Source organism: Tinamus guttatus, unplaced genomic scaffold (assembly GCF_059628265.1).
Source record: "Tinamus guttatus ecotype Peru unplaced genomic scaffold, ASM5962826v1 Tinamus_guttatus_pri_ptg000915l, whole genome shotgun sequence".
NCBI lineage: Eukaryota > Metazoa > Chordata > Aves > Tinamiformes > Tinamidae > Tinamus > Tinamus guttatus.
Window position 1 is genome coordinate 1 of NW_028289449.1, and position 117,795 is coordinate 117,795.

Here is a 117,795-nt window from a genome sequence, read left to right on the forward strand (position 1 = left end):
GGTCCAGGGGAGAGATCCGGGCTAGGGGGAGAGCCGATTGGCCAGCCGGCCGGAGCGGCGCCACGTGATTGGCAGGCGAGGCGAAGGAGGCGGGGCCGCGCGAGGTGAGGGTTGTGTGAGGTGAGGGAATCTCGCGGGGTCTCGGCGGCGCCGGGCGCGGAGGCGCGCGGTGATTGGGCGGCGCGGGCCGGGGGGGCGGGACGCGGGCAGGGAGCCCGTGCGGCGGGCGAGCCCTATGGGCCGGCGGCGCGGGGTGCCGCGCGCTGATTGGGCGGGGGCGGCTCTCGCGGAGCCTGGCGGGCCGGGCGCCATTGGCTGCGGGCGGGCGTCGGGCGCGCGCCCCGCATGGGGGCGGGGGGGCGGGCGGGGGGAGGGCAGGCCGGGTGCGCGTGCCCGCTGAGCGCTCCGCGCCGGGGCTCCGCGGCGAGGTGAGTGCGGCGGCGGCGGCCGGGGCGGGGGCGCGGGCGGCCGAGGCGGCGGCGCGGCGCGGGGCGGGGCCGCGCGGCGGGGCCCGGAGAGCCCCCGGCCCCACGCGCGCGCTCCCGGGCGCGAGACCCCCTCCCCCCGCGGCCCCGCCCTCCGCCCGCGGGGGGGCCGCGCGCGCCCCCGCCGCCCCGGCCGCCGCCGCCGCCCCCCGCGCGCGCCCCCGTCACCCGTTTGTCACTTTCCCCGCTCCTGCCCCCGCGCTGCCCGGGGTGGGGGGCGGTTATTGATCCCCCCGGCCTTCCGTCGCCGCGCTGCCCGCGTGCCCCGCGCCCCCTCACGCGCCCGGCGCCTCTGTGTGTGTTTCAGGCCTTCCAGGAAAAGTTGGGAGCCCGGCGCGCGGCGCCGCCGCAGGAGCAGGTGCAGGCGGCGCGGAGCTATGTAGAGGCGCCCGCGCTCGCCGGGCCCGCTCAGGAGACCAGGCTGAGGATGTGGGAATGGAAGGGCTAGAGCGGCCCGGCCTCGCAGGGTTCCCCAGGGCGGCCACTCCGAGCCCTCCTTCCCCGGGGAAGGGGGAGTGATCCCTCCTTTCCCGCTCCCCATCCCAAAAGAGCGTGGAGCGACGAGACGCGGCCCAGTTGCCCGAGGATGGATTTCCAGTAGCCGACCGCAGCCGGACTCCTGGGGGAAGGGGGTTTTACGCACGCTGCCTCGCACGCGCACCGAGAGGTTCTCCACATTTTTTGGCTTCATGAGGAGATAAGGCCAGGCGAGCTCAATGATTTTAAAAGTGGGCCGTGTATGATGAAACCCAACTTCCTCTAAAGTGTAGCAAATTCCATTTTTTTATGGCCAAATGACAGCTTGACCCAGTTGTTATCCGGTCAAAGGGCATTTTTTTGAATGTCTCTTTGTGGCACAACAGCCAACGCAAAAATGATGGCGGCTTACAATGGCGGTACGTCTGCAGCAGCAGCGGGTCACCACCACCACCATCACCACCACCTTCCTCACCTCCCTCCTCCTCACCTCCATCACCACCACCACCCCCAGCACCACCTGCACCCCGGCTCGGCGGCCGCCGTGCACCCCGTGCAGCAGCACGCCTCCTCGGCCGCCGCGGCCGCCGCCGCCGCCGCTGCCGCCGCCGCCATGCTCAACCCCGGGCAGCAGCAGCCCTATTTCCCGTCGCCGGCACCGGGCCAGGCCCCTGGACCAGCCGCCGCAGCCCCCGCTCAGGTACAAGCTGCAGCAGCTGCTGCAGTCAAAGCGCACCACCATCAGCACTCACAGCACCCCCAGCAGCAACTGGACATTGAGCCGGACAGACCTATCGGATACGGAGCCTTTGGGGTTGTCTGGTGAGTAGAGAGAAAAACGCGACTGATTCTTTTCATTTTTTACCAAATCATAACTCCTTCTTGTTTTTGTCATTTGATTCAGCATATGAGAAAGCTGCTTACTACAGGGTTGTTTCTTTTTTTTTGCCGTTGTTAGAAAGTTGGCTCCGCTTGTTTCTGTGGACGTAACAAGGTGTAGAGCCGTGAACAACAGCCTCCTACTAACAGGCCCCAATGTCCCTCTCTTCTTGAAACAAGTGCAACATGTTTACGTGCCGTCTATACATTTTATCAGGATGTATTCTGTATGGCTAAGCTGTGCTATAAATTTCAGGCTAGGAGATGAGTGTTAGATTGTATGTCTTAGGAGTTACAAGCGGAAAGCGTATGAAAACGCCTTGCATACGTCATCTGTCAAGATCTTTGGGAGGGTGTTTGACCTGTGGCAGTGCACTGTATGCCACCTAAAACAGCGATACTGAACTTTGCTCTCCTCATTTAAATGGAGACACTTCTTCTGCCTTGCTCTAATCCTGCCCACAGTTTTTCTCTTCCCACAGCTACTGTCTCAGAGTGTTTTTGTCAGTAGAAAAGAAAGTCTTGTAATACTTTATTGACCCACTTTAATGTATTCAATTATCATCCTTCAGTATCAGTGAAGCAAAACCAGCATGATTTTTCTTTTTTTTTAAAGAGAAAACTTGTCCAATCTGCTATATTCTGCAATGTTCATTAGAAAAATGAAAGATGCCTTAGTTTTGTTTTTGAGAGCAACCATATTGCAGCATACTTCCTGCATGACAAAGTCTGAAGTGTGTGACTGTGATGTGTCACCGTAGAACTTTGCACAGGGTTTATTCGATAGAACTTTCTGCGTTGCTTGAGGAGCTTTGCTGCCCGTCGTGTAATCTTGCCGAGACGGAAGCAGCGCGCCCGGCGTCGCAGGCTGCGCCGGTGGGGAAGGGCTTCACGGCACAGGCCGAGGAAGAGCCAGGCGCGTTATTCCTTCCCCCACCCGTACGGTTAGTAACTCACAGCGCATCAGACCCGTGTTTGTAATAAAGCCTTGCTTTTAAGCCAGAACAAGCGGCATGAGCTAGCCACGGGCTAATGTTAGAGTTGATCTTGTGCTCCTTTAGTCAGAATGTGTAGGAAGTTAATTTACATGCTAAGTTTTCAAAGTCAGAAATGTGATGTTTTGCCATTAGTGCTGCTGTGTTCTTGTTATAGTGTAGCATATGAGAGTAAATATAAAAGATTGAAAACCGATAATTGCTATATATATTATTTAAAGACTCTTTCCATTTGTTCATATATTTTTTTCTTTTAAAAGTGTACCTTTTAAATAGCAATTCTCCTAATTGGTTTAATTGAGGCTGTTATATAAGATCAGACCCTGTTATCATTTGGTGCAAGTATTCTGTTTACCAGTATTTCCTAGGTCCGTGTTTATTCTATTTGAAAAAGAAAAGGTGAAGAGAGGTCTCCTTTCCTAAGATTCAGTAGAATAAAAGGCGAAGCTTAAGTGTTTAAATATATTGTCATTAAGAATGCAGAGAAGAGAAGGAAAATGCTCTGGGTGGCAGTAACCTGGGGTAGCTCCAAAAGTTTCCGCTGGTCCTGAGACGAGTTGTACAACCCTGTTCACACAAACACAGGTTGCCACTAGTGGGACTGTGCTCGCAAAGTTGTAACGACTGCTTTTGCCTCAAGATAACTACCTAAAAAAAATAAGGGGAGGATCCTAGATACAAGTGAAAGCAGAAGTTTGGAGATTAACTCTTCTTTGCTATAGTTCTACATCTATACAGACTGAAAGCATGATTGGTTGAGAAGTAGTTCCTCTTTTGCTCACGTATATTTGAATTAAGTGTTACCTTTGAGTATTTAATATTAACTTCTGCAAGTCAATGAGTCAAGTTGAATTTAAGAATCTGTGTAAGCAAGAATTAAACAGAATGTTAGATTTCATTGGAAATATACAAGAATTCCCATGTAAATTATATTTAAGCCATAGGAAACAATGGAAATGGACATAAACATCAATCCCATTATTTATAGGTTAATTTAGATGTGAAAAATGTGTGCTTTGGTACAAGTGTAACATAAAACTTCTAATAAAGTAAGGACTAAACTAATTCTGAGCAAGGGCTTTTCAGCCTTGCTTATCTGGATCCCTTTCTGAGCATGTATTGACACGAGTAAATGACTGGAAAGTTCCCGTGTGTGGTTTGGAGGGAAGGTGGTGTTACGGGCCAGGCGGATGAAGCGTTCGATGAGGCAGCCCGGCTCCTCCGTGCTGCGGGGTCGCCGCTCGCCGAGGCCGCCGCTCGCGTCGCCGCAGAGGCTTCGCGGGCGCGCTGGGGCCGGGGTTGGCCTTGCCGGTCGGCGCCGCCTCGGCTGTGCCCGCTGCTGCCCCGGTGTCCCCGTGTGCCGCTGCGGTTTGTCACGCGCGCGGGGCCGTCGTGCTGCAGCACCCTCAGGATTAGCTCGTGCTGCCGCCCCTGCGTGCTGGGCACGCGCTGCAGCCCTGTTCGTCCCGTCACCGCTGCCTTTTCTATCAGCTCCCGCTGTTCCCGCCTTCGGCAACACGTAGGCCCTGCGATGAGTCCCCGGGAGCCTCCCGAGCAGCCCGGGTTGTGCTGGACACAGGACACGGCTCCGAGGGGCTTCGCCCGGCTCCGCGCGTTTGCCCAGCGCAATTCCAGCCACGCAAATTACCAAGAAACAAGTTGATCACTAAACTTGCAGAAAGCCGAGCAGTTTGCTCTTTAACGATTCGCTATTAGCACGTGCTTTAGAAGTACTGAAAGCGATCCAGATTTTATTTTCAGTGATGGTTCTGTTTGTGTTCTGCGTTTCAAAACCTGTGTGTGATGTTTGGAAGTCTTATGTGTATATTCTGAGAATAGAGAGGAGCTGTCCTTTGCGGGAGTGCTCCCGGATTTGCTACTGCCATCTGCTGGGATTGCTTAAAAAAGAAAAAAATAGAAATTGTGGAAAGAACAATGAACCTACCATGGTTTGAAAGTTTAGCAGTGCTGAGGGGTAAAGAGTTATTCCTCTGCAAGCAGAATGGAGAGGAGCTGGTGCTGTTTGCGTGCAGGAGCTGCGACCTCTGCAGAGGCAGATAGGGAAGAAATGGTCTGCGCTGCTGCCGAGACTCTGCTGCTGTGTGTGGTGCTCGGGATGCACCCGCTGCCCTGGGACGGGCGGCTCTGCGGGGTGTGCGGGGTCCCCGTGTGCCCGGGATGCACCCGCTGCCCTGGGACGGGCGGCTCTGCGGGGTGTGCGGGGTCCCCGTGTGCCCGGGATGCACCCGCTGCCCTGGGACAGGAGGCTCTGCGGGGTGTGCGGGGTCCCCGTGTGCCCGGGATGCACCCACCGCCCTGGGACGGGCGGCTCTGCGGGGTGTGCGGGGTCCCCATGTGCTCGGGATGCACCTGCTGCCCTGGGACAGGCGGCTCTGCGGGGTGTGCGGGGTCCCCATGTGCTCGGGATGCACCCGCTGCCCCGGGACGGGCGGCTCTGCGGGGTGTGCGGGGTCCCCGTGTGCCCGGGATGCACCCGCTGCCCTGGGACGGGCGGCTCTGCGGGCTCCGCGTGTGCCTTGCTGAGTTTCAAGTTCTGGAAACTCATCGTGGTCATCGAAGGCTGTGAAATCAAGCGCTCTGCTTCTCTCCTTGGTAAAGGCAGTGCTGTGGGACAGCTCTGTGGGAAACATGAAGTAAACTCTTTAGAACAAAGTCCCAGTTTGCACCGTTTTGCACTGCAGAGTGGTTTCCAATCGGTCTGCCTCTAATGCTTTTTATTCAGAAAATCGGAGAGCAGAATAACGTGCAAGAGCGTGACTGTTGTTGTAGAGGTAGGACATTATGCACGGGCTGCCGTATGTTGTGAAAGCAGAAGCTATTTCCTCTAAAGTTACCGTTGCCTCCTGGCCTCAGAATCTTGAAATCACTAAAGTAACTACTGAAAGCATTAAAATAACAACTGAAAGAAATATTGCAAACAATTGATCATTGTGTGACCCCCCGGAACTATTTTAAGTAACTTGCCTCCCTGTGCTGATACCGAGCACAACAGCAGGAAGCGTGTTTGTGGGTGCAGCGATAACCCCCGGGCTGGGGGGCGGCGCGGGGCGCGCGGGGCGGCCGCTGCGAGGGGCGTCGGGACAGCCAAAGGGCCGGGGGAGCTGCCGGGGGCGCCGGGTGCCGTTCTGCATGGTTAATGCGAACCCCGGGTGTGTAAATCCAGTCTGGGAAACGTGGAACCTGCAGAAATAGTTGAATTATTTAAAAAAATGTTTTACCAACATGCTTAAAAATAGTTCATATGAGAGTTTGGGGTTTTTTTTTGTAATCTAAAGCTGTTTGTATCATGATCTTATTCTGACCCTTTAAAACTTATGTCACAGAGAAGAAAGTAATTTAATGGCTTTTTCTTTTTCCCGTTCTATTAACAGACTAGTTGTCCTTTCTGAAAATAATGGAAGTGAGTGGAAAATATCTTGTGTTAATAACCATCTGGGTGGACGCTTGTTTGCTTTGCTTTAAACTATTTCATCTGCCATTTTTCAGTAACCTATAATGCCTTCTTTTTTTTTTTGGTATTGTTTTAAAAAGAAATACAAAAGAAGTCTCAAGTTTACCCTGGGATTTCATTGTGATTCAGTGACGTGAGTGCAGAGCTGTAAGCAGGAAGTGATCCCTCTGGTAGATGGAGCAGAATATCCACCCAAAACGGGATAAAGCGCTCTGCAAATAGCAATCCATGCCAATAATGTTATCTGCAGGCAAGATCCCTGCAAAACATTCAAACCAAACAAATCCAAGACAAATCCAAAGAGCTTTTTAAAATACTGTTGTTAGAGCTGACTAAGATGTGACAACAGTACTAATCAAGAGGATAACTTTTATTTTTAAGTAAAAAGTCATATACAACATTACATGTTGGTGTCTTGTATTTGGTATATTAAAATTTGCTTTCATTAATGGGCTACAAAATGTGGAAATTACTAAAAAGCTAAGAAACAGTATAAAAATGTATTAAAAATACTTGGCTCTATTGGTATTGACTTATATATGTAGCATGGCTGATAATCGTCGCTCATCTAGGTGAACATGACATTGTTCCATTCAAATGATGTATTTGCCGTGTCCGCATAAGCTGGAAATTTTCGGTTAGAAAAGAGCACCACTGTTTAGTACTTTCTAGCCCCAAAATGCAAACATTTTCCATTAGAAGCTGTGCCTGGGTGACTGGTATAAATGTGACAATAATTTCCTGTGTTCCGGTAGATGGCTTTGTGTGTGTGTGTGTGTGTGTGTGTGTCAACAACCCCAAAAGCTCTGCTTGTTCACCTGGGCGTCTCAAACGGGCTGTGGATGGATCCGCTCGGATGGGAACCCGGTTTTAAAAACTTTCTTGCTTTTGTGGTGCTCCCGCTTTGGCGTGATAACTTCAGAGAGCCTTCGTGTCGTCTGGGACACCTGCTGCAGATGAGCAGTGGTTTCCTAAGTGAGATATCAAGTCATTTTGATCCATTTTTTTCTTGGAGTAAGCCACGAGGACGCCTAAGCCCACAGCAGCCGTGCTGGCAGCGTGTGCGTTGTGTTGCACACTCCAGCATAGTGTCAGTGTTTGCAGGTGAATAACTTTAGCTGCTATGTCAGCATTTTTAAAAAGATTGCTTTGTCTAAGTTGGAATCTGCCTTTTAAATATTTTTCTGTGTTTGTTAAAAATATAGTGCAACATGATCTTACTCTTTTTTTTTAGTAGGATATTTTGAAATTTTATATGTTTTCTTTTTTCAGATTTCACAAAAAAATTCTGTTAACACTTAAATGACTGTTTCTCAGCAGTGCTGAATTAAGTGAAATGCATATGTCTTGCGTTTAAGTTAGACCTTGGGAGCTAAGTGAAATGGTATCTAAGTAATATCCTGGATTGTTTATGGTCTTGTGAGGTGATGCCAGAGTGAAGGAATGCGGATGGCTTTTTTCCTGGAAGTTGGGGCAGGATCATTTTGAACCAACGGCTCCCTGTGGATATGCAGAGGTGAGCGTTTCCCGGGCGCCTGGGGTTGCGTTCGCTGAGCTGCAGCCCCTGCGCTCTGCGTATCCCGTGCCGGTGCCGTGAGCTCGTGCCCGCGCGCCCTGTTCATTCTTCCCTCTGAATCCGCAGAAGTGGCGGTGCCCTGTAGCGGGGCTGCGGTGATCTGGGTTTTTCCAAGGATGCAGTTCCCTCTCTCCCGTGCGCTTTGCACCCTTTCCCGGGCAGTGTTTCGAGCCCGTTCCCCGCAGTGTTTCTGGGGCCGGCACGGCGGGCTGCGCGTCGACGCCTCGACCCGTGCACGAGCAAGGAGCAGAGGGCAATAACTGCTGGGGTCTCGGCGGAGCCGTGGGTTTGAGAGTGAAAACTGCTCTGGGGAGGTAACGCAGAGGAAGCCCTTGGAATGTGTTGGAAGAGGGTTTTGATTACCTGTAATGGTTATATTTAGATCTCATTTTCTTTAATCTACAAATTTAATCCAATTCTGCCTTCTACTATGAAAGCAATATGTAAAAGGCAAATTCAGCTTTTCATGGAGGAAAGTTAAAGTTAGCTGGAAGTTGTACAGAGCTTACTTAAACTGGATTTGTGTTTATTAAGCAATAATAATTTGTTAATATTTATATTTTTAAATACAATATTAAAAACTTCTCTTTTTTCATAAAGAGCAGTGGTTCAAATATTGGAAAATTCAGTAATCGAAAAGTAGGGTTATTCTGCAAAGTGAAACATAGATGAATGAGTTTGTGATGCAGAGAAGGGTTTGGGGAAATAGTATTGGATTTTAGGTCCAATTATTTCTGCAGGCTCCCGTATGTAAGCGGATCCATCTCTTCCATGTCCGGAGGGAGCGTCTGAAGCTCTCTTTGTCCGAGGGGTTTGTAGCAAACCCTGGATGCAGGTCGCAGTTAGCTGGTTATGCAAAAGCAGAGAGCGCCCAGGCTCTTTACACCTTGGGATAAACAGTATTCTGCAATATGTGACTGAAGCTGGAGGACGCTGGGTTCACGGCTCAGCGTTGCTGGTCCGGATCTGCGCGAGCGGTTCGTGGCGCGCGGGGTCCCGAGGCGGGGATGCCGGGCAGAGCATGGGGACGGGGTGTTTAAATTAGGGCCTCTCCCATCGCATAAATATTTGGGAATGCTTGCTGCAGAATTTCTACTAATTGTATAACTTGGCTGCATTTTGAATTTTCACAGTATTTAGACTAGTCTAATAACCTCTTCATAGCCCCCTTAAAAAGGGTCAGGGAGAGGTTGTTGCTTAAACCTCTCAAAGTGGATTTAGTTTAATGCAACTCAGCAGTTTACAAACAACAAAAATAGCTGACAAGGACTTAGTGCTTTAAATTTACAGATATAAAATCGATTTCAAGCTCTAACTGACTATGCAGTGTTAATTTGATTGTGCTTAGGTATTAAAATTGTGGGGAAAAAATCATGTTGCAAGACAAAAGGGAAAAGCCCTTCACGGAGCAGGGCGGATTGTCGGGCTGTCCTGACAGGGCCAAATCGGATTCCAGCCGAGGCAAACAATAAATCAGCTCTTTTCTTGCATTGTTTGAAACCGCTCCTGTTGGGTACCCACGTTTGCAGTGTTTGGATTTCTGTCACTCTGGTTTCTCTGAAGATTCTTCTAAGAACAGAACTAGCTACTTTGTTTAACTCATCAGAAAATAGAAGTCCTTAGAATAGACAATGAGATGATCCAAAAAACTGATCATATTAGATTTCAAAACTCTTCTGGAATGTGGAAAGTAATGTGAAAGGTGGGCTCTGCACTCACATCAGCATCTAGGGAGTCTGCTGAAAACCCATTTATTTCTAGACAAAAGAATCCAGTACTGCAATTTCCTCTGTAACACAGAGAATTTAAGAATAAGCACTTGGCGAAAGATTAAGTTACAAATATTATTACAACAGTAATCTATCTGAAGAAGTTTGGATTTTTTTTCTGAGATTCTGAAATGTAGTATGCCTGGTCTTATGTCCATCTCCAATTTCTGTAATAGAGTATGTAATGACTAGAGTCAATGGCCATGTTCTGTAGTGCTTAGCCTGAAGTATTTAAAATGGTATAATCACTTTCTGTAAACAAATTATAGTCTGAGTTTTCCAAAAAGTAGCCCATATTGGTGTTGCCTGACTAGCAAATGGACTCGCAGCGTTAATGTAAACTCCTAGGTTCAGCGCTGTATAAAGCGCCTCCCGTGCCGCCGGCTCCTGGCACGTGGAGGTTGTGGTGCCGTGAGTGCCGGCGCAGGACGGGCCGGAGGGCTGCGGAGCCGGAGCGACGTGTGCCGGCAGGAGAGCCGGCCACGCGGAGCGGGTGCCTGGAAGTGCCGCCCGGATGCAGCGGGACAGTCTCCCTGTGCGTGAGGTGTCCCGTGGCCAGGACAACGACAGAGCTCCGCGTGCGTCAGGGATTCCTGCAAGGTGACAGCTGCCTCCTCTGCACCGGGGTGCTGCACGTGGGTTTGCAAGGCCAGGACCAAGCTGGAGAGCGCTTGGAGTCGCCTCGTGTGGATGCGCTCAGCTCTGCGGCAGCCGTCACGTGCAGCAGGTGCAGACCAAGGCCCGGGGTCAGAATCCGAAAGGCCAACGCGTAGCAGAGGCTGTAAGCTCTGCTTCGCTGGGAGCCAAACCAGCTATTACATCCAATTCTGTAAAGCAGACCCCTGAGTGAGGTAGTAGATGTTTATCTGAAAGTGGCTTATGACAGGCAGTGCAAATGTGTATGTAAAGGACAGAGGCTTTGTGGCTAATGCATTTATTTATTGATAATAATATTTAACTGTAATAGGCAACAACAAGCAAAAAAGTGAATGCAAGGGGTAGCATGGGATGGGTAGTCATTGGGGTAGTGGCTGGAGGTAATACAAATCATAGCTGTTATCTGCTACCTAAATACAGAGTATTTACAAAAATAATGTCGCAATAGTTACCCATGAATTTTATAAATAATAACGGTAACATATCTATTGAAAAAGATATTTTTCCCTGTACTTTGTTTCGACAGTTCCTTTTCCTCCCTTCCACCCCTTTTTCTTATTTTCTGCTATTTTCCTGTTCTGTGTGAGGTGTAGCTTATCGACAGCAGGTTTAAACACAGGCAGTAGCGTTCACATACGAGAGCTAACGTACAGAAGACAGACGCGCTGGAGCCCTTGCAGAGCCTGGAGATGAGCAAAGTCCTCTGCTCTGTAGCGAGATGTCACCTTCTGTGCGTGTCGTACGAGCCCTCACGGGGCCTGGTGACCCTTGGCGTTTTCTTTAGTCCCTTCCGCTAATGCAGCGGGTAACAAAGTCAGCAGATTGCTTTTGATATAGGACAAGGCCAGTTTAGCCGGTTTGTGGCGTGCTGCCTCCCCGCGCGTTGGGGAGATGGAGCCCGGTGGGTGCAGGTGGGTGCCCACCTCTCCCGCCCCGGCGGCTGTTCCGGAGCGTGGAGGGGCAGCGCGGAGCGGCGCGGAGCACCGGCCTCGAGGACGGCGAGTGCCAGGGGCTGCAGCCCGGCCTTGGCGTCGCAGAGCTCAGCGGATTTACTGAATCCCCCAGCTCGTGGGTGTCCAGAAGTGCCCTAATTTGGCCAAAATATTGATGTATTAATGTCATGAGGGCGCACTGGCTCTTAATAGTGGCTATATATTGTAGCAGTTTGCTGCTATCCTTGATTTCTTAGATTGGTAGCACATTCTCTCGCTTTCAGGGTTCTATAATTCTACTGTAAATAGGCACTTGGGCGCTGCTGTAATCATAGAAGAAATAATAATTTCAACTTAATTCAGTAATGTGTGAGTGCATGCAACTTGGTGCAGCGATGTTGAAATACTTGAGTGCATACACCTTCATATAAGTGCTAGGAGACTTGACAAACTTCATACAGTGAATACTGATTTTTTACAACAACACATTGCTATTTGATGCATCAGAATACAAGCTTTAAGGAGCTTGCAAGCAACTGAACAAATATAAATATTCATAGAAGTCTCATTATTTTAAATAAAGACTTGATTTCTCTTTGTACTGACGTGTAGCTTTAAAGTCAGAAAGCTTGAGCAATCTGGACTTCATTCAAACTATATCTTTTTACTTTTGTTATGAGTGAGTGATGGATGAATAAAGGTAGACTTATGTCATCCTTGATATTAAATAGCTTTCATGACTACGGTTGACTTTGGAGCGCTGCCACATACAGTGTTTAAAAGTGCTCAGTAAGAGCTTGAGCTTTAATCATGAAGGCAGTAACAGAATTAGCATGTCCTGGTAGTATCTTTAATTTCCTGTGGTAATTTTTTTCCTGTAAAAACTTGGGAGCATACATGAGTGAATGAAATTTCGATGCTATCTGCTATTTTATGCAATCTGTTCTGATAGATTGTCTTCTGTTATTTCACTATATATATATGTATTTTAGAACATGGTATGATGGTATTTATACACAACTAGAAAATGAATGAATTCAGAGCTTTCTAGGCAAGAACTCTTGCAGGAAATTTTGTGGAAATTAAAACATAACAGGATAGTAGGAGTCCTTGGACTCTAGAACACTTTTTTCCACCCAGTCACTTTCATATTCACGTATGTTTTCAAAGCTATAAAATCATGCTCCTCAGAGGAGTTGGTGTTTTAGTACTTTGGCGTGGTGGTATGCAAGATTTAATCCTAGACCTACTCTAGTTTTACAGTAATATTTTTCCTCATTATTTCAGCACGACCAGTCAGTGCTCTTAAGTTTTCCTCATTCCAAAGCACAAGGTAGTTTGTTACACTAGAATCTCTGCTCAGCAGGAGCAAAAACCTGAGGTTGCTGATGAACTAGCAGCCCGGTAGTCACTGGCCTTGATCTGAATTAGCTTTTTTGTTTGTTTTGTTTTTCTGAGAGGCACTGGCTTCCCCTTCTCCCTGTTATCTTATAGCAAGACACTTTTTTCTCTTGGGTGTTTCTGCACGTTCTTGCTGGCTCAGTTGCTTCAGATCTCTGACGTGGAGGCAGATTAGCTTGCAGGTTGGCTTTACGGAAGAAGGAAGAGAAGTTATTTCCAGAGTGCTTGCAATCTGTCTTTCTTCATTTCATAAATTCCTAGGCTAGCACTTTTAGATAAAATAAGCAAGAGAATTTTCTGAATCTATCTTAATCTCCACATCCTTCCCCTTGTGCCTTTGAAATCCTCTAGGCCAGACTTGCTCCTTGATGCTGATTTATAGCTCGTGGGCATGTTGATGATGCAAAACTATCCTTTTTGTTATTCTGACTGACTGAAGGGGCGTCGATCAAATAAATCGCTGGAGAGACATGCGATATTCATAAAATGGATGGAGGCAGACGTAGCGCCGCACAAGGTTACGAAGGTTAAGCTGCTCTGAGCACTTGGCTTCCAAACCTGCGCTGACTTCTGCAGTTGTTGCAACCGGCCTGAGCTGAGGCGAGTGGTGCAGGAAGGTGGTTCTGCCCCCGCCCCTCGCGGGGCTTTCACCACTCACTGCCGGCTTTCGGGAGCGGGACTGGGCCTTCCCCGTCTAAGGGAACTTCTGTTGGATGAGTTTTTTTTGAAGTCAGGTCATAAAAGCTGCTTTCAAAAGTACATGTTGTGAGAGTGATGTCTGATCAAGCACAATGGGTTTTCTTGAATGCAGTTGAGATGGATGAAAATAAAAGTGATTAAAGATACTTTTCTAAAATTCTTTATGTTTTCTTATAGCTCAGCATATGGAAATTAGAACAAAATTGTTGGCATACAGTGTTGAAGCAAGAAAAATAACATGCTGAAATAAGCACAGTGACTAATCACTAGTGTCTACCTTATACTGCGTCCGATTTCGGTTGCTGGGGAGGGAACTGCTGGTATCACCATTACTGTCAATTGAAATCCTTGTAAAAATAGGGAAACCTCCTCTCTTCCTCATCTCCTATTCCGGTCTCTGTTTTGACCTAACCTGATGGATTCTTTTCCTGTTTTTCTCCTGGTGGTTCAGGTGCAGTTTCACAGCCGTGGTCCTGGCCGCCAGTCCCTGTCCTCATCCATGTGGCAGCGTCCCAACTTGCTAATGTTTTCTTGGATGCTGGTTTGCAAGTAAACATTCACATAATTTCACACCCGCACGAAAGGATGTGCAGTTAGGACCTGCCTCCCTTCTTTGGAGGGTTCCATCTGTCCTTCGCAGGAGCCGCGCGGCTCGGGGCCTGGCGTGCGGCGAGCCTGCCCTGCCTTCAAGTGCTCTTCATGCACGCCTGTTCTAACAGCGAATGCAAGGAGACATTTTTGCTTGTCAGTATAACTTTAAAAATCTATTTTGTCATAGATCAGCTGAATTAATTCAAGTGGCTGAGTCAAAGTGCTGTCTAGCAGCTAAAGCAGCTTCTTAACGGGGAAATGGAAAGCAGCTTTTAATTTGTCAGCGAAGTTATTAAGGTGACCCTAACGATACTGTTTTCCTGGCGAGCTGCGTGTCCGTCGGCCGCGTTTGGGACGGGATGAGGTTCTTGGCTGGGGCGGGATGAGGTTCTTGGCTGGGGCGGGATGAGGTTCTTGGCTGGGGTGGGATGAGGTTCTTGGCTGGGGTGGGATGAGGTTCTTGGCTGGGATGGGATGAGGTTCTTGGCTGGGGCGGGATGAGGTTCTTGGCTGGGGTGGGATGAGGTTCTTGGCTGGGACGGGATGAGGTTCTTGGCGCGGGCTGGGGCGCCCGGCTGCGCTGCAGGGAGGGAGCCGGGGCGGCCTCGAGGTTCTGCGCGGGCCGAGGCGCCGCCGCCGTCCCGGCCCCTTGTTTACCCGGCTGCAGCCTCGTCCCGCGGCGCTAAGCACTGACAGATGTCTGGCAGGTTGGGCGCTAACCGGATAAGCCCGCGCTCCCCCGCTTGGTCCCCAGAAGGTTTTGTCACCTACGATATGACCCAGTAAATGGAATCCGCCTGCAACAGATCTTATTTCATAGCAATCACTGTGTAAGCTTCGGGGTGAGAGCCTCTCTGCTCGAGTGGTTGTTTTTCAGGGCCGCTGATTTAATTCCAAATGGTTTCTTCCACAAGTCTGTATTTTGCCTTAGAGTGTCCCAGGCCAAAGGCAGTTGCCCCCGCAGTAGTGATTTACGGAGCCGCCGAGCGTTGGCCGGCTCGGAATAGAGAAAGAGCTATTAGGATTTTCAGGTCAGTTCGTGGAGCTCATTTAAAACTAAATATAGCAGCAAAGCTGGTAGACGAGGCTGAGGTTAGGCAGGAGCCCTGCACCTCTGACTCTTGTGCTGCTTTAGATAAGACTCTGAAACGGAAACTGCTGGGTAGGTTGTGAGTTTATTTTGTTGATAACAATCCAGGTTTGAAACAGAAAAATATGGAAGAAATACAGTTTGCAGGCAGTTATTTTAATATTTTAAATAACTATTTTTTGTTGTTTTTGATATTTTGTGGGAAAGTTTTTTTTTAAAAAAAGGACTCTTTCAGTGTAACATTATTGAGGGAAAAAATGTTTGCATTGACATAGATTGTCCTCTGTAAGGAAGACCCAAAGCAATCTCTGTGCCTAGTTGCAGTGGTTTAATTTTTCAGTTGTCCTGCACTTCACCCAGTTTTCAGGTGTGGGACAAGTAAACTGACCTTCTAGCCTGACCGTGCAGCTAAATACAGTGTGCAGAGACACTGACGTGTTAAGGTTAAGCTCACCGGCCGTCTTTTTTATTTAAGGGTTTTCTTTTCCTGACCCGAGCTACTGAAGCTTAGTGATACACTAAGAACCAGAGAGTTTTTCTGTGCGTTGGAACTTGCAGTCCAAGGCAGGGACTGGGGCTGTGGGTTCAGCAGTGCAGGGTTCACACTTCGTGCTCCTGAAATGCTGGAGTTTGTTAGCGGTAACGCGGTCTCGGTGCGTTTTGCTCCTTTGCACCTCAGGAGCACTGAAGGTTTCCCTGTTGCGGAGGAGGTTTTGGAGCCCGTGTGGGCGCGGGGCAGGTCCCCGCGCAGGCTCCGCTCTCTCTCGCACAGCTGGGAACACGGGAGCCAACGGGCTGCGGAGAGCGGCCGCGCGGAGCCTTCGGCCTCTGTGCTGCCCTGGTCGCTCCAGCCCCGGGCCAGCAAGCGTATGGCGCCCCGGGCCCTGTGCGTGCGTGTGGGTTAACACGCACAGACAGCGCGGCGTGGACGGAGCAGGGCCGCTCGGAGGGATGCGCGCGGGGAAGGAGGAGCTGTCGCCTGCCCTGCTTGGTGACAGGAAACCGGCAGCGGCCGGGGCCGGGCCATGTGGCTTTCCTCTGATGCCTCAAGTACTTTTGTGTTCTATATTTTAATCTCTTAAGGTTTTATGGTTGAAGAGATCAGATTAATCTGTTTGTGATTCGTCATTATAATTAATTTATTACTCCATTCTACTTGTATATAAAATTATTATCCTAGAAAAGGAAACAAACAAAAGTCAGCATTAGAGACTGGCACCAATCAGTCTGCGCTGTTTTGACAGTGATAATTTGTTTTGTTGCTCTTATTAAACCTGTTGCTGTATTTGCTGTTCAGAAAATTCCCGCTCCGTAGGCAGGTGCTCCCTGCTTCCTGGCAGCGGGAATGGAAGGGGGCGGCAGCTGATAGGTGCTCGGTGCTGTGAGCTCTGTAATTGATGATGGGAAGGAAACGTTTGTACCCGCGTTTGTAGACACCAGCGCAGAGGCACCGGGAGCCTCGTGCAGCCAGCGGGGCTGCGCGTGCGGGCGCAGTGTCCGCGCGGCCGGGGAGCCGCGGTTCTCGGCCTGCTGCCCCGCGCGTGCGGCGGGATTTCATGGGCCGGCAAAGAGCCGCCAGGGCCAAAGTGCTGGGAGCGGGAGTGGGATCGGGGTGCCACCGGGAGCGGGGCCGCAACTCCGATGGGAGCGGGATCAGGGTGCCGCCGGGAGCAGGACCGCGGCTCCGATGGGACCCGGATTGGGGTGCCGCCGGGAGCAGGACCGCGGCTCCGATGGGAGCGGGATCGGGGTGCCGCTGGGAGCAGGACCGCGGCTCCGATGGGAGCGGGATCGGGGTGACACCGGGAGCAGGACCGCGGCTCCGATGGGAGCAGGCCCCAGGCACCGCTCCCGAGGGCTGCCCTCGGGCTTGGCCCACAGCGCAGAGTCGGGTAGCCGTGGCGCATCTTCAGAAAGAGCGCAAAATACCAGTGCTCTGTGCTCTTCGTTAGACACGATCGCTTTAATCGACATCCTGGACCTTACGGGGCTATGCTACTACCTGGAAGAAAACGGGAATTGCTTTTAAGGAATGGAAAAATAATTGGAATAAATGTCCTGCATCATGTAATAGTGTACTGTAGCTGTGGTTCATGGAGGCAGTTGGGAAGTATATAAAAAGGCCTCAAGCATAGACAGAAACATTTGTGTAAATGGGGAAATAAATTTGATTTGGAAAGCAGTTTGAATTTGAAGCTTCCATGAAGGAAGACAAATTAAACATTTTTAAAGATATTAACCATAACAGTATCCCTTTAATTTTCTGTCCTTTCTTTTAAGTGAGATACTCTGAATCAATTCCTGTTCAAGGAGACAGATTTCTTGCAGTAATCAGTTTTGCTTTTAGCTCTGATTTTGAAAGAATAAGTGATAATGGCGCACATGCTTGAGGGTGTGATTAGAAGGCAGCATTAAAAGGCTTTTTAGGACATCGACAGTGGAACAGGGAGCTCTGGAGAGGTCTGCGCTTGGCAGCTGAGCAAGATGTGAATAAAGCTACCTTTGAAGTGCAGCACGGAGAACACGCTGCTTAACCCTTTCCCTCGAAACCTCCTTTGGTGGAAGCTAAATGGAGGTGTTTTCTTCACACTCATCCTGAAGTTCTCCGTTGAATCCGCTGCCTCGAGCTCAGTCTTGCGCCCCATGAAGCCTGGACCTTGAAGAGACCCTGTCAAGACCGTGTCTTGCAAAGCCTTGCCTCTCTGCAGTGCCTTCCCGTGCAAGCTCTTATTGTACAAATGCACAATATTACAGTGTTCTTGGAGTTCCTTGCATTGCTCTCTAAGGTGAGTTAAGGCAATTTAATGAAGTGCCAAGAATACATATTTGTCGCGTGTTAATTGTGTTCTCTTGTAGTCTTTTTAAGGAATTGATCTGTTCAGTGTTTTTGAAAACTTACATGTTTTCAGAAAAAAACACCAGTGATCAGGGCTGCCCCACGGGGCGAGCGCGGGGACCCGCGTTACGGCGCTGCGCGGCCTCCCCTTGTGGGAAACAGGTCTGCACTGAGCAGCAAAATAACAAACACGTTTTATCTTCATCTGCATCTCTGCCCTGAAGAATAGCAGGCTAGGTGTTATTTCCCGAGGTTACAAAATATTCATGAAATGGTTCTTTTTGAATATTCTCATATAAAATGTATGACCAGTTTCTTAATAAACATTTTGTATGGCTTAATACTCCCTGTAGAAGTGATGTTTTGAAATTGCAGCTTAAATTTCTTTGTTGCTGCCCTGTAAATTGGTCCCGCCCGCGTGGGATTTGTGCTCGCGGTTGGACCGGGGTCTCCGGGGGCCGGTGCCGCAGGGCTCCGTAAACACTCGCGCTGGCAGGTTAATTCTCGCCTTTCTTGTAAGAATTTTCCAAAGAAAATCTGCAAAATGGGATTTCTAACTAGATCAGAGAGATGTGAGAGCCTCTGCAGTACACTCACATGTGTGTGTGTACTTGACTGTTTGTATTTAAGGATAATTAATACTGTCTTTCAGTATTTTCCCTAAAACACAGAGTAAGTGAACGTGGACTCTGGGTTCTCCTGCAAGGTTTGTTTAGTAGGGTTTTAGGGCCTGAACGTGGCAGGTGTGCACCAGCTTTAACTCTTGGCCATTTGTACGTAATTGAGCGCGTGATGGTTGTCAGGATTTCCTCGCAGACCTGGCTGGTCGCGAGCGCTCGCCAGGCCCCTGGCCGGGCCCGCCCGTGTCGCGCTCGCGCCGGCGCGTCACTGTCCTCGGCCGGGTTCGGTTCTCCCCGGCCCACGCAGGGACACGGCCCCTGCGCCCCGCGACGGCTGGAGCGGGGCCTTGCGCAGGGCCCTGCCGGGGCGGCCGAGGTGACGTCCCGGCCCTCGCTGCGCCGCGCAGGAGTGCGCGCGGGTCGGAGCAGCAGCCCTGGTGTTATTGCTGAGGTTCGTTTGCTCTCCCTGTCCTTCCGAGGTAGCCTTTGGAAGCTGAGAGAAAAGGGATGGGTTTGGGGGGAAGCTTTAGCCAGGAACACAGGCAGTGCAAGTTGACAGCTGAAAAACAGTCTGAAAAAATATATATAAAATACAGGTTTGTGGGGTTCTGCATACTTTGCAGGAAGGAGCCATATTCTGCAGTTCTTTGGCTTGAATTAGGAGTTTGGGGAGTTAGTGCTGTTTCAAGCACTTTTATAACTGTCTTTTTGCTGCTACAAAAGGCTCATTTTGCGGAACCCGGCTGAACTACGGAAACTTTTTGCGAGTGGTTGAAGCCATCGGTTTCCTGAAACGAGACTAGTTGTGTCTCGTGTGCCTGACCCTGCTCCCTCTGCTTTTGTGCCCGTGGAGTTTGGCCTTAGGCAAGATGGGAAATGTTAGTTCTTGCTTTAAATTCCGTTTTATTCAAGAGGGCTTTGGAGCGCGGCGGGTCAGGAGCCCTGTGCACCACCACGGTGCGGGCTCTGCTGCGGCCGCTGCCCGGGCTCCGGAGAACAAACTCAGCGCGGCGTGAAATCACTGCGCTCCCGTTCGCGTTCATTAGAGTTGTATTGTTACCAGCTACAAGCATGACTGCTCTTTGCATGAATAATAGCGTGAAATGCCACTTTGTGAGTTTTACCTCAAAACATTAACAAGATACAAGGCAAACTTTGAAACCATATGTGTTATTGCTCTATCTGGTTACATATTGTATAATTCTTCTTGTCAAACACTGGAGCAATATTTATACTTGCGTGGTTTGGAAAGAAAGCAGATAGGAAGTTTCCCAGAGGAAATGTGCCTGAGCTCGTGGCTGTTAGGAACAGCCTGCGCAGGCCCGGCGAGCAGGTCCGGAGCCGGGGCGCTGCCGTGGGGCGTCCGTGGCGCCGGGACAGCCGCCCAACCCAGCCCGTTGCCCGTGTGCAGCCACGGGGACGCGGGGCCCTCGGGGTGTTGGCTCCTGTGGCCGCAGCGGGGCCGGGGCCGGCTCTCCCGCCGGGCTCCGTAGCCGCCCTCCGTTGAGCGGCCCCGCGCCACCTCCTGCAGCAGGGAGCCCCGCGGAGCAGTCCGCAGCGGGAGGGCTCCTCTCCGCAGCCTTCGCCGACACCGTCTTTCACTCGCGCGATGCCCTGCTCCGTGGTTTTCTAATCCTTGGTTGACTGTGTGTTGTTCAAGCACATTTGCAGTTTCTTCTCCCTTGCAGATCGGATTTGCGTGGTGTGCCTGGTCTGTTTATGAAGTTTTATTATATCAAAAGGATCTAAAATTTCAGGGATGTTTCTAATTTGATGTGTGCTGTGTTGTTTGCTTGTTAACACAGACGGGATGGGTTATTCTTTCATGACTAATTAACTGGACTGGTAGCTTCTGTTGTGACCGTGCTCACATGTAGACGCTGATTGCTCTGGGTGCAGCCTAAGCAGGAGTCCCTGTTGTAAAGCTTCACGACTGAAACAAGAGGAGAACGGGCAGCAAAGCACGCGGTGCCGTAACGGGCTGTGGCCATTCGCGTGCTCGTGCTGCAGGCAGTAGCGCGGTACAGACGACGACGTGTCTGTGGTCACGGGTGGCTACGTGTTTACGTGTCTGTCTTTACACAAGCAGTTGCTGGTGACTTTTCCCGGTGGTTTTACCCCTGCCCAGCTCAGCTGCTATTATGTTTTCTTTTCCTTGCTAGGAGATCTAGTAGCAGCACTTGCTCTTCGCTCTGGCTGCCTTCACTAAAGACTAAGAGAAAGTCAGTCAGAGAATTGTGAATTCAGAGTTTTGCCATGAGGAGGTTAATGGGGGTGCTGTGACTTGTTGTCTGCCCGGCAGCACCTTCGAACGGAGCAGAGATGAGTTAAAGCAAAGTTCAAGCTCGGGAAGCGCCGGACCGGCAGCACCACCGCGGCAGGGGTCGGGAGGAGGAATCTGCGCCCGCGGCTTGGGAATGAAGGGCCAGGTGGGACGGCCTTGGGAAAAGCCCGGCCGTCCGGGATACCCGAGTGGTACTTGAGGGCATCGTCAGCGGGATCCGTCCCTGACCCCCCTGCTGTGGCTGCGAACGTCCCGCTGAGAGCAGCGTGCGGCTCTGCGCGCCGTGCTCCGCAGCAGCGCCAGAACGGCAACGAGAAGGAACATGGAAACTCCCTCGCATCTGCACTGTAATTGCTGGGGTGGCTTTGTTTGTTTTTCTCAGTATAACTTTGTAAATTTGTTACTGTAGAAAGAATATGTCTATTTAATTGCCAGGAATCCTCAGCTTTTCCAAAGCAGTGCAATGAACTCGGCTTTCCTTGTCCAGGTGAGGCTGTTCTACTTTTCGCACTGGCAGCGCGGCCTGGCTCTTGCCCCCGCGTGCTCCCCCGTGTTACATACAGCTCTAACACGAGTACTCGGTGGGATGGGCTGGCAGTGCCGTGCCGGGGCCGTTCTCCTCGGATCCCAGCCGCTGCCATCGGCAACAACTCGGGAGCGTTGGTGCTGCCGCGTTTTATCGTTTCGTGACAGACGGGGTGCTCGGACATCTGCCAGGGAGGTGGCTGCCTAATTCTGTATTTAGATATTGAGAACGACACGGACCGGGGACAAACGGAGAAGCCTTCAGCGTAGTCTTCGTGGCAGCCCCATGATAGATGGGACTGCCAGCAACTTTTTAAAGACCAGTTAGTGATCGGGGTCCATAGTTGGATGTAGAGTCTTACATGGTGACTATATAGCACTCAGAAGAAAGTTTCTTTGGTTATTCCAATAAATTTGTGTGGGGAAAAAAAGGAGAGAGAGGTTTTCGTGCCTGGAGATGCAGAAACCCTATTCTGTGGTGAGACTGGAAGCCGTGGCTGGGAATTGAGGCACTAGCAACTCCTTGCTCTAGATTTTTGGTTCTTATTATAAAAGTCTATTTTCAGAATCTAATTAAGTTAAAATACTTGCCATATTCAAAGCACCTCATAATTCCTCAACTATAATAGCTGCATCCCATAAACTCTTTGAGAGGAAGGTAGCTAGAACCTGTTTTACATCTGTGCAGACTTAGGCACCATGTGGGGTTGTTTCTCCAGAGCGAACGCTGTTCAGTGATAGCTCAGGTAGGAGCACTGTACTCACCTGTGTCTGTCAGAACTGATTTATTAAACTTTTTGCCCCTTTGCGAAGGAAGAAGAAAGCAGTAGATCCAATAAAATCAACTTTGTGTAACTGAAGAAATATTTTACTCTCAATAAGGTGTGAAGACAACGTCTGCGGTCGCCCAGGCTCCGTGGCTGAAGCCGTCGCTGCAGCTTTGGGCTACGGGGCGGCTCGGGGCCGGGCTCTGTGTCCGCGGGCAGGAAGGGTGCGTGTCCCGCCGGGAAGCTGCACAATGACTGCACGATGTCTTGACTCGCCTTCTAAGCTGAGAATGATCAGAACTCTTAAAAATTCTCTCTGATTTAGAAAAGTTGTCTAACAGTAGTATGTGACGTTCTGAATCTTTTATTCTGTAGGTCAGTAACAGATCCACGAGATGGAAAGAGAGTTGCACTCAAAAAGATGCCCAACGTCTTCCAAAATTTGGTCTCTTGTAAAAGGGTCTTCCGGGAGTTGAAGATGTTGTGTTTTTTTAAGCATGACAATGTAAGTAATTTTGAAGTATTTAGTAAAGCTTAACTGTAAAGTAGTGGTAGCTGTGGTGTAAGAATTATTTTTTTCATTTAAGATATAGAATATCTAAGATGCTTTAGAAGCTTTTTAATTTTACAGGTGTCAGATTTCCTGGAAGGTTGAACATTACTGTTGCAAACTGTGTGAAAAATTAAATATTTGACTAAAGAATCTAAGAGTATTCATACTTTCACTTTGAAAATGGTTACAGATACATAGGCAGTGCACTTCAAACTAATCTTGTTTTAGGCTTTAGATAAATTCTGGTCTGTGGCAGCTGGAGATGCTCTTGCTTCCAAGCTCATTTTTACTGCACCTCCTGCTCCCCTTTGTTGGAGCTGCTGCCTCAATTTTCCCAGCAGAGCAGTTGTGCAAACGCTCCCAAATCCCAAGGTAAAATCTGCTAAGTTGAGTTAAACTGTTTAGAATGATCTGAGTTGACTCAGACAACTGTGTCTGAAGCAAATTAAAAAGTTGGAGAATCTGTTCCCCAAATGCAATTGTGGAGGTGGCAACGTCTCCCACTGGAGCGCAGGGATGAGCGTCCCGGGAGGAGCCCAGCGCTTCTCCTGGCCCCTCGGCTCGTGGCTGCCCAAGGCAGGAGCGCCCAGGAGCGGCCGGAGGGGCTGCCGTGCGCCCCGGTCCTCGGGAAGCAAATGCCAGGGCCGCGTTTCCTTGGAACTGTTGTCGTGAGCTGCTTCGCAGGAGCTGCACTGTGGGAATGACTGTTAGCGAGGAGTAGAATTAAATAAAAGCTTCTGTAAACAGTCAGAAGTGGAGACTGAGAAGTGCTGACGTGTGTCCATCTCCCGAGTGTCATAAATATTCCTAGGACAGGATCTAAAAGACTGCATCAAGGTCATATTCTTTTCCTGTGAAGGAGTATGAATTCTCTGCTGATGCTTTTCTAACTTTTTGCTCTGCAGAGAGAGTTTAAGTGACTGTGATTCTGATTCAGAATGTGAATAACTTTGTGTTTTTGCTTCAAAATGTCCTTGTTGAAGGCAGAACAAAGTATGAAGTGTTTTGCTTCTGCATTTCTCTGTTAGATTTACTTCTCTCAAATATTTTATGATTACATCTGTTTATATCTGAAGTAAAACAATTTTATTGAGTAGATAGATTTATACTTTTAAGCCAGTACTTGAAGATTTGGGAAAATTTTGTTGAATTAAAAAACAGAAAACTCTGAAGGTACAGAACATCTGATTTGGTGGTCTATAAAGTGCTCATGTATAGTGGGATAGAGTAAAATGAAGCTCTAAAAGAAAACTGCAGTCTGATTATCTTTCTAAAAGGTTTGTCTTTCATTGGGGTATGTCTTGATCTTGTGTGATGTTTCCTAGGTACTCTCTGCCCTCGACATACTCCAGCCTCCACACATTGACTATTTTGAAGAAATGTATCCTAAACATTAATTAGAGCATCCTAATTGAGGTAGGTGCGATTGTTGTTAGCTTAGAAGCTCTAACTAGTTGGTGGAATCTGGGTAGCAGAAGTGGAAACCCCTGCACCTGTGTCCGGACAGTTGTATCTGCAGAGGCGACGCTGCGCTGACGAGAACTCGAGCGCTGTCAGCCTTGGAGGAGAGTGGTACGGGGTGGCCACTCGTCATCGCTCGTGAGCGTGAAATTTTGAATAAAAGGGAGCTGATATGTCCAGTGCGATGCAATACTTACAGAGGAGCTGCTTTCCTAAAGGTGAATCCCCCAGACACAGTTCATGTCCCTCTCAGTTTGACCTTGCTTGGATGCTTCAGCAAACCTGTTGGGCTGTGGCTCTCCCAGCCCTTCCCTTTATCAGGACAGATCTCACAGACGTGCACGCTGCTCGCTGCAGAGCTGAGAGGAAGGTTCATGCTTGTGGGTACCCTGGTAGCCCGGGGGTAGCCGTTCCAAACCATATCTAGATGGGTAAGCACATGAAAAGTTGAATTCTCTGCTGCGTAGTTTCATGCATCATGCTTTGTGGAGGGTTTTCGGAGTTATTTTTGCCTTTTTCTCTCTTTGCTTGGGTTGTCTTTTATTTTGGACTTGGGAATTTCTGTGTAAAAGTTTAAGTAATTCATTAAGTTGAGTCGTGCTTATAATCTAGCAGGAAGATGTGTTCAGTAACTTAAAACAGATCGTGTTAATACCCTGTTCCTTAGGTTACCAGAGACTTGCTCTGTAATGCAATGAGTTAAGTACAGATTTGCACGGTACAGAAAGGCTGTCTCCCTAGATTAATCCCCCTATCTGCTCTCTTCTTTGTACTATTATAAATATTTAATATGTTAAGATCTACTTTTTGAGAAATGTCTAGAAAGTAGGTAACTAGTTCTTAGCTAATAAAAAGTGAAGTTATAATCAGCATTAAGTGAGATTACTTGATTTTATATTTATATTTTATATTTCATTCTATACTTTTTTAGAAAAAGAGGTCCTCATTGAAGTCGTGCCCATAACTTTTTTTTAAATTATTTGCAGAGTTTTATGGACTGTTCAGATGTTTTCATATATTGTTAGTGACAGAAAATCCTGTGTAAAAGTAACAATTACATTTTAGAGAGCAGATAATCAAATATTCTAACACATTGGCATTTCCATTACCAAATGAGCATTTTGGGACAGGGAATTGTTGTATAGCTGGGGCCAGCTGATAGACTTCTGTCCCCTTAGAAAAATTACAAAAGGAAACACTGAAAATGAAACTATTACTGCACTGTTTGAATGCAAACACTTGAATTGTAGCATGTTCAGCTGTGTCACATCTCACTTTGCTGTTGGTCCTTCTACAGTTTTGGCTGTTTTGCCTTCCCGGTTTATAATTTGCAAATATCCCCCCTCCCCGACCCAATCAAATTACCAAAATCTCTTTGTAAATTAGGTAAAGCATAATGAAATGCTCTTACAGGCTTAAGTAGGACAGACACCAGTTGACTTTTCACTCCAAAATACACATTTAGATATGCAGAAGCACATTAAAAGTATTCTGTTAGAGGAGGTAGGTTTATTATCTAAATTTATATTTTAAAAAGCCCTTTTTTTACATGACAGTAGCTCAGACCCGAGTCCCTCGTGCTGCTACCAGGATGCACCATAGCAGTTGCAGTGACCGGGTGAGCGCCGCGCGGCGCCGACGCGCGCCCTGCGCTCTGCAGGGAGCTCTGCTCTCCTGGTGTCTTCAGCAGAGCTGCGTGAAGCCCGAGCGAGTCAGCCCGCTCCGATGGGTGCACTTGGCAACGTTCTTCTTTTTTAATTAGCGATGGATCTTAGTTGTTTTTTGCTTGACCCACTTTATAGAAAAATTTAATGGGCTGAAAATTGTCACTCCTTATTTTTAGATAAACTGAGCTTTGTGAGATATGGTTTGATCTATTTATAATACCTGGAATTGATTGCTGAAGAAAGCAAGTGTTTTGTGAAGTGATCCGAACTGCAACGCAGGCTGATCTGCTGATTGACAGCCAAACAAACGTATGGGCTGAAAGGGTAGGACGTGCTGTATGATGCTTTTTCCTATGAATATTAGATAAAGCTCCCCTGACTTTCCTTTGATATTTCTTTTATGTGAACAGCAGCATCTGAGACGATCTTTATAAACTGGATTTTGGTTATCTGCACTAGTTCAATGTCCCCATTTTATAATAAGTCATATGAGTTATAAATCAGATCTAGGTTAAGGATTAGGCCTTCTGTGTGATTGTACAACCAAGAATATTTAAATGGGATAAGCTTATTTTTATTAGTGTAGCTACTGCCAAGTTTTGTATATAAAACAGAAATGTTAGTTTCCTTCATGGTTACCTGATTTTAAGACATATTGAGCAATATTTTATAGATTGTGCTTTTTATTTGTTAAATTTCTTGAATATCATGTTGGTTGTAGGAAACTATTTGCCTTCTGTTCTTCTCTCTCCTTTTTGTTGAAATAATTGCGTTGTACAGACATAGTAGACTTGCTTATAATCCTTAAGTTCGTTAGAAGAATGAAGGAATAGGTGTTTTGGTTGCATGTGCTTCTACTTACTGTAAGTGGAGCTTATTTCAGGTTCTGTTTAAGGAAGATGGGGCTGGTCTGGAGGGCCTAGGTGGGTTAGTCAAATAACCACACAACCCTTGTGGGTTAATTCGCACTCCTTTTTTTTTCTCCCTACTCCTGGAAATTGCATCTGTCCATAAGCAGTGTAACATATCCAAACTGTGAGCTCCAAGACATGCCCTGTAGCATAAACACTTGATGTATTTGCCATTTGAATATCAAATTCAGTTAATCGTGAACCTAAATAATTAAGTAACTAAGGGCATTTTGTAACGGTGCTGAAGCGCTGGGATTGACGGCCGCGCTCTGCAGACCGCGTCCCCCATCCCCTCCTTCCTCTGAGAACGGCTCCTGGGTCACCGGGCCCTGCTGGAGACGTTTCCAGCGTTTCCACTCGCTCCGGAGCACAGTTTACATCTTACAAAGACACCGACTCTGGCCGGAGAGGCCGTCGAGCCGTGTGCCCGGAGCGGGTCCGCGCTCGCTGCCCCCGTCCCGGGGAGCGGGGCTGCGGGCTGCGCTGCGTGCTCAGCGCGGCCGTCGATAAGAATGGCCTGATTCATCCGGGGAATAAAGTGCGCTTTGTGGCGCAGGATTCCTTTATTTGAATTTGCTTGTCACTTTGCAAAATTTACCAATTCAGCAGGTCTCCCAGTTACCAGGAGCAAGTGAGGGTCCTTTGTGCTGTGCAGTTGCCTTGATAATTATTCTGGAGCAAATTGGTACATTTGTAGTTCTAATTTTATACAGCTACTTAACTAATTACTGCTGTCAGCAGCAATTTTTATCTGGTAGTAATGTTCAGTTTAGCTGCCGATTACAGCTCCAGTGACCACCTCATGGCCAGCGTATTTTGTATGTACGTAAAAAAGAAGAATGTGGATACTTGTTTGAATGGTTGATTGAAATCCCCTAAGTCTAGGTTAGTCTTTTTGTGTTGGTTGTTTCTGGTTAAACATTTGTGGTAGTGGCCATGGTCAAGTCATTGACCCACTTGTGCACCAGCTGTTTGAGAAACGGCCACGTTTGGAAAAGGCAGGAGCATCAAGCAAGTGCTGCTTTCACTCTTGTTTAGAGACCCTCATTAAATTATCTAGAGACAATAATCAGATAGCTGCTGCGCAAGTTAATGGCACCTCTGAGCCCCTGTCAAGAGAGCTTTATTTAATGCGCAACAGACCTGGAGTGGTGCAGGTGCCATTTCAGGCCCTCATTTAATTTAAGCTGCTTTAGTTGGCATGGCAACTAGTGGAGACATCTGGGAGACATTATGCTGGGGATTGAGATTTAGGAGGATTTGCGGCGTAGCAAAACAGAAATCTTAGAATAAAGTGCAGCCCATTGCTTTGGGATTTTTTTGAATATTTCACATTAAAAATGAAATGTAAAGATATGTTGCAGCCATAAAGTAAAAAACAAATTTTGAAAAATTGGCATGAATATTTAAGAAAGCCTTTGTGAAGGGAAAAGAAAAATTAGAAGACTAAAATTTATGAAGCTGCAGGGTTGGGTTTTTTCATCTTATGAAGAAATGTTCATAAATTCTTTATGAATACAATTCCAAGTTAGGAGCTTTTAGTCAAAATTTTGGCAGTGTTTAATTTATAAAATGGTTTTTGCTCGGGGTGCCCGCGGCAGCCGAGCGGGAGGCTGGGGAGGACGCGTGCTGCGGAGCAGGGAGCTGCGAAAGGAGCTTCGTGCGGGTGGCAGGGAAGAGGTGAGGCCTCTCCAGGGGCCCCTGGGCCTCTGCTCGTTGGTTGTTTGTGGGTAACGGTAACAACAAGGAGCTTTGGATGAAGGTGGCAGGTTTAGCCAGCTGAGGTCTTAGCTGAGGTCGGCCTTTGCTGTAATATTTCCGAGTTTGTACGTAACAGAGCTGGTTACAAGAAGCTTTGAAGTGTCTGGTAGACTCCTGTGGGATGAGGGTGAGGTTTAAAGAGAACAAACCCCTCGGCATTGACCCGCTTAGCGTCCCGCTGGCTTGAGGAAGGGAGTCGAGATGGGCCCTTGGAGAAACCCCAGCGCGGACGAGTTTGCGGAGCGCGCGGAGCTCGTCCATGGTGGCCGCGGAGGGCGAGTAGAGCAGAACGCACAACTCGCCCGTGTAGAGCCGGGCCCCGCTTCCTTCCTTCGCCCACATGGCGCCGCTCCGACCCCCTGGGTGCGCGCGGAGGCCTGTGGAGCTGCGGGGCCGTGGCTTGGCGGGGATGTGGTGGCTGCGGCGCCCCGCACAGCCGCATCCCCGCCACGGCCCCATCCCCGCCACGGCCCCGGCCGCATCCCCGCCACGGCCGCATCCCCGCCACGGCCGCATCCCCGCCACGGCCCCATCCCCGTCACGGCCCCATCCCCACCACGGCCGCATCCCCGTCACGGCCCCATCCCCGTCACGGCCCCATCCCCGCCACGGCCCCATCCCCGCCACGGCCGCATCCCCGTCACGGCCCCATCCCCACCACGGCCGCATCCCCGCCACGGCCCCATCCCCGTCACGGCCCCATCCCCGCCACGGCCCCATCCCCGTCACGGCCGCATCCCCGTCACGGCCGCATCCCCGTCACGGCCGCATCCCCGCCACGGCCGCATCCCCGCCACGGCCCCATCCCCGCCACGGCCGCATCCCCGCCACGGCCGCATCCCCGCCACGGCCGCATCCCCGCCACGGCCCCATCCCCGCCACGGCCGCATCCCCGTCACGGCCGCATCCCCGCCACGGCCCCATCCCCGCCACGGCCCCATCCCCGCCACGGCCGCATCCCCGCCACGGCCGTATCCCCGCCACGGCCCCGGCCCCGCCACGGCCGCATCCCCGCCACGGCCCCATCCCCGCCACGGCCGCATCCCCGCCACGGCTGCATCCCCGCCACGGCCCCATCCCCGCCACGGCCCCATCCCCGCCACGGCTGCATCCCCGTCACGGCCGCATCCCCGCCACGGCCGCATCCCCGCCACGGCCCCATCCCCGCCACGGCTGCATCCCCGTCACGGCCGCATCCCCGCCACGGCCGCATCCCCGCCACGGCCGCATCCCCGCCACGGCCGCATCCCCGCCACGGCCCCATCCCCGCCACGGCCCCATCCCCGCCACGGCCCCATCCCCGCCACAGCCACGGCCCCGTCACGGCCCCATCCCCGTCACGGCCCCATCCCCGCCACGGCCGCATCCCCGTCACGGCCGCATCCCCGTCACGGCCCCGCAGCTCCGCAGGCCTCCGCGCGCGGCCTCCCGGGGCTCCTGCCCGGCCGCCACCATGGAGCTCGCTCCAGCGCCGTGTCCGCTGCCCAGGGCCGCAGGCCCAGCCAGGGCGCTGATACGTTACCATAAGGTAAAAATTAACATCTCCACACAGTGTTTTGCCCTCTCCGGCCGTGAGAGTTATAAATGCAGCAGATCAGAGATTTCCTTTTCAAATAGGATTACTAAAAACGGCTTTGTAAGCATATAGCGTTTCTCTGTTATCTTAACAAGTTTCGTTGATTTTTAAAAGTTTTCAAACATCTCCACATCTCAAATTCAAGCCTTAATGAAAGTGTGATTTTACTTCAAATTATTCTGAACTGTAGGTTCAAAATCAAGATTTATTTAGCAGTGTTGTGTCCTAAATATTTCAGTGGTCTTTTGCATGTGTGTTACTGTCGCAACATATTCAGGAAATGAACATCATGATTCTGATTTTGTGGGTTAAGACATGCTTGTTGTGTTATCCATATTTTGCCATTTTTGAAACATTCCTTATTTAGTATTTCTAGTGCTTTAGTGAATAAAGTCAATACCCTTCTTAATGTACACTTACCTCAGTTAAAGCCAGAGCATATACAGCCTCTTGCACCATTGGTGTAAATGGTTGGGGCTTGACTCGTGCTCCACGTGGGGGTTTGTACATCCAACAGTTGTTTCTAGTAAGGTTTTTTTGCTGTTTTTTTTTTCTTCACCTGTTATAACTCAGAGCACTTTATGACCAGGTTTTGTGTGTGTTTGCGTGTGGAGCTTGAGAAGTTAAACTAATGGGTACTAATGGGTGTAGATTTAGGGAGGTGAAGCCTGGTGTTGCAGTTGCCAGTTTTCTATTAAAACGTGTCTATTTATGTGTCTGCTCTGTGTTGCCTTTAATTTGTGGCTTACAGTTCTGAAGGAAAAATCCAAACATTTCTAAATGTCATTAATTCTATGAAGTATTTTATTTTGTTTTCTGTAATTTTGAAATTTGACTGTTGTAATTTGACTTGGGGATAACTTTGTAACAAATACATTAATGCAAATGCTGCTTTATTGAGTAACCTGTTTTCTTTCACAACCCAGCTTTTATTTTTGTCCTTGTAAGAGACTAGAAACTTGACCTCTGTTTCGTGAAGAAGCTTTATTCTTTGTTACTCTCTACCTGTGACCTGTAAGAGCTCGAATTCCTGTGAGCTAGGATAAATGTTACAAGAGATTATATGCTGGACTTTCTGCTTTTGCCTTAACTAATAAATTGAAGATATGTTGTCACTGAATTGATGCAGAGTGACCTCCATAAGATTATCGTCTCTCCTCAGCCACTCAGCTCGGATCATGTCAAAGTTTTTCTTTACCAGATTTTAAGAGGTAATTTCTTTCAAAATTATGAAAATTACATAGTATTAGTATATTTTGGTCTCAGTGTTTATTCTCAGGACTTCCTCATCTTGAATGTTTCCTGTGGAAGCATAATCTATTATTAAATGTTAAGAACGAATAGCAAGCATAAATTATTCTTGTTATAATGCATAGCAGCCCTGCTGTCCTGCATCGTAGCGCCTGGAGAACGACGGCAGCGCTCGGCACGTTAGCTCCAGGCGGGCGTTGAGGGTCTGTTAGAGCCTTGGCGGGGGGATACGTGCGGTTGAGCTGTCCGCTGATGTGCTCCACTTTGGAACATCTGGTCATTGTCAGCCCAGTTGTTTCCTTTTGGTTTTACTTGATGTTTTTATTGGAATAAGCTGAAAATAAATAGTCAATATTATCTGGTAGTTTATTAGTGCTAGATCCCATTCATAAAGAGCAAAGCGATCTAAAATCCAGAATGAGTGAGAAGGTGCACGTGGGTCCTGTGCCCCCGGGGCTCTCGAGTCTGCCATGGGGGAGCACCCAAGTCCCTTGGCAAAACGGCAGGGCAGAGCTGCCAGCTGCAGTTTGTTCAGGAGTTAATTCAACTCTCGTTCAGTTTGCTCAGATACTTACCTGAGATCTCAGTGTTGCCCCTTTTAATTTTATTTATCTGCTCTCTCCAATTCTATTTGAAGTATTGTCATTTCTTCCGTACTCCTGTAGTTCACGTGTACAAACAGCTTCCCATTGATTAACTTTCTTCCATTAAACTTTTTAGAGAGCTGCTTTTTTATTACTTTCTTTTTATTAAAAGAAAAACAAAACAGACAATACAGAATTTTGGCTTTAGGAACTACAAAAGCACGCAGGAAATGTGGGCTATCTAGAGACTATTAGAATTGTGTAAAAATGAGCAAATGGGCAAGTTCTTGTTGACCAAGACTTTAAGAGCTTTGAGGAAAATGCTGTCAGCCTTAAACTTTTTCTTCTTTTTTTTTTAAGGAGAGGAAAAGTATTTATTTTAATTTCATTTAATATTTCAGGTCTGAAATACCTACATTCTGCTGGCATTTTACATCGAGACATTAAACCAGGGAACCTACTCGTGAACAGCAACTGTGTTCTTAAGGTGCTACTTAAATTTATTGAAAATATGCATATGTGTGTGCTGTTCATTATAAATCACATGTTATTTTATTTTAAAAAGAAACATTTAATATGAATATTTTTCTGTAAAGTCATGTTAAAAGAAAACATCCCGCAGATACTTTCAAAATCACAAGTGAAACAACCATCTTTCTCTGTCCCCTTCTGCTATCTCTCCCCAGATCTGTGGAAAGGAAATACCACTTTTTTGTGTGTTTGACTTGAATGTGATCTGTTTGCCTTCCTACACTGCGGAGGGCACTTGGGTTAAAACTGTAGAAATTTTAAGTGGATGTGGATTAAAGTAGCGTAACTTTTTCCTTCTCTCCCTTTACTTATGCAGTTGCATCAGCTTAACTAATTTATTTAAATATTTAAATTTATTTAAATTTTGGTTATTTTAATATTTTTATTTACCTTCTCAATTTAGATTTGTGATTTTGGATTGGCCAGGGTGGAAGAACTAGATGAATCTCGTCACATGACTCAGGAAGTTGTCACTCAGTATTACCGGGCGCCGGAGATCCTCATGGGCAGCCGGCACTACAGCAATGCTATAGACATCTGGTCTGTAGGCTGCATCTTTGCAGAGTTGCTTGGGCGAAGAATCTTGTTTCAGGCACAAAGTCCCATTCAGCAGGTATAATTAAATTTCCCTATAAGCATCTTTTGCTGCATAATTTCCTGAAGTCAATCATATTGATGCATACTGAACCACAAACTTGCTTTTGTTTGGCTTGGTTTACACACGGGCAACAAGCCCGTGTTTTGAAACGCTGAAATAATTGCTTCCAGACAGTATTAAAGGCAGCGGTTATTAACATTAGGGTTTGAATTGTGTGTTTTTTGTAATCTCCTGTAATCCACTGCAGTACCGAAGTCTACTGTAGTGTTTTATTGAGATAAGCTAAGGGTGATATAGCTGCAAACAGGCTTTTCTGTAGCAACAGATGTGAGAAAATAGTTAGTATCTCTGAATATCTGACTGGAGATACATTACTGGCTCTTGAACTTTCTAAAATGTCAGTGGGTAGTATAGGTCACGCTGCTTCGTTTTAGGAACGTTCAAGTACTTAACAACATATCAAATCTGTTCGTATATCGTACAGTTGTTGCCAGGTATACAACCATCCCATAGACCAGCATAGGCTGTCCCATTCTGCCTGTACGCGGCCTGACGCGCTGCACGTCCACCCTGACACTCGTGAGGTGGTTTGTGCAGGGGGTTCCAGGGTGACGTCTGCCCCTGCGCGTTAGGGAGGGGGTGTTTATGTGAAAGGTGAAGCAAAATGTGCGGTCAAAAATGTTTGTTTTCCTTAATCTTTTTAGTATTAATTCATCTACAGAAATTGCATAGTGGTAAAATTATGAGACTGCTTGAATTTAAATTAATGAATAGAAGAAAATAAAGAAATAGAAAAGAAAGACATTCCAAACTTTCATTAAAGGAGACATTCCAATCATTCCAAACTCCTTACTTTTCTTGCTTATTTTTGCACATAATATTTTTGTGGTTTGCCTTATAATGCTACTTTAAATATTCATATATTTAAAATGTTAGTGTGTGGGTGTGTATATTTTTTCTCAATGCTGTGTTCTGTTAGTGGTAACTATCGTGTCACCGCAGTGGGAAGAACACGCTACTCACTTTAAAGAGCACTGGTAGGCTGGTGTGTTACAGGATCACAGGATTCATCCCTATTTTATCTTTGTGAAGAGGCTGCACAGGAGAGAAGCAGTTAATGTAATCATAGCTGTCAAATTTAGCTAGCAGTTGTTCCATTCCCATCTCAAAAGTATTGATGACCCTTCTTGCCCTAATCTTCAGTCTTTCGCTGCATTCCAGTAAGCTGTACACATACGTGATTTTAATAGTCCAGGCCATGTTACTTGAAATTTAAAGTGCAAAGACATTCATCGGATAACTCTAAACAGCATTATGTGTGTTTTAATGTTGTTCTCTTCATGGGACTCTTCAACTGAACAGAGCTGACTGTTGGGAGTTCCTGGATCTTCTATAGTCTGTTAGGACATTTTCAGTAAAGTTGCAAGTGTTTGGCTTTGCTGTCTACGAAATGTATAGGTTAATGTTCTCTAGCTATACTATCAGTAAAGGAGTCTTTTCTTCCAGATTCATTCTTTAAAATTCCTTCCTGTTCCTTAAGAAGCTGCTGAAGAACGTTAGGATGTGTGATCTGAAGTGTGTGCTCTCTGTCCTCGCAGCTGGATTTGATCACAGACCTGCTGGGAACACCGTCGCTGGAGGCCATGAGGACGGCGTGTGAAGGCGCCAAGGCACATATACTCAGGGGTCCTCATAAACAGGTAGGACCGGCTGCTCCTCCCCTGGCTTTCCCCACGCTTGGTCAGGACTGTCCTCCCGTTACCATCCATGAATTAGGATTTCCTAATTTCTGAGTCGAAGGAGTCTGTGAGGCTGGAGGATACTGAGGTTAGGAGTTGTCGGGGGCAGCGCAATGTGCCCGGCGAGATCTGCTGGAGCGTCTCCACTCGTCCCGCGAGCGCGGCCGGGCCGGGAGCGGAGCTGACCCGCGCGGGAAGCTCTGCTCAACCTCAAGCCTCTAGGGAAGGCTGTCCCAGCAAGTGCCGGGGAGGGCCACTTGTTAAAATCTGGTTTATCTGGCCTATTTGTTCCACAGTATTTTTCCCTCTCAGCTGCACTTGGAGGCTTGCGGGATGGATAAGGCTCTGGCGCCTTTGTGTGCGAGAGCCGCCCGGGAGGCAGAGGCGGAGGGGCCCGGTGCTCCCGGCGCTCCCGATGCTCCCGGCGCTCCTGGTGCTCCCAGCGCTCCCGGCGCTGCCGGTGCTCCCGGCACTCCTGGTGCTCCCAGCGCTCCCGGCGCTGCCGGCGCTCCTGCTCCGTCACCTCCGCCCAGGCCTCCCTTCCCACCCCCCTCCTTCGAGCTGTTGTAGCTGCCCTATTTATTCCTATCTAAAACACTGTCTGCCTGAAGGTCATTTTAATTGTACTAGATGTCACTTTCAGTTAGCTATGGATTGGCTGGGGAAAGAAAAGCAAAATAATCTATAATTTGGCAGTGATTGAGATCAGAAAAATGAAATACTGGAAATGATGTGGATAATCAAACCTTCTCTGAGCAGCTATGGTTTAAAGAGGTACATACAGATAAGTAAATAAAAATCTGCTAGAAAAATGGGCACAGTATTTGCAATAAATATTGAAAACAATTATTCAAGAACTTTGAGGGATTTTGCAGGGAATGAAAGTTGCAGACCTTCTGAGAGGCTTCCCAATTCCCAGGCAAAGAATAGCACAATGATCAGGAAACACCGGGCAATTAAGGAGCATGAAGTTTGTGTGCCATATGACTTAAACGTAAAATAAAAATGTTAGTGACTTGTCCAGTAAAAACATTGAAATATACTAATTAAGGTGCAAAATTCTGCACTGAAATTCTGTTCTGGTCCCATCCAGCTTTCTTTTTCAATATTATGGTTGAAGGGAGCACGACAGAAGTTGTTCCCAGCGTTGTTAACGTGGTTGTGGGGAGCTGTTTGAACAGAGGAAGCGGAGGCAGCAGCAGCAGCAGGTCGCTGCCCGCGGGAATGGCTGGGTTGGCAGCGGCAGGAGCGCGCGCGCCGTCGAGCGGATCTGCCCCGGGAGCCGTGGAGCAGCGCGTGCTGTGACGCTGCTGACGTGACAACGGCTTGTGCTCTCTCTCCTTCCCTCGTAGCCATCCCTTCCTGTCCTGTACACACTTTCCAGTCAAGCTACACATGAAGCAGTTCATCTCCTTTGCAGGATGTTGGTCTTTGATCCAGTAAGCCTGATTTAAAATAAACCTAATACCTCTCGATTTACCAAATGTTTTGTTGTACGTTACTTAAATGAATATTGTGGGTAAGGACTGTTTTAATGATTTTCTTCCAGTGTGCTCCATGTAGTACTGTAGTTCTATAAAGGACTACAGTGAATTTTCCCCTGGAGTCGGGGTTTAATGTAGTCTCTTGAAGAAAGATACAAGAGAGTAAGAGGGCTGGGGGTGTTTGTGAATCATTCCACCTGCTCCGAGCTCGGTGTAGGTCGCAGAGCATCGTATTTTGATGCAGGTCTAATTGGAGACGTGGGGGTGGGAATGGTCTTTCCAGACAAAAAAAAAAATCTATGTATCTCCACAACGGGATCTTTTTTCCACCAAGTGTCTGTTTTTTCTAGTAGAAATTTGCTGCGTGGCTTTTTGATTTCATCTCTTGGGTTTATTGTACCAAAATGTCTTTGGAAAATCTGCTCCCAGACTTCTTGGATATCTCATCTTAACAGTAGATGCCATATCCAGAGTTATTCTGTCCTCAGTGAGGCTTAAATTTGTTTTTTATTTTGGACATGTACTTAAGGACACATTAAAAGGTTTTGCAGAATTTGGACCTACAAAATACTGTATTTGCTAACATTGAAACTCTTGATGATTGTTTATTATAATATTTTAAATATAAAGACTATCTTGAAAAAAGTAATTATAGTAAAATCTATTTCTAAATATTGTATTAAATGCATTTTCTACCATTAGCTATTATCCTAAAAGGTCAATGTCATTTTAGCTTTGGTGCCTGTTTTTAAGTAAAATGTTCCCCCTAGTGGTAAAGTGATAGCAAAGGAAAAACATTTCCTAGGAGCTATTTCTGTTTGTGATTTGGGATTTATAAAACAGTTGAGGATAAATTGGTGAGTATTCTTTAGACTGTTTCAGTGCTTCTGAAAATGTCTTTTTTTTTCTATGCAATATTTCAGTCCAAGAGAATATCTGCTAAGGATGCCTTAGCTCACCCGTATCTTGACGAAGGGCGGCTGCGCTACCACACTTGTATGTGTAAATGCTGTTTTTCCACATCTACTGGAAGAGTTTATACCAGTGATTTTGAACCCATCACTAATCCCAAATTTGATGACACTTTTGAAAAGAACCTCAGTTCTGTCCGGCAAGTTAAAGGTGAGCAGTGGTTAAGCTTGGCGGTTGGGTTTATCTTCCTGCTCCATCCTTTCGTAGTTCCCAGAGGCTGGATGGCTCCGTAGCCGGGTGGCTCCGTAGCCGGGTGGCTCCACAGCTGGATGGCTCCGTAGCCGGGTGGCTCCGTAGCCGGGTGGCTCCACAACTGGGTGGCTCCGTAGCCGGGTGGCTCCATAGCTGTGTAGCTCCATAGCCGGGTGGCTCCATAGCCAGGTGGCTCCACAACTGGGTGGCTCCGTAGCCGGGTGGCTCCACAGCCGGGTGGCTCCATAGCCGGGTGGCTCCACAGCTGGGTGGCTCCATAGCCGGGTGGCTCCGTAGCCGGGTGGCTCCGTAGCCGGGTGGCTCCGTAGCCAGGTGGCCCCGTAGCCGGGTGGCTCCGTAGCTGGGTGGCTCCATAGCTGGATGGCTCCATAGCTGGGTGGCCCCATAGCTGGATGGCTCCATAGCTGGGTGGCTCCATAGCCGGGTGGCTCCATAGCCGGGTGGCTCCATAGCTCTCCCGCTCCCTTTGTGGTGCTGCCCGATCACGTGGAGGGCTTTGGAAGCGGCTGCTGTGCCAAGCGCCGCTCCCGACGCCGCTCCGTGTCCCGGCCGCCGCGCAGGAGCCGCTCTGGGTCGCGGCTGCCCTCGTGATCCCCGCAGCTCCTGCGGGCCTGGAGCCAGCCACGAGCCTCCACGTGTCCCATCACAAGTGGGAAAGCTAGAAAACTTCTTTTTTTCTTCTTTGTTAATAAAACTTCCCTTATACTTACTAAAGTATATTTTCAGTGAAGGAAACTATATTCCTGCACTACAGGAATATAGTTTTTTATTAAATATAGTTTTTTATTAAAGCAAAAAGTGCTAATGTATGTGCTATGGTGTTTTTATTTTTCTCTCATGTACAGAAATAATTCATCAGTTCATTTTGGAACAGCAGAAAGGAAACAGAGTGCCTCTCTGCATCAACCCTCAGTCTGCTGCTTTTAAGAGCTTTATTAGGTAACTGTATGTAATCACATCTGATACTAATTCACATTTATTAGTAGTACACAGATCACACATTCAAAATATTTTATATTTAATGTGCATAAAAGTCATGGAGACCTGTAGGCAACTGCTGCAAAGAATACTTCAAGCATATGAGTGATTGAATTTAAGCTAAATTTAAGTAAAATGTGCAAAAATGTCAAGTAATAATTTTGAAAACATATTCAAGTACAAAAATCAGCCTGTCAGAATGAAATTAACAGGTCACCAAGTTGATTTTTCATTGTAAGAACATGAAAATGGATGACAGTGATAGCTGAGGAATCGCCAGAAGTCGGTAAATTGGGCTGGAGTATTCGCTGCCGGTGCCGTTGGCTGCTGGTCTGGGTCTTTGTCTCCTTTGCAGTCTTCGTGGTGGGTCGGGCATTAACTTTCTTGTCCGTGAGCCGTGGCAAGTGAACACTGATTTTCTGTCTCTCTTGCCTTCCAGTTCCACAGTCGCTCAACCATCCGAGATGCCGCCGTCTCCGCTGGTTTGGGAATGAAGTGGAGGATAATATACTACTGAAGATGTAATGTAGCTTTCCACTGGAGTCTGGGATTTGCAATTCTGGAGGTTAATCATGCTTGTACTGTAATTTTACTAATGAAGTTTTAAATTAACAACCACTACTTGTACAATATGAATAATATTTAGAAATGTACTAGACTTTTAATCTTGTAAAGTGGTTGTGCTTTTAGAAGAAAATATTTTACCCAGAGTTGCACGTGTTTTATGAATTCTAGTGCAGCTGTGATGGCTCAGCTCAGAACAAACAGAATTGAACCAAATTTGGGGAGGTTTTTTGTTCTTTTTTTTTATTGAAGGGAGATTGTACAAAAAGATAGACATACATTTTGATATTGAGCCATTCCTGAAGATTTTGGGTTTTCTAAGACTAAGGAATACAGAAAACTTGACTGCGACCAATCATGAAGTCACATCAGATGACAGTGACCACAAGACATGGGCTCGTCACCTGATAATCAAATCCTATAAATAGCTTCTCACTAGAGCTGTGATGGTGATGTGTGCTGTTCTAAAATCAAATGTTGTGAGTAGAGAGAATGAGTTTGTGACTAGGAGAGACTAAACTTCTGTTTCCTTACCCAGTATAAATATATATATATATTTAATCTATTTTTATTAGAAGTTTTTCTGCTCTTTCTTACATAAAACCCCCCAGCATGCATCTTCTATGTGTGTAAATAATTCCATTTATGGGCTAATTTCAGAGATCCCTGACATCATTGCTGTATAGAGAGGAACTAGCTTGCACATTTTAGGTCTGTGAAATTTTGTGAGAACTTTTCCTGCACTGGACAGTTGAGAAAAAAAAAGAAAAAAGAAAAGGAAAAAAAAAGCACATAGGGAATTATGTTAATTGTGTTTGTGTCTTTAGGCAAAGCTGTGGAAGTCTTGAAATGTCACAGTAGTAAATAACTTTTATTACTTTTTGGCTAATTCTTTTCTGTTGGAACACTGAATTCTGTGCATATGTATATATGAACACAAATTGAAGGCCTCTACCTCCTGGAGTATACAACTTGGTTTGTTTACCTCCACATGATTTTTTTTTTTTTTTTTTTAAGTTCAGTGTGGAGACTTGAAACTTGAATGTCCCTTCCAACTTTTATATTTAAAACAAGACTAGAAAATTGAAGACTGTTTTTCACCTGTACAAAAGAAATACTGAAGGGTGGTCTTAAAATTTGAGCATTGGTCTGGAGAAAAACCGTGGTGTTTGTTATGGACAATTAACTGTTAAAGTTATTGTAAGTTATCTGTATTTAGCAGAGTATTTTCAACAAGAGTGATCTGAGCTGAAATTGGAGACTATTAGTAAGTTATGTTTGGAAGTTTTAACTTCAATGAAGTAATTATTTGCTGTGAAAGAGAAAAACATTGAATTACTGAACAAAGATGGTGCAATATCTTTGTTTTTTATGAGGCTCCTGAGAATAAAACCAACTGAAGCATTTCAATTCACTTGAATGAGAAACATGTTTAATTAAAAGAGCCCAAGAAGACACTGGTATGAAAGGTAAAATCTCAGAGGTTGGTCAGTTAATGTGGCACACTTGCTGGTCACTTTGTAAAATGTAGATTTGAAGTACAGTGGTGAAAACATTAAATGTGACATTTGAAAAAAGAAGTGGTGTTATCTCTATTTCCTTCCTGATCTCCCACCTTTATTTAAGAATCAGCTGTCTCAATCTTGATTGAATAATGTCTGAAAAAATCCAAGTAAAAAAAGTTTACAATATATTGTTTTGGACTTGGTTTTGATTTTTACACATGCGCACGCACAGATATGCTTATATATACATGTATATATGCTTTGTAATCAAATACATACTTAATCTTTAAGCTTCATCGTGAGTTAAGGCAAAACTTGCTCATGAAACCAGGGCAAGAAACTGGCTCGCCCTTTACAGGGCATCTGAAAGAGATCCCTTCCACTGTGGATGGTATTTAGTTTGCAGAGTTCATGCATTTGTTTTTAGATATGGTTTCACTGTTTTCTGTCCTCCTGTTGCAAAGAATGCATCGTTCAACAGCATTGTAACAACATGAATGAAAAAAAATCATATGTTTTATGGAGCTAATTGCCAGAGTTTTGTGGGTAGGTCCCATTCATAAACATGGGAAGAATAAAATGTCTTCTGGACATTTACTTTTCAGGGTGTTTTGACACAGATGTGGGCAAGGCACTTTGCAGAATGAGTGTGTGTAATTAAAATCGGGTATGCACATATATAAAGAACATAATTAGTCTCTGCTTTATTTTATTTCTTTATGTAATGAACTACAGTGGAAGCGAGAGCTCCTTAGGGCTGTCTCTGGCAAAGATAATTTGTTAGTAAAGTGAGTGCATGGACATGTATGCACTTACACCTTAGATGATCTAAAATGTGAGCTTTCGGGAGCTGCTTTCTTTCCCAGTAAGTAAAATCTAGCTTGCAGCATGGACAGTAGTTTTTAGAGCTGCATTTTAATCGTTTGCTGCTATAAGTAAATTAGAACTTACCATTTCTGATCTGTAAGCTCACTACATACAGCTTCTGTATCTCCTGTTATTAATTGTGCCCTGACAAGAGTACAGAAATAGTGACTGCAAACAAAATGTGTTTAAAATTACACGTTTTCAAAAAACATCCAAATACTAGAAGGCCTAATCTTTCTGTGTGTACAACTTGGAGGTGATGCAATGGAACTCAGCAAGATTAGCTTTTGACCAAATCCGTTTCCTGGTATGTATAAAATATAATTCATCAATTGTTATTGATTAACTTATAAAATTAATTATTTTTCTCTTGCATCCGATTCTAGTTGTATATTTGGGATACCTGCATCCTGAGAAAGTATTTCTGGTGCATTGGTTAAATAATGCTGTTTATTTGTGCTGGCCTTTTCCTGTTCCTTGGCTGCTGTTCTTCTGATGAAGTTCAATTCTTGCTGCGATAGAGGTAAGCCTTCCAAACCAGACGGAGCAGCAGACGGAGCTCCGCGCTTCCCGCTGCGGGAGCGGGTCGGGGTTAGCGGCACCCCGGGCTGCCCGGGCTTGTTCGGTGCTTCCCGGTGTCGTTTTGGTGCAGCGGTCCCCGTGTTTGCGCCATGCAGAGGGAGCCGTCGGTGTCTTGCACAGCGCATCCCTGAGCAGCACTGTCTGCAGGTCGCCGTATGAAACCCCTCTGCATTGCAGTTCTGCCCTTGCTAGGACTAACACAGACAAGATTTCACTTCAAAGGGCCGAATCCTCAGTGGATGTAAATCACCACATTTTCCTTTAAGGGCTTGCACTGTGTGCTGTGGCGCAATGTTACAGATGAGCCTGAGGGAATATAGTCACCCATAGGCTCCAGAAGTTAAGTGTAGATCAGTGAAGACGCTGGCAGAGGTTTGGATAAATAACATCTTCTTTTGGATAAATAACATCTGTCAGAAATGGTTGTGTGTGAGGGACAGAGTTGTTAAAATGCTTTTTGCTTGCTACAGCGTTCAGCCAAGAAATGTGAGAGAAATGAGTATAAGCTCTGGGAAAGCAGAAGAGCAGCATAACAAGCAACTTAGCAGCTACTGGAACACATTTTACGTGTCCGCTTCTCCGTGTCTCAGGATCGAGCGGTTGAGGAGGCCGCGCTCCAGAGCGGTCAGACACTGCTGTTATCCCCAGGTGCTGCGACACGGCGCGTGGTTGTGCGTGCGCCGTTCCCTGCTGTTGTGCGTGCGCCGTTCCCTGCGCGAGCAGCCGCAGCCTCCCGGGATGGACGGGACGCGAGGCCTGCACCGTGGGCCGCCCTTCCCGCTGCCGCGGCGCGGGCCGAGCGGGATGCCGGGAGCCGGAGGGCACGGCGGGAGCGCAGCCATGGCGGCCCCCACGCGCCTGCTCGAGTGGCTCTTCGGCCTCTACTTCCTCTCGCACATCCCCATCACGTTACTGATCGACCTGCAGCCGCTCCTGCCGGCCGCTGCCCTCTACCCCGAGAGCGTGAGTAGCCGCCGCGGGGGAGCCGCTCGGCCGGGTTTGCGGCAGCGCCGGGCGGCACCGGAGCCGCTCTAGGGAGAGGGGGCCTGGGGGGTGACGGATACGGATCGCTGCAGAGCTCTGAACAGCAGGGATTTTACGGATAACTTTCTGTTGATTTAATGGGTCTTGCTGCTTTTTTAATATTATTTTTTAAGAAAATGTAGCATGTCAAGAAATGCAGAAAAAATGCAGCAAATTTCCTAAAGTAAAATAGTACTAAAAAACAATCCGTCTATCTGCATTGTGATTTTTATTTTTCTCTTGCAGTCATTCATTTTGGAAGTAGAATAAATTTATTTTACTGGTATATTTAGTAGCTGTTAGTATCTTCTTCTTTTCCTTTTTTTTTTTTTTTTTCCTTTAGCAGATTTCCAAATCAAATGTATGCATATTGGTCCTTTCATTTTGAATGCCTACAGTGAAAGGCACATAAATTCAGTGTCAATAATGTTTTTCCGAGCAGTATTTTTCTGCAGGCAGAGGAAGGCAGACCTGAGCTCCCGGGAAGGTGCCGGGCTGCCCGACCTGCCACGCAGCGGCCCTGGACGTCACTCTGTAACCGCCCTTGTTACTCGGTGCTCCTGGGCTTGGCTCACAAAAATGTGAAGGGAAGTTTTATTAAAACGCAAGACCAGGCATATCCAAAGGTATCAATAGAAATCTTTAGTTTCCTGATTTTTGAATAAGATAATGTAAGACAATAAATGTAACAGTCAAATAAAATCTTAGAGGGATAGATCACTATCAATTCAACTCGTAATGAGAATGAGATCAGCCCTAAGTCCCTACTAGCTCCACATTCAGTTAATTTGATTTTTGCCATCCAGTACAATTATTACGTTACAGAAACCATTTTTAATTAATAGTTAACTAGCAGTCTCAATACCTGTCTTTGGGCTCAAAGTCCAGCTGGAAGCCACGCTGGAATTTACATTTCCACCTGGGAATGGATCCCACGTGAGCCCCGCCGGGGACGGGAACGCCGCAAGGGCTGACGTGGGAGATGCTGCCCTTGCCCACAATCTCCCGTGTGTTCTTTGGGGCTGTTTGTTTTTAGCTGAGGAAACTTGCCTGTAATTGAATATCAGCTTTAAGGAAAGGACTCATCACATTAAAGACTTCAAGCATTTAATCCCTAATAAGGCAAAATTACACTGCAAAGATGTGCATGCTAAGATGAGAGCAAGCACGGGGATTCCTGCACTGCAAGGACGGACTTCATCCATGCGGCCGCTGAGGTTCATCGTTTTTCTCCCTGTTGCAGTTGATGCTCACTGTATTAATCTGTTGTTTTGTTCTTTCCTTAAGTTGACAGGGTTGTTACAGTGGTACGCAGGCACCTTTAGAGATCCAATGATGATGCAGCCCCCCGAGTGGTTTAAGTCATTTGTATTTTGTGAAGCCTTCTTACAATTGCCTTTCTTTCCCATTGCAGCATATGCCTTCTTAAAAGGTTAGTATAAAAGTGGGAGGGCCATGTCATGGGCAGCATTTCTGCAGAACGTTTGCTTTTGTATAGCAATAAATGTTTATCCAGCAATCTGAAGCAATTCTGGGGACACACTATGTGGGGGTGCCATGTTCTTGCAAGTTTTATCAGAGAAAGCAGCATGGATAAGGCCTGTCAGAAATAAAAACTGTAACTGGGGGCCCTTGTCACCTGCAGCCATTTATGTGTAATCAGCGCCAATGTCAGCCTGTCGCAGATATAAGTTACTACTCTGTTAATTTAAAAGCCACTGAATTCTGCACTTTTCAAAAATATTTCGACCTTGCTTTGTTTCTGCCTCAATACAGGTGGCTGCAAGTGGATAAGGACTCCCGCAATTATCTACTCGAGCCACGTAGCTACAACTCTGCTGCCCATCCTTGCTCATATCCTGTTCCACGATTTCTCGAAATCTGAGCACTCGGGTCCGCAGACTCAGCGCGAACGCCTGATTCTCTTATCTATCTATGCACCATATTTGCTGATTCCGCTTCTGATTCTCTTCACAATGCTGTTCAGCCGCCAGTACAACCAGGTGGAGAAAAGGAAAAAGAAGTAGGGCAGCTCTAGCCGTCAGTGCAGCACTCAGGCTCGCTCCTTAGCGCCTCCGCTCAACGAATCCTTTGGGACCAAGGCCCAATCCCGCCACCCGCCCCAGCCCCGACCCAAGCACCAGCCTCCTGCAAGAGACGGCGGAGCTGCCCGGAGCTGCTGCCCGGAGCAGGAACAGCTTTGGCAGGAGCTCCCTTAGCAATTCCCTGGGGTGTCTCTGCACACGCTGCTCGGGGAGCCCAGCCCCTCACGCTGCCGATCCTGTGCGGCACATCTGGACCCAAAAATCTGGATTTCCGAATGCTTACAGTTAACTTACTTTGACAATAAGGCACACTTCTTCCCAAAGGAATTTGAAGAACTTCAAACAAGCATTTGCAAAGTACTCGCATCCGATGAAATCCCTTCTAGTATGGAATTAAATAACCTAGCTTTCCATCTAAGCTTATTTAGGAATAACTAAAAGGAATTTGAAATGACTCTCAGTAGTCTATACAGTAAATGTTGCATTAGATTGTAAAGTTACAGTAAATAAACCCTACGTAGCGGTAGAGATTTGTTGTTGTTCTCAATCCAATCCGTAACAATCAACTTTGGAGATCTGTCCAAAATTCAGAGGTCAAAGAATAGGCTTTTCAGGACTTCACTGGTGTTTAATTTAAAGTTTCTACAGGTTTTGAAAGGTCACTGCTTCCATATTTAGTTGTCTAAAGACAAGGATAAAACGCATCTGTTGGTACTTCCACATAAGGTTTGATTTTAGTATCAGGTGCTAAGTGCTTGCAGTGTTGTAAAACGTGGGTGTTCTCTTCTGAAACGTCACATTCATATAAACTGGTCCTATCCACCCCTTTTGTCACAGGAGGCTTGGAACAGCTTGTTTCATCAATTCCACGTTCTAGTCTTAAAATATTCAGAAAAGCATTCTAGTTCAAGATCACTACCTGTTTGGACTTTATACTTCACATGGAATTTAATCTTACTTCTGCTGTGTTTTCTACTTTTGTAATTGGTTAATTCTATTACTCATAAATCAGCCCTTGTCTTCTTTTTAACTGGATAACAAAAGAAAATCTGATCAATATAGATAAAAATTACTGCTGCTTCTCTGTTGTGTTGTGTCTTTATACATATGAAAACACTATATTTTGCCAATTCTTCATTATGAGTATGCAGGGAGTTACAAGCTCTTGGGAGCAGAAATAACTTAACAGAAGCAACTAATTCTGGGATCTCCAGGCAGTCTGAAAATAATAATTTATTTCCTGATTTCTTCAGAAGAGTTGTACACTTCAAAAAAAGTGACAGACATAACTTAGCAGCAGTAGTGTTAATCCAATGTAATCTGAATTTAAACTGCTGACTGTACCAAAAAAAATGAAAGGATAGAACTGTCTTTATTTACATCTTTTAGAAAGCTCTCCTTATTGCCATTTTTAATGTAAATTTATATTGCATTAAAAAACATTTTAATTTGTACAAGCTACCTATTCAATCACACACAATGAAAAATTGCATATTTTTGAAAGCCCCAGAATCCTGGAATGTTCATGTTCCCAAGGCAACATGCTGTTTGTCTTAAAAATCTGCTATTTCTGAAAGATGAATTGGTCAATGAATTCGTGCTGGTCAGCTTCTATTTTACACAGAGTCTCGTACTCTATTCGGTATCTGAAAGAGAAAGAAAAAGGCTATAAACTACATTCAGTTATTTGGGCCTATCTTCATGGGTCTGTTGCAAGGAAAATCTACGCTAAGCACAAAAGTCATCCTCAAAGCAGTGGCAACATCAGTTGGACACTGCAGTCCCAGAGTACCTACAGAATGTGGGTGAAGAGCCCTGTATGGCAGTTTGAATGGTTTCTTCAGCCGCATGATCTCATGCCCCTTTTGCCACAAAAACATGAACTGAGGCTTCCCCTCGGGGTGGCAGACAGGGCCTTCAGGATGATGCCTCTGCATCACCCCACGCGTGCTCTGTTTAGGAGGATGTGTCTTAGCTGCAGAGGGACGGTGTGAACCAGCTTAGAAACTGTCCTGCAGGCAAGCAGGTAAAACTGGCTGGCTACCTATTATGAGACTACATAACTGAGCTGAGTTTGTCACGAGTGACATACTGCTTTCTTTTCAAAATACTGAATCAAAGCCCCCCAAAGCATTTAATATAAATCTTACCTTTCCAACTGCATCTTTTTCTCAGCTATTAAAGCCTGAAGTTGCTGTTCCTGAGCTTCTCTTTGCTTTGCTATAGATTTCAGCAAATTTCGCGCACCAATGGCCTGTCAAAACAGGATTTTCAGTGATGCGGTTATATTTGGAGTATTTCATTACTATTGAATTGATTTGGAAGTATTTCAGCCAAGCCAACAACAGAAGAGGATATCATCTTGATATGGAGAGTTTGGTGGAACAGAGATCCCTGCAGCAGTTGTGCTGTTTAAGGCATTTTAGGCTTCCTTCAAACTTCAAGTGTTCGGAACAGCCTGACAGACACACTCTGGTTATGTTATTTTCCCCAGAACAACAACGAAACTACAATTGTACTAGAAGCTCAGTTTTATTTTTGCAATAATATTGGGAAAAAACAGTCTTTCTGCAATGTAGAAATACACAAAGAAAGTTTCGGAAGTAGTTATGAAGTTATGTATTTATTTTGTCTTTGGACAGCCCCTCTTGCCGCCTCTCATGAACTAAATTCAAATGGTAGAAAAACTGATGGGAAAATATTCCCATGGAATACATTGGTAAGCTGCAACAGGAGGGCTATGAAACGCAGGAGTGACGTGACACTCTGTGTGTGCTATACAATTTTTCCAGCTGTTAACATCCCTTCTTTGGAGCCCCTGTGCCTTCACAGCTGACAGGCAGGGAGATGCTAAGTGCAAAATGGCTGTGTGATGCTGAACTGAAACTGGTTATCGACACTGTCAACGTGGGGAGGAAGGGAATCGTTTCCTCACACACTGCATGGGCAGACTACATTACAAGCCAGTAATTAATTCCACAGTACCTTCATCTTCTCACTCTCAGCGGCTTTTGCTAGTTGATCAACAAGTTCGATTAAGCTACCCACTATTTTCTGAAATTCTACCACTTCTGAAAAAAAAAAAAACCAAGTAATATCCACGAAAACGGCCATGAACAAGACTAACGTACTACCGGCTTTGGCATTTGGCTGGGACTCGCCAGCCCGCGGAGTTTCTGCCAGCAGGCGCGTTTTCAGCTTTCCCCTCATCCCCGACAGGATACAGCGAGGAAGGCAGCAGCCCTGCAGCGGCAGCGGCCCCCGCTCGGCGGCTCGCGCGGGCCGGGGCCGGCGGGGCCCGGGGCGGCACTTACTGTCCACGAAGGTGCCGCACTCCTCGCGGAGCTGCGCCGTCTGCTCGGCCACGCCGGGCTCCAGCACGCGCAGCTTGTTGAGCTCGTCGAAGTGCAGCCCGGCCTGGCGCAGCGCGTCGCGGGCCATGGCGGAGCCGCGGCCCGGCCCGGCCTGCTCCGCTCCGCTCCGCCCCGGCGCTGCCACGGCCACCGCGCGGGACGGGCCGCCCTGGCGGCGGCACGCCGGGAGCGCTTCCGGGTTGCGGCCGCGCGGAGGAAGTGAGGTCAGCGGCGCCGCGCGGGGAGCGGCGCGGCCGGGCCGGGCGGCAACGGTTACGGCGCGGGAACGGCAACGGCAACGGTTACGGCGCGGCAACGGTTACGGCGCGCAGCAGAGCGCAACGGTACGGAGCGGCAACGGCAACGGCGCGCGGCGGCCGGTGTGCGCTGCGGGCGCCGCCCCGGTTCCCTGCGCTGCTCGCTCCCGGGGCGGCCGCGCTCGCCGCCTTCCCCCGCGAGGAGGCGCGAGGAGCCGGGAGCGCCGCTTCTCCGCCCGCGGGCGCTTCCCGCCGCCGCCGCGGCTCGGGGAGCCTGGCGGAGCCCGCGCTAACGGGGCCTCCTTGTCCAGTCCGGAGCTCGGGAGAGAGGCGCCGCTTCACAAGCGATTCGGCTCTTTTTGTTTCCCCTCGAGCTGCTGCAGTTATTTCTTTTTGTGGAAGTCCTCACGGGGGCCCATTTCCTGACACAGCGTCCGAGCAGCTCTGTTATTGTCTTGTCGGTCTCCATCTGCTTCCTGCACAAGCAGGAAGGAAAGGACGTAGAAAATCGCCTGTCACCTTAATGGGTGTAATTAGAGGTTACAGGACTGTTTACAGCGAAAGCCTGCTAGCTCATTAGCTCAGGAATGTGTTACAGCAGTATTTGCTCATACTTGGATTGGCTGGGTAGCAAGTTTTGCTCCTATTTTGCTTTACTGAGCTTAGTCCGAGAAGTAGCTCAACACCTGAAGTGATAATACTGACGGTGAACTTGATTCTAACAAAGAAATATGTTCAGAGAGACCAAGTCTGACGTTAGAGAGCTCTGCTTGGTCTGGAATTCCTTCTCCTGCTACAGGATCGGTCTGGCTGTCCTTAAAAACACGCTAAGGACTAAAACAAGATATGGCATCTATGATAAATGTATAGATCTAAATTATACTTCTATTTCTACCAAAGGTCTGAACTGTGAAATAGTAAGTGTAGCTGCTTCTAGTCTTGATTTACTTGTAAAAGATTATAGGAAACACCTCTGTCTGCTAAGGAGGGGCTGCATCACATGCAGTGTATTTGGAGAAGTTCTGGCCAGTCCTGTCAGGCCCTGTAGCTCTTTTACCTTCTTACACTTCTTATAACGCCACAAGCATCTGCACAGGTTTTGGCTGCTGCTAGCTGCTTACTAGACAGAAATTATTTTTCTGGCCAAATTATTTTGTAATATGTAGTTGTCTTGGATTGTATTTGTCAGTGGACTGCTTGTCTAAAATGATGCTCAGATGTAGAAGTAAATTTACTGAGGTGTTCTAGGATGATTAGCTGGTGTGAAGAGTGATGACAGCTGGTGGGAGTCCAGTTAAAGCATTTTCAGATAAACTCATCTCTCTTGGCACTAGGTTTATTAGAATTAGTTTGTGTCTTCACGACCTGCAAAGTTTTGTATTGTTTAATGGGCCTTGTTTGTAGTGCTTATTTAATTAGAATAATGTTATTTTAGATATTCTAAGTTCAGTAGCTATTCAGATCTCTGGCAATTTTAAGATGCCATCTGTAACTGCTAAGAAATTTGCTGTAGCAGATGGAGGGAGAGGTGTGGGCTTTTTCCATGGTGAAAGCTGAGGTGGAGTGAGAAGGAAGAGGAACGTGGGAAGGACAGCAATACAGTTAATATTTATTTATAAAAGGTTACTCATGTACCATGAGCACAAAACAGAGAAGTGAACAGATGATTGTAGACTGAAATAGATAAATAGAAAAAAGCATAATGAGAGGGGCAAAGCCAGCAAAATGTTTCTGAGGACAGCGGTCATTAAACGGATAGGTAAGAAACCTCAAAGAACTTTAGCTCCAGCCTGTTAGACTGAGTTTTGTTCTCTTTTTATTAGTTTGTTTCCACTCTGAGCTCCTCTGGAAAGGAAAGATAAATTGAGTGACACTGGGGAAAGGAAGGAAGCTGCAAATCTTAGCTGCCTTTTAAGTGAGACATATTCTGAAGACTGGACACTTTTAAAATAGAAGAATCAATATTATGCTGATTGGTTGGCGTTCCAAGACAGAAGCTTAGTAATTTTGAGTGAAAAGATGTACTGAGAAATAGAACATTATAATTTGGCATTTCAGCGCTGAGGCACTTGAGAGAGGCTGCTGAAACCTCTGTAAATGTCTCCAGTTCAAACAAACAAACAAATCCAAACAACTTGTACATACTCCAGTCAGAAAAGTTGCAGAAGGCTCTTCGAGGGCTTTTAAACCTGCACAAGAATAGGTTATATTCTTTGGAGAAGTTGATAGGCAGCTGAATTCTTACTGTTACTTAAACTTGGACTACAGGACTGGATAGTGATTGTTGTGTTGGCTGAAGACCAAACAAAAGGAAGTCCAGAAATGTTTAACTTGCCTCACTAACAATAGTGCAGCCATAACTTAACTGAGTGGTGCTGAACAGTCATTATATTGCTTTGTAAGTTGTTTTAAAAACATACATCTCTTCTTTAACGTGGGCTTCCTATTTTTGTTTTAAATGGTACTTCCAGGTTTCTGTATTGATCCTACATGTTTCTGTTTCAAGGGTCCAGTGGGTTACGACTGTTTTTGCCCTGCACTACTCGTCTCGTGACTTGTGACTCTTCACCAATCACGGCGGAATCCATCAAGCCCACGCTCTGTAGAGTTGTCATCTACCTACAGAAGGAGATGTCAGGGGACACGTGTCTAACCAGTCTTTGTCCAGCTGCAGAATCCAAGCCCAAAACTTGCAGCTTCAAAGTTGGCAACCTCGGTAACAAATATGTGCGGCTAAATGTTGGGGGCTCCTTATATTATACTACGGTTCAAGTACTGACCAGGCATGACACGATGCTAAAGGCTATGTTCAGTGGCAGGATGGAAGTGCTCACGGACAAGGAAGGTGAGTGTCTCGTGATGTGGAGAATTTTGTGAAACAATAGTTTTAGTAGATTACCCTGAGTGAAAGATACAAGGAAAAATGTATTCTGAAACTAATTTGGAATGTTAGAGCCAACGGGAACTGGGTGTCTAACAAGCCTCTGTGCCTTATGAAAATGTGTGCTTTTGTCACTAAAATAAGCTAGAGGAAGGACTGATTCTCTCTGCAACAATCATATCTGGTACACAGATTGCTGACGTTGTTATCAAGACTGAACATATGGCATTTGGGTTCTCATTTATTGGGTGGTGTATAGTGACATCAGTCAAACTGGGAGGGCATTCATTTTTCATCCTTCAAACTCAGAACAGCCTTGCTTTGCTATGGCTTGGATTCTGTGGTTTTTATTCTGTGTTTGTTGTTGCTTGTTTGCTTGTTTTTTCTCCAATAATATTTTCCACTTTTGGCTGAAAACACTTATCTATGTTGTGACAGTGTTAAGTCACCAGTCAAGTATTATGTCAAAGTATGCTGCACGTTGAATCCTGGCATTATAAAAATCCATAATAAATTATAGAGAATAGAGGAAAACTGATGTCAGCAATGTCTGCGAATGTTTCTGTGTACTACGCTTTTTACTAGGAGAGTAAAGGTAATCCCTAACAAAACGATTCCTTAGAAATGAGGCTTGTAGCATGTGGAGAAGAGGTTGAGGGAGGGTGACCTGTATTTCACCTGTTGGTGTTTCAGAAGCTTTCCACCTGTTTTCACAGATTTCCCTTTTTTTTTTGCTTCTTTTTTAGGTTGGATCCTCATAGACCGTTGTGGGAAGCACTTCGGAGCAATTTTAAACTATCTCCGAGATGACACAATTGCACTGCCAAAACACAGACAGGAGGTCAAAGAGTTGATGGCAGAAGCAAAATATTATCTCATTCAGGGCTTAGTAGATATGTGCCAAGCAGCTCTGCAGGTAAGAAATGGAAGTAGTCTGTAGTTGTTGATGGATGTTTTGCTTACAAAAATGACTTAGGATGACTTCAAAGTGTGTTAAATATATGTGTGTGTGTGTGTATATATATATATATATATAAATATATATATATATGTATATATATTTATATATATAGAAAACGTTCACATACTAGGTTTAACATGCTTTGCACTTCTTTCAGAGGCTACAAGAAGTAGCCTCTGAATTTTTCTGTTGGTTTGGAACTTAAAGCTGTTTTTTTCCTCTGAACAAATGAAATGTTCCAAGGCTTTCCCATTAGCTATTGCGCTTTTCTTAATTTGCTGCATGAGGAATCTACAGTCACAGACTGTACTTTGAGCTATTGCTGGTTGCTTTTTGTACCACAGGGGATGAAGTCCATTTCAGTGACATGCTGCTGTTCTTGCCAAATGTTCACTTTGCAGTGGCTGATCTTCTTATATACTGCAGTGTTTTGAGTTAATTATAACTTGTGCAAATTCTTACTAACCTTTCTTCAAAAAATGCCGGAATAAGAAACCCACTTAAGTATGACTTCAGTTCAGAGTCTTTGCTATAGCTAAGAAAGACGTCCTCTTGCATGCCAATATTTCAATTATTGCTGCCTTCTGGGAATAAGAAACCTCTCTGCTGTATTTCTAGTTTGCAGATCAAGGTAATTCTGTGTGGTTACTATAGCAACATAAGGCTCTTCCTTTGCATCACAGGGTTTGGGAATATGGCTGGGAGAAGAGAGCAGCAGCAGCAGATGTTAGTTTCCTCATTTATATCTCTGGAGTTTTTATTTCCTTTCCCTCTCCTTTCTTTAAAACAGGACAAGAAAGACCTGTATGAACCTGTCTGTAATATCCCTATCATCACATCTCCAAAAGAAGAAGAGAGGCTCATAGAATCATCAATGAAAGTAACTGCTTTTCTACAACTATTTAGTCAGAAAGTGAATTTCTGCTAAATGTATTCAAACACAGAACTTACCTGTTTTTTTTTTTAATTTCTCTCCCAATAGCCCGTTGTTAAGCTGCTTTATAATAGAAGCAACAACAAATACTCCTATACCAGGTATGACAGTTTTCTCTGCAGTGTAATGAGAAAGTTTCCATTTGACTATGGGAGGGGAGGAAAATATAACTGGTAAGATTGGGTTTGTTATCAAGGTAACAATATTTTCACTGACTTTCATATATGCACATGTAACTTTCCAACCACCTATAAAAGGAAACAGAAAAGGATATAGAATATATACTTTGGAAGCAGCTGCATCCAAGCTAATACTAGAGGAGTAAAGCTTCGGGGTTTTTTTAGTTGGTCCAACTGGACATTGGTGTTATTTAAGAAGAGTGTTTTAAATTTTAGAAGTGTTTTTTTTTGATAACTTTGACTTCAAAGCTGTAAAACTATATATTTTTTAAGAACAGTTGGATCTTGCTTGAAAAGCAGTTAAATCCTGAATCTTAGCTGTCAGTAAAACTTATTTCCCTAAATTATGTGTTCCCCTGAAAATCTGCATGTGATATAATTTGTCTTGAGCATTGGTCAAGAGGTAGTTGTAGATTGTTGCTGTAACGATTTGGGAAATTGTGCTGTTATCATTAATTATCTAACTTGAGCTCTAAAGTCTGAAATACTTGCTCATGTGAATTAGGCTATTACCCTCTTCATTTTTGCGTGGCCTATAAAAGTGAATTGCTATTCCTATTTTACATTTAGATCAACACTTAGAACTGTGGTGGAAGAGGTGTACTAATTCTGTAGAAACAGCCAGTTGCAAAACTACAGAAACCTTATTCCTTCTTTTGTTATCTTCATCTTTCAGTAACTCAGATGACAACTTGCTGAAGAATATAGAACTGTTTGACAAACTCTCCCTCCGATTCAACGGCAGAGTTCTCTTCATTAAAGATGTTATAGGGGATGAAATCTGCTGCTGGTCTTTCTATGGACAGGGTCGGAAACTTGCTGAAGTCTGCTGTACCTCGATAGTGTATGCCACAGAGAAGAAGCAAACTAAGGTATTGGACTTTGTCTTACCCGTCTTTTATGGTTATGAGGGGAGGAGGGGAAAAGAAGGAATCACAACCTAAAAGAAGAAGTAAGAGATCTAGCAGATGGAGTAATCCTGAGCTAGGGAATAGCCTGCTTTGCTCATCTTTCTCTTTTCCTTTATTTTTTCTATTTTTTTTTACTATGAATCAAATAATTAACATGTTTGTCTGTCACCAGTCATCTTATCCCTTGCTGATCAGGAAAAGGACACATGCTTTTTTTTTGTTTTTTTTTTCTTTTGTTTTGTTTTTTAGGTTGAATTCCCAGAGGCACGAATATATGAGGAAACACTAAATGTTTTACTTTATGAAACACCACGGGTTCCTGATAACTCTCTGCTGGAAGCAACAAGCAGGAGCCGAAGCCAGGCTGCTCACAGTGAAGATGACGATGGTTTTGAACTTCGTGACCGAGTGCGTCGAATACATGTGAAGAGATACAGCACCTATGATGACCGCCAGCTTGGCCACTAGCTTGTCAGTAGAGGAGGAAGGGTTTGCTCTGAAGGCTTGTACTGATATTCTTTGTGTGAGATCAAGAAGTAGGGAGGGATAAATTGGACTCTGTGGACTAACCTTCATCTGGCTTCTTGGCTCCCTAAAGAAGCTAAAGGGCATTTGTACACACAAAGTAACACTAAAGGCCAAAGGCTTGAAAACTGACATGGTAATTTTGCACCATATGCTTTAAATAGAGACTGACCTCTTTGTTTGCTGCACAGGGAGCTGAATCTTGAACACTGCTCTGACCATAGTTGGTCTTTCGTATCTCATGATTTCCCAGTTATCTTGTTTCCTGTGAGAAATACTGTTCTTTTTGCTGGATAAGATGGTGTGATTTGAAAACTTTTTTTTCCAGACACTTGTCTTTCTGGGATTTTGTGTAATAGAATTTCCAGTTTTAAAATCAAGATATTAAAGGAAAGGGTGGAGAGGATCTGAACATGGATGCTTTTAGCAAATGTTATGTCCTGTTAACCCATGGAAGGAGATGGTAAGCTATGCAATAATCAAATACAATGCACATATGATTTATCCCACTTTTCTTCCCTGATACCCATGCAAAAGGTTTTTTTATTATTATTATTTGTTTTTTCCAAAACAGATGTCTTTAAAACACATTAAATCTTAACTACGATCTTCTGATTCATCAAAAACACTTGAGTGTCTGGTCTGGTGCTAATTTTAAAAAGATCTTTCAGAAAGTTGTTATCCAAGCTGTTCCCCAGACTGGGTCTCTGGAAATGGTTTTGCATTTCATATAGAGAAGTTACTAATGTATTTTTAAAAGTTTAATTTTATCTTCCCATTCTAGGCTGCAGATTCAAATACTACTGCTGTCATAAATGGGTTATTACCTGATGGTTGCTCTTTGGCACCTATGGTTATGTAATACCCGGTGCAGCATGCTGTACAACTGTTTTTATGTCCCTCTTGTAAATGAACAAGGAAGCTTCAGGTTCCAGGATGTTTAGGCTCAAAATCCTACGATTAGTGCCAAGTTTTATATTAAAGTCTTAAAGAAAATTACTGTAAAAGCCTGACAAGAAAATAAACCTAGATTAATACTGTCAAGTCATAGCTAAAATTAAAATGGCAAATGTTTTAGTAGTGATGGATGCTTGCAGAAGAGGGAACAGAAAGTGATTTCCACTGGGTTAAGCTCTTGAAAACGAGATTGCTGAGACTGGTTAAGAAAGCACTAATAGCTGTTAGTTTTTTATTGCCTAGCCAGGCCTCTACTCTTGGAGAGTTTTCACTCAATTCTCCTGAAATCCAGGAAGTAGTGCCACTGTCATGCACCTGCCTTTTTGTGAAAGGCATCCTTAAAACACTAATAGCCATCAGCTTCTCTTCTGCAAGTTGTCTGTTTTCCAGGTGGTTTTCCTTTGTGCTAGTGCAAATGCACCTGCTGAGATTAGTTTTGACAGACATTTGTGGGTTTTATTTTTTTTATTCCACTAAACTTTAGGGAAGTTTACTTTAGGGCTACTTAAGGGATATATTTTGTTTTGACAAGAATGTATTTTAGAACACATTTTTACAACCTGATAGGGTGGAGAATAAGTGAAATACTGAAAAGGATAATGCAGTTTAGAAGCGCAGTCTTCATTTACTTGTAGTAAGCTGTCCACTTTTAGGAGAAAGTGAACAGTGCTGCTTGTTAAGAATCTTCTCTGCTAGCTTTAAATATTACAAATGACATTAAGACAATATAGATTTTTAATTATATGCATTTATGTCTTCAAATTATGAGACTTGTCATAACTTTCTACAGAGACCATCGCCAATGGATGTATTTACTGATGTGCCTGTGAATTTGAAGCAGCCTTTAGGAAGAAGTGTCTCTTTGCCTTGCTTGTAATGTAGGAATTTTAACTACATCAGCTAGTATTCGTTAGCTGGTGGAGCTTCTTTGGAAGCCTTACTGTCCCCTCTTGAATTTAGGTGAACTTTATGCATTCGCATATTGCATTAGCAGACTGAGAGGAGTGGAAAACATCAACCGACATCTATGCACAAGCATGTATCAGAGGGTTGTGTTTCTGTAGTGAAGTCCCAGCATACTGCAGAACAGCCTCAGTCCTTCTACAGAGAAGGAGACTTGGTGCCTTGAGTGAATGTCTTATGTTAAGCAGCTCATCAGTATCAGTGTTAATTAGGTAGTAATGTCAAAGAGTTAGCACTGCAGGGTAGCAGCCTCAACTGCTTGATAAATGCAGAGACAAAACTAAATGTTTAACCTTCACCTTGACATTTAGATTTTGGAACAGGAGACATATATCCTAGTGTAACATTCCATTCTGCTGACTTTTAATCTCTTGAGCTGCGTGATTAAAAATAAAGTAAGCCTAGAATGGCATTGGAGGGACTGATAAATGTTATTGAGAAACTGCGTTCTGTGTTTTTGTTTAGATTTTTTTCTTGGCTTTTTTAGATTTTCAGACATTATTGACTCCTAGAAATACTGATAAAGTTTAGCTTAATTGAATGAGTCTAGCACAATTAGATTATATCCTCCAGCAATCTTTGGTATTGAATCTGTAAAGCCAGATTTCACATTAGGATAACTGGGGTTTTATTAAGAGATGAGAGGGCATGAGCTCCATTTCCAGCTTTGCCACTAACTTGGTGACATCGAGCAAATCAGTTGTGTAGGTGCAGAACTTTCCTCGTTTGTAATAAAACGAGGATAATACCCTCCCCTACCTCAGAGGTATGTTGAGACAAATGGTGAATTAATGATACTTTTTAAAATTTCTGTACTACTTTGTATTCAGAGGGTAGCAAAGATGATTGCTCTTCCTGTTTTAACTTGCATTCTATGATCAAGCTGTTTTCTGACAGCACCAGGCTTTTGTTTTATTTTTATGTCTAATTTTTAAGGGCAGTAACCTTATTAACCATTGAATAAAGTGTTTCTTCTCTCTTATATCAGTGTGTTATATGGAAGTGGAACACTAATTTTTAATAAACTGCTATATTTTATATCTTCTGTGACTTTTTCTCCATCATCAGAAGTTTTGCTTTTCTCACAGTGTTTAAGTATACACTTTTGTTCTGCATTGTAGCTGAGAACCTCATCAAGTATTTAGGATGTCTTAATTACAGAAATACTGCATTGTCAAATGACATCGTATCATGTGCTGTTAACAACCTTTCACCCATCCCTGCAAGTGCAGGCTATAATTCTGTAGGAGATAAATTGAGGTAGAGGAAAAAAAAAATAGTGGTTTTTATTTTCCTTTGCATGACAACCAAAGAAATAATATTCCACAAAGCATCTGAATGTTTTTTAAAATTTTACATAATCCCCCTGCTTATAAAGGTGAGAACCGCAGGGTTCTAGTGCATTCCAGCTCCTCCTTCCTACAGTTTTCTGGTTGAGAATGGGTTTACCTGGGAGGCAGCTGTTCTTACCTTGACCCTGCGCTGCACAAGAGTGAATAGAAACTGAAGCTTTCTCTTCATCGTGGTAGGACTTTTTGTCCTTGCAGCTGGGTAATACACTTACTCCATCCAAACCGTGTAGTATGCTTTCTTCTTTTCCTTTCTCGGCCTGCATTCTCTCACTCAGTGTGGTCCAAGTCCTTCTGCCTCTAATCTTTCTATGCCATTCCTTCTCCCCCCCATGTTTTACCCTGTGGCATGTTCTTTCCAGTGCAGCCACAACTACTGTAGGATTTTTGATAGCAGACAGAGGACTTCATTGACATGGAGCTCTGTTAAATAACCTGAATACTGCTGCTAAAGGAATGATTCTGCTCCTATCCTTACCTGCATTTTAAAGCGTATCTTACACAGCTCAGGGATGCTCCATGTGGTCTGGCAGCCAAAATAGTGTAGTTCTGCCAAGACCCAAAAGTGAATATGTATGAAATCAGCTGTGAATACGTAATAATGCTGTTTACTCTTTTAACATTATATTAAAATATAAGGGATTATGCAGTGGAAACAAACAAAAAACATTATGTGTAACTGACCTGATGCTTCAGCGACCTCCCTTCTCTAGTGATGCCACGTGCGGCTGTAGCAGTCAATAACTTGTAGTGAACTTCTCTGCAACATCTGCCTCGGGGGGACTCTTTCAGGACCAGCCTCCTTGCTTGCCCCTTGTTTTAAAGGGAGGAGAAGGGGGAAATCAGCTACAAGGATTCAGCTGGAGGTAAAGTGTATCAGAGATGCTGGAAAGGGAGGTTGCAGGGCAGGCCCTGGTCCAGTGCAGTTCCTCCACACTGGTGGGGGGCGGCCATGTTACCTCAGCAAAGGGGATCCGCGTTACCTCAGAGGGCATGGGGCGTGTGTTACCTCAGGGAGGGAGAGCTGCTACCTCAGCGAGGAGGGCGCGTTACCTCAATGAGGGGGGCCGCGTTACCTCAGCAAGGGAGGGCTGTACCTGAACGGGCCGCGTCACCTCAGCGAGGAGGAGGCACGCTACCTCAGCGCGGGTGGCCGCGTTACCTCAGAGGGGATGGGGCGCGTGTTCCCTCAGCGCGGGGGGCCGCGTTACCTCCGAGGGGATGGGGCGCGTGTTCCCTCAGCGCGGGTGGCCGCGTTACCTCCGAGGGGATGGGGCGCGTGTTCCCTCAGCGCGGGGGGCCGCGTTACCTCCGAGGGGATGGGGCGCGTGTTCCCTCAGTGAGGGGGGCCGCGTTACCTCCGAGGGGATGGGGCGCGTGTTCCCTCAGTGAGGGGGGCCGCGTTACCTCCGAGGGGATGGGGCGCGTGTTCCCTCAGCGCGGGGGGCCGCGTTCCCTCAGCGCGTGCTCGCGCTGCCTCCGCGCAGGAGGCGGGTGTCGCGCGGCGGCCCCGCGGGCTCCGTGCGGCCCCGCGCGCGCCGGGCGCTGCGGCGCGGTTGCCATGGCGCCCCCCTCCCGCTCCGCGGGTGCGGGTGCAGCGCCGCCCGCCGGAGGGCCGGGCGGGCTGACGTCAGCGGGAAGATGGCCGCGGGGCCGCGCGGCGGGCGGCCGCCTCCCGGGCGGCGCGGGGCGGCTCTGTGGCGCGGGGCGCGCGGCGGCAGCGGCAGCGGCGCGGGCCGGCGGCGCTGAGCGCGGCGGGGGCTGGCGGGCGGCCCCGCTCGGCGCTCCGCCATGAGCTGCTCGGCGGACGCCGCGAAGGAGAAGCTGCTGTGGAACGTGAAGAAGGAGGTGAGGGGGACGGGGGAGTCTGGGCGGCTCGGGGCGAGCTGCTCCCCGCGGCCGGCTCGGGGCTCCCCCGGGAAGGATGGCGCGGCCTCGACACCGTCCTGCCCGCCGCTGGGGTGGGAGGCCGGAGCAGTCCGGTGAGGCAAAACTCAGCCTCCCCTGTGGTGAATTCGTTTAGTCTCTCCTGCGACCCCACTGGTACTTCAGAGTTTGCCCGGAGCAAATAAAATAAAGCTCTGCCCAGATCGAATTAAATCGCAGTATCTCTTCGTGAGAAGGTGAACAAGAGGTGGAGGTTTTGTGCGGCTGCAACCGTTTAACCTTTTCTGCGCATGTTACAGAAAATTGTGGCAAATAGTGACCATCCTCTGTTCACTATATAATCAATAATCAACAGGACAATAATCAAAAGGATCTTCCTAGTTAAGCTGTTGATGTCAACACTGTAAAGCTGTTGTAAGAATATGTCAGTAGTGGCCAAAGAGAGCCTGGGAGAGCAGCGTCGCAGCAGGCTTGTTCCTCTCCCTGTCACAGGTGCGGGTTGTGCCGATGTGCTGCAGCCTGCAGCGAGCTCCATTCCCAGCGCCTCTCCCCTGGGGCGGCCTTTCTGTTATCACTGGATTCTCCCTAACTTTGTGTGTGAGTTTGGGAGGAGAAAGGAGGAAAATCAATGATAAGAAGGCAAGCCTGAAGGTACTTGTCTGGGAAGTGAAGAAGCTCCCAAATGCTGGAGGCCTGTTTCCTCAGGGAGAGAAAGAGCTTTTTTCTTTCCAATCAAGATATCAGCCAGCCAGGCTGTAGGATGTATGTTTTTTCAGATTGCTACAACCCCAGAAATCTGGAGTCCTGTGCAGCCAAGCTTTTAGGCTACTTTGCCTGTCTGAGCACAGGTGATCTTCAGGCTTGCAGAATTCCTTATCCCCTTTTGAAAGAGGTGGAACTTGTGAATATAATGAGACTGTTGTTTCCCTTCTATTATGCATGTGTCATTATCTTTAAAATGTCATTTGTGGCATTCATGTTTCTCAGTGTCAACAGCCTTCTCTTAATATTGCGTCCTGGCAGACCTTTCATCTGAAGGGTGAATGGAGTTGTATTCAAAATCCCTGAAACGGGAGGGTCCTTGCATGGCTGATAGCAAGGCAGCATTGGACAGGAGACTGTTACAGACTGTTTCAAGAGAAAGGATTTATTACTTCTGTATTCTGTGGTGGATGGTAAAAGTTGATGAATTGCCAAATTGATCTCTAATTTGATTTAGTAAGTGAAATGCAGAAACAAATTTTCCTCCGTACCAGGCTCTAATAGAACCATCACTAGTCAATGAAGAAATATATGATTTTCTGTGTAGAGATGCACAATATTGCATTCTTAGCTCAGTCACTGTGTCCTGTACACAGGAACTATCTTCTTGAAGCACGTTGGACTCTTTAGACTCCATCCTCAGGGTGGCTTTATTTGAAGCTGCAAGAAATTTTGTTAGTGAAATAATTGCTCTGTAGAGTAAATTCTTCCTTGGCCCCTCGCAGGATAGGCTGCCCTAGAGGCTCCAGTTGTGTAAGGTAGCAAAACTCAAACCTGTATTTTGAACAGTATATGACAGAGTGGCAGGAAACCTGGATTAATTTGTCTCATTCCCCTTCAAGCAGCAGTGTGATACTTGTACGTGGTGGCAGTTCCCACCGAGTGGCGTGAGTACTGGCATGGAGCTGGGTTTGGTCCTCGGATAAGCTGCTTACCTGCTGTGCCTGAACAGGGCTGCGGTGCTTGGCCACACTTGCCGCTGGGCTAGTGATGCTTCAGGCTTTACAGAGAGTGCTGCTCATTACCCGTCAGGACAAGTTCAGCAGCCCCTGGCTGCCTGCTGTGCTTTACATCTGGATGGACTGGCTGTTCAACGCAGAGCTACGGCAGCCAGGCTGTGTCCAAGACCTCTCTTAGCGGCAGTCCCTTCGGGTTCCTGCCAGCGTAATCTTGGAGAAGGTGCTTGTTGGCCTAAGAGCACACTGGTCTAAGGGCAAAGTCTTGAGCGTGCTCCAGATGGAAGTGCCAGCTCAGCGAATGGCCATCCCTCCCTAGTACACTTAGCTACCCTATTTTGCATTTTTTTGGCATTCAAAATACACCAGCTGTGTAGCAGCCTGCTCTTACATAACAGCTAAATGGGCATGTAATACATACACATCATAGCAATAAAAAATATTAATGTGAAAGGTTGTTGCACCAGTCCAGATTCCTGATCCTGATGCTGGTGCCCTAGTCTTTGTCAATGATGACACTGGGGTGTTTCGGAGGTTTCACTCAATGTAGTTTGGGTGGAAGCTGCCGTGTAGGGATAGACATGTAAAGAGCAGTCTGAATCTGAAATTGCAGAACTGTGTCCTAGAACAGCCTGTCTCCTCTTTACGCTGTGCTGAGCGGGTGTTGTGTAGTGCCCACTCGTGCTAATGGCTGCAGTTTGATGTAGCCAGGGTCTTGCCACTTCATTTAGGAATTTTAGCTTGAAATAGGATCTTTGAGCCAAAACAGCATAAGGTTTCATTTAGAAGGGTGTGCACTTGCTCTCCCTGTTAATTATTTTCATAAATAGACAAAGAAATTGTAAAAATATTTTCCAAACCTAAATATTTCAGCATTGAGCTAATGCATGAGACTGAAAATGAAATTGATTTTCATGATCCAAGCCAGCTTGAGTACTATGTATAAAATATATTTAAAAAAATCTCAGATTATATCCTGTGCACTATTCAGACTTGTAATAGGGGTCTCTGTCTCTTGTGCTCACGTTAAGACATTAAGAGGTATTGAGAGGAAATCAGAGACATTGAAACTGAGGTTTTCTTTTTAACACTCAATCAATGGAATCAGAAATGGAATACAAATCTTTAGTGTATGAACCACCAGGATCTATTTCCCTTAAAACCAGTGAATAACTTTTTCCTCTAGATTTTTCAACCTCAGTTATTTTCTGTGGATTTTTATACAGCCATTTTTGCCTGCTCATTTGTTGTCTTGTGCTGATTTTGTTCTTTGGAAAACTTGTGATTGGCCCATATCTATACATGTTCTCAAAGCTGTCATTCCCTTCCTGTATTCTTTAAACCCAAGTTCTTCCTTCTATTGCATTATTTTCATATAACCTGGATATGTAATAGAGTTCAGAGTATTTGTATTCTTTTTGTAGGCTATTTGCACTGAGCCTGCTGAAATTCTATTGTCTTTGTAAAATATAAAATGGTATCTCAAAATTCACTTGGTGCAAAGTGTATTGTTATTATTATTACTTTGCCCTCTTTCCTCCAGCAAAACCGTTTATGTTTTTCCTTTGGGATTATTTAATGCTGTTTGCTTTTTCTCAGATGGACTTTCCATTCCCACTGGTAAAGAATGTGATTTGTTGATTCTAATAGAAAGGAAGACATATAACGTGTTCTGAAATTTTGGCTCTACTGGGATTCATGCCGAGGCTGCTTATAAGTTCACATTTCAAACATTTATCTCTCTCTGCAGGAAAATCTGTTGTGACAAGTAGGCTTATAAAACAGACTTTTCTCTAGCCACTTCCTTCTACCTACTGAAATAGAGATTTTTTTTCCATTTCTGGATTTAAACGCAGCGCTCTTTCTAGCTGCGAAACAAATAGGATAACAACAGCCTTAGCAGCTTTCACCATGAAAGATTTCAGAGTACTTATAAGTGGAACTGCTGTTTCTTAAATGCAGCCACCTCTGGGCTGAAATATGGTGTTCATTTAACCGTATTGATGCCACTCAGTTCTTCACTGAGGGTAACAAAGATTCTGAGGGTTTTTTTTTTTTGTGCTTCTCTTGGGTGAAATTATTTAATATGTTTGGACTTAAGTTTGGCATAGAAGAAGGTTATAGCAGCAAGTCATTACAGTGCTGTACAAAGGGACAGCTGCAGCCTAAGGACCTTGCTTTGCTGGACTGTTCTCCCTCCCAGGCAGATGGTGGTTCCCCAAAGCGAACCGCACCAAGCTGCTCCTGTTTCGTGAATGGCAAGACCAAAAACAAGCAGAGGCTGATACACTTGCTGAGACGCTGGTATCAACTGGCAAAGATAAATCAGCAGCCTAGTTAAGATGAGTGGATACTGTATTGATTGCATTGCACAAATGAAGCACAGAGATGGAGGTGATGTTTCCAAGGCAACACAGGGAATCTGTCACACCTGGGAATGGATCCTCAATTGCCTGTTTCCTACTTGAAGGTTTATCTCCAGGTGCCTCTCTCTCTCTCCATTAGCAGGGCAACCTCTTATCTTTTGCAATAGATGCAGTGTGTTTAAAGCAGTGCAGGAGGTTTAACGTGTTTCTTTGGCAGTGCAGGTGAATGGGAGAAGATGGTGGTGGAGGGGTTTTGTGTTTCTTTTAGTGAGGTTAATTTACAATGTCGTCAGGTTCACTAGTATCTGCATGTGAGTGTCAGTGTAGGTTTGTGATCAGAAGGCTTCATTTACAAGAGCTTCCTCAGAGCAGGCAGCAGGGTCACTGACAGCAAAATTTCCTGTAAAGAGTACATATAAGATTGTAAAAATTATATATATAAAAAAAAAAAGAGGAAAAAAGAAAGAGAACTCCCCACCAAACCTGTATTACATATGATCATAGCAGTTTTATTTCATTGCTTGCCTGAACATCCCTGAATTACACGGCAGTGAGAAATGATGTGGAATTGGAGAGCACTGCCTTTTAGCTTTTGAATCCTCACATCTACCATCAATGTCCTGAAAATGTTTTCTGTTAACATTCACCAAATCTCCATAGAATGGGCAGAGATTGTTTTGTATTTGCTGGCAGCTGTGATCAGAGACTAATTGCTTGCTTGGTTTATGCGGTTTAGTTCCCAGGGTACTATATTCAAAATCTAGCTGACAAGCTGACCATATGGTGCTACTGTATAAAAGCAGGGTTGACTATTGCATCTGAAAGTTTTTTCTTTCATATTTGTGTTACAGTTTAGATTTGAGGGCTCATTCTTGGGGCTAAAGAGTGGGGTCTACATGAGCTAATATAACAAAAATATGTGAGGGATGCCTAGGAAATGTGCGTGAGTAGGGAATTGGTCTCTGAGATCTAGAGTTCTTCCTAGTAAATGACTGTTCTTTTTCCCCACATTTAGGAACTGAGTTCCACTTACTCTTCTCTGGAGAGTTGTTTGAAATCACAGTCGGCAGTCCTGTATACTTAATGGTGTCTGAATTCATGTCTATGAACTTGAGTCATATGTGCGTGACTTAACCTTGTGCAGCTCTCTAGTGCTTCCTTTTCCACCCACATTAAAGCAAGCAGTACTCAGAGATACCTTTTTCCTTTAGTAAATCAGACCTTTCATTTAACAGCTTAAATATGGATTTCAACAGCTTTTTTATTATTATTATCTGGTGAAATCATAACAGTCTGCAAAGGTTAGGTCACTGTTCTTGTCCTTGTTTCACATGTGGGTCAGCTGAGGCATGGAGATGAGTTAGCTTGGAGGTAGCTGTCTTGTTCTTTCTTACCACAGGCTGTGTTTGCTGCACTGTGCTGTCTCTCACCTGCAAAAAATGCAGGTTGGGTTCCAAGTTGGAATTTAAACAGAGCTACAGGACTGTCCTGTCCCATTGCTTTTGCTGAGCTCTGGGCTATCTAGTTGAATTTATCTGGATGATTTCAAACTTCTAAATGAGGTATGGAGCGAACTTTGTTGTGCTCCTGTCAAGGCAAACTGACAAGGCAAACAGCTTTTAAGTCAATAATGATTTGAATAAAAATGTGAGAAAGGAACTGCTGGTTAAATGGGCTAATTTAAATGCTTTTTGTGTGAGATGCTGCCCATGAGTCCTCATAGCATTGCTTCTTTCTTGACGTTCTTTATGTCACCTTCCACTGCTTTACTGTGAAGTCCAAAGTCTTACAGCCATTGGGTGCTTTTCCTTGATGAAACCTGAGAGAGGTCACTGTAAACCTCTTTTGGGATGTGAGTCTGAGCGGCTCAGAAATTCTTTGCGCTTAAAAAAGCATAATGCTGCGTGTGGAAAGAGTGCATGGCAATGCATGGTCTTGTTTAACAAGCAGAAGTAATCACAGAAGAAGGCAAGGGATGCATTGTATAAAACGGTTTGCATAAGCTTTTGGGACTTGTGCTGAATAAGTTCTCTAGAGGCTGTTCTAGGTGCTCTGAAATAATTCAACCTTTTAGGGAGTCCACTGCAAATAGACCTGTGCTTTTTTAATACTCCCACAAAAACATACTTAGTTTTGTCCTGTTTCTTTTCCCTTTTTGCATGCTTTTGTCCTTTCCTCCTTGCAGTTAGTGACTCTCGGGAGTTGTCGGTTTTCTAATGGTGGGGAAAGGGCAGGCAAAGGTTGAAAACGAAACTCCCAAGTTCTGAGCCAGTTTGTGTTAGTATCTTACAAACACTTCTTCTTGCTTTTTTTTATTTTAGGTAAAGCAAATCATGGAAGAAGCTGTCACCCGGAAATTTGTACATGAAGACAGCAGTCACATCATCGCCTTATGTGGTAAATGACACGTAATGGAGCTAACTCTAAATTATCTTAGTTTTCTTATCGTTTTCTCTACATCTGCAGCTTCTTTGTGTACATTGAAAGTAAGAAGGAACGCTTGTTAAAATGGCATTATCCAAATAAATGCCAAGCCAAAATTACAAGGAGATATGTTAGGAAGCAGTTGTAACTTAAAAATACACATATTTAGAGATATGTGGATATTAAGTTACTACCTAGAGAGTACGTGGCAAAAGATCAAGCTTTCACAACCATGAATTAATGTCTGGCAGCTCCCGTCCAGCTGAGAGTCCTCAAAGAAACCAAACCTTGAAGATAATGTAATTTATATCAAAGGCAGCTGGTGTTTCAGAACTGTGTACAAGGGTAAAAGTCTGCATAAATTCCAAAGTTTGACTGCCTGGTCCTTACAGATTTAGGCTGAGATGTGCACTGTGGTAACGAGAGTGGAGCAGGCCTGGTCTAGTGCAGGGTTCTCAGAAGAGCTGCACTAATGAAAATTCATACCAAGCACTCCTGTGAAGACTTAGCCACTTCATTTAGGTGCCTAAAAAGGAACTGATGGATGTTGGTCCAACAGCTGTGTCATCCAGTCTATAATTTGCTGGGGATAATAAAAAATTAACACTATCCATCAGACTTTGGCATGTATAAAAAGAAAAAGGGAAAAATATCACAAGAAGGTCCTGCTGAGAATTAAAGCTATATATAATTGCAAGGTGTGTTGGTCTGTGAATTCTTGGCTGCTTTTTCTTGATACTTCAAATCTAAGGCTTGGGACCAATGCTCGAAAGCGATTGGAGAATAGCCATCTAAATGCTTCTCCTGGATTTCACAGGCTGCAGGATTTGCAGTCAGACATACTGTAAATAATACCTTAAGAGTGAAAGTTAGATTTGTCTTTGAAGACAGATAGATTGTTTAGAGAAATAGGAATTGACACATGTTGTTGAAAGCAAAATTTTGAGAACAGCAACATTTTCCTGTTGCAACATTCAAACTCCGCTCTGCTCTGCTCTGCCTGTTTATTAAAGTATGCTAGGGCTAATGTTACCCTGGGATTCCTGGTAATTCCAAGATATTTTTTACTTGCAGCTTAGGTTAAATTATTCATCCTTACATATTCTGTGCAGAATGCAAGACTTGACTGTGTTGCCTGGTTAATGTCTTACTGCTGTTAATATAGGCTGTACTTTTCCTTACCTTTCTCCCAAACTCAGCTGACTTTGGTATTTTTTTTTTTTAATGAAGTCATCTATATAAGCTGAATACTAAAATTCTCTAAGACTGGGGACTTTGAAAGCTTATCTATAGGGTTTACACCTGTACATTATTTTCTCTTTCTCTTTTTAGTATCAATTTGTGTTTGAAGGAAGACTTCCCAAACTTTCTGTGTGAATGATCAAGTTTTGTTATGTGTACACCCTACTACTGCTTCCTGCGTTTAGGTTTGCATTATGTGAAATAATCTCCTTTTCTCCCCTCTGTAGTATAATAAACAATAGGTAAATATCAACGGTGGAAAATGGATCTGAGATAGGAACAGGAGAAGAAACCCTCTTTCTGTCCCCTTGCTACCGACTGTCTATTTGATATGGATGACTCTTAGTTTTGTTGTGTGTCTGGTCTCTGTCTTTGAATTTGCATTCTGTAAGATGGGTTGCAGGGTTGATGTAAGGGGTGGTGGAGAGGCAGCTGCTTCTGTTAAAATCTGCTTGGCCAAAATTAGCAGTACCATAAAAACATCTTAGTATTTCTCCCTTCCCACTGCCCTGATTTTTGTGCTCTGAATTGTGTAGGGTTTGCAGAATCATTAACTCTTCATGAACTGCCCCACTCTTGCCCAGCAAAATTAGCCTAAGGAAGCATTCCAACTTACAGAAAGGTTGCTGCTTTGCATATAAAAGTTAATTAACTCTAAAACAGAAATAGGTGAAGCTGAATGTTCTGCTACGAGTTTAGCTAACTGAATGAAGAAACTCTAGATTTGGCTGTTTCTGGCTGAAGTTGTCTTGCGTGTGCAGTTCTTTTCCCTTTCCCAGCCCAGTTTCATGTGCCTCTTCAAGAGGTTTTTCCCATCTATTTAAAATTAGATTGGCTCTGTCTGTGAGTCACTTTCAGCGGATCTTCATCATAAATATAGAATTCTTATGAATCATCTTACTTTCCTGCAAGGCTGAATTTAGCAAAAGGCTAAAATGCATAATAGTTGATTTTCAGTAACTGAAATTTTCCTCACTCTTCTAGATCTAAAATGACTACAGGTATCACTAGGAATGAACTAGTGGCTACTACTTTTCCTGCATCCTTATGTTCTTCTTTCTTACAGTACATGGAGTTTGTAAGTACAAAAATGCCATGGCTGAGAGAGAAGGGGCAATTCTCACTGTCCAGCCCCATGCAACTCGACCCCTAAGCTCTAACTGAACTTAGCTACATTAACTGTTAAACTGCCTCAGTAGGAGAGTTATTCCTGTAAGATTACTGCAAGGTAGAGGCTGTCTATCTTTCCTCATAGCCTATGATTAGACCTTGAAATGTATATTCATAGTCCTGGAATCAACCTGTACAATGCAGCTGACCAGAACAGCAGCTCATGTCGTGTGGGGTTCAGTTGCAAGTCTGAGTCCACTGGACCTTATAGAGATAAGTTAGCATCCACTTGGTAGGAGGCTCCTTTTCCTTCTCCAGTGTGACCCTAGTGAAATTATGGAAATGATATTTGTTAAGACAGGAGACAGGCTCAGCAGAACCTCTTTAAAAAGCTGAGCATGGAGTGATATGCTGTGGAATCACTGAGCTCACCTTTGTGAGATCCTAAAGGAAAAGCCAGTCTTGGGACCCAGAGGAGCACTTGCTGATTCCTGTGGAATAACCTCTCTGTGCAGGTCGCTTGAATTTTACTCCAGTGGGAGAGATTTGCTGTGACCATGATGATACTGCTTATAATCTCAGGTCTTCTCCTGCATGATCTAAGAGATCGAAAACAGTGTTGATGTTTTTATCCTTGTGTGGAGAGAAAAAAAAAGAATGCAGATGTTTTTGTATTTGTTCTCAGCCCGGTTTGTAACCTAGTTACATTCCAGTTACTCTTCCATTCCATCTGATTTCTAAATTTCTAAAAGCTTTAGTTCTATGATTCAGAACAACAGTAGTTCATTTTATACTAGGTGTAATGTGGCTAATATGTGCCATACTGGGATGACAGAAAGTAAAAAAAGAAAAGGGGGGGGGGAACTTTTGAAGTAGAGCAAAGCCTCCCAACTATCTGCAAAATCCTTCTGAATTACACTGGGGAGAGAAGGCAGTGATGCCACCCCTTAAGTGTTTGCTTTCTTTTACTCACAGTGCTTGAATGGACGGTGGCAGACAGGCGGAATGAGTCAGGCTGGAAAAATATAAGTGTTTTTCTGCACCTGGATTAAGAAAACATTCTTTTTGGAGTAAAAACTCCACATATATCATATGAAAGGCCTCGAGAATGAAATAGAAATCCTGTGGATATGGTGCAAACGCATTTTCACTTACAGTAGGGTATTCCTTGTCTGCGCGTTTGGGGATGGATAGGTGTTTGTATAGGCTTTTACTATTTTTAATAGTACAGGCTATCAAAGGAGTTTGCAGAGAAGTATGAGACTGTGATAGAGAACTACTGTAAGGATATGTATTTTTAGCAGCATTTTAAAGAAGAATGAGAGAAAACAGTGTGCTCTCTTACTGAGGCCTTGGGTCTCTTTTGGTTACTGCTAGAAACCCAGAGACCTTTAAAATGCTTGTTCTAGCTTTAAAAACTTGTTTGTATACAGGGTATTCAATTTATAGACTGCACATCAGCTGACAGGAAACCTGTTCACTTACTAATGCTGATGCTTCTACTGCATCATGCTGTAGAGATTTCATTCAGCTGTCTCATTCCCTCATCTATTTGCTTCTGAAGAATAGTCTTGAGCAGATAAGATTAGGCTAAATTAGCAGACATAGTCTTTGAACTTGAGCTCATTTCTTGGTGGGTTTTCCTCCCTCTTAGGACTTCCTTTCTGCAGCAGGATGCTTTAATGTTAGATCCACTGGGGAACAAATGACCTTAGACATATATTTGCTGCCAGGCCCTATTTAATACACTTGAAGGCTGAGTGTGTGCACTGTCTCTCTCTGTCTCTGCAGCAATATTCCTGTAGAGAAAGCTAAATTGATGGTTTGTTACTAGCCTACTTCAGATATGCTGCTGTTATAACAACTACTTTATAGGAGCTGGGGAGAAATCACCCTGAGTTGGTGAGTGATCACACTGGCATGTACAATTTACAGCATATGGAGGCAGTCCATAAGGACTTTGCTCAAGCAGGATTTGCAGTAGAGATCGTGAGTGTATGGGAGGAGACAAGAGTGAGATCAGGATTTTAGGTAGTCATAATGTCATTAAGTGCACCTTGAAATGAGCTTTCCATCAGCACTGTTGACCACTCTTAGTTGGGACAGGGCTGTTGAACTCCTTTCCTTCCCAGCACTGGCAAGGAAAGGCTCTGTATTGTCCAAAGGCTGTCCTTTTATTTTTTTCCTTTGTTTTTAGTGAACCAGAGCTGAAATCTTCTTTGATTAGAATTTGTGCACAATCCCAAGTATGAGACTTACTCGAATATTCGTGATAGTGGATGTGTATTTCTGCGGGGAGCCGGGTGCGGATGTTTTTAGCCTGGGTTATCTGGTGCCGTTTCCTTAGTAACAGTAGCTGACACTGTTTTGCGTATGGACCGTGCCTTACTTGTTCAGATGCATGCCTTCTCTGCAAGCCAGGAAAAATTGCCAGGGCTCTTTCTCCATTATTTATTTCACCAGCTTCCCCAAAATTTGGGTGAGTGGTGGTGTTCTTACCAGGCGTTCTAGCTTTTCTATTTGAGGGGAGAAGGTGAGGTGGGGAAAAGCTTTTGTTTTGTCTCTCTCTGCTGAGTCTCAATGAGCTGAGTCTCAGTGAGTAAAAAAGCTGTCTTAAACATGCTGTTAGTTCACTACCAGAAAATTGGAGCCTAGAATTGCTGTTTTGAAATTATGCATTAATGACAAACCATTGAGAGACCTTTCTTCCGGACGTCATGCTTGGGCAGTTTGTGTGAACAAAGGTTGATGTAGTGTATAATGTATTACTGATATAAAAGCAAAATATTAGAGAGCTCACTCACAGACTGGAAAACATTTCCTTCCCCTTTCTCTAGGTACTGTACAAACTGAAAACAAAATCAGCCCTGTTTCCAAGAATTTACAGTCTCAAGCAAAGTAAGACAGGCAGAAATGGACTGTTGGAACCCAGGAAAAAAGATAATGATGGGACAGCTGTTCAGCTGTCAGGTGTTGTTCCTTTTCTGTTGTAAACTTGACAGATTTGGGAAGCATGGAGATGCAGTGCAGTACTCCTGCACTGAGAATGAAGCTGCGCAGAGCCGGGATGAACCAGGCTGTTTTCGTGGCTGTGCTGCTCTCCGAGCTCCACCTCTCTGGGTAAATGCCTCCTCGTCATCAGGGCTGTCTTCCTGCACTGAGGCAGGTATATTTTATAGCTAAATCAACTATTTGACTAGCAGATAAGGGGAGATTTATTACCCTGGGCTCTGATCCATTTCCTTTGTGGTATTTGTTTAATGCACTTCATATTCTGCTTGTTTACTGCATTTGCAGAGCTGTAATAATTGTCCTGGATGGCTCAAACTCTTTTTGCTCCATTTGAATATATTATTCATTGGAGGAGAAAAAAACTCCCCAAAACACAAAGGGATTTTCCTTCTGTTGGATTTCCTTCTATTGGAAAAAACACTGAAAGGAAGCCATATATATGGTGTTTACTTCAAGCTTGATGAATTCATTATGATGCCAAAAGGGCACTGCTCCAGTAACAATATTAATTAAATATAGAGTGTATTTTAAATGTCTTACTACTTAAAAACGTAAATTGATAACTACCCAGGCTGAAAACATACTTTGACCAGACGATCTCTCCCTCAGTGAAGCTAAGTGTATTGTTCTGACTGGTGTAATTATCACTTAAGTGTAGCCATGATGCTGACAAATTGAACTCAGCATTGCGCAAAATATTCAATACTCGCTGTGTGTTTGGTTTAAGAGATATGCGAACATTGAAATGACTTGCAATTATAGTATTGTTTGCAGGATTTGACTGTCAGGATTTGACTGTGCTTGGCCTGAGTTATAATTTAAAGCTTTTTTGGATTGTTTGAAATTAGGCTTAGTAGTTTTTTCACTTTGAATAAATATTTTGAGTGTATTAAATGGAATAGTTCTAGACTCTCATGCTGTAAAATAATTGCCCTAAACTTCAGGTGGGTTTTTTGAAAGCTGGAGAAGATATACCAGAATCAAAATGTACATTGTTTAGATGAAAATACAGTTTTGCCTGCTTATCAAAATAAATGTAACTACCTTTTTTTTTTTTTTTTAGTTAGCAGTAAACACAGAACTTGTCTTTCAACTAGATTTTTATTCAAATTAGAGCTGAGCTACCTGCAAAGCTATTTTTTGCCTGAATAATAAACTTTCTACCAGTAATTAAACCCATTAATTAAAAAGTACAGAATGCCTTTGTGGTTAAATTTAAAAGACCAGCTCTGATTCTGAATTGTAGAACAATATTTAGTGCTATGTTTGAAGCTTTGGTCTGATATTTCAAGCAGCTTTCTCTGGTTATTATAGCAAGCTACTTAGGCTTTTTTCTGTGAAGGAAAGGCAGGTCTGTAGATCCCAGTGCCTCTTTGATTTGCATCATTTATTCCTGTTCATTCAGAATCCCAGTCCTTTCTGTTCAGACTGTTATGGTGGCACAGATGCTCAAATATGTTATCCTCTTGCCTCCCCTCCAAAGGGTCTGGGCTGTGCACAGAGGCTGTTCGCTGAACTTCAGTATCAAAGATGAAATCAAACCATCAACTTGTGTTCCCAGAGCACAAATGCTGTTACCTTATTTAATGAAAAATTTCAAGTATATGGAGCCATGTGTTCTTATGAGAATCTTGGCTTTTATTTGAAAAGAGAAGGTTTATGGACTTCAAGGTTACAGAGAACCACTGTGATTTAAAAACAAATAAAAATAATTAAAAAAAATCAAGTGTGACATAACCACTTATAAACAAGAAAGCGAATAAACCAAGCTTAAATTCTTTAAAATGTTCTATTCTTTGAAAGAAGACCAGCAGCAAAGCCCCTGTCTTATTATTTGCTTGATACTTGGAGGCTGGGCTTGCACTGTTTCTTGCCAGTCCCAGTTATTAATATTTTTGATTTACCCCCCTCAAAGAAGAGAGCCTGTCTGACAAAAAACTGGAGAGCTTGGCTTGCCCAACCTGTCCGGATTTAATGGCATTAACCTTGAGTTTTGTTGTTTCCATTTCCATGCCCCTGTTCCATTTTGCATATTGCTTTTCTTCTCTTAGTAACCAAAGCAAATTACTGTTCTTTCTGGGTAATGCTGTATTTAAATATCAAGACTCTAAAAAAAAGAAAAGCAAAACCGATGTCATAATCTGTCTAGTAACAAATTTGGGAAGGCAATACAATTTGGCAGTGTAAGATGCTTCCTTCTTGGAGAATAAGTTGAGGGAAAATGTTATTTGGTACTGCTCTGTATCGGTCAACGACTCTTCGCACTGAAAAGCCTGGCGAATTTTGAGTAATAGAATGGTTCCTGGATCTTTTTACAATGTACAGTTTATCTGCAAAACACATTTGTTAATTAAGATTGCACTTCCTGACAAATTTAGCAGTCATTTTCCAGCTTTAATTAGGTGTCACTTCAGCTTTGCATAGCAGGTGAGTTTGCCATCTCCAAAATAGATGGAATAAAATAGGAAAGCAATTATATGGCTGAACCTTGTGGAGCAGATCACCGCGTGCTGAGACTAGTTAAGTTCCAGGGTCCTCGTGAATGGTTATAGGAATAAAATCAAATATTTTCAGCTGAAAGTCTTACAAAATATTTTTGACAAAGTGGGCAGTGGAAAGCAAGGAAGCCTTTGAATGTTAATCTGGCTGGTGATCCCTCTTGACCAAATTATTTGGGGTATTTCTGGGAGAGCTTGCTTGAATTGCAGAAGTACCTGGAAGTGCTAGTTAGGAATCTAACTGCTTGCTTATGTAAGGGTTAACATCAAAACATGCTTAGTTGTGGGACTTTATTGGCTTTATGATGACTTGTTATCCCCTTTTGCACAAAGTTAATTCTGTTTGAAAGAGAAGATCTAATTAGGAACCAATGACTGTATGAATCTGGAGCTTGTGTTCTGTTTTTTCTCATTCAGGACCCGAAATCCAGGCAATTATCAGAGTCACCAAACGTCACGATTACTTTCCACAAGCAATGAAAAATCATGAGTCAGAAATCTTTTTCTTCATGGCCCTAAATCACAAGATTGGATTAAAGTTCATGACAGTAAAATAAAAACAACTATGTGGAGTAGAAATCTATTTCTTAAATGGTGACATTCTTATCATGTGGCATGCCTCAAGACAGTAAGTTTTTCAGAAGAATATAAAAAATCAGCAATGTGGGAAGCTCATCTTTGTTGTTAAGGTGAGAAATAAGTTCCTGATAGAAAACTTTTCTGTCCCTCGTGTTTAAAGCATATCAGCAAAATACTTGCAGAAATTTGAAAGGCACAGGAATTGATTAGGAGTTATCCTGGACCCTGTATTTGAAGGTTCTGAATTTCTACAAAACGAGCTGTTCTCATCACTGTCAGTGAGAGTTGCAGGCGTTCCACTGAAAATCAGGCTCATTAGGAAGAGCAGCTTTATGATTTGGGTTTTTTAGATGATACTGCCTTGAGGCTTCTAAATACACCATGCTGCTAGGGTCTGATATAAATTTCCCCTTTTTCTTTTTTTTTCTTAGCTCACAGAAATGTAACTTTTGTGAAAATAGATGTAAATAAAAAATGATCAAACAGGCATTGTATAGTTTTAATTCTTTTGACTATTTAACCTTGGCATTTTGTATTAAAAAATGCAGTTTATTAACTACAGAAATGAAGGTCCCTAATAAACATAATATAAACCTCTCTATATTACTATTCCTATTAGAAACAGAACATTTTCAGTGATAAACAAGGCTCATACAATAGTTTGAAAATTCTACCTCGTTTCCTACGTATATTAGCCCAAAGAGTACCAGAGATTTTAGTAATTGGAGGAAAGGCATATATTCTTTTTAACACTATTTTAAAAGCTTTTTGATTGCATTCCAAAAGTGAATGCTTTTAAGTAATGAGCAGAGTGTTATAGTGGGAGGAAAAAAGTATATATTAGCTCTGGTGTGAAATCTGAAGCAGCTTGTGAACTGCATGTGTTTTTAGCTTAAGAAAAGAAATGTAATCTCTCATGCTTTTTAGAGCACTCTGCTAAACATTTTACTTTAGTCTTGAGCCATCAAATTGTATCATGCTCAATTATTTAGAGAAACCTCTATTATTTTGATTTACCCTTAATAGAGTTTAATGGAAACACTTCCATTTTCTGAAGGGTGTTGAGATTCTTATAGCTTAATGGCTAAGATTTTAGAGAACAGCAGTAACCAGCTTCCCACCGTGATGCTTCCCAGCTAGAGTTATCTCTAGAAGTGAATGGATGGAATCATCCATTTAGATATCTTTTATCCCAGAAATTTATTGAAAATATGATGTCTGCGTCTAGGCTGTGTGGCAGAGCTAAACACAAGCAGTTTGAGTCCAGGTCAGTTTACACATTTCACCACAGAGCCTCAGACGTTCTGTTCCCACTAATTGCTGCTGGATAAAATCCTGCTTCCAGGTGAGAGAGGTGCTTTATCCAGATACTGGCCCAACTGTGGGAGAGGTGGTGGAGAGATGTGGGCAAAGAAAATGGAGCCAGACTCTTCTGAGTGGGGCCTAGTGAGAGAGCAAGAGGCAATGGGCACAATTTGAACTGCAGACATCCATAGCTTAGACCATGCAGATGGTGTTGGTAAATAAGAGGACCACAGTTAATGGCTTCTAACGTATGGGTTGTGGAGACAGTTCGCAGCCTATGTGTGTGCACCTTCCCTTTTCAGCGGGCATCAATGTGAATTGCATTGCTATAGCTTGGTGACAGCATTGGGTTCAAGTTGGGCAGACAGGTAAAACAACAACAGCTGGAGACTCTGAACATGGTTGCTTGTCTTTATCTTCCTCCCTTCACTTGTTTCCACACTTCAACCTCATGAATTCTGTTCCCTGTGAAGTGCCCATAAAAACAAGGTATTTAGTTGCAGTGGTTTTTCCTGTCTAAAGAAAGATTTACCTGCTAAATAAATCCCATAAATAATGCTTCCACAGCCCTTTCTCTCTCTGCTTAATGCCTGTCCAGCCTCATTCAGATTAAGTCAGGTGTGAATTTAAAGCTCCTCTGGAATTCAATTAGTCCTCTGAAATAATTGCCTTGTACAGAGGAGCCCTAAAAGAAAACTGGGAGAAAGAAAACACTGTTAGCCTCGATCTATGGGTGATGGTGAGGAGAATGAAGTGGCTTGAAGGTGCTAAAGGTAGTGACTGGGACTGAACAGAACATGATCAGAGACCTTGGGACAGAGTACAGGTAGACCTGGACATGGTCCATTAACCTCTCTTGTTGAACATGTATTTTGAGAGTTGGCAATCTAGCGGCTAATTCCAGTGGCTTCTCCTTCCAGTCAGCTGGCTCCTGGTGTCACACCAAGCTCTTGGGACAAGAAATGTCCCAATAGAGTAATTAAATACTGGGGGACAGTCACTGTGGAATTTGTCCTCCATGGCAGCTGCTCCATTTATTAATAATTAAAACTGGACCTGCTGTGCTTTACACTAAATTTGTTTCATTAATATTTTATTGTCTTAGAGAAAGAAAAAAAAAAGACAGCGTTGTGGGAAGAGAGCCTGTTTCCTTAGAAACAGCAATGCACTTCTTTGCAGTTATTTTTAAAGGCAGGTTGCTTCATTTAAGATTTGGAACCAATTAACTGTGTTGCTTCAGGCATCCGGAATGCTGCTTTTATTTTTCCCCTTTCCTTTATTTTGAATTGAAAGGCAGAGCAAAACACTGGCTGGGCGGAGAGTTTCCGTGGTGGTTGCTAGACAGGATCCAGGGCTGCCGTGCGGAACATCCCTGCGCTGTCGTCGCTCAGCGCTCTTCCCGCGCCGCTCCGCCTGGCCTCGCAGAGCCCCGTGGGCAGCCAGGCAGCGCTCGCCCCCGCCGCGGCTGTGGTGGCAGATGCGCAGATGCTCCTTCTTCCTTTGAGCAGAAACAGCCTGGCTGGCAGAGATGCCATCAGCGCTGGGCTCCCGCTTGTGCCAGAGCACAGGCAAACTGGCATTGCCTTTGCCACCTACGGATGCCCTTTGATTGCAGCAGATGCTCCCTGGTATAAACTGGTGGCTAAAAGGGGTGAAGCAGGGATGTGCATGTTTTTCCCAGTGCTTCTTTCAGGGAATATTGTTGCCCACATGTTTTTGCACAGAATATGGGTGTAAAGCAAGGGGGCGGTTGTCTTCTGAGTCAGTAGTTCTGGTTGGCGAATATTCCAGTGTGGGAGCGAGTGTCAGACTCGCTGCCCCGTGGCCTTGCTTGATGCAATCAAGCTCATGTCCTAGAGATAAAGAGCAAGTCTGCAAAAGCAGAGACCGTTTGCAGCGTTCCTTTGTTGCTCCACAGTATTCCAGCTGGTCTTTGGTTTTGCTCCTCGTGGACTAGGAGTCCCCTGGATTCGGGCTGCAGAGAGCAGTAAGAAGCGCTGCGGCAGCGCTTCCAGGGGAGCTCAGAGCTAGCTCCAGCAAGGCGTAAAGGCAAGGACTCGGATGAAGAAGGAGAGAGAATGTTGCAATCTCCATTTCACAGAGCCTGAATTCAGGTTATAGAATTACAGGATTTGTGCTTACTCATATCAATAAAAATTGTTAAAAATGAACAATCCAAAAATCCCCAAAATCCCAGTACTGAACTCCGCTGTTACCCTGCTGTCTTATAGGGTCTTTTCATACAAAGTCTGTCTTCTCTTAGATTTTATCCAGCGTCACTTAGCTTAAAAACATATCTACCTTCACAGCTGAAAACAAAGCAGTGGTATGGTTATCCTGCAACACATTTTTTTTTCCTTTTTTTTTTTTTTCTTTTTGAGCTGGGTTTTTTTGTACTCTACAAGTAAGTGGTTGTTCTTTCAGGGGATGCGTTGGAGATATGTTAACAGAAAGCCAGAGACGACTTTCAGAGTGATAAGACACAAAATGTGAAGTTACTAATGTGTCACAAATGCTCTTCTTAATGTTTTTGTTCATTTGGCAGGTAATCCTTCAGTCTCATAGAAAAAAGAAGTAGAGCAGCAGTGCTGAAAATGAAGGGAGCCTTTTTGCTGTAGCTGCTCAGTGCAAACAGATCCTGTGATTTCCCCAGACTGCAGTAGATTGTTGACCAGCTAAATGCAGGAGGTGTTTTTATATTTTTATGCCTAGGAATGAGTTGGGCTTCAGGGACCAAGCCGGGAAGATAGTTCTGCTTCAGCCATAAGTTTTCTCGTGCCATGGGTTTGGAGGCCGCTAAGTACAATGAGGAGGTGGGAGTCTTCAGGAAATGCTCAGCACCTGACAAGACTGTGCTTAGAAGTGTAGCAAAATACTGCTTTCTTTCCTATTAGCTGCCAAAAGTTGAGGGTTGCAGTGTATATCAGAGCAGATGGAAAGCCATTTGTTGCCTGTGATGAAAATTTAATGTGGCAATGTTAACTGCAGTTTACCACAGGAGTGCCTGCTATCATTAAACACAGGAGCGCCTTGCTCACACCGAGCCCAGCCGCCTCTCTGCGGAGCGGCCTGCCTGAATCGATTTCGCTGAGAGCACACACCCCATTTTGTCTTGTTTTCTCGGAGTGGACAGGTCTGTTTCCCTTCATACCTTTTTAATGAACAGTGTTGATTGGATGAGTCATCTGCAATCTAGATTTAAAAACTGGTAGATGAGGAAGGCTTGTTTTTGATTTTGTTTTCATGCCATAATACGTGTCCTATTTCTTTTTTCTGCAGCAGTTTACAGGAAAACTTGTTAGATTTCTGCTGCATGGTCTTGCAAGACTGATATGAAGCAGGTGTGGTCTTTATTGTTTTGCTGGTGACCTGCAGAGTAGAGTACAATAAGATGTGCCAAAGTGAACCCCGTGAGCAGAAAGGCTGCAGCTCTGTTCCCTCCTAGGCCATAGTGTTACTATCTTTTCTTATCACTTCTGATGCCTTTTGATGTTGCTACTCGAAACTAGAATAATGGGCTAGACTGATGTTGGGAGGTGAGCTTATCTTATCAAGTTTTGTGGCTTTATTGTCTTGTAGCAATTTCCAGGGCTTTGGGGAGTGGATTATGTTTTCAAATATAATTATTCTGTTTCCAGTTTGTTGTCCAGTAGCTTCTACAATTTTTGTCCAGCAAATGTCCTAATTATTCAGGCATCTTTGATATTCATAAATGATTGCAGAGTAACTTCACATCCATCGTAGGTGATGTCATCTCTTCCTGAAGACCGTTCTGCAGCTCCTTATGAGGCACAAGGCCAAGAGATGTCTGAATCACAGCCAATTCTTTAGAATGCTTCTAATCAGTGGCATTCTTTTCTTGTAACTGATGGTTCCTGCTTCTTGTCCAGACTCTACATCCAACCATGTCAAGATGCACAATCATTTGGTACATGGCATTTCAGTTCTTTGGTTCATTTATGAACTGACATGAACTGCAAATTTTGAAGTGCTCTGTTGCAGATTAGGCACATACCTGTATTCATCTGATTTTGCGACTTGGTCTCCCTCTCTGTTCCCAGACCTGATCAGCGGGTGTCGCTGCACGTCGTTCAGCAGAGAGCAGACTGAAGAGCAGTGCCCATAACTTCCTCTCCTTCCCTGTCTTGCAGGTGTAGTGGAAGCGTGTCTCCTGCACATGCTGAAGCGCAGGGCTGCCGGCTTCCTGCGGACCGACAAGGTAGCTGCGCTGTTCACCAAAATTGGCAAGACGTACGCAGTAGCTGGAGACATATGCAAGAAAGTGCAGGAACTGCAGCAGCAGGTAGAAAGCAGGTAGGTGAGGCTGTGGTCTGCCTATCAGCAAAATTCGTACAATGTGTGTGCAGCGTGGAAGGGATACAGAGACTGCTTGGAAAATAGACAGTAGCTGAATTTTTAAAAATGTTGACTGTCAGTCAAAGTTAGTCATTTAGTCAATTAGTCAGTGTCAGTCTGTCAAGAGACCGTAAGGAAGAATAACTGTGACCAATTCCATCAAACTGACAGTTAGCTGAAGTCAAGATATGAGACAGCTAAATGCCCAAACTTCTTGCTAGAATTGAGCACTGCAAGTAAAAACTTCTCATGTGGTTCTGACTATTTAGGATACAATTAAGCACATTTGGGTTCCTCTGATGTTAGCGTTGTGTGTTTCTTGAGATGGGATTATCACTGCATGTGTGTGTTATCTTGCAGGGGTCTGTCATGGCCTAATGAAAGAGGAGGGGCTTTGTAAATGCAGAGCAGGAATACAGACCTCAGCCAAGACTGTGCCAAAAGATTGTATTTTGTACTTGTAATGGAATACGTTTGTGACATGGGACCTGAGTGCTGTCAAAGAACAGGATAATTTGAGAGCGGGTTTTCTGCAGTAGATTAGTTTGCTAGAGAGGTCAGGGTTACTCTTCTCATTACAGCAAAACTGAGTTGTCTTTTCAGCAATTTTAAGGGGAAAATTGAGTGGGAAAGAGAGCTGGGAGCAGAGAGCGAGATGGAGAGGGAAAGCAAACTTAAAGTATGCACAGAGGAAGGAAGCTGTGCAGTGCTCACCTCTGTAGTGTGCCCTTCCCTGCACCTGCATTACGTTACCTGATGCAAGAATGCGGAGCCGTCACGAGATGCTGTGCCAGACCGGAGCAGGGCTGGAACGGTTCACCACGTGGTATGCCTTGGGTATGGGAGCCGTAGGAGGAGAGCGTGTAGGGCAGTGCCCATCAGTGCAGTTGCAGCAGGCTGTGCGTAGCTGGTACCAGCTGGTACTTCTAAAAATGTGCATTTGTGGCTTGTTGCTGCATGCTAGGTATTCTTTATATGACAGTGTTGTCATCTTGTCTTACATAACTGATGCCGCAGGCAAAACTAGCAGGGACGGAGGAAGGAAGGGAATACAAGCTCACATTTCAGCTCCTTTGCTAGACAGCAGGAAAAAGCAAAGCAGAGCACAAACACATTTTCTGTGGCCTGGTGCTGACAAGAAGCTTTTCGTGGCATTTGTACCTTGCAGTCAGCTATAGTAAGGCAAGCAGCATGTCTGTCACATCTGAATTCTTTAGATTGTGTCAGACCTGAAAAGTATTCAGCGTGCTACCAGGACACAGAGAAAATGCCCTACCCATTTCACTGGTTTAGGCATGGGAGAGAGGCTCCTGTGAGCAGATTTCATTGGACTCATGGGGTCGAGTGGATTTGCTTGGCAGAAGATAACTCCGAAGAAACATGGTTCAGAGAGCACCTTGCTGAACAGTCCCTGCATTCTTGTTTACAGACAGGCTTGGCAAGTAATTCTGATTTTTATAGCCAGCTTACTCTCCTGTCACTAAAAGGCAGTGTTAATCTCTCCATTTCTGAATTGGGCCTATTACTGTGCTGGCTTATACTGTAGGAGCAGGCAGGGGGTCTTGGCTGTAAGCAAGCCCCCAGCTGGCTTTGAATGCTCAATTACTATAGTTCTGGTTTCTCAGCTTGATACTGCTTGTCTCTTAGCTGTCTTGTTTTCATCCTGTAGGTGGTAAGAGATGGGATTTCACTGCCAAACACTAGCGCAGAATGTGCTATAGATATACCTAGTGTTTTATAGAAGAGAGTCAGGCGATGGCCTTGTGCCCAAGGATTGTCTGATGATCGTGTAACAGGAGCTCCCTGGAACAGCTCTGCCTGTGTTATCACAATTTCTACTGGGTGCTTCTGGTGTCTGTGGAAATATCTCATGTTGGAGCATCTGTGCTCCCTCTGAGGCTATGGCTAGCTTCAGTTCAAAGATACAGGAGAAAGCTGGAAGATGAGAGTCTTCTTACCATCCTCCCTGCAGGTTTCTCAGCTAAGTGTAAAAATTTATTTGATGAGATTCTTTAGGTCTTGCAGGGAAACTTATTTTCTGTCTTTGCAGAAGACTGCATTTTCCTGTTTTTATTCTTTTGGGGGCCCATGATCTGAGATAGATTTTTTTGCCTATTCATTTCAATCTACAGTAGCTGAGAGTTTGGGAGAAGCTCAGATGCTGGGCTTTCAGATGCCAGGTGTATGTGTTGTATTCAAACACCTCTCCATGCAGTCTTTCACTGGAGGGGTTCCTGTGAGAAGAGAGTCTGAACTCTGACACTTAATGTCCTTTTGCAGGAAAAATCAGCCAAATGGGCAAGAATCCCTCAAGAGGCAGGGATCAACTACAAGCAAAACACCTGTCCTTACACCTCAAGCTATCAAACACATATGGGTTCGAACAGCCTTGATTGAGAAAGTCCTCGACAAAATTGTGCAGTATATCGTTGATAACTGCAGGTAAGGAAAGAGTAAAGAGCACAGAGAATTGATGGACAAATGTGTTCAGGTTTCTTCAAAAAGAAGTTTCAAGAGTCATTTACAAACTTAATAGATCTGATAGGAAGAGAAGGAGCTAGACAGTCATTAAAAAACCCAAAACAAACAAACAAAAAATATTACATCTGTACATCTCTTTTGAATCTCTAAGAGTTTCAGACTTGCAAAAGGTGTTAATGCCATGTTGCTCTTCAGATATCAGTCAAAAAGTTAAAAGGCACGTTGCAGTTTATTAAAGCCTTCTCTTAACTTGATTTTTCTAAAGTAGGCAAAATATTGAACAGTGCTACCACAAAGGGTAGTGTTTTCAAGGGTGTGTAAAGCCCTGAGCCTTTACACTCGCTTAGGCACTTAATTCCGCTTGGTTTCAGTAAATAAGTAAAGGTACCTGCCTTCTAATGGGACTTGGACCTCAGAACTTAGTGTTCTAATAGATCATGCGTACTTAATTCGCCTACATTCACTTGAAAACAATTCTTTGGACTATGGTCCATCAGGAAAGAATGTACTCCTTGTGGCTGAAAGGAGGGGTAAAGAGCTTAGAACACGAAGAGCTACAGATGCAGTCTTCAGGTTGTGCAGAAAGGTTCTATGACTCCCGTTTCCTTTTTCGGGGGAAAAAAACCCACAAAGCTTTGTATAAAATGATTCTTCCCATGTGAGGCCAGAGAAGAGCTTCAGTGCTTTGTGGATATAATCCACAGGGAATCTAAGAGGAAAAGGACGCCTCTCTGTTCTATCATCACTTTCTGCCATCATCTGTCTCATTTTCCCCAGGGGTTCTTAACTACCGTTTGTGCCTTCCCACCTTCCTGTAAGTGTTAAAGAAGAATTAGAGAGCACACTGGGGACAATTTCACATAAGAGGAGAAAGTTTCCTTCCAATACTGAAGTTTGGTTTGGTCTGGTTACAGAAAAATACTTTATAATCTGCTGGCATAGCACCTTACTTCCAGTGCTGCAAGTGGTTCTCCTCTTATAAGTGTTCTGCACTAGAGGACGCATTTTGGCTGTGCAAAGCCTGTGGCTCTGAACAGGGAAGAGAGCTCAGACAGAGGAGCTTATTCCCACAGTATTTTCTAAGTAAGTTTGCCATACTATTTTGCTTTTATCAGCTTTATTTTCATGGTCTATCTTGCAATTAAAGAAGAAAAAGAGAATGGAAGAAAGAGAAATCTCCTCCTCTGGGATATCTAGCCCAAATTGTTTAAAGGACTTTGTGTAGAAGGGTCAGTGAGGATGGATGTGTCCCATAGATATAGTTAATGAAGGCATTTCAGCCCAGTGTATCAGGCATACACGGATACAAGGATTTTTTTTTTCCACATAATTCAGTTGCAAATGTGACAAGAGTCTTATTTACCTGCATTCATTACTATGAATCACTATGCATTCATTACTAATTGTAGTTGTCTGATTTTTTGAGATCCTGACTTCCACTGAATAACATGTAGCTCTTCAAATGGCTTTTTCTCGTGCCTCTCTGTGACATTCCTGCTTCAGTGATGTGTGTTTAAGTCCTTCAGCCCTTCTGTTCTTTAGGAAAAGAAGAGTGTTTAGATTTGAGCCCCATCTAGTGGAAGAGAGAGCAGGAGATAATCATAGTTCAAGAAATTAGAGTTTGATTTTGGGCTCTGTGATTTTTGTCTGGCTGTGACAGAAAGGTTTTGAGGTCATAGCAAGAGCTATTATTTGTAGTATTTCATTGTTTTTGACAGCATTTCAAGAATATTCTTTACAAATGGAAGAGATGTTTAAAAACATGTGGAACTCTTGATCTCTGGGGAAAACTGGCAAAATTGCTTGCAGAGATTTACTATTTGTCTTTATATTGCATTAGTGCCCAAAGCCCCAGATCGAATATAGTGGGTAAACACATTTAGCAAAAGACAAGCTCCTGCTTCTGAAGAGCTTAGTGTCAAAAATAGATGAGACAGAATGAGCCTACTAAGATAAAATGACTTGCCTGGGATAGCACAGTGGATCAGGGCAGAAAATGGATCAAAAGTAGGATATTTTATTAAGTATAAAACTCTGGATTGTAGGTTTGTTGAACTAATTGTGGGGAAGGGCCATAAAGATGATTAAGGACTTCTCACTTTCTGTGCAAATGAAGCACAAAATTTCTTCTTTGAAGAACAGTACACGAGCTAGGCAAGCTCCATTAAAGAATACTTGCAGAAGAGATGTATGCATTGGTGAAGTCAAGGTAATCCAATCAACTGCTTTCTCTCTACCAGGCAAGTTCAGGAGCTTTTAAAAAATACAACTAGTGATCTTAACTGGGCTCTAATCTTTTATTCCTAGTAAATATTATGAAAAAGAAGCTTTACTGGCAGACCCTGTTTGTGGCCCAATACTTGCCTCTCTCTTAGGTAAGTTCTTGCAGTGTTACTTTTTGTTATGCTGAAGAAATTATTTCTTGAAATGTTTTGTGTTAGGCCAGTGTTATTAAAGGTGACTTTTAGCTCTGTATCAAATAATTTAACTATGAATAATAGAGCAATACAGGAGATTGGGGGGGGTGTTTCTTATCAGACAAATACAGACTAGTGATTTCTTTTTATGATTATGATTATTATTAGTTAGATCAGAGAATAGATTTTTTTTTTTAGAACACTTGTTAGATGTGATGTTTAAAACAGCAGGTTGGAACTACTAGTATTGCAGTTGTATGTTATTAAAGTGTCTAACAATATTTTTGCACGGTCCTAGATAATAGGACCCGATATGTTATAATTTACTCTATTATGGAATGATCACTAAGTGACCATCAATGTTCATCTGGCTTGGGAGGAAAATCTCACTTTCAGTACTTGGCCTGTGGGATGGGAGTAAATAGGTGTGTGAACAGACTTGCAAAGTTTCACTCCCGGACTGTTTTCTTAGTTGGACCATGTGCGCTGGAGTACACCAAGTTAAAAACAACTGATCACTACTGGACAGACCCATCGGCAGATGAGCTTGTTCAGCGGCACCGGATTCACGGAGTTCATGGCCGTCAAGACTCTCCTTCAAAGCGCCCAGCCCTGGGAGTAGGTAGCTTTGTAGCTATTTCTTAGTTACAGGTACAGATTAACAATGGAAACACCCTTTAAGGGAGGAAATCTGAATTTAGGGCATCATTTTGTTTTTCTTCTGTAACATGTCCTTGGCGCAGATTAGAAGTCCACTTAAACCCAGACACCCTCTTAACTCTATTCAGAAAAGTCTGACATCCACGACTAAATTCTGTGTCTTTTGGCACTGGTGCACTGACTAGATAGTTCACAAGAAATCATGGGCTGACTGCTTTTGTGTGTGTCTGTGTGCTAGATCCGGAAAAGGCATTCAAGTGGGAGCACATCGGAGGATCGCTTTGCTGCTTCGGCAAGGGAATACGTGGAGTCCTTACACCAGAATTCCCGAACGCACCTCCTGTATGGGAAAAACAATGTCTTGGTCCAGCCGGTAAGGTTGATAACAAGAGGGGGGAAAGAAAAGAGGCTATGTGTGCATTTGAGTCACCTTGGTTTTCTGTGTGTTGTTTCTGTGAACAGAAAGATGACTTGGAGGCAATTCCTGGGTATCTTTCCCTTCATCAGTCAGCAGATAGTTTGACGTTAAAATGGACTCCAAATCAGCTGATGAATGGAACCCTTGGAGATTCAGAGCTGGAGAAAAGGTAGCCATTCCTATTTCAGGAAAAGATGGAAAGCATTTTCGGTGTTATTTCTTGTGTCTCTGGCAATATGACATAAGGGTAAAAGACTGATTTAACTGAAGGGTTTCTGAATAATGCAGAAGTTGGTGTCAGGCAGTTTGGATTCTGTTCCTGTTTTACCATGGATGAAGTGACTTTCCCAGGTCCTGTAATGTATTCTGTGTTAAAATGACAGAAGAGGAGGTGTAGGCGTAGCTAAGACCCAGATGTAAGCTCTCAGTGGCATTTGTATGCATAATCACTGCAATTGAGCGGAATGAATTGCGAACCTGCCAGGACCTCTGGATCTTAGTTATTGCGATAGAACTTTGTCTGTATTCATTTTACAAAACTTTAGTGAAGCCCTCGGTCCTTTGATTTAGTGATGAATCCAGACAAGGTTGTTCTCAGAAGGGTTTAGAACTGTTACCAGTATCTTATCTGTGCAAGCTAGGGTCCCATAGGATTTACATGCTTTTGTCCATAAATCATGTGTGGAAGATAGAACCGAACCTGACTGTCCAGGTTCGGTTCATCCCAGCTACAAAGCCATCACAAATTCCCCGCCTGGGGCATTTTAATTTTAGCCAGAATGTTATTTTAACCTGGATGAGGCAGGTGAAGGTAGGGAGGAGAGGGATGGGAGAGAGAAAGAGTTTATGAAAAGGCTGGTGCCAGCTGTATCAACTGTGGAAGACTAATTTCTTTGCTTTTTACTTCATTATTAATTCCCCTTAATTGGCCAAATGTAATAAATTGTTGCTAACTTGGCAGAGTCTTTTTATTGGTTGTTTGAAATCACAAGCCTGCCTGAATGTGGGAAAAAATGTCTTTTGCACTTTTTTCCTTCCCTATTAGTGTGTACTGGGACTACGCGTTAATAGTGCCACTCAGCCAGATCGTCTGCATTCACTGCCATCAACAACGTAAGCACAAACCTTCTTCTCATGGGGGACATCAACCCTCCACTGCAGCAGACTCTTGCCCTGCTCATTTGGTGTATATTGTGGGTGCTCAGGAGCTCTAAAAATTAGTCAGAAGTTCTGACTAGCCCATTCTGCTTAACATAGGGAGAGGGATCTGGAGCAAAACATCTCTGTCCCTCACCACAAGCCTTAAATTAAAAGACAGTGAACACTTAGAAATTTTATCTGTAGTCAGATGTAAATTAGAGAATGACCTCAGTTGGACTAAAGGACATTTTGAACTAAGAGCTTGTTTTAAAAGACAGTCTGTACATATTGCTTTAAGTATGTACATGGGAGAGCCATCAAAATCTCTAAAGATGATGATCTCTCTTTTCCCTCAATGACTTGTGTGTTAGGACTTTTAAGTAGTTTTCCCATGCCAGCTGAGATAGGTGTGCTCAAGTGTTAAAACCTAGAATCCCAACTGGTGGAGGATGACAACTGCAATATTACTTCAGGTCCCTCTGCCTCACTTGGATCACCTTCCCCGGGACACTTCATGTCTCTCCAGAATTTCACTGACTGGACAGATGTGTCACCATTCCGCTTTACAGCATTTCCTTAGAGAAAGGGGAATAGATAGTGGGTGTATGACATGACAGTCTTTGCTCTGCTTCATTGAAGAGGCTGTTTCAGAAGCAGGTGCCAGACATGCACACAACATGATTTTTGTTGTTTGCCCAAGACAACAGACACTTGGTGGTCTTGCCACAGCACCTTGCTACAGACTGGAACTGACACAACCATGCAATGGAACACGTCCTCCCTTTTACCCAGATGGCTGTAGATGGCAGAGGGGTATAAAGATCACAGGTAAAACTTTCAAAAGCACTCTGGTGAGTTATGTTCTTCATTCATTCACTTTTGGAAAGGCAATTAAGAACCTAATACACTTATGTGCTTTTGAAAATTGCACTCACAATGTAGATTATTATGCTTGAAAGTACATCCAAAGCCCACAATGTGTTTCCTTATTTGTGCTTGCTTTCTACTGACTGTGAAGTTGGATGAAAACAATTTACAACAGGAAATGTGACTTGTTGATTCCTATAAGAACAAAGCTGACTGCCTCTGGCTATATTAATTAGATTAGGTTTATTCTGAATTGTGTGTACTCTATCACTTGTGTCATATGCCAGACTTAGCGTATTTCCTCCTTTATTATTTATTATATTAATGTTCATAATCACTTTAAATGTTTCTGCATTAGGCCTGTCATAGTTTTTCACATCTGAGCTTTTTTAAGGCTAAAAGGACTGAGGTCATCCCTAGATTGCCCTGTGATTTACAATGTTGTTTATATCTGCTTAGAGACAGTCACAAATAAAACTTAATTTAGAAGGTAAAAGCAATAAATAGATGTTCTGGCGTAACAGTGCGGACTCCCCTTGTCCTTCTTCTCAGCAGAAAGCAGAGGGACGTTAGTCTTGGTGAGTCAGGATGGAACTCAGAGACCTCCACTGCACTTCCCACAAGGAGGTCACCTTCTTGCATTCCTCTCCTGTCTGGAAAACGGCCTTCTGCCTCGCGGACAGCTGGAACCACCACTCTGGTCCCAACAGGGCAAGGTACTGCCTTTTCTGATGAGCTGCTTGGAGTAGGGCTTACCTTGACATCCTAGTGGAACAGTATTCTGCCACACACAGTCCAGGAATTACTGTAGAGCAGCTGGAAATTTAGATAGAATGAAAAATAACTATTTAGTCCAATTTGGTTGTTTTAAAGATAGTCCATAAAATTTGTTTGTGATCTTATTGTTGCACTGAAACGTGAACCAGAATCTCCTATTGTATCAAAATACACATGCAAGCGATAGGAACTGAGCCTCAAATGGACTAGGTTATACGTGTTATCAGAGACTTGGGTTATTAAAGGAACTGGCGCCAAATTGCCATGGATTACAAGAAAAAGTTGTGATTCAGATATATAGAAAAATATGTTAAGTACACCTAGACCATCTTGCATATTTGATGCTATTGGATGTGCTGGCTTCCTGTTGCTGATTACCCTCCTCTTTTCCTCCCCCAGCATTGAAAGTTAAGTTTTAAGGCTTTAAGATGCAAAAGTTTTGTTTTGTTTTTCTTTTCTGTTCTTCCATGGTAGCTAAGTGCATGAGATCATTATTTTCTGTAGGGTAAAGTATTTCCAAAGCTTCGAAAACGGAACAGCAACAGATCAGTGGACCTAGAGGAAGTGCCAGTTGAAGACAATGCTACAGACTATGTATTCCGAATTATCTATCCAGGACACAAGCATGATAACAGTAAGTGCTTTAATTGTTCTGCTTTGTGAAAAAAACAATCAAGAAAACCTTGAAGTAACAAGATAACAGACAAGCCAGGTTTTTGTAGGAAAAAAATCTACCACAGAATTTCATTGCTGGATAATTTTGATCAACAGGTGTAGCTTACTGTAGATTTCCTAAATGCAGTTAAACTTGTAATATTAATAGAAATGGAGTGGAGGGTGGAATCTTATTTACATTTGCTCTGTGTTTCACAGAGGAAGTTTTCAAAATACTCCCCTGGGCTTGCAAACTGAGACCAAAAGCACAAAGATTGTGTTTGACTAGCCAAGAGCAGTTTTGCTCATGAGTGGGGATAGCTTTTATTGACCATGCTACTTGCTCATAACATTGCTATCACAAGCAATCCATCAAGCAACGTAAACTGGGCTCTTAAAGTATCCCAAGAACTCCCTGGGTTGAGTTTGCTTGGCTTGGAAACAAGAACTTTACAATGGATAAATGAAGCCCTTCTCAGGAAACTAAATGAATTCCAAGTACCAAACCACCTCATGTCATCAGTAAGTAGAATTTCCTTACATGGAAGAAGGCAATTGAGCTAGTCTTCCAAAGCATGTTCAGTTTATTCCCCTCAAAAAATTAGCAATTCAGAATTTACCAGGCAGATCGAGCCCTGAAGTTTACAAGGGGATTTGGCTTTACTGTTCACAGACAGACTTAATGCAGCTGAAAGAGCAGAAATCTCAGCTAAACTCTCCTTACTCCAGGGGCTGAACCACAGTGTGGCCATGTTTTATTAGGGCCTCTGTGTTTGCACAGGTAAGTTCTGGTGTTCACACGCACACCCCAGCAGAAGCACGTTTGCCATGTGCCATATGGGGAGCACAGATTCTGTGGGTGCCGTCAGCCCAGCCCTTCCTGGTGAGGGCAAGGTCTAGCTGGCTTCGGCCTCATGCTTCCTTAGAGGCAGACCTGTCCTGTGCATGTTTGCAGCACCAGACAGAGCTGGGGACCAGACTGTTTCCTATCTGGCACAGGCATCAGAGTGGGAAAGAGGTCACAAGCACTGATTTGAACATGATGAAGGAGGGAAGATAGTTGGAGCCATGAATTTCCATGAAGTTTTGCTAAAAAACATATTCGCCTACTGCAGGATGGCACTGGGACTTTTCTCTCCTGCCATGACATGACATTCGTGCACTGGGAACACAGCCCAGGCAGTCAAATGCTGGCCTGTGTTTGGTGGAGCATGTTTTTTCTGAGAAGAAAAAAAAAAAAAAACAAACAAAAAAACACTTTCTTCTTTCCTACTCACTCACACAGGAGCTTGTGCCCTCAAAAAGAGGGTAGGATTCAACTCCTTTTGTCTTTGCTGAACGTGTCCATTTGAGCTTTCCCGCAGAACCAAGTTCTCTCTTCTTATGCTCCTCTTTCACTATTTTCTTTGAGCAGTAACTATTAACTACCACCACTTAGCTGCCAGCCGCTCTGCCTCTGTTGACGATGACGAGGAGGAGGAAGATAAGCTGCACGCAATGCTATCAATGATCTGCTCTCGGAACCTCACAGCTCCTAATAGGATGAAAGGTTTTTATCCTCCTCCCCCTGTGTCCCAGAGCTCTGTTGCAGCTCGTTCCACTACTGCATACAACAGTGTTGGCATTATTACAGGGCAGAGCATTCTGCTTACCCCGTGAGATCAGGGCACCTGGTCAAATGTGCAGAGGGGCTGGGAATATGTGTGCAACACACGGGAAGTGGGGACAGCAACACCTTCCCTCTCCTTTGAGTGTCTGTGCTGCTGAACAAACCAACCTCTCCTACCAGATGCTTCCTGTCCCCCACTCATAAACGGAGGATGCTAGAGCATGTTCACAAAGGAGGGTGACTGTAAAAGGCCTTTGTGTTCTTCCTCCATGAGTTATGTGTACACTGTAACACACAAAACAAGCAGTCTTATATCAGAAAAGGTCAGGGCACACTGTTGTAGCAATAATTGCACAGCTTGCTGGGCAAAGCTAGGAATGGAGCATGCCCGTGTGGGCAGAACAGGGAGGACAGAAGTGTACTGAGCACAATTTGAGCACAGGGATGGTGCAAGTGTCCATGCTCCCATGCCCCAGGTAGCTCTAAAATGGACTAGCAAAGTGCAGGGAAACTAGTGCGGAGATCAGCGTTGGGTGCTTTCATTACACCTCTTGTATTCATAGATTAGTTGGGTTGCAGGTGATCAGCCGAAAGATTTTCTGTTCCCTAAGAATTTGTCATCTAATTATTTTCTTTAGAAAGCCATTCATAACAGAGATATTATGTTGCCCTTCTCAAGAAGCCGGTTACTAGCAAGCATTCAGGATCTAATAGTGTAGTTGTGGAGATTAAGTCCTCCTTCCTTAAAGGATGCTGAATAGTATATAAAATAATCCATCAGGCAGAGTAAAATCCTCATGGATAGCCGGCATTATAAGTCTTGCAGCTGACTAGAAGACAGGCAGGAGATGTCCTGGCTTGTCCACTACTTCAGCTGAAGTCTCTCCTTACTTCAGGCTTTCCTGCACAGTTGCCATACCAACACACTGCTGGCCCTGGTATCTTTTGAGTAAATGTGACAGGTTGCACACATTTATCCCAGTGACCAACCCCTAACGACTAATAAAGCCCAGCCCAAGTTAATAAAGACATCTTGGAAGGTATGGATGGGAGGAAATCTGGAAACGCAGCCTTCCCTGTGAAGGCCCTGTTTCAGGAATTCCGGTATCATTTCTCATATGGATTATAACAGAAAAGGAAGAGGTCTAACACTGCCAGGTATACAAATATGAGGCCAATGCTGTGCTCTAAGCATACTGAATACAATTTAGTCAGGTAATGTAAATGCAAAATCATCCTACTAGAGGAGCTGTCAGATATCTGGCTTTTATTTTAAGATAACAGTATAGTTAGGATTATGCCCACTATTTGAGTAATGATTCTTGTTGGTGTTTGGCTGTTGGCAGTCCAGCTGCATCCTTTCCGATAATGACAACACTGTTGTAGCAGGTTTGCTAGCCATTTGCTTTTACATTTTGCAACATGCTTGACTTTTGCATGTAGCTAAAGTTACAGGTAACACCACTACAATTAAAGAAAAGATGCTGTTCACTCTAATTCTTCACTAATTCAGGTACCTTTCATCTGAATGCTTAGGTTCTGTGGGGTTCTCTCCTTGTTTCTTAAAAACAAAACAAATAAAAACTGAAAAACCCACTTTTCCTGTCTGTAGAGGGAAGGCAAAAATAAGGATCTAAAAATGTTCGTCCAATGGTTTTTATTTGAACCAAATTAGAAGTTGTAATAAATACTAGGTCATTCAGCTCCTTCCTGAAGAATTAAGGTGAAGAGCATTTTTGCATCACACTTTGTTTTGTGAAGTGAAATACACATGACTGCTTCCGCATGAGCCTGTGCTTTTTCTGTTAACAAATGTTCTTACTCCACTCCTTCCTCACCTATGCCCACTTTCCAATAGGCACTACTAAAATGCTTTATGCTACCTTGATTTAAAATGCATGAGATGGTTTGGATTTGCCCCAACTGCCCAACTTATGTATGTTTTAAAAGCACGGCCCAGGGGACTGGATTTTGCCTTCAAATGTTAATTCAGTGACATCCAGTATTATGGCATTTGCCTTAATTGTAATCATGGGTGAGCTGAAAGGCCAGTTATTTATTATAAAAAAACCCCAAAAGCTCAAATGCCAGCTGAGAAAGGGGAAGAGCTGAAGCTAGGCTTTCTAAAGGCAAGTGGTGATTTGGGGGAATGCCTTACTGAAACAGGTTAAAAAAGCAAACATTGGATGAAGCAGAAGCTGAACTCAAGAAGCTGAACTATACTGTTGGATCACATCTTTCTCCAGAGTACCCCACCTTCACAAACTGTTGACTTCAGTTGGACTTGAAATATCCTTCTGCTCTAAAGATTTTAGGAATTGGTTGTAAGTAAGCATCTAAAAAAGTATCTTCTGAAAATAAGAGTCAATTTTACCCAATTTCTTTTATGCTAAACTTTCACTCTAGCTGGACTAGCAGTTAAATGACTGATCTAAGGATAGCAAAGTGAAATTCTAAGACCTGTAAAAAGTAGAAGGCAAGGTTAGATGATTTTGGCCACAAACAACATTACCATAGCATTACACAAGCACATGTTTTAATCGTTATTACAGCACCCTTGCTTTTTTTTTTCTGTTCTCTTGGAACATGGTCTGGGCTGTGCATGGGCAAGAAAGGAGAAAATGTTGAAGGGATTTGACTCAAGTGACCATGCACAGCATGTGGCTGGTTTATATGTGCTGAGAGCAGTATTTCTGAGGCAACTAGGTCTGTGCTCCCCTGTTTTTGGAATCAAGGTTTAGAGCCTGCTGAGGACTGAAGCATGAAACCATCAGGATACACAGAAGGAAGAGAGGAAAACAAGAAAAAAAGTTGATGGCCTGCTGTTCCTCTTTCTGCAGACACCAGCGACATGATAGAGATGCAAGGCTTTGGGGCAAACCTGCTCTCGTGGCAGCTGGAGCACTGTAGCCAAGGGTCCTCGTGTCTCTCCTGCTCAACAGGCAGCTCTCCGTATGACCTACCCTATTGTTGCAACTGCATCCATGACAGGTAAGTAAGCCAGGCAGAGAGCTTTCCTGGGAAGTTTTGTGCATGCCACAGAGAAAAGCCAGGGAGCATCTACTGGCTGCAGCACTGGAGATGGAGAAGAGCAATTTTCAAATAGTATCTCCACAGAAAAAAAAAAAAAAAAAAAAAGAAGAGTTACATGGTAAGAAATTGATTCTATTAAAAAAGCCATTACCCTGTTTTCCTCTCCCATCTGTTTTCAAATCACACATTGATGGAAAAAAATGCAGCCAGTTCTTTTTATCTAGTCTAATACAATTACAGCGTAGAGCAACCACTCATCTAATTTGACAAGGACCTTTCCAATGTGCCTGCAGCAGCTAGAGCTAAGTACACAAGGTGAACATGGTTTGGGCCAAGATACTGAAAGTGCAATTTTCCACTACTGTTGTCCTTTAGCCAAATAAAAATTGGAACAAAGAAAGAATTGCTATGTGTGGATCATATAGATCAGGCATATGATTCACGATCATCTCCTTTTACGTGAACTCTCATGCTTCTGTTAATGTTTCTCCACAGAACTCCATTAAAGATGTTGTGTGAAAGCATGAAGAGGCAAATAGTTTCCAGAGCCTTTTATGGATGTAAGTGAAGCTTCTTATATCCAGCCCTTGTGGTATCTGTATGCTTATTTAAAAGGCCCTGGGTATCAGGCCATGTTTGTTTTAAAAAGCAGTCCAAACCCAAATTTCCTGTTGGCTGCTGCTCAAGTTTACCAGGTGAGTTATGTGAGTTCTTTCAGGACACTAGGGTAATCATGACCCAAGCATTGTAACTTCGTAATTCCAGTACCTGTGGCTTTTGCATAACCAACCGATACTTAGTGAAGATGCAGTGTAATTGTAAGTTGCAATGTAATAACTCTCCTTTTTTGTTTTTGTTTGCATAAGATTAATCTTACTGTCAACTAATCAATTGTCACTATTGCAATACTTCATTTTTATACAGAACAAATGCAAGTTTCCTTCATATGGGAATATTAGTAACAGGTTTAAAATGTTGTAACTTGTCTTCACAGAGGGTTGTTGTTGATATTCTGTAGATTGCTGTTGATGTTCTGTAGATTGCTCACTTCTGAAAGCGTTGCCTCCTCCCTGCCCCATCACAGGGCTTGCTTACTGCCGCCACTTGTCGACGGTGCGAACACATCTGTCCGCGCTCGTGAACCACACTATTATCCCACCTGACAAACCAGCCAGTGCTTCAGGAGGCCTGACAAAAGAGGTCTGGAGCAAGTATCAGAAAGACAAGAAGGTGAGAGAATACCCTCACAAGCATTGAGCACACTATGCTGCAGCAAGCACACTATTCCTTAGAATTGGGACTGTGAATCATCCAGTCTTTCTGGGATGGTCTTCAGTGAAAATGAGATTCTTAGTCTCTTTTGCTCTGCTTTTCTGATGGCGGCCAAAGTATCAATTAACATCAAAGCAAATGGTCTCATGGTGGCTCTAATCTATGCAAAATTAGATTACTGTCATGAGAGATATTACAGCTTTCTATAGTAGACTGGATTTGAATTAAGGCTTTAAACCGTACTTCAGATTACAAAAGGGTAATGCCCTGGATGCATTTCACTGTCTTTGTACTTGAAATTAAACACATTTAACTATGCCTAAGGAAAATAAAGATGTATTACCTTCACATACCTCTTTCTCCTGACTGCTGTAGAATTACAAGGAACTGGAATTACTAAGAAGAGTTTACTATGGTGGGGTACAGCATGAGATTCGAAAGGAGGTATGGCCATTCTTGCTAGGTCACTACAAATTTGGCATGGCCAAAAAGGAAATGGACCAGGTAAGTTCAAGTTTCTGGAAATCTGTGTTACATACACAGAGCGGGTTTTCTTTTCTAAATAGCAGGTGTTAGTTTTCATTATTAGTTAATATTTCTAAGGGAAAGTGCTACTGAAAACAAATTCACAGGTTGGTAGCTGGATATGAATCCCTTGCAGCTTATCATCTCTTAAAGGGGTTCCTTACTAAAGCTGGGCACCTGCGCTCCATCTGCACCTGTGACATGCTTACTTTCAGCAAATCACATTTTCTCATATAATTCTTTTGTAAAATAGGGATGATGGTGACATTTGGGTAGTAGTTTTCATTAACTTCTCTTTTATATGTGTTGGCTGAGTTATACTTTAAATTCTCTTTGAAATACTACTGTATACTGCAGCACATTTACATGTTTGGACTTCTATTAGAGCTGTTTGAACAGCCAAGATGCATCTTGCACTAGGAGCTACTGTCTAGAGGCAAAAAATCCCCAAAGGAAGGTTTGGTCTGTAAGTTCATTAGGCTTTTCCCAGACGTATGTAAGATGAGCGTTTTTGAAACACAAGATGCAGTCTCAGATGAGACATTTTTCCTCTTAATATCTAGCATACTGCTGCTAGCAGTTAGTAGTTTTCTGTGTTATGTCACAGTCCTATTTTACAGTTGGAAATTTGACATTAAGTATATAGTATCCATTAATGAAACCACAGTGTACATATCTAGCAGCTACATTAATATTATTTACTGGTCTGTTTATAGCAATACCAAATTTGACTTCTTTGCTATGTGTTTCAATTTGTTGTACTTACTGGGAAGAAGTCTTGATAATAAACTATGTCTGTAACAACCAGATAAAGTCAGAGATGGCTAAACTGGGTAGGCGATGTCTTTACTGGGTAAAGCTCATTGAACAGAAACTGGATGTAGACCTAGGCCATAGTGCTGGAAAAAACACAGCAATATTCCTGTTCCTTACTGCCATATCCTAGGCTAGAGGAGTCTTCACCTAATCCAATATAGCTGTTCCTATGATTGCTAGGCATTTTTATCAGTTATTCTCAAGTGAAGCCTGAGGATAGGCCCAAGTTCAGACCCTAATGCAGCTTTAGAGCTGGCTCAGGTGCAGAGCAAGAACTGAAGGCCTCCTGTGATAAGCAGGCCCGGTAGTGCCAACACTGGGTTACATCTCCTGCAGTCCTTAGGCCCATGTGTGCTGGGAATGTCAGTCTGCTCTTAGATACCCTAACATTGCTGCTAGTCCCGCTCTTGTGGCTGTTGAGGAGAGGGAAGTTCTCCATGTCAGGCTTGGGCCTCCAGCAGGATGCTGCTCTGTGGATAAGCTCTGGATTTGGGTGTCAATAAAACACTGCTTTTGACTGGCATCAAGAATTGCCCAGAAGTTTGCTGAACTGTAGTGAGGGTGGTCCTGGAATGTAATTAACTCATTAATGTGCTCTCCTGTTGGTGTTACTCTTGGGGAGGTAGCACTCACGCAGTGGCTGATCTTGTTCTAGAACAGATTAACTGGATGAGAAGTGATTTGTATGTCAAAACCAGAACACTTGGCATATGCTAACTCCCAATTATTTTATATCCCAAGGGGCCTGTGAGCAGCTGCAGATCACAAAGGCAGCCAGCCTTAGAGCCTTCAAGTTGAAAAATTAGTTTCTAAACCTTGGGCACTTTCTAAGCAGCATTCTTCTTTCCTAAGGCAATTTGTCTTGTTCTTCCTTGCACTAATCTTCATAAAACAGTTCTGAGTACAAATGGAGAAATACACCCCTTAACTGTTCAAATGGGTCACAGTCCAAATTCTTCACCTCTAATCCAGTAACTTTTGAAGGTGTTCGGATGATTCGTTTCTTAATGTGTAGTCTGGACAGAATGTGTATAGCAAGAGCATTCCACTGAGCACTGCTTAGGCAGCTTCCTGCCCTCCCAAGCTGCCAGCGCTGGAAGAACAGCACTTCTGAAGCCACCTGGGGCAGTAAGTCCTGTTGATTATCTCTTATCTCCTGAAAGCCAGGCAAACTGCTTAAGAGGAGAGGCGAATCCACATATCCAGCCAGGCCGATGCACTGCCACAGGCCTGCTAGGAGCTATGGCTGTTGTAGAGAAATACTTGTCTCATCATCTCTTTTGTGCATACAGTGTAAGTCGAAACAAGAAGTGCTTCTAGAGCAGGTGATCTTGAGCTACAACCCATGGCTGGGGATTCTAGCCCCAGCTTGAAGACGCACATTTACATATATCCAGAACACAAGAATTGTCAAGAATAGCCTGAGCACAGCAAGATATGTGCAGGGAGGTTGGACTAGGTGACCTCTGGAGGTCTCTTCCGACCTTAAGCGTTCTGTAATTCTATGAAGAGAAAACTGGAGTCTATTTACACAATAATAATTACACTAAATTCAGAAAGGTAGGGCAGAAACAACTGACTGCAGAATGCAAGCTCTGTTAGGACTTTTTTTCCCTTGGTTTGTACTGTACTAACACAGGGTGTTTCCAAACTTGCCTAGAGTTCTATGAGCTTACTCAATATGAGTAGTAAATAACAGTAATAACTGACTCCTCAAAGAAACATGCTGTTGGACTGTTGTTGAAAGCTTCACACTGAGTAAGTTACAAGAGTAAGGCTCTACTAAATGAACAGAAGGAGCAGAGTCATAACATTAACACATATGGGAAACTTCTGATGTCCTTAACTGAAGCCAACATGGATGATTTACCATATTTGCCTTCTGATGATATTTTGCAGTCATCCATAAGCATCTGGGGCTCTCCCAAACATAGCCTTCAACTCCAGCCTTCCCGTAACTGTGGTACTTTGTGATTTATGTTTCCACAGCTATCTCGAGTGGCAAACAGCCTGCAGCTTTTAGCATGAGCACTCTGGTAGCACTTGCAGCCAGCAGAGCCCAGAGCCTGAAGCCAGCTCACAAGTGTGGTTTCTGTTCAGCTCTTGACAACTGACAAAGCAGTAAAATTACTACGTGTCCCTTAATAGCCCAGGGGGGCTGTCTGTGTCTGTCTGTCAACAGAAGAAGCCAGCAGTGGCAAAAGTCTGCTCCATTACTATGGGAACCAAGTGGTTCCCACACTATCTGGCTCTATGCAGTGCAGCCGTAGGACTGGATTTCTGTTGTTCAGGAGTCTCTGTATCTATAAACACATGACTTGCACTTGGGCTTATGTTAGAGGTAATGCAAGAGGTCTTCAGGTTGCTTCAGATATCCAGTTTCAGCCATTACACTTGTTTTATTCCTTCCTCTTCTGGCTTCCATGTATGCTTTAATGTCATCTCCCCAGGAGAGCCAGTATTTCAGTACCTGTGTGTCTGCAGGTGGATGAAGACATTGCTCTCCGGTATCAGAAGGTCATGGCTGAGTGGAAAGCCTGTGAGATCATTGTAAAGCAGCGGGAGAAAGAATCACATTCTGCCACATTGGCAAAGTTTTCATCAGGCAGCAGCATTGACAGCCACGTCCAGCGACTGATTCACAGGGACTCCACCATCAGCAATGACGTAAGTTCTCCTGTCACTGCTGTACCCAGACTGCCCCCAGCTGCTTGCATGCAAGGAAACTCTGTTAATCAGTGACCTTGTGCAGTCAAGTAACATTGTCACTTCTCTCCTTCATGGCTGGAGGTTTGTTTTCTAAGTTTACGTTTCCTGTTTCTTCTCCCTCCCCTGCTTTATTCGAACATCCCCTTTCTCCAGGTCTTTATATCTGTAGATGAAATGGACTCAGCAGAGCGAGACTCCAAAGGTCAGGATGACCCCCCTTTCACTGTGGTGTCCGCAGACACTCCAGCAGCAGTAGCTGCCGTAGAGCATCAGTCTGTAGAGTTTGACTCTCCCGACTCCGGGCTGCCATCCTCTCGGAACTACTCGGTGGCCTCCGGCATCCTGTCCAGTATCGACGACGGGCAGAGCGTCTCCTTTGAGGACGGGGCTGAAGAAGAAGCTAGCACCGACCTGGAAAGAACTGATGCAGACACCCCTCGTGTGCAGAAAGCCAAGCCAGCCGCACTGGAGTCCCAGGATTCGGTATCTGAAGAGCAGCTGTGTTCCCAGGTGGACTATTTAATGGATGTTGCTTCTGTCTGTGCTGCATCCTACACAGTAGGTCACAACATATGTATCATTATCTTCTGTAGTGCACTGTTTTTCTAGCAGTCTTGCAATTTTTTTCAGATAGACTTTAATGAAACGTAACTCCAAACTAGAACTACAGGCAGGGGGAGGATAAGATTTATATCCACATCTGTTCATTTGGATTTTGAAGCTAACCTGGAAATGAGACAGCAGGAAAATCTGGGGCCTTTTTTGGACAGGAAAGCAAGAATGTGAGCTAGTAGCTAAAAAAATCCAAAATAAGGAGGAGGACACTAAGATTTTTGTGTCATTAAAGTTGAAACCCCCATTTCATTAAATTGAACCAGAACCCTAAACCTAGATCTAAGACTCCGTGGTCTCTGATTACTACTGCTATCAACATATCAGTAATTGGGATTTTGCCTCTAGTTCTCTGTGGGAGTTGTTCCACTGTTAATAACCCTTTGCAAAGAGAACAGAGTTGAAAGATTTACTGGTAAAAATATGTGCATTTTACCTGGAATTTTTTAAGTAATTTGATACTCTCATATATCCACAGTATACCTATATATACATACTGAAGTAGTACAGGACTGCTGGAAAGCCAGATAATGTTAGTTTAAGTAAATCCCTATGGTGCTATGTGTCATTATTGAAAGTTATGTCAGATCAGATTCACCATTTGGTCAGAATTTTATGATGATAGTAAAGCTATTTCTGGTTTGCTGGTGGGTATTCTCAATAGTGCAATCAAGGTGGACAGTGGACTGGAATCCCCTTGCATTTGTGGAGGAAGTTAAAAGACATGAGCACTGCTCTGGCTGCATGCTCTGTGCTGGTGACAAAATTATCTAAAATTTTCAGAATACATTACAAAAGATTTAGCAGCCTGCCTCTTATTTCACCCAAATTTTAAGAAACAACTTTTGTTATTCTGACTTAGAGTTTGTTCTTGACTTAGAGTTTTCTCTTCTAGATAGAATTATTGGACACTGTTGCCTTAAATTTGCACAGAATTGATAAAGATGTCCAGAGATGTGATCGGAATTACTGGTATTTTACTGCTGATAACCTGGAGAAACTCCGGAATGTCATGTGCAGGTAATATACCTTGTAAACTAAGCTGTTTTCTTAGTGTATTAATAGCTGTGGTTTCCTGTACATGAGGATCATATATGCATGCTCTGATGGGGTGCTATAAAGATGGCAATAATTCTGAGGTGCTCAGAAGTAGAGGGACATCTACTGAGCAGGATCAAATTCACCAACCTCTTGTCTAAGTTCTCTAGAATTTTAGGTTTAAATCTTCTGCAACACTGTAGAATGGGACACTTTAAAAGCTTCCAAAAGGAGCTGGATTTGAGGTGCAAGACAAATTTTTGAGACAAGCATACAGCAAGGAGGTTTTTAAAATTAAGCATCCTATTAGCTCTTCTGTTTTCTTTTTTTCTGCAGTTACGTTTGGGAGCACCTGGAAGTTGGTTATGTTCAGGGCATGTGTGACCTACTGGCTCCTTTGATGGTGATACTGGACAATGGTAGGAAGGCTTTTCTTTTGTAACTTTGATATTTTTAAGGGAGATCTTTTTTAGAAATGCTGTTTCAGAAGAAGTTGTATTTACACCAAAGCTAGCTCACCAGGAAAGACAAACCTGCAATGCTTCATTCATGCTTGCTTTACATGTGACTTGTTGAAGTGGCTAACTAGTTATGTCAGGGATTCACTCCTTGCTCAGTGAATTCTAGATTAAATTGTACTAAATTTGCCAAGCATCAATGTGTCCATGGTTGCTGAAGCTGTAAATTCTAACTCAGGCTGAGTTCTTTTGAAACATAACTAGCAAGAAAGGGTCCAGAATTAGGTACTGTATTTTGTATCATTTAATACTGGTCATGGGGATAGGGAACAACAAAGGGAAAAACCTGTTTTTCCCTGGCCCTGCAGTACATGACTTGTCGGGAAGCCCCGTGTTTGGCAACACTGAGGCATTCTGCGTTGTATCTGCAGATCAACTGGCTTACAGCTGCTTCAGCCACCTCATGAAGAGGATGAGCCAGAACTTCCCCAATGGAGGTGCTATGGACACACACTTTGCCAACATGCGATCCCTAATCCAAGTGAGTCTCTTTGAACCTTATTGGAGAGAAGATGAAGTTGGGACAGAGGCTTAGAACTAGCTTTATGCCACTGGGAAAGGCAGGAACTCCAGGTACTGGGGTAATACTCAGCTGGGATGTATCCAAGCCGTTCAGTTCATCTCGACAGACAAAACATCCAAACCTTCTCCCTCCACGGTAGCAGCTACGCTACATAATGACTCACATTTATGACTCAGTCCAGCTCCAGCTGAAATCAGTGGAAAATAGCAGCAAGATCCAGTATTATATTGCTTTTTGGTAGAGGAAATAGAGGTTTTTGTGGCACAAACGTTATTATGGGCTCAAATAGACCACAGCTATATTTGTATTCATGCAGAATGCTTGCTGAAAGGTATTTCTGGATGGATTTAAGGTCTAGGAATTCCACTCCAGAGAGCAGTAGGCAGGTGAATGAGCCTAGAATGAAGAAGGGCGAGAAGACTTGGGAACAGCTTTTATTTCTAGACCTCTGGCTGAGCTGGCTTCTTTGTGTGATGCAGCGTAACACACCTGACCTGTAAGAGACTGACGCACGCTCCTCCACCCACATCTGGAAAATAAAATGAAACCATTCAGAGCGTGTGATTGCACTGGTGTGCACAGCACAGACATGATGCATTTGAGCTCAGTCACTTCTTTATCCAGCTGAATTCAAATACAGGGGGACTGATGATCATAGTCTGCTAGTCTCAGATTAGCTCCTTCAGTGTTATTTGCTGTGCAGCTTTGATGGTGTGGCTGCCAAACTTACAAGCACAACTTTACAGAACAAGGACATGGATTTACTAAGGGTTAAATTTCAGCAGATTGCTTGACACTCTCCTTATCTTGTTGATGGGTATCTATAACTGGTTGAAATACAGTACCTACTAACTGCTGTTAAGTTATCCCACTTGTAAAGTACCTATGTGATAATAATTACAACAGAAGAAGACTTTAACAGTGCTTCCAGGTAGTTGTATGAATTTAATTATTATTTGAAATCATCTTGAGTGCAATTTGGAAGTTTCTGTGTGATTATCAGTTGCTGGTGAAGTCAATTCTAATCCTGCAATTGCATTTATGTGATTATGTTGCTCTGTATCTGGCCTGCCATCACTACCTCTTAGTTTGGGTGACATGAGGAGTCAGGTTTGGTATAAAACAAAGCCAGCTGAAATTTGCTGCTAGCTGAAAATCATTAGGATCTTTAACTTGTTGCTTGGAACTTTGCTGTCACAGTTCGGATTGACTGCTGTGATGGGAGATAACCTGTCACCTCCTCGGTCTGTGTCAGGGCACCCACAGCTCACGCATTTTGCAAATGTAGAATAAAAGCCAGATTTGTGCTAAGCAGCTGCTCCGACTAACTACAGGATCAAGTGATGAAGGAGCAGCATGGAAGTCTGTCAGCTTCCAACACCTTTGGTTTGGCTACGCTCAGATGAGATCCTGACACCTCATGTTTTTCATTTTAGATCCTAGACTCAGAGCTTTTTGAATTGATGCATCAGAATGGAGATTACACTCACTTCTACTTCTGCTATCGCTGGTTCCTGCTTGACTTTAAAAGAGGTAATAATGATCTGTGTCTGTAACCTAGAGTTGTGCAAGCCTGAGTAGCTCTTTGTTGCAGTTAAATGTCTGGGGGGGTGAGTAAAAGCTAGGCTCACAAGAGAGTTTGTGAGCCTATATTTAATGGAAGCAGTTGATTGTAATCATTGGTTGAAGAGATCCTTCTCAGACACAAGGTGATAGAGGGAATGATGTACACCCACCTGCTGGTTACTACAAAAAACTATCAGACAGTGAGAGGGGTAAAGCAACTGGGACTGGATCGTAAATCCTCTACCCACTCTTCCACTGTGAATTTCCCCATATCCTGCTCTCCTGGACTGTACTGTCAAAGACTTCGGAAGATGAGCCTAGATAGCTCAGAAAAATGAAGCTTCCATTGGCAATACCTGAATTGCAGCAGTACAGGTGTAATCTATACACATCCTCCCTACGAATCAGCTGTGTGCAACTACAAATAGCCCAGCCTTTGCCCTCTCGGGTTCACTGCAAAGGAAGGTGCCCTGGAAATGCACCGAGATCTACAGCCTGCCCTGGAATCCTGGCTAGGATAAATCGGGTTATCCGTGCTGCTATCACTGTAGTTTAGGCATCCCCTCTAGGGTCAGGTGTAAACACTACACCTATGTTCTCTCTTGATTTTCCTTTAAACCTAATTCTGTAGCTATACTTGCACAAGTAAGTGCAAGGATTTCACTTGGAGGAGAAAGAGAGAACGAAGGAAGTACTGTTCATTTCTGCATAAGGCCTGTAAGACACTAGCTGTGGCGGTGGGGGAAAATGGTCAGTTTGAATAATCAGATGCTCTTGTAATGTTTATTCCCATTCAGAATTGTTGTACGAGGATGTATTTACGGTGTGGGAAGTTATTTGGGCAGCAAAGCACATCTCTTCAGAACATTTTGTCCTTTTCATTGCCTTAGCACTTGTAGAGGTTTATCGAGAGATTATCCGTGATAACAACATGGACTTCACTGATATCATCAAGTTTTTTAATGGTAAGAAACTTTTAAGAAAGTCATTTTGCTAAAAAGCCGCTAACCCGAGCTTGCTGCGTCCCCCGCTCCCTGCGGCGCTGCCTGCAGCGCTGCTCTCTGACGTGGGCAGCAGGCGCCAGGCATCCGGCTGCTGCGTTCCAGGTCCTGGCACCCGCCGCCAGACCAGCCCCGGGTTGTGAAGCTGGGTGTCTCCTACTCCTTCGGTCACGGTGCCTTCTCCAGACCTTCACCTTCTTCTTGAAGGTCTGATTGGCACGTGCAAAGAGCCGTGCTGTGAAGCTGTGTGGACCACAGAAGATGGTAGATGTTCTATGATGAAGCAAGCGCTGGCCTGTGTAGAACCAAGTGTTGTTACCACCTGCTTCTCAGGCACTCCAGCCATAGCCCCTGCCTTGAGGGACATCCCTTGATCAAGCTGGGTGCTGCAGCTTTGCATTTCTGGGAGCCCAGGAGGGCTGTTCACAAGCACGTGCGGGTACAGAACCCTCCATCCTCTTCTGATTATGGGGCACTGGGATTTTCTGCAGCGTAAGAGCTGGAACCAAAAGGACTAAGACCCACAGACCTACATCATTAACTTAATTCTGCCAGTCTAGATTCATGCAATGATTTTGTATTCTAACATTACCCTAACTAAATAATGCTAATACTACATTAATATTACTGCTAGGGCAGAACAGTTCCTGAAGCTGCCAGCTAAGAATGTTTGTCTGTGTCTTTTAGAAATGGCTGAGCATCATAACGCCCAGGAAATTCTGAGGATAGCAAGAGACCTAGTCTACAAAGTGCAGACACTGATCGAAAATAAGTGATAAAGAGCAGACTGTCATTGCAGCCTTGTTGTGAGCTATGGGATGGAGCATTTCTTGCACTGGAACTTCAAAATGTTGTTTTAATTGCATCTTCCATGTAACAAATATTTAAGAGATTTGTAATAGACTTTTAAAAATGGAACTTTTCCCTCACCAGATATAGTTTGTGTTTGATAGTCCTTGTTACACTCACTTTGTATTTCAAGACCAATTTTTTTTGCATTCTCTTATTTCCCTTTATCTAGAAAACTGCCTATTTACGCGTTTGCGATACTGTTGACTTGACCCACTGGAACATTTGTATTGTGACCGACTGCACCTGCAACAGCCTGGCTGCACACGTTGTGCTTGGTCAGACCCGGCCACGGAGTTGAGGCTGAGGCTTAACAGTGAAGCGCTGTAATTTGTCTCTCAGAATCTGAGGGGTGGGTTAAACGAAGTAACTCCAGCTACCCCAGCTCTGTCTTCCTTTGCGCCCCGGAGGGTCAGCGCGTCCCTGCAGCCTCGTGCCCCCTGCCCTAGAGGAGCCCGTTGTGCGGCGGCACCGGCCCCTTCTGCAAGAGGGGCTGCAGGGGAGGCTGCTTGGATGGACCCCCCTTCCTGGGCAGGGCCCTAGTGCTGAGAGAAGAGCAGGGGCAGGCGCAGGAGGAGAGAAGCCGCAGGAACCGGAGCCGCTCCAGGCCAGGGCGCGCTGAGGACGGGGCCGCCGGGCCCTGCTGCTCTGTGAGCAGGTGGGTGTGTGTCTGTGCACGTGTGTGTGCGTGTGTGTGAGCGTGTGTGAGTGCATGCATGTGCACGTGTGCGTGTGCGCATGTGTGTGTGCGCGTGTGCCTGTGTGTGCACACGTGGGTATGCATGTGCGCGTGTGCATGCCTGTGAGCGTGTGTGCATGCACGTGTGTGTGCACATGTGTGTGAGTGTGTGCACGTGTGCCTGGGAGCATGTGTGTATGCATGAGTGTGTGTGTGTGCGCGTGTGTGTGCAGCTTTTCCAGGGCCCTGCATGGTCCCTGAAGAGTCTCAAAGGCTTCGCCTTGTGGGTCTGTCACTTCCCGGTGAACTGAGGCAGTAGTTCATGGAATCACGGAATGCTCACGGTTGGAAGGGACCTCTAGAGGTCACCTAGTCCAACCCCCTGCACACACAGGGTCACCTAGAGCACGTGGCACAGGAGTTCAAGAAATATGGTAAGAGCAAGGAAAACCCTCCAACTCACAGAGCCTGAGGAACGGTGTAAAAAATACAGCTGCACTATTTTCTTTGGTATGTTGGGTATGTACTGTACACCTCTACTCTCTTAAAAAAGAAAAACTAACCTCTGCAAACTGTTGTATTTGTTATGATAACAGTCTGTCTAACTGTATTTTATGAATATTGTGTATTGCCTTATTTATTTTTGTCAGAAACAGACTATTTATTGCTCAGTTATTTATGTTTAATGTAACTTATGAATAAATATTGTCAAGGCACCCTGTGGCGCTCGGGCCACGTTCCTCTCCCGCGGGGCCCTGTGGCTCTGCGGTGACTCGCAGGACGGAGCCAACCTGCAGGCAGAGCCGGGCCGCGAGCGCGCGGAGCCTCCTGCCCCCGGCCCTGGGGAGGAGCGGGAGCAGCCCGAGGCCTCCGACACGTTTCCGAGTTGATCCTGCGCTTTGAGGCCCTCTGGCGCTGCAGGTACCCGCGGAGCTTGCAGAGCCGCTGTGCTTCCTTCCTCACACACAACCCGCCATGAAGGACTGGAGCCTTTTCCTCCTGCCTCCGTCTCCTCTTCCCGGCATCAGCGGCTGGGCTGGCCGCGGGGTTGGGGTTTCAGACAACCCCCTTGGCCGCTCGGGGGTTCCCAGAGGGCGGCTGGGACGCGCTGCCCCCCCCAGCTCCGCTGCGCTGCCGGCCCCGCGCGGGAGCTGCCGCTGCAGGAGGCTCCCAGCCCGGACGCGCTGCCGCGGGTCTGCAACGCAGCTTCCTTCAGGAAGGCTCTGCCCGCCCCCGGCCATCGCCACCAGCTCAGGACAGGTCCGAGCGAGCTGGCGGCTTCCTGGGGGTGTCAGGGCGGTGGGTCACAGGCTTCAGGACTAACCAGGCTCCACAGGGCTTCCCAGCACTGACATCTGCCCTTTCAATGCACACGCGGCTGCTCGACACGCGGCTGCTCGAGGCCCGGCCCAGCCCCTCGCCCAAGCGGCGCCCAGGAGCCCTAAACGGCCACGAGGCTCCAGCCGTCTCGCTGAGCCCCACGCCAACAGCTGACGCTTCCCCTGCGCCTTTTAGTCACTTTTTTCCCCAAATTCCTGGAAGTTGCAATGGACGCTAGGACACAGCCTTAACTATAACCACACTTGCAGTGCTCAGTGATGCTCATAACAGCGGCACTAGCCCTGAAGACCAGCGGTACTGGTGTGTTAGGGTGGTTTTGTTTGTTGGTTTGCTTTTAATTCCTCTATCTAGATACCCAACCACCTCACAACATACAGGTCACGCTGTCCATCCCCCTGCACAACAGTCACACTGCAGTGTGCTGTGACTGACATGTCTGTCCTGCAGGTTTGCACCACCACAGACCACGGGCGCTATCCCGGCAGCCTCCAGTGCGAGGGACAAGCAGGACTGGTCCTCCCACGGCTGCTCTTGCACAGTCACACACAGCCATGCTGTTCGCTTCGATTTAAAACACAGTTTTCCCCAAAATCTGGTATGTGCCCAGGTGTAACCGAGGCAGCACCAGCCGAGCAGCCTCTGGAGGCAGCACGAGCTCAGCCTGAGCGCGCAGGACCTTTCTGCCTATAGAGCCACAGTTGCTCTTTCAGCCCAGCTTGTCCTCAGGCCTAGTGTACACTTTGACAAGGAAGCCAATTATAAACACCCTGATGACCAATATCTTACGTGTCAAGCGTGCAGATAATAGCAAGGACAGGTCATTTCCATACCAATGAGCGCAAATTACTGGACAATTTTAACTATTTAATAGCAGCTAATGACCCAAAAGCAACGCGAGCAGCGCCTGGGGCTGACGAGCCAGACTGAACACAGTGTGTCAGGGTTTGGGGTGTTGGCAGTCAAAGGGGGCAGAACAGACCCGCGCCCCAGGGCTGCAGGCAAGGACTGGAAGGTGGCAGTGGTGGCCTGGGCACCGCTGCTGTCAATATGCTGGAGCCTGTTAAAGACTTGACCAGCAACACAAGGACGACTCCTTTTCCCTGCTTCACTCTGGTCCCTGCAGTGGCAGGTGCCACCAGTGGCAGAGGCCCAGGTGCCCTTCCCAGCTGGCTGGACCCCAATGTCCAGGAAAGGACTCAGTAAAAGCCCCCGGGTTGAGCCCAGCCCCTCAGGGCTGACTGTGCCCTCGCCCTGCCGAAAGCCCCAGCCCAGGGCAGCGCTCTGGGCACTCCTGGCTGGGGAGGTGGGGGGGGCAGACGGCCGTGGGGCTGCACCCCTCACCTGACCACGTGGAGGAACCTCGGGGCCGCGCACAGTGGGGATGCGCACGGCGGGGATGAGCACGGCGGGGCCGCGCACGGCGGGGATGCGCACGGCGGGGATGCGCATGGCGGGGCCGCCCATGGCGGGGCCGCGCACGGCGGGGATGCGCATGGCGGGGCCGCGCATGGCAGGGCCGCCCATGGCGGGGCTGCGCACGGCGGGATTGTGCACGGCGGGGCTGCGCACGGCATCCTGGCGGCCAGCAGGGCTCAGCGTCCTCCTCCCCGGCTGAAGGGCGAGAACGGCTGGTTACGCTTCATGATCACTGCACGAGAGGGAGGAGAAGGGCAGCGCGCGAGAGGGAGATGACCCACCTGCTGCCGCGGCACGACCGGCCGTCCCTGCGCTTCCCGGCGAGACGCGGCTCCGCTGCCGACAGCTCCCACCGCAGCCCCGCACGAGGCGCCCGGGCAGTCCAGCGTTCCGGGGCTTTGCCCATGGAGAGAGCAGACTCCGGCACGAGTTGAGCACAGCCCCTGCGCCCTCCTGCTAGCGCTGGTTCCAGCTTAGAGCAGCGCCGGCTCGCGGGAGCAGTCCCAGCCTTCCTGATCAGCAACGCACACCTGGAGAGCAAGCGCTGGCCACGGCTCTGTCCTTGGAAGTGCAAAATCATAAATGAAGTATCTGCATGCACAGCACAAGCAGGAAAACGCAAAATCTTGTTTCAGATTTCAGTGCATGTTTATTTCAATTTTATATTTATTTCAGGCAAGTGCTTATTACATGGATATTATTCATGTTGATACCTAAATTCTGGAGCAAGAGCAGCTAGTATAATACAGCTGAATAGTAAAAATACAATATGTACAAAATTAGTTGTTTTTTTTTTCACATAGCGGATGTATCCAAACACATAAAAATCTTTACAGTCTATGTTTTTCATTATTTCATATTTCAATAAATTGATGCACAGTGACAAGTCCTCACTGTAAACACAGACTGCATCTGCCCAGTGTGAGTGTTTTCAGCTTTCCTGTGATGTGCAATAGGAGGCATTAGGCTTCCAGGGCTTCGAATCGGTGGCAGCTTTGGAGTAACTTTGCACTTAAACTGAACATCCTCTCCGAGCCGTTCCTAATGCAAAGCTCTCCAAGGCAATAAAGGTAAATACTTCTAGCTGCATCAAGGGGGCTGACACTTATGACAGAAGGGGGGATTTGCTAAAACACCCTCGTCACAGGCCCGGGCTGGGATTCCACTCCTGCAAGGCCTCATCTAGCCAATGCCGAAGCTTGTGCTGAACCGTAGCAAAGAACCAGCTCTGTGCACTCAGCTAATACTTCATTCCTTACTCCACGGACACGCTGCTGAGCTGACTCTAAGGCATCTCTGTAAGGCATTCGGATCAGCGTTACTGATCTGGAGCGCAGAGACCCAAACCTGAAACCCGCCTCGCGCCGGGGACGGCTCCTGGCGGCCGCCGGCCGGGCCGGGCGCCGCGTGACGCAGCCCTCGGGAAGCGGGAAGGGAGAGCCGGGAACGCGGCACCCGCCAGGCGGGAAGGGGACAGGGAGGGACCGCGATGCGACGCGACGCACGGCCCGGCCACGCGGCTCGGGAAGGGCTCGGGGCGGCTCCTGCGCCAGCACCTTCCAAAGGACCCAGCCCGGGGCTGCGCCCGCTGCCGCCGCCGGCCTTGGGGCAAAGCCAGGGCCCGGGGTATTGTTTTTAAACATTATGTAACAGGAAGAGAAGGTTGCTATTAATAAGAAATAACTCTGAACATAAAGTATTTGTAAACGACAACCTCTTCCTCAACTCGGAATGTCTGCTCTTAGCAGCTGGCATCTGGGCTAAAGAAAAAACAAATCTAAAAGTAGTGCTATATTGTGATCTGTTCTAAATGATGATGAGAGCTGGAAAGCAGGCCAAAAGTACTGGATTTTTCTTTTTAGAATTTCAGTGTCTTTTAGAATAAAAATAAGATCGAGATGAATGACTGTTTACCCAAAACAACCCGTGCAGGTGCCGAGTGCCTCCCCTGGCACCTCCGCCTGCTTTTCCAGGGAATTAAGGCATTCGGAGCGTAGCAGAGTTCCCGCAGGCCGCGGAACTGAACACGCGTTGTCCACGCACGGAGACGGGTGCACGAATCCGGGCCTTAGGGTCTGATCCCGCGTCACGGAGAGACAGAAAAAGCCCTGATCTCCGGTGCATTTGGAGGAGGTATTTTAGCCACCTTGGACGATCAGGCTGCCTCTGCACCAGCTAAGAAATGTTTACCTTTATTCACCGTGGTTTTCGATACACATCACAGAAAGCAAGGGGGGACCAAGCAAACACGGAACCAAGCATCTTCACACCAGGCAAATGGAGTCTTCTCCCCAGGCCCTCCCTCCCGCCCAAACTCGCACAAGTGACGTCCTCAAATGCCCCTTGTCCCCACCCAGGCCCCAACCCCAAACAGTTTTCACACTTTTTTTAAATGCAAAAATTCACTCAGGATGCAAATCAGTCCAAAAGAGACACAGGCTACATACAAAAATCGGAGACACAATAAAGTCTTTGCTCGAGTTTCTATACGTGTATAAACAGGCGTGCATACAGACAATCACACCAATATCGACAAAAGCAGCAATAGTCGCACCTCCAGCTAGACCACTCAAAGGCATTTTATGTTTTTTTTGTTTGTTTCTTTTATTATTTTATTACAGAAGGCCACTTTTAATTAAAAAAAAAAAAGGATAAAAGTAGTCCAACACCAGAATGCAAGAGCCCAGCTAATCTCTGGACCTACCATCTTTCGAGCACAATATTAAATTAAATGTGAATTTGTTGTTGGTTCATTTCCTACCTGGATAAACTGGGTAGAGCAGAAGTCACTGCAAAGGGAACATCACAGCTGTCAAGCTCTATGCAGGTAAAGAAAACAATACCAAATTCACCTTTCCCTGCTTTTTTGGGCCTGATCCTGCTTCACTGAAGACACTGGTAACAACCCCACGAGTGTGAGCGGGGCAGGACCGAACCCTGAGGATTCACTGCTGATCTTCCCCGTTTCGCCTGGACAGCGGTTGCTCCCCAGCCGACCCAGGAAAGGCACCAACGCAAACCGACCCGGCGCGGCGCGGAGAGCCCGGCCCTCCGGGGCCGCCTCCTTCGAGGAAGGAGCCGGGCTCCTCAGCTCTGGGTTTTCGGCCGCCCCCGCTGCGTGTGGGTGTTTGGGCTTCCCCCGTGCCGAGGTCTGGCTGTGCAGGTTACACCCGGACCGCAGGGCCGAGCGCGGGGCGTCCGCGTCCTGCCGCGCTCCGCTCCGCGCCAGGGAAGCAGCCAGCCGGGGCTCAGCTCCAGCAGCTCCGGAGGCATCTCCTTGGAATAGACAAAGGCCTCTACTTTGCTCCCTTTGGATACCCCAAACTCCCCCAGGACGGGATTTGAGAGGAAAGGCTGGGGCCCGCACCAGCCAGACACAGGGTCTGTGCCCAGCAGGGCTGTTCCGCACACGCACACGGGGAAGAGCTTCAAGAACAGCCTGTAAACAGCGACACTGACCCAAGCGGCAGCAAAACTCCTGCTGTGGGGGCTGCCCTGGCGCCTCCCGGGGCCCCGTGCGCTGCCCATCTGCTCCTGCACTGGAACGGGCCAGGCCTGGGCCACGGGGCACCCGGTGCCGCCCACAGGCGGCAGCTCCTGCTCCCAGCACAGGCTCCTGCCCGGAACCACCCCGGGGAACTTCACTCTGGAGTGCAAACCACAAACGAAACACGTGATACCTTCTCTGGGGCTAATCTTCATAAAAGCAGGGAATTATTATTAACCATTACCTTTGTTTCAATACAGCAAAACATACAAGAAACATTTTTGGTCAGAACTATCTTTCACATCCACCCAGTCTGTCTAACACAGAGGCTGGGAGAAGCAGACGTGCCCGAGGCACTGGCCCTCGCTAAGTGTCCTTGCCTTTCCTCTCTTTGCAAATCAAAGGCCAGCAGGAAAAACACCTCGTCTGAAAGGGAGGGTAAAAGCAACGATTGGTTTAGCCTCACAAAATTCGATGTACATTTGTTTAAGCTTTGGAAACGAGAATGCTGTCAGAAATTGCCCAGCGCAGCCTGGCGAGCCCCGCGGGCACCGCCGGGCTCTGCTGCCGCCTGCCCCAGGCCTCTCCCGGCCCTTCCCGACGGCAGCGCCGGCTTCGCCTGGGAAGCTGCGAGCCGCGACGTCGGGACAGGGCCCTGCGCAGCCGGACGCGCGGACACGGCGCGGGCAGCGACGTCGGGACAGGGCCCTGCGCAGCCGGACGCGCGGACACGGCGTGGGCAGCTCCGGCTCCTGCACCTCGCCGGGACACGCGGACATGGCGCGGGCAGCTCCGGCTCCTGCACTCGCCGGACGCGCGGACACGGCGCGGAGCCCTTCGGCACCGGGCCAGGACGAGCCCCCGCCCGCCAGCCCCACGCTGGGCCCCACGCTGGGCAAGCGTCTCAAAACACCCACTCACCCAGGAGCGGGGTGGAAAATTCCGACTGTATGCCTGATTCCAGATAAAAACTATTAAAATTATTTTGCTAAACTTGCTTTGTCTTTTTAAAACTTTCCCCTTTCCCCTGGCCTTCCCACCTATTTTGCTTTGATCATTTTTAGAAGTCCTGAGCAATTTGGGAATTAAAAAAAAAACAACAACAACAAAAAAGCCAGCAGGTCTACCTAGGACTAGAGCAAGTGCTTTAACAGCAAGAAGTCATGTTTTTCTACAGCTGATGTAAACGTTCGTTGATTCCCAACATTGAGAATTTTAGAAATAACAGGGCTAATTCCCTTAAGTCTTACATCTTGTTTTAGACTTCTACTGCAGGAGAGCAAAGCATACGCAGAATGGCACCGAGCACATACACACACAAACACACGCACAAGGAGGTCTGACCCACGAAGTCTTGGATCTGATTCAAGTATGAACAACTGCGGAGAATGGTAGAAAACTGGGTTGTTTGGATAGTTAATTTAACATCCTAAATTAAACTAAGGAGATTGTGTCTCGTTTGTATCAATGAGGTCAGGAATATATCCCCACATCTAAAGTGTAAACTGTAATAACTCTTTCAGGATAATTTTAAAATAACATTTTGGTTTTATTCCTATTTGTCTGCACTTAGATTAAATTTACTTGGCAGGTGAAAAATAGAAATTAGCTTAAAAAAAATCTGGAAATGACTGACCTTCAGATCGCTCTTTCTTAGTAGCCAGCTCTGGAGCTCATCTACACTTACTGGATTAGCTGCTTGTCCATAGCCACAGGGGTCCTCTGGGAATCTCCCTAGCGCAGGCACAGCTTACACAAGCAAAACAGCTCTTCTGCTAGGATAGTGCAATCCAGTTCCCCAAAGGGAGCAAGCTATGAAAGCAAAAGAACATTTTCCATATAACTACAGTCATCCTGGGGTTTCTGTTCACACACATCTGCTGGCAGGGTTTTGCACTTGTATCAAACGTGACTACGCCGACAAAAACGCTCGGTACAGAGGAAGCCTCTGAGCACGTCGGCGCTGCCCCCGGCGCTGCGGGTCCCCCGGCCGGTGCACGGGCTGCAGGGCCAGGAAAGGGCCCTGCGGATGACGGACCCGGAGCCTGCGGAATCACTCACCAACACGGCCCGCGACCAGGCTCCGCGGGACAGGAGTCTTCCCCAACACAGAAAACCCATTTTCTACTCTTTCTGTGGCATGGTTATCCACATCTAATACTATTCAACAACAGAAGAGATTTCTTGTAAACTTTGTATTTGATTTTTGGGACAAATTAGATCTTCTGAATCCCAAAGTGTACATATATATACATATATATATATATATATTTATATATAGCTTTCTCCATAGGGAAAAGACATATATCAAAGAGGGAGAGACATTTCTAAAGTGCCCCTTGTTATACAGTACTGAACATGATTTCTAGGAGCATTAGAATAAATCTGAAGTTTTGGTGCAGGAATGACAAGGGAGGGAAGGAGAGCTGTGGTTTGCTCTTTTCCCCAGGGAACAGAAGAGCATTTGCTGATTTTAAAAAACAAAGAAAATCAAAGAAACGTTTGCGCTTACCATGGAGAATGCAAGTGAGAACGAGGATGATCTGGGACATCTGCACCAGCTTACGGGCTGGCCGACTGGGATAAGCTTTTCCTCAGGTGAAGCATAACATTGATGAAGGGGTTCAGACATATCTAATTACCTAACTTCAAAGAGGAGAAAAAGTAGCAAAGAAAGAGACCTTATGCACAGATACTGCTAGTGACACTGTTACCTTTAAACCATAAAGGAAGCAAGAGAAGATGAAGGGGTCAGCAGGATCGCATGTCCACATAGTAAAGGCTGGTAAAAAATCCACCAAAAAACCTGTATCAAATCAAACGGGAACTCCTCTCGACCTCCTGCATATTTTACTGTGGAAAACACAGGCACGGTGCTCCATATGCTTTAGGAATCCCTCCGTGCCACTGCTCGTTATCCGTTACACCAAGCTACCGGCCAAAGGAGCTACGCAGGGGCCAAAAGAAAGTGAACTGCCCTGGAAACGGGGAGCAGGGAGGGCAGGACAGGCCTGCCCGCGCGTGGGCACCGGCACCGCCGCCGGCTGGGCCCGGCCGCCAGGAACGGGCTCCCCGGGGCTGCTCCCGCAGGGATGCGGAGCGCCAAGGCCGGGGAGGCCGCTCCTCCTTCCCCAGGGCTGCTCCCGCAGGGATGCGGAGCACCAGGGCTGAGGAGGCCGCTCCTCCTTCCCCGGGGCTGCTCCCGCAGGGATGCGGAGCGCCAAGGCCGGGGAGGCCGCTCCTCCTTCCCCTGGGCTGCTCCCGCAGGGATGCGGAGCACCAGGGCTGAGGAGGCCGCTCCTCCTTCCCCGGGGCTGCTCCCGCAGGGATGCGGAGCGCCAAGGCCGGGGAGGCCGCTCCTCCTTCCCCTGGGCTGCTCCCGCAGGGATGCGGAGCACCAGGGCCGGGGAGGCCGCTCCTCCTTCCCCGGGGCTGCTCCCGCAGGGATGCGGAGCACCAGGGCTGAGGAGGCCGCTCCTCCTTCCCTTCCCTTCCCTTCCCGCCGCGCGCGCTCAGGGCCTGCAGAACGGGACGGGATCGTTGGCCAGGCTCCCCCTCGCGCACCGACAGAGCCTCCTCGAGAAAGCGCCCGCGTGTACGAAAGGGACGCTGCACCCCTGGGGATCCTGCTTTCCCTTGTAACGTTAACAGGGCACTGGAAATGAGAAACAACAATCCATGTAAACGTGGCTCAAAGACAAGAATTAGATCCCTTAAAGGCTTGCCCGTTCTGCAGAAACTGCTAGCAACATGGTCAAGAGCTTCCTGCACTGATGAGAAAGGAAGTGTCACCTCCCGAGCAACGCAGGCCTCCACAAACATCGAATTAATGCCATTCTCAGCCATGACTACTCAGAAGGCAAAATCATACCCGATCTGCGCTTGCAGCAATTCCTGCCTCCAGCACAGTTCCACCCAGAACGTGGACAGTCTAGAACTGGCAAGTGTTTTTTTAGTTACGCTCCTGCCCCTGTTTACAGCAGTCCATAATGAGGCAAAACTCCTGCTGCAGTCAGCAGGCATCGTGGACACACACAGACTACAGGTTCGGGTTTCCCACAGAAGGTACTGAGCACGAAGGAGATCGAGACAGGCAGCCCAGCACAGGTGGTCCCCATCTTACCTCCTCCTCCAAACTGGTCTCACTGACAAACTGTGACTGCTCAGATGCTAGCAGGGACCATCATCCTCTTATCCTGCCTCAAGGAAAATGTCCACTGGCTACAGCAAGAATTTTGTCTGCGTTAACACTGCAGTCTTTGAAGAGGAAGATGGAAAAGAAACCATTAACAGCAGTACCACATGCAGAACGGTGCAAGGAACACGAGCAAGATCATTAGCAGCAGCACTTCACACGTAACAGTGCAAGGAACAGAATATTCAGTCAACAATGAAACATGTCCTGAGCAACCTCCCAGGCAGGCTGGCGAAGACCAGCAAGGACAAATCGCATCCCTCGTCTCCTAACTCGTGGCGGGAGGATCTCACCTAACCATAGGATGGAACAGGACCGTTACACAGGAGCCTGGGGTGTTCTTTGGTGCACGTCTCACTGTGGTCTGTAAGACAAACTGCCAGGTTATTCAGATCCCACGGAACACAATGCTATCCTATAAAAGTCTAGATTTGCTTTTTTTTTCCTCCCAAAGAAAGAAGACTGTCAAAATGGCTTGCACTTTAGAGCATATCACATGCACATT

At 45.4% G+C, this 117,795-nt stretch overlaps 5 protein-coding genes across 12 annotated transcripts; 4 read left to right on the forward strand and 1 right to left on the reverse strand.

The window, feature by feature from the left end:
* The first annotated feature begins 796 nt into the window (after window positions 1–796).
* On the forward strand, window positions 797–40,589 carry NLK (nemo like kinase). 3 transcript variants are annotated; one of them, XM_088537997.1, is made up of 12 exons: window positions 797–1,213; window positions 1,349–1,784; window positions 22,431–22,560; window positions 23,934–23,989; window positions 31,089–31,195; window positions 32,221–32,306; window positions 32,754–32,963; window positions 34,547–34,648; window positions 36,040–36,126; window positions 37,095–37,293; window positions 38,202–38,295; window positions 38,774–40,589. In XM_088537997.1, the coding sequence occupies exons 2-12, from the start codon at window positions 1,360–1,362 to the stop codon at window positions 38,826–38,828; spliced, it is 1,551 nt and encodes a 516-aa protein (XP_088394123.1). In that variant the 5' UTR covers window positions 797–1,213; window positions 1,349–1,359; the 3' UTR covers window positions 38,829–40,589. The 3 variants fall into 3 exon arrangements, with proteins under 3 accessions (XP_088394123.1, XP_088394122.1, XP_088394124.1); XM_088537996.1 differs by having other exon boundaries at window positions 797–1,784; XM_088537998.1 differs by lacking the exon at window positions 36,040–36,126 and having other exon boundaries at window positions 797–1,784.
* Window positions 40,590–42,653: 2,064 nt separating this feature from the next.
* Window positions 42,654–44,902, forward strand: TMEM97 (transmembrane protein 97). Its single transcript, XM_088537975.1, has 3 exons — window positions 42,654–42,815; window positions 44,163–44,307; window positions 44,652–44,902. Exons 1-3 carry the CDS (start codon window positions 42,657–42,659, stop codon window positions 44,900–44,902), a joined length of 555 nt encoding a protein of 184 aa, XP_088394101.1. The 5' UTR covers window positions 42,654–42,656.
* A 1,217-nt stretch (window positions 44,903–46,119) lies between these two features.
* IFT20 (intraflagellar transport 20) lies at window positions 46,120–48,398 on the reverse strand. Of its 2 annotated transcripts, none has more exons than XM_088537983.1 (4): window positions 48,235–48,398; window positions 47,906–47,988; window positions 47,071–47,174; window positions 46,120–46,566 (listed from the first exon to the last, which is right to left on the reverse strand). In XM_088537983.1, exons 1-4 carry the CDS (start codon window positions 48,359–48,361, stop codon window positions 46,485–46,487), a joined length of 396 nt encoding a protein of 131 aa, XP_088394109.1. In that variant the 5' UTR covers window positions 48,362–48,398; the 3' UTR covers window positions 46,120–46,484. The 2 variants fall into 2 exon arrangements, with proteins under 2 accessions (XP_088394109.1, XP_088394108.1); XM_088537982.1 differs by having other exon boundaries at window positions 47,906–47,991.
* Window positions 48,399–50,895: 2,497 nt separating this feature from the next.
* On the forward strand, window positions 50,896–56,029 carry TNFAIP1 (TNF alpha induced protein 1). Its single transcript, XM_010225153.2, has 6 exons — window positions 50,896–51,375; window positions 52,158–52,327; window positions 53,163–53,252; window positions 53,355–53,407; window positions 54,162–54,357; window positions 54,646–56,029. The coding sequence occupies exons 1-6, from the start codon at window positions 51,021–51,023 to the stop codon at window positions 54,862–54,864; spliced, it is 1,083 nt and encodes a 360-aa protein (XP_010223455.1). The 5' UTR covers window positions 50,896–51,020; the 3' UTR covers window positions 54,865–56,029.
* Window positions 56,030–59,929: 3,900 nt separating this feature from the next.
* On the forward strand, window positions 59,930–106,318 carry SGSM2 (small G protein signaling modulator 2). 5 transcript variants are annotated; one of them, XM_088538005.1, is made up of 24 exons: window positions 59,930–60,038; window positions 66,483–66,558; window positions 80,483–80,645; window positions 82,968–83,129; window positions 85,476–85,543; window positions 86,058–86,203; window positions 86,484–86,618; window positions 86,708–86,832; window positions 87,709–87,776; window positions 89,223–89,386; window positions 89,952–90,081; window positions 91,516–91,650; window positions 94,551–94,701; window positions 95,239–95,303; window positions 95,828–95,973; window positions 96,391–96,519; window positions 99,841–100,023; window positions 100,219–100,623; window positions 101,573–101,697; window positions 102,052–102,134; window positions 102,605–102,714; window positions 104,193–104,289; window positions 105,120–105,287; window positions 106,011–106,318. In XM_088538005.1, the coding sequence occupies exons 1-24, from the start codon at window positions 59,982–59,984 to the stop codon at window positions 106,097–106,099; spliced, it is 3,180 nt and encodes a 1,059-aa protein (XP_088394131.1). In that variant the 5' UTR covers window positions 59,930–59,981; the 3' UTR covers window positions 106,100–106,318. The 5 variants fall into 5 exon arrangements, with proteins under 5 accessions (XP_088394131.1, XP_088394133.1, XP_088394132.1 ...); XM_088538007.1 differs by having other exon boundaries at window positions 105,213–105,287; XM_088538006.1 differs by having other exon boundaries at window positions 89,226–89,386.
* Window positions 106,319–117,795: the final 11,477 nt, after the last annotated feature.

Excerpts from the sequence above, each read along its gene's own strand:
- TMEM97 (XM_088537975.1), top strand. The coding sequence starts at position 42,657 with ATGCCGGGAGCCGGAGGGCACGGCGGGAGCGCAGCCATGGCGGCCCCC. Across the intron at positions 42,816-44,162 it reads CTGCCCTCTACCCCGAGAGC|TTGACAGGGTTGTTACAGTG; the intron begins GTGAGTAGCCGC and ends TCTTTCCTTAAG. Across the intron at positions 44,308-44,651 it reads AGCATATGCCTTCTTAAAAG|GTGGCTGCAAGTGGATAAGG; the intron begins GTTAGTATAAAA and ends GCCTCAATACAG.
- SGSM2 (XM_088538005.1), top strand. The coding sequence starts at position 59,982 with ATGAGCTGCTCGGCGGACGCCGCGAAGGAGAAGCTGCTGTGGAACGTG. Across the intron at positions 66,559-80,482 it reads TCACATCATCGCCTTATGTG|GTGTAGTGGAAGCGTGTCTC; the intron begins GTAAATGACACG and ends CCTGTCTTGCAG. Across the intron at positions 85,544-86,057 it reads AATACTTGCCTCTCTCTTAG|TTGGACCATGTGCGCTGGAG; the intron begins GTAAGTTCTTGC and ends CTGTTTTCTTAG.
- NLK (XM_088537996.1), top strand. The coding sequence starts at position 1,327 with ATGTCTCTTTGTGGCACAACAGCCAACGCAAAAATGATGGCGGCTTAC. Across the intron at positions 31,196-32,220 it reads TCTTTACCAGATTTTAAGAG|GTCTGAAATACCTACATTCT; the intron begins GTAATTTCTTTC and ends TTAATATTTCAG. Across the intron at positions 37,294-38,201 it reads TTCTGTCCGGCAAGTTAAAG|AAATAATTCATCAGTTCATT; the intron begins GTGAGCAGTGGT and ends TCTCATGTACAG.
- IFT20 (XM_088537982.1), bottom strand. The coding sequence starts at position 48,361 with ATGGCCCGCGACGCGCTGCGCCAGGCCGGGCTGCACTTCGACGAGCTC. Across the intron at positions 47,992-48,234 it reads GTGCGGCACCTTCGTGGACA|AAGTGGTAGAATTTCAGAAA; the intron begins GTAAGTGCCGCC and ends TTTTTTTTTCAG. Across the intron at positions 46,567-47,070 it reads AAAAAGATGCAGTTGGAAAG|ATACCGAATAGAGTACGAGA; the intron begins GTAAGATTTATA and ends TTTCTCTTTCAG.
- TNFAIP1 (XM_010225153.2), top strand. The coding sequence starts at position 51,021 with ATGTTTCTGTTTCAAGGGTCCAGTGGGTTACGACTGTTTTTGCCCTGC. Across the intron at positions 51,376-52,157 it reads AGTGCTCACGGACAAGGAAG|GTTGGATCCTCATAGACCGT; the intron begins GTGAGTGTCTCG and ends CTTCTTTTTTAG. Across the intron at positions 53,408-54,161 it reads AACAAATACTCCTATACCAG|TAACTCAGATGACAACTTGC; the intron begins GTATGACAGTTT and ends TTCATCTTTCAG.